This window comes from Mytilus galloprovincialis, chromosome 1 (genome assembly GCF_965363235.1).
Source record: "Mytilus galloprovincialis chromosome 1, xbMytGall1.hap1.1, whole genome shotgun sequence".
Classification (NCBI taxonomy): domain Eukaryota; kingdom Metazoa; phylum Mollusca; class Bivalvia; order Mytilida; family Mytilidae; genus Mytilus; species Mytilus galloprovincialis.
This window is the reverse complement of record NC_134838.1, coordinates 34439751-34578182: the sequence shown is the minus strand read 5'-3', so window position 1 is coordinate 34578182 and position 138432 is coordinate 34439751. Positions and strand designations below refer to the sequence as shown.

The window sequence follows — 138432 nt, the reverse complement described above, 5'->3', positions numbered from 1 at the left end:
TATGACTTTCTAACAGCGGTATACTTCTGTTGCCTTTATTTAAATATAAAGTACACAATTCAGTCAAATAGTACATATGAATATAAGGCTAAAAAAATGTTCCTGCTCTTTGACAGGAATTATCTTAATACACTAAAAGAAGAAATATCTTGACTTACATCTAAAAATTGACAATGAAGGTCGGTGGAAAAGAAAACTTTATAACAAGAGAGATTATTTCAGCTTCCCGATTGTGAACTTTCCATTTCTATGAAGCAACATTCCAGGCGCGACTGTATATGAACTATATATCTCCCAGATGATACAGCGCTTTTAATACCTATCATGAATTCCTTGATAGAGGTGAAGGGGAATTGAAATCACCCCTTTAAGTTTTACGGACGCCATCACAAAATGGCAGGGTTCATGTTGCTCATTCTTGTGTTTTCTATTTTGTGTTCTGTGTATTATTGTTCGTTTGTCTTTTTGTTTTTTAGCCATCACGAAGTTATCAGTTTATTCTTTACAAATAAGTTTGAATGTCCCTCTGATATATTTTGCCCTCGATTTGAGTTATTCTGTTAGAGGACAACATCCATATAGCGGAATATGAAGTTAAAGGATACTTGTACTTAAAATAAAAATTCATCTGAACGTTACAAATATGTTGTCAATAATGAAATTAAACATAATAATAATGTCAGTTTCAGAGATATTTTAGTTTGAATCAGGTTTCTTTTATAAAGTACGGTTTATCCCTCCCTACAAGAAGATGTTGGTATCTCTTTTTTATGAATTAAAGCTGGACCAATTTTTACAATTTTTCTTAGTTTGGAGGAATGCTCGTCAAAAGATGAGAAAAATCTAATTGCTTTCAAAGAGGAAAGAGACCCAGATAGTGTGTATTCTTAACAGATTTTGGGAATTTTAGGATCAACTTTTCGCCTCAAGAGAAGGTAGTTTCAGCATAACTCGAAGCCCGGCTTAACCCTTAATCGATATAGTATTTTATTCTAATTTTGAAATAATTCCAAATGACGTCAATCTGAGAATAATCCTCGCTAAAGTTCTTTATATTATCTTCAGTAAATGTCATCGGATGACTTGCAGGAATTATTCTGTAATATAATGTAAATAGATAAAAATGGCTAGACACCAATTAAACATTATAAAACTACTTGAAAAAAAAAATCGATAAAGTCTCATCAGAAACAATTCATAGATGGAATTGGTGGTTAGTATGAAAAAGGTATTATTAAGATAGAGAAAAAAATGTAAAGGAAAAAGTGATGCAACTGCTTATAAAATCAAATGGGGTTATGAATATATGTAAACATTGCAACACTTTTATAATTTATTGCACACTTACACACAATTTGTTTGCAAATGAAATGATAAACTATTAGACAAATTCCTTAGTCTATATTGGTTTTTGGCAGTATCCATTTCACGTGGCTCGGTACTTTTTCAGCCCGTCATTGTGCTGATGTACAAGGTCAATTTTTGTATTCTCGTCTTTCGGTTTTGCCAATGGGCTTGACTTTATGCATTTTTGTTTGTCTTTGTTGACATTTGTGCTTGTTTTGTTGTGATTAAGATTGCTGTATCACCATGTTTGATATTTTTTATCTATATGTCTGGGTTTTTTTCACACATCGTTGTCAATATAATGAAATTTATACGACTGTCATACACGTGAGAAGTTTAGCAAGCTATAAAACCAATTTGAATCCCCCATTTTCTACATAAGAACATGCCTGTAACAATTTAGTAATATGTCAGTTGTTATCCATTCATTCGATGTGTTTGAGCGTTTAATTTGGCAATTGTCTCAGGGACTTTCCGTCTAGAATATTTTTCGGTGTTCAGTATTTTTGTTAAAAAAATTTTGGTTAACATTATTTAGATTTATTCCTCAATGAATGGACAGAAGTGACGAATATGTCATGTGGTCGTTGTGGACAAGGTGTTACAGTTGGTGTTGAACCATTCCAATGCTGACAATGGCTAAATGGTTTGTACCAAACCATAGAAAGTTTAATCCGATTCTATTTACATTTATCGATATTATTCATACTTGTCATATCAGCAAGGTGCAAAGCCATGATTGCCAAGAAAAGCTTTTGATGTATGTGTATCCGTGTGGACTGGCTGAATATTGGTACATTACAAATTATATGCATTCTAGTGGTGAATTTACTGTGTTGAAATTTGACCTCTGTCAATGTGAGAAGCCTACGCGGCTAAAGATTTGACCAGTATATATTTTGTTGTATGTGTATTGAACAGCTATATACTACTGTTGCCATTATATATCATTGTTATATTTGTTATCAGGTGTAAGACCACTAATTCACAATTATGCATTCTAGTGATGGATTTACGGTGTTGAAATTGAACCTCTGTCAAAATAATAAGCCTACGAAGCTCAAGACTTGACCAATATGTATAATATATATATCTTTATATATATATATATATATATATATATATATATATATATATATATATATACGTTCAAACCTATGATTGCGTTGGATAAAAACCGCAATTTTTATACGTGTGCATGTAAAACAAATTTCGTTGTAGAAGGGTCTAAAAACAGCACAAACAACATTTTCCAAAAGACCAAAAAAGTGAAAAAGTATATTTAAACAAAACGCATTTGACTAACAGGTCGAACAACTGATGTTCTTTAACCCTGCTGACTGCCATTGGCGATTGTCAAATAAAAATGATCACAAGATGTAACAAAATGGATCTTAATATAAATTTAATACTAAACTGAAAACAATAAACTTGTGGCCAAGATGTTATGCCACAAACACAAGGTGTCAATATTTTTTTTTTTGTTCACCAGATCTAGATTTCGACAATATATGTCTCTTCAGTGATGTTAGGGATCGAAACGGTATTTGGAAGGCCATATAATTTACCCTCAATTTTCGATAGACTCTTGAATTTTAAGAGTCAATATATGATGAACGGATCATATAAACCGTAAAAAATATGATACAAGCCCAAACTTATATAATATATATTGTTGTATATGTATTGAACAGCAGTATACTACTCTTGCCTTTATTTAGATATCATTGTTATGTCAGACCATCCATTCGTAACACTACCTTTTCAACTAAGTTTTGGAATTTCCTTATATTTTACCTTATTAAGTGTAACTTTATGGAAACCAGACTTATCCCAAATTGGACATGTACTACCTTTCTATTTTTTTCTGTTCATGTATAACATCTTATGAAATGACAATCTATTGCATTACGGTATAAAGTTTCTATCTTCTAAAATATTTAATCAACAAAGTCATATATAAGCTATATTATTGTGTATGAAACTTACAGCCAATGTATGCTTACACATTTTTTAGGATTATGACTCATTATATTACATCTCTTCTTATTTTCATATGAGTCGGAGTATTTCAAGCATATTATGATCATATTATGCAAAACCTGTCCGAAAAGTAAAAGAAAATATTTAGTCGAAATCTGTACTGGTATAACTGGAATAGAAATTCAGGCAATTAACAAAATTCAATTTGGTGTTTATTTTTGTGTAGACAAACTTGACTTTTGTGACACAAAATTGACTTTTGTGACACAAAAATGACTTTTGTGACACAAAAATGACTTTTGTGACACAAAAATGACTTTTGTGACACAAAAATGACTTTTGTGACACAAAATTGACTTTTGTGGCACAAAATTGACTTTTGTGTTAAATTTTCACTTTTGTTTAACAAAACTCAATTTTGTCTACACAAAAACAAACACAAAATTGAATTTTGTGACAAAATCTCAGTTTTGTATGCAAATTAGTTCACAAAATCCAAACTAAACTAATTTGCATACAAAATTGACTTTTGTCGCCCAATTTTCAAATTAGGTAACAAAAGTTAAGTCTGTGTTACAAAAATGAATTTTGTCATGACAAAAGTAACTTTTGTCCACTGAAAGATAATTTTGTATGACAAAATTTAAATTTGTAGTATGCTACAAATTTTGTTAAACTGATCTTTGTTTTGTCACAAAAGTCAATTTTGTCTACACAAAAATAAACACAAAATTCATTTTTGTCATGACAAAGTTCAATTTTGTATTTATTTTTGTGTAGACGAAATTGACTTTTGTGACACAAAATTGACTTCTGTCGACAAAAACAATTTTGTGTTAAATTTTCACTTCTGTCTAACAAAACTCAATTTTGTCTACAAAAAAAAATAATTTTAATTACAAAATCCCAGGATGCTAATTTAATCAACATATTAATTGCGTACAAATTCAATTTTTCTCTCACAAAATTGACTTTTGTGTTTTAATTTCCATATCAGGTAACAAAAGTCAATTTTGTATGCAAATAAGTTTATATTTGCATACCTATTTGACAAAATTGAATTTTGTCTACAAAAATGTATTTTGTCATTACAAAATTGAAGTTCTCATAAAACATGTCTGTATCACATAGTTTTGTAAGACAAAAATGATTTTGTTATGACAGAATTGAATTTTGTGTTCACAAAATTGATTTGATTACAAAAAGTTCAAGTCCCATTCGGCGCCCCGTATTCGGCGCCCCATAGTAGCAGATATGGATTGATTTCCAATGAGATAACTATATACAACAGACTAAGGAATACCAGAGCGCAAATGCTGAACTGTCTCGTCTGCTTTATTCATGATAGTATATTTGTTGAACGTCTGTAATATTAAGGGTTTTACCAGAAGTGTCAAATACGTTTACGATGTCAATGGTTCATAAAAAGAGGTAAATGACCAGATGAACCATGCCATACAGATCGCTACAAACATCCCGTTCACCAAATATAGGTGTTTCGATCCGTACAGTAACTTAGAAACTGATAAATGTAAAAGTTATGTTTGACCAATTTATTCGGATCATAAGGTCGAAAGTATATAAACCCTGACCGACAGCCAGACAACTTACTATCATTCAATATATCAAATACAATTGACGTGAAATATAAAACATGCAGACATACATGTACACCATACACCAGTTACCATGGCGCTATAACATACAGGTATATAAGCACGGACATGTGATTATAGGATCCAATACTAGAATACAACATGTAGTTATCCTATAACTCGTGATAAGTGAGTACTTCACATGACAATAAAAACCTTTACGCTACAATCAGCCAACTATTATACAAATAACATGTTCATACATACACAAATAATAATTTGTTTGTATTATTTGTACAAGTAAATCTCCTGTTACCCCGCTTATATCTCCAGCAAGCGATAATATTGATGGTCTTTATGCGTAGCAGTTCATTTTTGGCTCCTCTTTAATTACAATTGGCAATACCTTCACAATCTCATTCATTTCCATATCATCTTCACAATATGCGTGTGTTGTTTCTGCAATGTTATCTGCATCTTCAACCTGTATCATTGGCCCACCCTTCACTGGATTTATTTTTTCGGCGTTTTGTTTACCAATGTCTTTTCTTATTGCCATAGCTGTTATTTCTTTTTCTTTTCATTTTCTGAAAATATTAATACTTTGAAATGCTTGAATTTATTGAGGAATTTGGCCAATCTAGTTTTTCTCAATACCAATAACAAATATTGATTATCATATTATTGAACAATAATTTCAACGTCTCCGTAGCATCAGATCTTTCATGATCCATTTCACGATCTTCAAAAAGCGTTACGTGATCTTTCACGATCCGAAAAATCAATTTTGTGTAAATATTTCCTTTTTTACCAAGTTTCAGATTATGTTTATACAAAATAACTATGAAAACCATTTGATTCATGCATATAGAATGCCCCTATTCGGATAAAAGTAGTTTATTTCATTCGAATTTGTGAAAAAGAAATTAAAAAAACGATGTTAGAAAATGTCACTCCGTGTTGATGTAATGTGGTAAATCAGACTGATATATAAAAAAAAAAGATAAGATTAATAGGTTTATACAGAATTGTTTTTTAATGAACCAGAAAGAATTTCCAGTAAAGGTCAAAATCTAGAACGTTAAATTGACCTTTGACCTTGACCTCAATTTCAAGGTCATTGGTCAGTGAACTCAAATCGGAAGACCCGAGGTCAATCACTTGTATGATTGTGGAGAAATACTGATTTCAAATACATAAGGGGAGAAAACTCCTATAAGGGTTAACCAAAACACTTTGACTGATATAGGCTGAAGTTGCGCCTGATTGTAAACAGTTATTTGGCAGACACATCATATCATTTACTGTAACAGTTTCTTTTGAATAACGATAACAAGCAAAATTCAAAATTTATAACATGACCTTGACCTTTGACCTTAACATCAATGTCCTTCACATGGACCAAGGACTTCATATGAAAAGACTGTAGGCCTATACGACTTATACCGTTTGAATTTATCCAACATATCGCCTATCTTAAATTTTCAAAGGGAAATAACTCCCATAAGATGTCTTCCGATCACTCCAGTCAAAATTAATCAAATCATTCTTAAGAGAAGACGAACAATTTGGTGACAACAGTTTGTTAAAATCTTTTACCGTTTTAGAGATATATATAGCGTTATCAAGAAAGGGGGACGGGGGATAACTCCTATAAGAATAAGTGTTCGGTCACACAGGGTGAGTTTTATGACCCCCATTACTATACAACATCATTGGCCAAACATCCATTCGATATGAATGTAAAAACAAAAAAGCATCTCAGACGGCAGAAGAAAATAAAAAGTCAGAAGAAAAACAAAAGGTCTTTCCACGAAAAGTGGAAAGACCTTAATATAATACAAAGCAAAAGTTTACATTCGTTATATTCCAGTTGCCAGTCTTCGGGATAGATGAAATGCAAGCGATCTTTTAAACATAAGTATGCTCTAAATTAGTGTGTTTCACATCTATTCAATTTTTATGATTTAAGGGGGAAACATACGTTTTTGCTACAAATGTATCTAATTTAAAAATAAATTCATAGGATTTTTTTCTCATGAAATTGAGAAAAAATCATCTTACATAATTAAGTCAAATACAATTCTAAAATAGCAGGGTTTCATGTATCAATATTCCTTTTCAAAATAATGTTTAATATCAGTAGGAAACTAAATCTATTCCCAATATGTCACCAGTGTCTGAGCAGAATGTTTATGAACCAGGGGTATGTCTCTTCCTTTTTCCAAAGAAGTTCATCGGAAGGTACCAAGACCTAGTTGATAAATATTACGTATCAACATCACAAATAATACACAATGCTGTTGAATTATAGATTCTGGGTACTCACGTTGTTTTTCGTCGTGTTATAGTATTTTTTTATTTTGTCTTTATAAATATTACTTTTACTGTTTAGTCTGTTCTTTTGGTGGTATCCATTTGACATGGCTCGGTACTTTTACTTCCCGTCATTGAGGTATTGTTCTATGATAATTTCTGTATTCCACCATTTTCCTACATAAGAAAATTTCTGTACCAAGTCAGGAATATGACAGTTGTTGTCAATTCGTTTGATGTGCTGGAGATTTTAATTTTGCCATTTGATTAGGGAACTTTCCGTTTGGATATTCACGGAGTTCAATATTTTTGTGATTTTTACTTTTCACATATGAAGTCACGAAAAGTACCATATTACGTTAACCACGTTATTACATTCCCTGTAACTCTATCGAAACCCTTATTGTTATTATTAACCAGAAGAGTACAAACAGGATGCAATAATATAGTGTTATTGACTGACTGTTTCTGCATTTGCCCTGTTATAGATTCGAGGTTAGCTGTAATGGACCTGAGACTCCAAGAGTCATGGGCCAATACGGCTTTTTTCCGTTATGGCCCTGTTTTTTCCTTATTGGCCCTGTTTTTTTCCTTATTGGCCCTGTTTTTTTTTTCCTTATTGGCCCTGTTTTTTTTTCCTTATTGGCCCTTTTTTTTTCCTTATTGGCCCTGTTTTTTTCCGTATTGACCCTATTCGAAAAGCAATAATATCTCTTGATTTGTATCGACAGTGGAACGTTTTCCGTATAGCACATGCTGATTCGTCCGTATTAGGGCTGATTTACGAATATATTAATGATATTATTTTTAGTGATCATAATTTGAAGAAAGGAGAAAGGAATTTCAGTTTCTAAGGACTTTACAACATTCTTTTCAACTGATTTTAAAATATTGACTCTATTTTTGTTCCCAGCTTCAAGCTCTCGGGTCTAACACAATGCTAATTTCTGCTGAAACATGGCGATAAACTTAACCTTGAATGTTATGCAGTTGGAGACATGCTCCGAACTTCAAGGAGGCTCCCGGGTACAAAAATTTCAGCAAAAAATTAAATCTTTATTTTTTCATTACAAATTTTATTTTTTACACTGTTAGTTATTACGTTATGATAAGGTTAAAAAATCAACCAAAAAAATCGATTAGGTTTGGCCCCAGATGACTTTTAAAATGTTTATAACATTGAAAAAGCTCCAAATTATCTCCCTTTGGTGCAAAAATGCCCTTTTTGGCATTTAATTTGAAATATCTTTTTTAACTCATCGGTGACCTATATTTTTTATTATTGTTTTCAAATAAGCTGTACATAAACTAAATAATTGTAAAATTTAAGCGATTTCTGTAATTAGGTTATTTTTTTATTTCGATATTACCTGTATTTCTCCTATTAGTTCAACTAAAAAAAAGGACATTAACAAAAATGTATGCTTCTTCCGGAGGCAGATTGTGAGCTTAAATGAACGGTGACCCCATTTTTTTTATTTCATTTTTCTATTAAGTATATGATACAGTTCATTTATAAAAAAATATAGCGAAATCCTATATTAGAAAAAAAAAGATTTATACCCGGGAGCCCCCTTAACAAAGGTTTAAAAGCCTACAGTGGTCTACTGAAGGGTTAAAATCAGTATCGAAATTGACAATCCGTTGTATCGATGTTTAAAAAGAAAGAAATATATGTGAAAAAAACAGCAAAATTACAAAAATACTGAACTCCGAGGAAAATTCAAAACGGAAAGTCTCTAATCAAATGGCAAAATCAAATGATCAAACGCATCTAACGAATGGACGACAACTGTCTTATTCCTGACTTGGTACAGGCATTTTCAAATGTAGAAAATGGATGATTGAACCTGGTTTATAGCGCTTCACCTCTAACTTGTATGACAGTCGCATCAAATTCTATTATATCTACAATGGTGCGTGAACTAAACAGACATAAAAGGTAAAATTGTCAAAATATCGGTACAAATACACATAAAATCTAGAAAGTCTAAAATACAGAGCACTCACTGTAAAACAGATCATGACCATGAAATGTCTTAAAATAATTTCGAAGACCACTCCCAATTTCTGTTTTTTTTTTTTTTATAGCACAGTCATTAGCTCCTACATCGTATTTTGTGGACTGATTTAATTGTGTGAGAGGTTTAAAAAGATGATTTCAACTTTCCAATGGTTAACTTTCCATTTCTACATCCCAGCAGCACCTGCATACGGGGTAAATATCTCCCAATGAATACGATATTCCCGTGCTTGCAGTTCATATCATGATTTTCTTGATAGAGGGTTGCTGCTCACAAGGAATCTATTAAACCAAGAGTTCCAAATGGGGAAGTTGAAATCATCCCTTCGAAAATTTTACGGACGCCATCACGAGTTGGTTGACCGTAATGGAATAACTGTTTCACAAATGATATCGGATACATACATTGATACGTTTGCTTTGAAAAAAGAACATCCATTAATTGAATACTTTTTAGAAGTAAAATTGATTTACTGCTACTCAGTTTTAGTTGAGTAGAAATGTAAACTGTTTTGCTTTTCGTATCTTGTTTGCAAACATATTGGATCCATTTTGTCTTCGTATCTTAATAACTAATCACCAAAAGTTATTTTTGAAAATAGTGACTACTGATATATTTGATAGATTGATCTTCTCGGCCTAATGCTAGCTTACATCTAATTTAGGCGTGGTTTATTCGTATAAAGAAGCTCGTGTCTGCATGTGCTACTCTAATTGGTTGTTCCTTATTAAGAAGAGATACACGTTGCAGAACTGGTCTTTGATAATTCTGTTTGGAGAGAAGGACACTGTTTTATATTGTGAAGCAAATATTTTCTTTATAATTGTGCTATACCATAACAGTACTATTATTTTATTCTACGATTAAGACTTTTTAATCAATTGCCATTTAGATTGTAACTTTAGGCTTTGATTTAGTCTCCTTCTTTGTATTTAAGTAAACTTTGATATTCGAATTCCTTTTTCACACGTGAGTGGTAACATTTTTTTTTGTAACATTATAATCAAGTACGTAGATAATGTTTGGTCAGCAAGCTCATCTGTTGTTTCGGTTCTTGTAAATCCTTGGCTTTCAAATATTTGGCTTTGAACATTCCTGATGAAGGTAAATCCACGAAAGCTCTTCGAACGCATGGAACTTATAGAAGGTATTGTTTCTTTTCTTTTTTAAATCTCATGCACTTATTTGAATTGTTATACGAATTTTCTAATTGTTGAAACAGACAGTATTCAACTACCTAATAATGGAAAGATAAATATAGAAAAATATGAGCATGTCATATGTATTTGTTTTAAATGGCACTCTACATAAACTTCAATAGCGTATCTAGACATGAAGACAGTTTCCGAACTCAATTACAACAAGCAACATGCATATTTTACGATTTAAAAATTAAATTTAAGTGTACAGGAAATTATTACATAATATTTTGTTTTGCTTTTCTTATTGGTATAAACGTATAAAATTGTTGAGAGATAATGTTTTTTTTTATTGATTCGAAGTGTATTTCCATTTATGGAGATAATGTTTTTGTGTTCGTCATTTTTCATGGTAAAGAAAATGCATTTTAACGCGTTTGCATGTTACTTCATTCTACGACATGTGACTGTTTGACAGAGTGCGCTGGTTTTATTTTAAAGTATAATCTGATAACAACAAGGCCATTTAATCAAAACAAAAATAAATTGAATGCAAGAATAATATACTTCCTTTAACATACCATGTACAGTACAATATTCTTCATTGTAACTGAATGGATTTTGCTAAACTGGAACTCATATTAAACAAGGATATATAATTCACATATTGACAAATATATAGACACACAAAAAACGACTGGGTAAGTATCATGATAATATGCACCCCCAGTATCCTGCGCAAAAAATATATATAAAAGTAACGATTGCTTTGTAAAATGGTTGTCTAAATTTAGTTACAGTGTATTTTTTTATTTAGGGAATTTGGTTTGGGCGACAGGTCTGTTTGTGCGTTATAAATTTTCCACACAAGGGGCGACAAGTGCTTGACGGCGTACCAAATAACAGCCTGTTATCCGATGAGTTTTCATCGACATATATCTACGCATTTTCTATTTTCTTATATTTCTATAAATCCTTCTCTGAGTGATACATTTTGTATACCTGACTATATGTCAATCGGGAGATATACCATCTGTGTGAGAAAAACAGGAGTATTGACCATAATTTGTTCACTTTTGATTTGAAAGAGATCCAATAGTCACTCATGTCGGCCCTTTTCTATTGTTTGATTTTTCCCTTTTTATTCTTTGTGATCAAATGGAACGTTTTTAAGAACTAATTGAAAAGTAAGATCACAAAAAAAAAACCGAACTCCGAGGAAAATTCAAAACCAAAAGTCCCTATTCAAATGGCAAAATGAAAAGCTCAAACACATCAAACGAATGGACAACAACTGTCATATTCCTGACTTGGTGCAGACATTTTCTTATAAACAGGTGGACTTAACTTGGTTTTATAGCTAACTTAACCACTCACTTATATTGACAGTCATGTAAAATTTCATTATATTGACAACGATGTGTGAACAAAACAAGCAGACTCAATAGGTAAAAATGTCAAAAATAGGGGTACATCAGTCAAAAATATGTTATAATCTTAATTACTATAAAAACAAGGAACACCAAAAGGCATATATATAAAACACATTAGCAAAAATGAAGCCAGAATACAAAAAATTACCAAAATCACTAAAACGGGATGTAACAGTACCGAACCACGACATCTGTAACAATGAAGCACAAAAAGGCTCATATACAAAGCATATAAGCAAAAATAAAAGGCATGATTACAATTTTTTTAACACAGCACAATAAAACTATGAGGGGCAGAGCCACGTCAAATGTAACAAAGCAACAAATAAAGGCATATAGACAAAGCACATTAGAAAAAATGAAAGACAAGAATACAAAAATTTACCATAGGACAATTAAACAATGATGGGATGTATAACTATAAGTACAAAGCCACGTCAAATTGAAAAATACCTAAATGAAATTTCTCCTACACCAAATTCATGTGCGAATTCAATATCGAGGAAAATATCAAAGCATGAAATATACTTTATTTTACGATAATATTCTTAATCTCAAATTCGCTAAGATAAACGAGGTGCAAGCACTCTAAGAAATCTTGGTTATTGAATAACATGAAATTATCATCAAAATACATGAAAATGAAACTAATGAGCTTTGCTGGATGTTTTTTTTTTTCTTCCATTTTGTATTTGATCAAGATTTTTGTATGCATTCTGCTTCAAATGAGGACAAAAACAAGCAGGATGTACAGTTAGTACACATTGAAATAGCTACGTTGGCGATCAAAATGTAAAACAACCTTCATCGGTGTTTTGGTACAAAATCCTTTCATAGGATATATAAGTTCAAACAATCCCGTGTAGAAAACTAAAGACTTAGCTATGAAAAACTCCACCAAACACTAGGGTAGATAGAACATGCATTCAATTGAAGTCACCTTTGCCTGAATTTTTTTTTTAATTAGATTGCAATCTCATAGTATTTGATTGTGTTTATGATACATATAATGAGAATGTCTGTTGTTGAAAATCATGTTAAGAAAACAGTATAAAATTAGAGTGTATTACCAAATGAAACGAAAACTACTGTCATATACTTGAATTGTCACAAGCAGTTACGAAGAAAATGGTCGGCTTAACCTGGTTATAAAACCAGCTTGCTTAACCTTATAATTGAATCATAGTTATATATAGTATGCACTAAATTAGGTGAGCGATCCTAGCAGACAAAATACGTTAATGTGAGAATAAATGGGATAAAACATTCAATAAGAATTCATTGCAGACATACCATACAACTCAAAAAAAAAAATTATTCTAACACAGAAGCCAACAAAAAATGTTTTTAATTGTTATTAAATTGAAAAAATAAACGAAGAGTTTCATTATCTGTTTATTTCAGAAAACCGCCATGCAGTCTCAACGACGCATTGGTGTAGGGCGTATGGAGATGGATGATCTAGAAATAAATGCTGTAAAGAAATTTGGTGCAAAGTTTGTAGACCACATTTATCCTATCCCAATGGCAGAGGTTCTTAGAAAAAACTACATAATAGACGAACCCTTTTACCAAGAAATGCTTCAGTTGCAAAGAAATCATGCTCCCCGTAGAGTTATGTGTGAAACACTAATTAACGAGACAACAAAGAACTGCAACATTGAACAGCTTGTAAAAGTGTTATATTTTAACGGATTAAGGGATCTTGCCAAAGAATTATTCCTTTGTCACGAAGAAAGTCGTAACAAAGTTGCTCTACTCCGTGTAAATCGAGCGGACACTTGTAATAGGCGTAAGATTGGAGAATTATTTAAGAACATCAAACAAAAAGTTCATGCAATGATGTTTAAAAACTCGTTATCTGCTGTTCATGATTTAGGAGAGAGAATTAAGAAATCAATCATTGATATCGACGATCCCGTGCAAAAGATGTATGCATGTGATAAGTTTGTTGCATTGAAAGCTGCAGAAATGGACTCACTCACAAACATTGCGGGAATTGTCAGCAAAGATCACCCAGGGTATTTGGAAATGAAACGATATGTTTCAAGTACATCAAACCCCGCACTATCAGAGGTAATTCTGTATGGAAGACAAGCTGATGTTCTTTCTACAATTGGTGACTTTGAAGAAGCGGAAGATTTTATGAGACAAGCATTAGTAAGTGCCTACACCAGTTGTAGAAGTGACAGATATGTTATATAAAAATGTGGTTGTAAAACTATCGAAATTTGAGAAAAATCCCAATGACGAAGAACTACGGAAATCAATTTTGTTTGAAGCCGATAGAGGACTTTGGACGCTACACGACGAATCAGAAGACTTGCGATTATTTTGGACGAAACTTTTTCTTTTACGAATGGCATTTGCTCATCTTGGTATCGGAAAGTTTTGTGATATTGTACGCAATTATGTACCAACCATGCAATCAATTGTAGAAGCTGAAATGATACTAAAACTTGATCCCCTAAAAAATCTAGAACATCGGAGACAAATGTTTATTGCAGTTGCTAGAGCAAGACTAGAAGAATGGAAAGGTAACATGGAAGCTGCGATGAAATATTTACAAATAGCCAGGGGACTAGCAAAAGAGGGAAAGTATGCTGAAGACAGAGCACTTGCAGATTATGAAATCCTCCTGGAAAAGAATCCATGGCAAACACATATTTATGAGCGTCACCGACACGAACATGGAAAAGATGAACAAAATAGTCTTGCTTTGCCTTTGAGTTCTTCAATTTTGCCATCGTCACTTGAGGATTCAACAGATCAGAAGACTTATTTTTCATCAAACAACGACAGCCAGTGTCAATCAAGCAGAAGTGTGCATTTTGAAATATTAAGGACGGTAAGTGATACCCAATCAAACAAAAGCTTAGAACATCTCGATCCACAGTCTCCTTTAATTGCGACGTTAGCTCACTTTTCACGAATACATCTACAAGCGACAGTATGGAACATCTAAATCTATCCTCTTTACAAGAAAATGCAACTGAACCAGGATTGGGTAATACGGATGCTCGACATGATAGATTGGATATTTCTGTTCAATCTTCCATTTTGGTATCCAGCCAAACCGAAGCATCTCCAGACTCTTGCGATTATTCATACCCTTCGTTGGAACATTTGCGCTTTTCATCATTTGAAAGATAGTTCGTCACAATTTCATATTTGGAAACTTTGAAAACTCAAATTGAAATCGCATGTTGTATAATCACCGGCTCACATAGAACGTTTGTAACTACAACAAATTCACATATTGTAATTAAAGTTTTTATTTTTTTATTGCATTATTCGCATATTTACTGATTTCAGCCTTGAAGTCGACATGGCGGCTCCTTAGTTACGAAAAGTCTACTTTGGACTTGACTGTAGCTTACGAGAAAAACATATAAATTCAAAATGACAAATGTTAGGTTTTAGAATTAAATCAATTAAACAGATGTTTTTCTAGCGTTTATTCACGCAATAATCCATGAAAGCTACATATTTATTAAAATGTTTGAGCTTTATCTATCAGGGAGCAAAAACATCCCACACACACAGCATACCCACCCTCGCTTCAGAATTTGTCCTATTAGAACCGAAATAATTCATGGAAGCCATAGATTTGTTGTAAACTTACACATGGTCTGGGCCGTGATTTTCGTTAATTTTATCCCTCTCTAACGCTCAGGATAAAATTCGAATTTCACGGCCCAGGCCATGTGTAAATTTCCAACAAATATATGGCTTCCATGAATTATTTCATTCATTAGTCCACACTATAACAAATGCATATATCTACGTCAAAGTCTTTTGAAACAATGTACAGAACAATATAATTCAAAAAATGATTATTTTTAAAGGAATGATGCAATGTTTAACGCTTTCATCAGTCTTGAGACTTGTCAAGACTCACCAATGACGCTCGAATAAAAACAGTTTAAAGGTCAAATCGAATAACCAAACCGAAAAATCCAAAAGGCTGTCACACAGATTATTTGCTACATTTTGCGATCAAACTGGACATTTAAAATACAGGAAGAGTTTGATTTTTCCTCAGCGTAAGTTTCGAGTGTATCACCAGCCCAGTAGTCAGCCTTTCTGAGTTGAAACGGTTTAAAGAAATGTCATTCGTAAATATTACAAGTAACTGTTTACAAAACTCGAAAAACTAAGCATTTTCTAGTCCAAGGAATAGTTTATCTTTTTGGATATGGGATCCTAAACGCTCTTTAAACTTCATTTTTTATTTTGCTTTTTAAACAGTTTTTGTTCGAGTGTAACTCATGAGTCATGATGTAGGAATATAGAGTGAGTACAAACCTATCGGAATATAACTGTGAAGTAGTCTGCAGTACTTATATACACATCATCGAGTTTGTTGGAATGATATTTCACCAGGCTATCGATATCCTTATGGTTACTTACTGTGCACCACTACTAGCTGACTTCTTTTTGTACTCATAGAAACTAATATTCAAACAGAATATTCTTAAAGCGAAAGAGTAGTAGAATCTTTTAATAGACATTAATTTCACTTTCAAATACACTGATGATTATCGTATCGGTCACCATCATGAACTGGTTGAGCGATATGATGTTTTGGTGTCTCAACTCACTAGCAACGTTTTTCGCGGCGGTCTTAAATCTTTAGATAAAATCTTCAAAGATACCAAGATAGAGTTGTGTACGCCAGAAGCGGGATTCGTCTACAAAAGACTCACCATTGACATTCGAATCGAAACTGTCTGATCTTTAAATTTACCGATTATATTATATTTACGAATTTGCCTTTGTTTAATAAACTGTCCTGTGCCAAGTCAGGAATATGGCAGTTGTCGTCAAATAGATTGTTTCTATCTATGTTGGCGTTTCTTTTTGTTGCACATCAGTGTTTCTGTTATTCCTTTGTTTTTCTTTTAAAGTTGATGTGATGCCCTCGATTTTAGTATGTAACCCGGATTTGTTTCTCTCTCAATCGATTTATGATTGTTGAATAGCTGTATATACTACTGTTCCCTTTATTTAGCTAGGTACTACAGCAGGTTCAACCCACCATTTTCTTCCTAAGGAAATGCCTGTGCCAAGTCGGGAATATGGCAGTTGTTTTCGATTCATTTGATGTGTTTGATTTTGATTTTGCCATATAATAAAGGACTTTAAATTCTGTTTTGATTTTTTATTTTTTTATCAACGTAGCATATTTAACTACTTCAATAATTGCGTATTGTCTATATGCCTTTTTGTGCTTTTTCGTTACAGATTTGTATGTTCTTATAATGATTAAGATTATAACACAATGTCGACTGCTGTAGCCCTATTTTTGAAATTTTGACATATTAAGTCTGTTTGTTTTGTTCATAAATCGTTGTTAATATAAGGAAATTTGATGCGACTGTCATACAAGTGAGAGGTTTGGCTAGCTATAAAAACAGGGTCAATCCATGATTTTCTACATAAGGAAATGCCTGTACAAAGTCAGGAATATGACAGTTGTTATCCATTTGTTTGATGTTTTTGAGCTTTTGATTTTGCCATTCGATTACGGACATTCCGTTTTGAATTTTCCTCGGAGTTTAGAATTTCTGTGATTTTACTTTTTATTAATCCGTGTTGGTTGGCTGTATTTTTTTACGTATAAAAATGAGTAAGCTGTCTAATTTTTATCATTCCATATTTTTAGATCATGTCCTTATCACATTTCTTTAACATGTATGCAGTCGCATTTTTAATGTCATGTTTACTTATTTTATAAAATGTCAACAATTTAAAACTCTTAAAGATTTACAAAACTCATGGACTATATAATGTTTAAAAAAGAGGGACGAAAGATACCAAAGGGACAGTCAAACTCATAAATCTAAAACAAACTGACAACGCCATGGCTAAAAATGAAAAAGACAAACAAAAAACAGCACACATGACACAACATAGAAAACTAAAGAATAAACAACACGAACCCCCCAGAAAACTAGGGGTGATCTCAGGTGTTTAAGTTTCGTTAATCACTAATAAATTCTAAAGAATTAAAACTTATTGTTACTGATGGCACATCGTCAACAATTTGTAATGTTTCAGAAACAGAATCAAAAGAACTGCATTCAGGTGTATACGATCTTTCTTGTAAACATCCTATTGTCTCTTGATATTTTTCTAGGGCTTTGTCTTCTGCGTAATTTCCTTCTTTTGCAAGTATTCGTGCCATTTGGAGACATGTTTTAGACTCATTTACATCGCTTTTCAATTGATGAAGTCGAGATTTGGCTATATGATAAAACATCATTCGTCTGTGTTCCATATCTTTTAAATCGTCACATTCTAAAAGCCGTTCTGCCTCTGTAATGGATTTTGTAGATGGCACATAGATATCAATCATATCACAAAGTTTACCTATCCCTAACAGACAGAAAGCCATTCTTAGAATAAACAAACGTTTCCAAAATATTCTCATGTCTTCTGATTCATCATTTAAAGACCAAATTCCCCGACTGGCTTCTAGAAATAAAGATTTTCGCAGTTCTTCAGTTGGAAATTGTTCAAACTGAGATAGCTTAAAAACAACATTTTTATATATCATGTCCGTTATTTCGACACATGGAAGGCTATTGTCGGCAGCTACGTAAGCTGCTCTAAGTAAATCCTCGCCTTCTGTAAAACGACCATCTGTTGAGAGAACGTCTGCTTTACGACCATAAAGTATAACTTGGGAAATAGATGGAGCAGATGTACTATTTATAAAAGATTCCATTTCAACATAGCCTTCATGATCAGGGGATACACGTCCAGTGATATTGATTAAAGCGTCCATTTCAGCTGCTTTTAGAGCAGTATATTTGTCACAGAGGTACATCTTTCGAACAGGATTTGTTTCTCTTTCAATATTCAGTTTCATTATATTACTGAGTCTGTTAACATCTGCATGTGGATTTTTAAATGCTATATCATGTACAAGTTTCTTGATATCTCTGAAATATAAACTTATTTTTCTTCGGTTTTCTGTTTGTGTCTTGTTCATACGGATTATAGATGCTTTCTGCTGACATTGTTGATAACAACAGAACAATATCTCTGCCAAATAGCTATAGTTGCTATTGTACAGTGTAGTAACAATCTCCGAAAGGGTTAGTTTAGACAAAATAGTATCAACAAGCATTGTTTCAGCATCCATTGCATTTTTTATCTTTTGTAATTTTACATAAAGATGTAGAGGATTAGAAGATAAAGCTTCTGAAAACTTCATTAGATCATTATTTGTAGTGAGCCTTGAAATAAACAAAAGAAACCCATCCAGCTCTAAAGATGTCATAACAATTGCTCCATCTTGAAACTTTTGTCTGTTTGCCATATTCACTGATAATTTCTGAAATAATAAGATACTACGTCCTTTAGTTTAAATACAAAATATTGTTCCTTAATATAATTTATTGTTCTACTAGTATATTTGTATTTGATATCACTTTGTTTTGATAAAACAAAAAATGCTTAGTAGTAACATATAGTTTATTTTGTAATCGGGCAAAATTCCTTAAAACGAAGGAGAACTGGTGAGTGTAATGAGGCGAAATTTTATTTTCAAGATTTTTAATAATAAGATATATTTCCCAGTCAAAGTGGGGAGTACTCCCTGAATCATCCGCAGTTGTATATTTCAATGTTATAACCGTATTGTCTTAATGTATTCGTTCAAAACTAATGTCTATTATAAATATTAGAACTATAACATGTCATCTAAATAATGACGTCAACACGATATTCGACCTAAAGGAACAACAAACAATCGACTGACTTTATTTAACTGATGAACATATAATACAGCAGTTTGATTATTTGTGTGTGAAGTCATATTGGAATTAATGATAATCTATGTTTACTTACATTTTTTGTATGTACTGAAGAAACTGCATGAATCGTCTCTGAAAATTAGGAAGTTGTAATTGTAGGTGATAAGTTTTTTCCCTGATTACGTATATAACCGTAGGAGTGTTATATCCAATGACGATCATCGAATGCTGTAAACATTGAACATAAAAAAATGTGTCGTCCTAAAATTTAAACTTTTATACTTGTCCTAAATTTAGAACAGATATTTAAAATGTTTGCTTTGCTTACATATAAAGGTATAGAGATGAAACACCTATCAAATTATTCATAACTGAGAGTTAACCTACTTGAATATTTTATCATCCCTGTATAATTTTTTTACTGTTCGAAAAGGGGGATGTGGTAGTGAGAATTTGATATAAAGTTATATAGTAGGCATGGAATACTCGGAAGTTTTTGTAAGTATTTTGCTTTAAAAAGCATGCAATTATATATAAAGGGATTCATAGTGAAGACAAAATTACACGCCTGGTAAACCATCTAATCTCAACCAAATGGTTGAGACGGGAAAAAGTATTCTGGCACTTCCTGTTGAGCTTTTCTGGTTCAAAATATTGAAAATAAACACAGGGTAGGTCGAATTTTCGTCGATTTACTGAAAATCAAAGACTTTTTTGTAAAATCGGAGAATGTCATGCCATAGATAAATCATAATTGCAACTAATATGTCTCTTCTTGGTTTAAATTATTTTAGATTGAAGTCACAATCACTTTTCTCCTACGGATAATAATGTTTACATTCTTTAAATCCGATATTAATGACTAGCAAGAAAATATGTCAATTATTTGTGTTTATTTTAGGCTTTACGATAACCACGCTGTAAATTGCCCAAATATTTTTTTGTCAAGCCTACTCTGAGCAGAAAAATAAAAGAAATTAAAGTTCAATTCTTCTTGAATAATTGATAGGTCTTTCCTTCCATTTTCTTTTAATTATACTGTCATAAATAAAAATATCATATATATTGATTGATTAATTTATTGATTAGTTGGTTGATTGGTTTATTAATTAAACACTTGATATAGGGTCTCTTGAAACAAGCAGAAAAAAAAGAGACCTTGGATTCCGTATTAAACACATGAAACGGAAACTTGCATTAATTAATGGAATTGATTGATTGATTGATTGGTTGGTTGGTTGGTTAAACACATTGTGTGGTTAAACACATTGGTTAAACACGTGGTATAGGGTTAATTTAAACAAGCGAAAAAAAAGAGACATTAGATTCCGTATTAAACACATGTAACAGAAACATGCATTAGTTGTTTGATTGGTTGGTTGGTTGGTTAAACAAGTTGGTCTGGTTAAACATGTTGGTTAAACACGTTGGTTAGTTAAACACATTGGATAGGCTCAATTACAACAAGGGAAGAAAAAAAAGAGACCTTGGATCCCGTATGAAACAGATGAAACGGAAACATGCATTGATTGATTGATTGATTGGTTGGTTAAACACGTTGGTTGGTTAAACACGTTGGTTAAACATGTTGGTTGGTTAAACACGTTGATTGGTTAAACACCTTGATAGGCTCAATTAAAACAAGCGAAAAAAAAACTTGGATCCCGTATGAAACACATGAAACATAAACATGCATTGATTGATTGATTGATTGGTTGGTTGGTTGGTTAAACACGTTGTTTGGTTAGTTAATCACGTTGGTTAAACATGTTGGTTCAACACGTTGGTTAAACACGTCGGTTAAACACGTTGGTTGGATTGGCTTAATTAAAACAAGCGAAAAAAAAACACCTTGGATCCCGTATGAAACACATGAAACGGAAACATGCATTGATTGATTGGTTAGTTGGTTGGTTAGTTAAACACGTTGGTTAAACATGTTGGTTTAAAACGTTGGTTAAACACGTTGATTGGATAGGCTCAATTAAAACAAGCAAAAAAACCCACCTTGGATCCCGTATGAAACACATGAAACGGAAACATGCATTGATTAATTGGTTGGTTGGTTGGTTGAACACGTTGGTTGCTTAGTTAAACACGTTGGTTAAACACGTTGGTTAAACACGTTGGTTAAACACGTTGGTTGGATAGGCTCAATTAAAACAAGCGAAAAAAAAACCTTGGATCCCGTATGAAACACATGAAACGGAAACATGCATTGATTGATTGGTTGGTTAAACACGTTGGTTGGTTAGTTAAACACGTTGGTTTAACACGTTGGTTAAACACGTTGGTTAAACACATTGGTTGGATAGGCTGAATTAAAACAAGCGGGGAAAAAAACCTTGGATCCCGTATGAAACACATCAACCGGAAACATGCATTGATTGATTGGTTTGTTGGTTGGTTAAACACGTTGGTTGGTTAGTTAAACACGTTGGTTAAACACGTTGGTTAAACACGTTGGTTGGATAGGCTGAATTTAAACAAGCGGGAAAAAAACCTTGGATCCCGTATGAAACACATGAAACGGAAACATGCATTGATTGATTGGTATGTTGGTTGGTTAAACACGTTGGTTGGTTAGTTAAACACGTTGGTTAAACACGTTGGTTTAACACGTTGGTTAAACACGTTGGTTAAACACGTTGGTTGGATAGGCTCAATTAAAACAAGCGAGAAAAAAGACCTTGGATCCCGTATGAAACACATGAAACGGAAACATGCATTGATTGATTGGTTGGTTAGTTAAACACGTTAGTTAAACACGTTGGTTAAACACGTTGGTTAAACACGTTGGTTAGACACGTTGGTTGGATAGGCTGAATTAAAACAAGCGGAAAAAAAACCTTGGATCCCGTATGAAACACATGAAACGGAAACATGCATTGATTGATTGGTTGGTTAAACACGTTGGTTGGTTAGTTAAACACGTTGGTTAAACACGTTGGTTTAACACGTTGGTTAAACACGTTGGTTAAACACGTTGGTTGGATAGGCTCAATTAAAACAAGCGAAAAAAAAACCTTGGATCCCGTATGAAACACATGAAACGGAAACATGCATTGATTGATTGGTTGGTTAAACAAGTTGGTTGGTTAGTTAAACACGTTGGTTAAACACGTTGGTTTAACACGTTGGTTAAACACGTTTGTTGGGTAGGCTGAATTAAAACAAGCGGAAAAAAAACCTTGGATCCCGTATGAAACACATGAAACGGAAACATGCATTGATTGATTGGTTTGTTGGTTGGTTAAACACGTTGGTTGGTTAGTTAAACACAATGGTTAAACACGTTGGTTTAACACGTTGGTTAAACACGTTGGTTAAACACGTTGGTTGGATAGGCTCAATTAAAACAAGCGGAAAAAAAACCTTGGATCCCGTATGAAACACATGAAACGGAAACATGCATTGATTGATTGATTGGTTGGTTGGTTGGTTGGTTGGTTGGTTGGTTGTTTAAACACGTTGGTTAAACATGTTGGTTAAACACGTTGGTTAAACACGTTGGTTAAACACGTTGGAAAGTGTCAATTAAAACAAGCGAAAAAAAGAGACCTTGGATCCCGTATTAAACACATGAAACGGAAACTTGCTTTGATTGATTGATTGATTGATTGATTGATTGATTGATTGATTGGAATTCAAACACACATAAAACTGTTTAAATAGTGCCAAAAAAACACATAATTTGATGACCTTGACCTTTGACCTTGTGACCTTTGCCAAGGTCATTGCTCCACAAGGTCATTGCAAAAGACCATATGGGTCAAGGACCTTTTGTTAAAGAGTTTGGCCTAAAAATGGCTTTTTAAAAACCATCAATGGGAGTTATGTCCCTTACATGATGGTAAAATCAGTATAGTCATAATGTAAAAAAGTTGCCCCTTGAAGTACCAATCATTTTTCACTGCTTAATTTTTCTGTATCTATAACCGTTCAATAGTTATAGGGAAATGAAAAACTTTTGAAAATCTAAAATATGACCTTGACCTTTGACCTTGACCTATATTTTCTAGTTTTGGTCCAATGAACTCAAATCTGAAGACCCGCAGTCTTTATGACTTACGGTTCATGAGATTTATATGCATATCGAAAATTTAAATATTCAAGGGGAAATAACTCCTATAAAAGGTCACTGGATTGCTTCGGTTAAAGTTATTTGAAGTTGTAACTTTTGGCAAGGAACATTTTAAAAAAAACCATTTGCCGCTAAGTCTTATAGTTTATGAGGAGTAGTGATAACAGTGTTTTTTGTAATTGGGGAGATAACTCCTATAAGGTAAACAGTAAACCTTGGTTATTCTAATACCAGATAGATATTATACCCCTGATACATGATACCAAAGATCATTTGGATATGTTGCGTACTTTTCTTGTTTTTGGACTTTGAAAACGGCGGAAGAAAAAGAATAATAATAATAATAATAATAATAATAATAAACAAACGAAATACAGTAAGGTCTTTCCATTTAAGAAAGGAAAGACCTTAAATATAAATGGTTGAGATATAAAGGTATTGGTTGAGTCTTTCTGTCACGATGTTGAGACTTTCTGGTTGCGATGTACTATTCGAGTTTACCTTTTTTTACGGTTAACCTGATTCATGTTTTCTGTCTGTGGTAACATAAAATCTAAATACACTCAGATACAATTTTAAGCATTGCCGATAGAAAAATACATGCCTTACAAATATAAATAAGATTATTTTACAATGGTTATTTATTAAATAAATATGATTTGGATGAATTCGATTCCTAACAGACATCAAAATTTATGTAATGCCGAAAATGCGTTAAAAATTAGTTAAAAACTAAACAATCGAACAGGACCCCTTTTTTTAGGTTTATTTTATCGTACACATTATTTCAGGTAAAAGGTGGTGATAACTTAAATATGAGTAAAAGATGTCATTTTTGTCATTATAATACTTATCACAAAAAAAAATATGATTCGATTTTAAAATTGCTTTGTAAGTATTATAAGTGACGTCCAACTTAGTGTAATCACAGGTGTTGTATTGAAATAATTAAAACTTAGATGTTTGTTCACACCTGCATTCAGGGCAAATCCTTAATATTTGGTAATATTCAGCAACATTTATATTATAACCCGGGCCCCGTCACACTAGGCCGTGATTGCACTACGATCTCTAAAAATATAATGCTATTGGCGATCGTAGTGCAGTATGGTCGTGTTACGGTCTTGATGAGGTCTTGGTATTCGTGTTGAGAGTAGCAAACTTTTATTAATTTAAACATGTTCAAAACAATCGTGATGGGTTCGTGGCGAAATCAGGTCACAGTTCTGTTCTAGTCGTAGATTTTTTTAGTCTCGATTACTCAGACGCATATTTAAATATATCTACTTTGAAAAATAAAGCGGCTGAATGATCGAGACTACGATTTTTTTTAGCCGTGGAACTGTCAGGATCAGTTCCACGTTGAACTGTGTAAATCGATTCTAGGTATAGAACTTACCAATGACCAAATCAGTTCTTGGTTAGAACTGTTCTAGCTAGAACTGTCTTAAAAGTGTCAGGAGATAGTTCCACATTTGTCCGCTAGAACAGTTCTCCTTCAGATTATGACAGTTAGAGGTAATCTCCATTGTATGAACATCTCCTTTGCAATTTTTTGAATGAGAATTACTTTTGATGAAATGAATGAATTTAATGATTATCCATTTCTGAATATTAATTCAGTTTTCTTTTGAAATATTTTAAAACTGGATTCGACGTAGGTAAATTGTGGGAGATAGTTAGTTTGAACTCTGGCCTGGTCAAATTAAATTCTAAAAAAAAATTGTGTGTGTCTATGCTAAGCATGCGATATCTGCTAAAAGTTGTGATCACACCTTACCAGATAGCTCGAACTAACGCCGAAAGGATAAACAAAAGTTTTACATTTACAAAATTTTTGCATCCGTTAGGAGTCCGCGATGTAATGACCAAATAAAACGGACGTGTAATATGTCGAAAAATGGGGTGGAAGAGGAATAAGAAAAAAAAATAATGTCAGAATAAAAAGCCAATAATTTTGCCTGATCATGATTAAGAAGTTGAGCCAAAAATATTAATGATACCAAAGAAAACTTGCATACCAATAATTGATTTTTCTTACGCGATTTGTTTCAATTTGTATGTATCCGTTTTATTATCAATGATCTTTCTGTGTTACGATTTCCAATGATACAACTCTCCACAAGAGACCAAAATGACACATAAAGTAACAACTAGAGGTCGCCGTACGGCCTTCGATAATAAGCAAAGCCCATACTGCATAGATAGCTATAAAAGGCCCCGAAATGACAATGTAAAACAATTGTAACGAGAAAACTAACGGCCTTTTTAATATATAAAAAAAATGAACGAAAAACAAATATGTTACACATAAAAAAATAGATAAATTCTAGCCCTGGAGATGTCAATTACAACATTATTGACGTTAAAGATTCTGTGCAAAACTGCATCTCAAACGCTAGACTTAATCTCCAGCGTTAGAACTTTAATACTAGTACTTAAAAACACAGCTATTTACTATTTAGACTCTATTACAACCAAATGCCTCTTTAGAAGCTGCTGTGATAACTACAGACAAGATTAAAATGACTGTTGAAATGTCAAACAATATACGGCAAGTTTATGAATTTTGACAGTTGTATATGTAATTGATACTAAGCTACACAAGGTCATGTTTTTCTCTGACTGTTTATGACGTCTTTACACTAAATTCATTGGATGTTGGATGTGTACGGATTGATAGTTTAGTCTTACCTGCATGATTTTTTTATTAGTTGTTAGTGGCTTTGAACTAGCTGTCAGATAATTGCGAGTACTCTCAGATCTGTTCCTATTGTCTTTTTGTTGTCGGGATGTTCAAGAACCCGGCCACGTCCAATTGTATTTTTGTCCATCTGATGAGTTAAACCGTTTTCAACTGATTTTTATACTAGTAGTTCGTTCTTATGTTCTTATGTTGTACTGTTATATATACCACTGTCCCAGGTAAGGTAAGGGGAGATCCCGGTAACATGTTTAACCCCTCCACATTATTTATGTATGTGCCTGTCCCAAGTCAGGAGCCTGTAATTCAGTGGTTGTCGTTTGTTTATGTGTTAAATATTGAATCATATTTGTTTTTCGTGATTTATTTTTTTATAAATAAGACCTTTAGTTTTCTCGTTTAAATTGTTTTCCATTGTCATATCGGGACCTTTTATAGCTGACTATGCGGTATGGGCTTTGCTCATTGTTGAAGGCTGTACGGTGACCTATGGTTGTTAATGTCTGTGTCATGTTGGTCTCTTGTGGACAGTTGTCCCATTGGCAGTCATACCACATCTTCCTTTTTATAGTTGAAAATTGCATTCACCAGAAGATCTCAACATTGTTCCAGAATATCTCAACCGATACCAGAAAATCTCAACATGACATACTTTATAACATATTAAGCATAATGAAATTATATTAGTAAAGAAAAATAACAAACTATAATTTTATGTTTATAATGTTTTAGAAAAATACTAATTTACTAATATATATGCTAGTTTATCAATGATATCACTGTCATTTTGTCAATAGCTGACTGCGCTGGCCACATTTACCTGCTGGAGAAAAGTCATTACGATGTCATTTTAAATCCCATTCATTTGTGTTATACACGAGACAAACTGTAATTCAAATATCTCTGGCATGACATTCTCTGATTTTACAAAAAACGCATTGATTTTCAGTAAATTGACGAAAAGTCGACCTACCCTGTGTTTATTTTGAATATTTTGAACCAGAATAGCTCAACAGGAAGTGCCAGAATACTTTTTTCCGTCTCAACATTTGGTTGAGATTAGATGGTTTACCAGGCGTGAATTATAAAATATATAAAGGTGCGAAATAAAGACCCTAATAACGATTACCACGGAAAAGATAGCATATTCATTAATACGCATATAAAAAGGTATTTGGCAAACGTACAATTTCAATGTGCTTAAATTTTTATGTTTATACTTATTGTTTCTTTGAATAAACTCATTCTTACATGTAATAATTTTGTATAATTGAATTGCTATAATAAGATTTAAAAACAAAGTGTCTTATTGGTTCTCATAAGGACTTTATTTTAAGTAACTGAAAACGACTCTAATATATAAAAAAGAAGATGTGGTATGATTGCCAATGAGACAACTATCTACAAAAGACCAAAATGACACAGACATTAACAACTATAGGTCACCATACGGCTTTCAACAATGAGCAAAGCCCATACCGCATAGTCAGCTATAAAAGGCCCCGATTAGACAATGTAAAACAATTCAAACGAGAAAACTAATGTGTATTGTCATCTAGGTTTTAACATCTAGTCAGTACTTTTGTTGGCACTGCACATAATAATGCTTTGAACTAGCTTACAGTAACTGGGAATTATTATTAGTTTTAACTTCTGTACTATTCTGCATTTTGTCATATCGGTACCTTTTATAGATTACTAAACGGAATAATTGCAGCTGATTGTTGAAGGCGTATATTGATTGGAACTTGTTCACATCTATGTCCTTTGATATATCGAGGATTGTCTTGTGGCAATCCTACCACACCTGCTTAGTTTTGGAATACTATATAATACATTCTTCTGGTTGTTTGCCGAATCACCGTTCTTCGTTTTCGTAATTAACTACTAGTATCTTATATATACATTTTTAAATATCTTTTGAACGAATAGCCACTTGCTATTTATTTCCTGAACTGACTAGGGCACTCGGAAGACATGACGGTATAAGGGTGCACAAGGTAAGTACATAATGACTAGGCCACTCGGAAGACATGACGGTATAAGGGTGCACAGGTTAAGTACATAGTGACTAGGGCTCTCGGGAGACATGACAGTATAAGGGTGCACAAGTTAAGTACATAGTGACTAGGACACTCGGAAGACATGACGGTATAAGGCTGCACAAGTTAAGTACATAGTGACTAGGACACTCGGAAGACATGACGGTATAAGGCTGCACAAGTTAAGTACATAGTGACTAGGGCACTGGGAAGACATAACGGTATATGGGTGCACAAGTTAAGTACATAGTGACTAGGGCACTCGGAAGACATGACGGTATAAGGTGCACAAGTTAAGTACATAGTGACTAGGGCACTCGGAAGACATGACGGTATAAGGCTGCACAAGTTCAGTACATAGTGACTAGGGCACTCGGAAGGCATGACGGTATAAGGGTGCACAAGTTAAGTACATAGTGACTAGGACACTCGGAAGACATGACGGTACAAGGGTGCACAAGGTAAGTACATAGTGACTAGGGCACTTGGAAGACATGACGGTATAAGGGTGCACAAGGTAAGTACATAGTGACTAGGACACTCGAAAGACATGACGGTATAAGGGTGCACAAGGTAAGTACATAGTGACTAGGGCACTCGGAAGACATGACGGTATAAGGGTGCACACGTTAAGTACATAGTGACTAGGGCACTCGGCAGACATGACGGTATAAGGGTGCACAAGGTAAGTACATAGTGACTAGGGCACTTGGAAGACATGACGGTATAAGGGTGCACAAGTTAAGTACATAGTGACTAGGGCACTCGGAAGACATGACGGTATAAGGGTGCACAAGTTAAGTACATAGTACTTTCGTGTATACAATTTTGCATTTCAGTTTTATAACTCAACTGGATAGAGATGAACTAGGCGTAGATATAAGACGTAGGTTAAGAGAGTATTGTCTATGTTGTAGTGTATTGTAAAATGGTATTCATTTTCCAATAGAAATACATGTGTTATTGTTCTCACCACAGCATACTTAAATAAATATTTCCATCATCTAAAAAGTCTGGAGGTGTTCCCTTTCGCGGTTGCCTTAATTAGATCATTCGACAAACTAAAAAAAAACGATTCCATTTGATGTGATTGAGTTTATGATTTTGCCACTTGATTATAGACTTTCAGTTTTGAATTTTCCTCGAAGTTGGCACATCTCTTTGGAATTCTGAGTCATCGTTGCTCTTTAACTTTGCACTTGGCTTTATAATTATTTTGATCTGAGCGTCACTGATTAGTCTTATGTAAACGAAACTAAGCGCGTTTGGCATATTAAAATTTTAGCCTGGTACCTTTGATAACTATTTACACCACTGGGTCGATGCCACTGCTGGTGGACGTTTCTTCGCCGAAGGTATCACCACTCCAGTAGTCATGACTTCGGTGTTGACAAGAATTTCAATTATATGGTAATATTTATAAATTTCATGTTTACAAAAGTATGATTTTTTCAAAAATACCAAGGATTCTCGTATCCAAGGCATATATTGCCTTATCTGTTTTTGGCACACCTTTTTTGAATTTTTGTTGGTTTACACTTTTTTGTAATTCGCAAAGGGTACAACCTGTTTTGTTGAGACAGCTTTCCAATACTGACATGATTTCAATTGTGTATTATAATTGAAAAATCATGAAGCACAAATATGACGAATGGAATTCAACTTGTTTACTGGTGTTTTAGTTTATAATAGAATCACTCAGAAAAAGTCATTTTTTCTTATGAAAACAAATCTGTATCGAGTTATGTCATTATTCAAAGCAACATTGGTATATATGATTTAAAGAAATATTCGTGCCTTTGATCTTCTGATATAAAATATACAATAAACTATATCGCATTTTTGTAATGTCTCGTAAAATTGAAATTAAATGACTTAACAGTTTTTGGTGTAGTACTTCATTTATGTAATTTATTACAATTTATCATGTACAATAAATGTAAATATTTATGACACTTGTAAATGAAATTTTTGTAACACATCAAACCCGTAAGTTTTTTCTTTCTTAAAAGAGGTTCCATAGCGTTAACTTGAAGGATACCATAAACACAAACATAAGTGTATAATTATGATACAATGTACATAAACATAAAACAATAGAAAACAATGAACTTATGATATACGTGATTTAGTCTTACATAATATATGTCTGAGATTTGCAATGTCATAAGTTTTAAAATTTGATTTTCAATTTAGATATAGGAAGATGTGGTATGAGTGCCAATGAGACAACTCTCCATCCAAATAACAATTTATAAAAGTAAACCATTATAGGTCAATGTACAGTCTTCAACACGGAGCCTTGGCTCATACCGAACAACAAGCTATAAAGGGCCCCAAAATTACTAGTGTTAAACCATTCAAACGGGAGAACCAACGGTCGAATCTATATAAAAAAAAAACGAGAAACGAGAAACATGTATGAATTACATAAACAAACGACAACTACTGTACATCATTGTCTGTTTAATAGCCTTCCTTTTACCAAAAAAGTTGAAGTTTTTTTTTCACTCTGAAATATTAAAAATAAATCGAATCATGAAATGTTATTTTAAGGTTCACTTTGCTTATAAGTTGCCCAAACTTTCCTTTAAAATTAGTGCAAAAAATAAACTATAATTCATGAAGGAAAAATATTTTGACAAGAAAAAGTTATCAAAATGTAAATTAACAATGATATCGAACTCCGAGGAAAATTTAAAACAGAAAGTCCGTAATCAAAATTAATGACAAAATCAAAAGCTCAAACATATCAAACGAATAGATAACAATTGTCATTACTGACTGTGTACAGGCATTTTCTTATGAAGAAAATATTGAATTAAGCCTGGTTTTATAGCTAGCTAAACCACTCACTTGTATGACAGTCCCATACAATTCTACTAATTTAACAACGATGTTTTGAAAAAAAAACACTTGTTTTTTTCAAAATCATAGTACGCCTTCATATTAAAAGTTCTATGTCTTAAAGTAAAATATTCTAGATGTTAAAGTTATGAAGATCAACTATCCGCGGTGAGATTGTCTCCAATAGTTTGATAACTACGCGATGATTGATACATCTCATCTGGAGGGGGTGGATGTTCAACTTGATCCACTTCTTTAGATTTTCGATCTGTTCTGGAAAAAAGAATATATGAATCAATGAAGACAAACCAGTATGGTATCTTACAAGTAGGTTTCATCATTTAACAATGTTGACTTCGATTTAGAAATTAAGATAGCAAATTGGTAGAAAATAATTTAACAAGACTTAACGATATACTAGTATGAAAATTGCGTCCCAATGCGTTTTCCTTCCATTATATTCGTAAGTTGTCATTGGCATGCTTCAATTGAAGTAACTGTGAACGTTATGAATTCATAATGTGTTGCCTTGGCATAGTTATGTTTGAATAACATGCAATCTCTTGTCTTTAATACATTTCATCTAAATGTCTTTTAATTTTTTCAGCCATAGATTTGCTGATTGATATTAACTCTATGCTTCATGAAGTCATGAAGAACATCTTGTTTATATGCAAGAGTAGTGACACAATTTTGCAAGTAGTGCGCTTTCCATTTCTGGTAGTGAATTTATTTGCTGAAATCAGAAAAACTATTTTCCACGAAAGAATTCAAGATTAAATACTATTGAAGTGTAAGATTCAAAAGTAAAATCACAAAAATATTGAACTTTGAGGAAAATTTTAAAAGAAAAGTCCTTAGTCAAATAGCAATATCAAAAGGTCAAACACATCAAACGAATGGATAACAACTGTCATATCCTGACTTGCAGACTTGAAAATATTACAAAAACATATTTTTCCACATTGTTCTTTTGCAATACTATCTCTCTTTCTCGGCGAATTACTGTAAATTCAGAAATAATTGAGTGTTCTTATCTTTGTGATAGTAACTTAACAAATGACAAACATGCGGGACTAATTATTGTGATTTCATGAAATATTGCATACAAATCACGCCTCTAACACTAAATTGCGAGTTTACGTTTTTACATTCTCATATTTTGTTTTCTGTATGTACAAACAAATGCAATAAGTAAATGATGATAATCATGGGTGCGAGAAAATAAAACAAAAAGTGTTTTTCTCTCTCTTACTTTAATTGTTCAAGCTCTTTTTTAATTTGTTTTCTTCTGTTTTCATCAATAGGGTATCGCCATAAAATCAGCAGAGCTATAAGAGTGAATACAACAGGACCTGGTACTACCAAGTAACGTAAAGCCAGTCCGACCGATGCTGGTTGATCACACTCTCCTGTTTTGTAACCTCCAACACTAAAGCAGAAAATGGTCGTAAAACATGATTTCAAAATGCAAAGATTGAATAATCATAATACGGTTATATTGACTGGTAAAAATGGTCTCTGTTCGGGAGCGAATAAAAGCATTGATGTTTTTTTTTAAACAGAAAAGCTTTTCATTAAAAAAAAATACATTGAGTTTTACTAATTTAATGCTTGAAACGGAGTTTAAGTATTGTTTGAACACATTTTTTTTTATTTTACAGTTATTTCAAGGTTGTAAATCATAAAGGATTCAAAGAAATTCAAAGATATTAACGAATCATAGACACCTGAATATTATACGTTACTTACCCTAATGCGAGCTGAGATAATCCGAGGCCTACACCTACGGCTAGTTTACTAAAGAATACATAAAATGAATAAAAAATGGCATCCTGCCTTGTTCCTGTCTGAAGCATGAATTCGTCTAATACATCTGGCAGCATAGACCTAGGAAAGATGAAATTGCAGATCAACCATTGCAGAATTCGAAAATAAACTTGAAAAGTAAAACTGAACAGTCGTGATATCGATTTTCAAGAAAATCGATATCACACACTCTTAAATCATGTAATTTTTAAACGAGATAATTGACACCGGACAATCAATTTCGGATAAGGGTATTATATGGGCGTCATTTAATTTGATTACATGTATTGAAGAAAAGTATATCATTAATTTCAGATCAGAGTATTCAATTGTATTATATTATTATTGAACATTGTATCTAATTGTAATATTGTAATATTCTAATATAAAATATAAGAAACTAATACTTATCTATATGATACCCTGTACTTATAGATTCTTACCATTTCAGGGTACCTTACAGTTAAAGCTGTACCAGTAAGGTCATTGTTAACAGCTTTAGTGCAATAAATTTATATTCAAGTGTTAAAAAAAAAAAAAAAAAAACTGAACAGTCGTAAATATCAACATATATCTTTCCATGGAAGTTAAGCGAGACATTCAATACATTTATTTGGATGTTTTAATCGGTTATCATGCAGCTTGTTTAGACGTATGACACAAAATAGCGCATATCGATGAATATCATACAGTCATAAACATATTGACAAAGATGTCTTCCGGCTTTGATATTGTTTGGTAAGTGTACCTTTGACATTTATCCTGAAAATTCGTTTTTCCTTACCGTGACAAAGAAGTCTGTGTTAATTCTGTTAAATTGTGTGTGTTCGTAATTAAATATTTTCAAACAACTTGCAAGTTAAAAAAGAACAAATACAGAACTGTCGATCCTGCTAAAACTACGATATATACGTTCTAATTTAGTATTTCTTGAGATTGTTGTTTCGTATATATATATCAAACCCTAATCATGTCGTTCTCTTCCTAAATTATTGCACCACGACTTTAAATTTAAATTTCGACCAAACATTTTATAGATAAGCTACAAATGGCACAGTTCAACAAGTCAGGAATATGACAGTTATAAAGGCGTATATACTAAATTTAGTCTTGGTATCTATGATGAGTTTATATTCATTTGATGTGTTTGAGCTTAAGATTTTGCCACTTTCCGTTATTAACTTTCCTCAGAGTTCAATATTTTAGTGATTTAACTTTTTGATATCAGTGAAACACAATCAATCTTACCATGGAAGTAATAAAGCAACAGCGACACTTATACCAGCCAATATTAGTACAGGATAGTACGCATAAACATTCCCTGGTATATACAGTTGTGATATCAGAACTGGAATGAATATCTGTCAAAATAAATCACAGCTAAAAGTGACAAATGACTTACATTTTCAAACTTTATATACATTTAACTAGTGAGAGAAAAAAGTTCTACAAACCAGAGTAGCAAATATTGAAACACAATAATGTATGTTAGATTTGGAAACTTTATGAACTTTTATTTATAAAAGATTACATTTGCTGTATTTGGCAAAACTTATTGGAATTTGTGTTCCCCGATGATCTTCAACTTCGTAATTTATTTTGGCGTTTTAACTTTTTTTGTTATTCAAGCGTCAGTGATGAGTCTTTAACAGACGACACGCGCGTCTGGCGTATATAAAAACTTTCAATCCTGGTATCTTTGAAGAGTTTGTTTATATCAATCCAAAGATTGATAATTGTTATATAAGCAAGTAACCTTCGTTCATCAGGCAACATTTACTGTGACTTGACTGTTAGTGTTGCTGTCCACCTATTACAACTTATTCAAAATTCTGACCAAATTGCTATTTTTTTATTAAACCAAACTGTTCAACTGGTCAGAAACTTGAAGAAACTGCTGTAGAAAATCACAGTCAAGTCGTGAAAATGCAAAAAATAAAAATATACTTACAATCCTAGAAAACTTTAGCTCCACTTTACTGTTGATGTGAAAATTTAGTCTATCAGTTTGTATAGATATTTTGTAGTCATTTTCGTACTTAAGGTGAAATGTAATTGTGAATTGCTATAAAAATGTCCAAACATAGTTTTCATATAGTTTTTCTGTCGAAAAGTCTTCTATATTTACAAATCATACATTATGTAAATTAAAACATTTCCTATTTAGTAAAATATGTGTAAAATTACAATATGTTTGTAGGAAGTTTCCATGGGGAGATAATCATTTTTACTTTCAAAAAGTCTTTACTCAAAAGAATAATGTTTTAGGTTATCTCCCCATAGAAAAGAGGGACGAAAGATACCAAAAGGGACAGTCAAACTCATAAATCTAAAACAAACTGACAACGCCATGGCTAAAAATGAAAAAGACAAACAGAAAAACAATAGTACACATGACACAACATAGAAAACTAAAGAATAAACAACACGAACCCCACCAAAAACTAGTGAACTTATCAATAAAATATTGTTATTTCACAGATATTTAAATGAATATATGATGCTTTAATTCAAAAAATGTCTGATTTTTATACGCCCGTCAAAATTTTGACGGGACGTATTATGGTATACAAATGTCCGGTGTCCGTCCGTCCGTCTGTCTGTCCGGCGTAAACATGTCGCACCGTAACTTGAGAACGACTGATCCAAATTTCATGAAACCTAATACAGTTGTTTCTTATGATGGTCAAATGATCTGTATACTTTTTGGTGAAAATAAGATTTAAACTTTTTGAGTTACGGCACTTTATAACTAAAACAGGGGTGTGTTTTTTTCACATGTCGCACTATATCTCAAAAACGATTCTTGATTATGACTTAAAACTTTAAACACTTCTTAGTTATATTAATCTCAATATCTGTATACTTTTTGGTGATGATTCAAAATTTTATTTTTGAGTTATTGAGTATTTTGTAAAAAAGGGGAAGGGTTTTTTTACATGTCGCGCCATATTTCAAAAACGATTTATGATTATTGCTTAAAACTTTATACACTTCTTTGTTCTATTAATCTAAAGATCTGTATACTTTTTGGTGATTATTCAAAATTTTCTTTTTGAGTTATTGAGTATTTTGTAAAACAGGGGAGGGTTTTTTACATGTCGCGCTGTATCTCAAAAATAATTTATGATTATTGCTTAAAACTTTACACACTTCTTTGATATATTAATCGAAAGATCTGTATACTTTTTGGTTTTAATTCAAAATTTTATTTTGGTAATATTTAGTTTTTGTAAAAAAAAAACAGGGTGGGGGGTTTCACATGTCCCGCCGTGTCTTTAAAACAATATATGGTTATTGCTTCAAACTTTCTCATAAACTATTTATGATTATTGCATAAGACTTCCACATAAGACGTCGGGCGAATCATGCGCTCATGGCGCAGCTGTTTATTATAACTATAGCAGACCTTTCAAAAGAAAAATTATGTGAAAGCATAGTGTGGCCATTTTTAAAGCAATTTAAAATTACATTTCACGTTTTGCATGGTAATGACTATAATATATCTATACAAACTGTTAGACTGATTTTGTCACACAACAACATTAAAGTGGAGTTAAAGTCTCATAGGATAGTAAGTATATTTTATTTTATCATTTTTTCACGTTGCACTTTCACATTTTGACTGAACAGTTAGTTCAAAATTTTGACCAGTTGAACAGTTTGATTTGATAAAACAAATTGCAATTTGGTCAGAATTTTGAATGAGTTGCAATAGTCGGATAGCAACACTAACAGTCAAGTCACTGTAAGTTCTTACGTAAATGAAAACATGTTACTGTACAGAATTATATATAAACATATCACAATATTGAATGTGTTGCGCACAACGTGTGTTTCTGGTATAAATTAGGCATAAAAAAAACAAACAAACTTGTATATAGATCTTCTATAATCATTTGGAGACAATAACATGAATTAAATGAATCTTCATTATATTCAATAGTTACCGCATATGTAATCACAACTTCGTAAATTATAACGTATCTAACAGAAATAACACGACAGTGGTATGTCTGAATAAACATTCAACTGCTTTGGTTCTTATGTATCCTTGTCTTTGAACGTTGAACTTACTGATACTTGTCTGAGCATTATTGAACGTAAATCCAAAAAAGCGCTTAATTAGGACGCATTGAATTTATAATAAATTGTTTTCATTTTTTTACCGAACTGGGTTGATTCTTCTGTTGATGGATACCCCTCTACAACGGTATTATCAGCTCAATGAACTTATATGATTTATTAAAAACTTTTCTAAAATTGTCCGTGTATCAATTTGGCAATTATAAAGAAACTTAGGTTTCAACTCTCCAGGCAAAGTTGCCTTAAGATGGATTTGGCCTTTGTTTTGGTTCATATTTGATTGTATAGATATGCAGCAGTTTCGGTTCGTATACATCCTTTGACTTCAAATATTCCGCTTTATTAGTGTTCCCAATGCAGGTGAATACAAAAAAAAACCATCAAGAATGCATAGAATTTTTAACAATAGAAAAGAAAGGATATATGGTATCAACCTAATACACAAAATTAGTAAATAAATAGCAAAAAAAGCGAGCAAATAAAAACCAGCACTTTTCTTGCTGTTTTTTTTAATCTCAAAGTCAGAGTGACCTTTAAAACAAAAAGGGGGGGGGGGGAAACTGCCACCCTACTGCAATTATAAGAAGGCGCGTTGCACCGGTTTGAGCGGAAGTTCATTTTATTATAAATAAATTGAAATACACTTACAATCATTCCTATTGCAAACGATCTTTTTTTGCCAATTCTTACTAATGCAACTTGCCAAATGGGAATAAATAATATTGCAGATACCTAAAATGTACAAATCACAACTCATAGAATCTAAAATAAAAAATATAAATTCCAGTCTTTTAGATAAAGATAAAGTAAATGAATTATGTTACAGATGCATCAATGTTGGCTTCTTGAACTATAATTCAACAACCCAAAATCTGAAAATCGAAAACATAATGAATTTATCTGTTTTATTTTTAAAGTATAGCTTAATCAAATTTTTCAAAATGGATGCTTATTAGTATTAAAAGCACATTAAATCGGTTATAAATTTCCTGTTTACAAAACTTTGAATTTATCGAAAAACTTAGGATTTTCTTATCCCAGGCATAGATTTTATTAGACGTATTTGGCACAATTTTTTAGAAATTTGGATGCTCAATGCTCTTCATCTTTGTACTTGTTTGGCTTTATAAATATTTTGATATGAGCGTCACTGATGAGTCTTATGTAGATGAAACGCGCGTCTGGCGTACTAAATTATAATCCTGGTATCTTTGATAACCAATTAAAATGTTCTGATTTTTTTCTAAAAAGAACTGTCTCCAATTACTAATGCATATATTTTTCTTGAAAATTCATATATTGAGGATACATTGACAAATCGTACTATAGACTTCAGTCAAAAAAAATAAAAATATGAATGATTGAGTCATATTTAACCGAAAAGTAACAACCTGTACTCTTTACTTGCATGATCAGTAGCCAACTGTACTATAGAGTTGTTGAACCGATCAGTTACAAACAGTACTTCTGACTTGTTATTTTGACCAATGACACGTCGTATAATTGATTTGTTTAATTGACCAGTTACAAACCGTACAATTGACTTTTTTTCAACAATGAGAAATATCTCTACTAAGCACTTTTTCAACTGATTAGTAGTAACAAACCGTACCGCTGACTTATTACTATTTTGAGTCTAATGTAGACGAAACGCGTGCCGGGCGTATGAAATTATACCCCTGGTACTTTTGAGTACTATTATTTAAGGATGTACTTAGGTGAGGTTAGGTGAAAATTAATAAATTAAGAATTTGAAATTGATACTATCAGCTGGTAGAGCATTCATTAAGGATAAAAAATAAACTAAAAATATTGATAGGTCATGGACCTCCTTTTCGAGATATTTGAGATTTAAAATATGGCGGGAAAAGACTGACTCGGACTTTTACCTTATATTTGCATTGGTATTATTTGGGTCTCAAAACAAATAAAGAAAATTAAGAATCTTCTAAATTTTTGGTAAATGACCTTTCATGAGCTATTAAGACTTATATGAAAAAATAAATGGGTGTTATGGGGCAAAATATTTTACTTGCATTATATGGAAAAACCCCAAGGAGTCTGAACATTTGACACGAATTCCAAAACCTCACCTAAGTACATCCTTAACATAGCATTGACAAATCAAATGCTCAGTAGAAATTGCACTAAATACTGACGGTTTAATATACGGGTTGATAGCGAATCTGGTACGAGATGGTTAAGACTCTTTTCGTGGAAACATTCATACAAAGAAATCTTATGAGCATCATGATTAAGAATTTTACCTACCAACAATATGGTGATGAATGTTGAGAAGTGTTCTCCTAAATCTAAACTATGTGTGCAGAACAGAGCGAGATTACCTTGCACAATCTGTAAAAATAGTGAATAGAATAAAATTGAGAAAGGAAATGGGGTATAAGTCAAAGCGACAACAACCCGACCATAGAGTAGACAACAGCCGAAGGTCACCAATGGTCTTCAATGTAGCGAGAAACTCCCGCACCCGGAGGCGCCCTTCAGCTGGCCCCTTAAAAAATATACTAGTTCAGTGATAATGGATGTCATACTAAACTTCGTATTATACACAAGAAACTAAAATTAACCATATTTGAAGTACAGAATATCAAGTACCAGTGTACTGTGCTCAAACCGTTTTTCAGGATGAACCACAACAATAGCACTAAAAAGGAACAAAAAAAAAGCCATAGAAGATATGTGTACATAAAGGAAGCTATCTATTCAACAATTTATTAAAAAGTTCATTTCAAAACACAACATTGAAACAATACTTCTTTGCTTGCTCTACTTGTTAAATATATATATATATTCAAAATCTTTTCAAAAGATTGCATAGTGAAAACATGTATATTGTAATGATATTTCAAAAAACAATTTCAATTAGTTTTGATATTTTAGTGGATTGGGTGTGAAAAGCCGATTTTGGTGTGTGTTTTTTTTTTTTTTTTTTTTTGTATATTCTAGACGATTTCACTCTGACAGATGGTAAACCACTTGTGTATTGTTGACGCTGCTACTTCAGAGTATATACATATTTTTATTTTTGTGGTTTATTTGCTGTATCATTGATCTTTAACCTATGTTAACTTTTATTCATCTATGTACTAGTATCAGTATTTTACTTATTGTATTCAACTTACTGATATTCCTAATGATAAGAACAAGAAAGAAAACGATAAAAGTTTATATGGTCTAAAAGAAAGTGTCAGTTTTAAACCTTTCCAAAATCCTCCATGGCCTTCACTAATTACACCTGAAAACAAAACCAAATATCAACTATAACCAAACCTCTACTGAACTGGTTAATCAAGGGGAGAATTAAATGTATACATCCCTGTTGGATTCGATAAAGATTTCCCAAATTAAGCTTGCATCCAACATTCAATCCGTGTTACTTAAGGTGGTATCCAACACTTTCACTAAAATAAATTTGGCTCGTTTAATTTTCATAAAATTTTGACAAAGTATTTACTTTGACCCTTTAACAAAAATATAAAAATTTTGAAAATTTTGAACCAACCGTTTTGTCAGAAAAATTACACTGGTTAGTTGTTTGACAAACACCAATTTTGATCATTGAGAAGCTTATTAATCCCTTCATAACACAACGTAATTAAAACGTTAAGCTGATTTTACAGAGTTCTCTCCCTGTAGTGTTAGGTACCACCTTAAACAATAGTTCAAACTAAAAACTGACCTCCACAAAATAGCTTAAAAGCGTTGCTTAAAAGTTGCGTTAAAACACACACACACAAAAAATCTAATCAAACTACACTGTATTTTGAAATATATTTTCCTGCTTGAGAGAAATAATATGTTTACTGGATGCCTTTTATTGAATATAGTATTATTTTGCATACTGATTATTTGTCAAAATATTTTAATGTTTACCTATTCTCTCCTTGGTACCCAAGAACACTATGATAGACGATAACATATAAACACTAATCATAACAACTGCACCCATGTTGTAAGACCATTTCTATAATAGAATGGACTAATTATATAAACACTAATAATAACAACTGCGCCCATGTTGTAAGACCATTTCTATAATAGAATGGACTAATTATATAAACACTAATCATTATGACGTAACATCTGCACCCATGTTGTAAGACCATTTCTATAATAGAATGGACTAATTATATAAACACTAATCATTATGACGTAACATCTGCACCCATGTTGTAAGACCATTTCTATAATAGAATGGACTAATTATATAAACACTAATCATTATGACATAACATCTGCACCCATGTTGTAAGACCATTTCTATAATAGAATGGACTAATTAAACTATACACTGAGTCGAATTTGTAAGAACATTTCTATAATACGATTGATTACTTATACAATACACTGCACTAGGGGTGTAAGACCATTTCTATAATAGAATGGAATAATTATACACTGAGTAACCTAACCCGAATAATTCAGTCGTTATATTCCGCTGATCTACGGAAGCTACATTTAGGCCTCGTGTGGGAGAAAATCGGTCAAGGAAAGGGCTTGAATTATTCGAGTTATACACTGAGTCGAATTTGTAAGAACATTTCTATAATATGATTGATTAGTTATACAATACACTGCACTAGGGATGTAAAACCATTTTTCTACAATATGATTGTTATAATATACACTGCAATGTTGTGAGACAATTTCTAAAAAAGGATTGATTTGATATAATTACACTGCGGCATTGTTATCAGACCATTTCTAAATTAGGATTGGTTAGTTATACACTGGGTCAATGTGGTAAGACTATTTTTGCAATAAGATTGGCAAGTTGTTCTATCATGGCCTGATCGATGAATTACTTTATTTAATGAGCCAATAAGGTAAAACCTGATTAGCTATTATATACACTGAGCCAATAGTGCAAGATCATTTCTACATGTACAATAGAATTTATAAATTATTCTGTACACAGTGCCTTGTTGGACGACCATTTCTACAAAAGTGATGATTACTTATACGATACACCGCGCCAGTAGTGTAAGTCCTGATTAGTTATTATATGCACTGCGCCAATGTTGTAAGATCATTTCTACAATATGATTGATAAGTTATGACATACAAGAATGCCATAATCATAGCTGTACTCTTGGCAATAATGCGTATGTTTAACAATTTAAAACTGAACGACCTAGTCGATATAATTTTTTTTCATTAATATTATTTGTAATGATAAGGTGTAACTCCGCAATACATTGCTACTAGTGTGTTATTATATAAGTTGTGAAATGATACAAAATCAGGTGATGTATTTATGTCTTACTTGATTTTTAAGTTCTTCGGCAGTTATTTTGCTGTCCTCGCCACATTCACCAGCTATGCGATACTTGTTCACAAACGTACCTTGTATGACAGAGGCAGCCAATACACCTATGGCTTCAGCTCCCATTCCTTCACAATTTCAAATATTAGTGTAAAAATATGCATTATATGATTATGAAAAAATTATGGCTTTCTTAACCCAATTACGAAAGCTTTTATACTTCTAAATGAACGGAAGAAAAATTAATTAAAATCAACTTAGATTTTTTTAAGCTATAACACGCTATAATGCAAAAAAATGTATAATTGAATGTCTCGATTTGAAATTAAAAAAAAAGAACTCTTCTTTTAACTTAATAACTTTTCTCAACATACCACACAAAATGAAAACTAAATTATGTTCAAATCCGGGAATTTTTTTACATGAATAATAATTAATTGCTTTTATACGAGGAACTACACGAAGATTTCCATTTTGACCCAAATGTAGTAACTTCGACCTTTTTTTTATTATTAGTATGCATTTGTTTTACTATAACGATTGATTTTTTTTCTTTGTTTTCTCTGGTTCATGTAATATACGTTTGCAAAGTTTCCGTTCAAAGGAAATATTTATTCTTTGGGGAACAGTATCCCGGCTCTGCGTCCGAATGTCAAAAATAATACCAGAGATTTTCAACCGGTGTAAATCAAACTTTTAGTTCGTATACATTAACAAGTTGGCCGCGAAGTTTTGATGATGAAGGAATAACAGTACTGTAGTTAAAGAGTTCTGGCCGTCTAATGGCGATTTGAGGGTCCCAAATTTTTACTGGCGGCCACTGTTTAACTGCAGTACTGTTAACACAGTTTCTCTGATTCTTATGAATTTACAAAAGAAAATAATATGCTGCAGCCCCAAATGAAATGTACTTGCTGTAAGCTGTAGCCGAGTCTCTGTCCTTTTGATTATTACTGATCACCATGGTCAGTGATGTGTATGGTACGTGAAGACCCTGTAAGGAGACAATTATTACTAGTACTTGATTTGTATATATAGGTAACATTAGATATATTTTCACATTCATGTTTTTTCTGTGCATTTGCACAGCGTTAAACAGTCGACCAATTTGTTAAAGGTATGTGTTCGATAATAAAGAATAAAAAAAAATAATGGCAAAAATGCTACATCAGAACAATTTTGATCATCAAAGACAAATTTTCACTATCTAAATATACTAAATTTTCATCCAGTAGCTTATTACTTGATAATTGTTTTAATCCGGATATATCAGTTACATTTTATATAAAAAAAGAATTAATGATTAATTGTGGTAAAAGTACTTACAGACATTAGACACTGGAATAAACAATAGAAAACAAAGTACCATCCAAGTTTTCCCTCCTCTGAAAAGTCTGGTACGTACCACAGTAAGAAATAGGTTATACAAGCAAAAGGTGCAGAAAATAATATCCTGTAAACAATAAAGTAAACAGTTTAGTAAAAAAAAAACGTATAAGTTCTTTCAGACTATACCTGGATTCCAGTACATAACCAAACTCGGATTGACATGTCTCTTAGTGAAAGGGGTTTTTGATTGGTGATTTTTTATTCTTTTCTTATAACAGCGGCGGTCAAATTAATAATTTTAAACATTTTCCTATCTTATCAATATTTTTCATTTTACCTATGGTTGTAATAAGTGCATCACAATTATATTATCCTCGGTTTTTGGTGAGGTTTGTGTTGCTTATTCTTTATTTTTCAATCTTGTGTTTTGATCCTTTTAGATTTTATTCATGACATTGTCAGTTAGTTTTCGGTTTATGAGTTTGATTGTCCTTTGGGGTATCTTTCGCCTCTCTTGTCTGTACGCTTAAATTTTTACTCTAGCCTTTTGACCTTTTTAAGCTCTTGAAACTTAAATATTCTAAAAGCTGTATTATTTTGCATTTTCTTGTTCTACGTTTTTGTGAAATGAAACAATATCTTTGTGTCGTTTTGGAGCAAAATGGATAAAAACTGCAAATGTCGCATTTTACACAATAAGTTTTGAAGACATATCAACGTAATTGACTTCTTAATTTCAAGCTATATATTCAGTTCAAAGAAAACTACTTTATGGTAAGAGGTGTCCCTTCTTTTAGGTTTCTTTGTGATGCCGTTACATTTTGGAACTGGATAATATTTTTTTCATTCATGATTGTCGGACAGCTTCTTTTACTCTCTCTTTTGTTTCAATTTGTTATTGTGGTGGGGGATGCAGTTCAATTTGGAGACCAAAATTTAACTACTAGAAATGTAAAAAAAGTTTTTCATAATGCTCTGGAGAACTTCAGACTAACCAGGGTCTAAATTTTCCAAATCGAGTGTTCGTCCTGCTAACAAGAAAGCCACACATAGGATCAGTAAAGGCATCCCATACTCTTCCTCCAAAGACGATGATAGAAGCATAGGTTGGCCTTATCTTCAAAAAGAAATAACATGTCTATCAATTTGATTCTTGGTATTATATATATTATTATTATCATATATTAGTAACATTAAATCCATTTAAAAAAGTATGCCAAAACTGTTCATTATTACATTATACTTAAGATATATCTCTGAATTCGCTATGCCTACAAGAGCCAATAATATTGTCAATAAGTGTTTCCATTTTGTTGTAAATTTGACTAATTGATGAAATTTTTACTTTGATAATTGTTTATGTATTCTATCAATCGATTTATGACTTTCGAACAGCGGTACTCTACATTTGCGTTTATCAAAATCATGTCTTATTGGGCAGAACCACTTTGCGGATAAAACTTTAAATTTTTCGAAAAACTAAGGATTTTCTTACCCCAGAAGTAGATTACCTTAGCCGTATTTGGCACAACTTTTTGGAATTTTGGGTCCTCAATGATCTTCAACTTTTTATTTGTTTGGCTTTTTAACTATTTTGATCTGAGCGTCACTGATGAGTCTTATGTAGACGAAACGCGCGTCCTGGCGTATAAAATTATAATCCTGGTACTTTTGATAACCAGTACTGCATTTCCTTTACATAGCAGACATATGACTGTTTAGTGTGTAGTCGGTGCACTGCTTCACTTCAAACCTTTCCACATAGGTAACACAGATTGAAAATTGTGGACACAATTTCAAATTCTATTTTGTTGTAATTGCGATCAAGCAGCAGACAAACAAAGTTTCTTTGTGGCAATTGATATGTGGGTGTGTTTTTTATGAATCTCACTATATGACATACCTCTGCTACTTCCAGGAGAAATATACTGAAAAAGAAGCTGACAACGGCGTTTGTCATTTGGTATGGTACTCCACCTATGGCGAAGCATATTTTCCTCCACACAGGAAGTTTGTATTCGATAACATTATCATCTTGTATCAGGACAACCAATCCATCGTCCCCATCTTTGCTCTGTATGTAAATATACATTGTCTTGTACTGTTTTTCTTGTATGTATCTTTTTTCAGGTTTAAATGTTTCATTTTGTGTATATTGATAATTTTGAAGAAGAAAACAAATGAATATCATCGAAATAAACACTGTCCCGTGCTCGGTTTGATGTTCTGTATTTTCTTTTGATAAAGCAAATTGCAGTTTTAAATAATGTGGCTAACAGTTTCAAATACTCATATCACAAAAGTATTGATATGCTTTCTTTTGCCATTGTAATTTTGTTTTTCTTTGAAAGTCTCCTTTCATATGTATTGCGACAGATAAGCTTAGGTCTGTTTCTCAATTACGATTATGTAATTGCATCCATTTCAAAGATAAGTTTTAAGCATTACTTTTAGTTGAAAAATTAAGTCATTTAATCAAAACTTGAATCGCGTGAAGAGAAATTCATAAAAAAAAAATCTTTTTCTCAAATATTTTGTTGGAAACTTGTCATTTCACTATTGCTGATAGTGTTGCTCGTGAATGATAACAAATATTTGATATGCACAACGTCAAGAAACAGGATTATGCAATGTCACTTAGAAAAGAGGGTCCAAATCAAGTTCACAAAAATAAATTTATAATCGAAAAATGTTGAAGAATGAGAAAATGACAAAACTTACATAAAAAATATGACTATCTCACCGGTTTTTTTTTCATCAATTAAAGTTACAACTAAATAAAGATTAGGTAATCGCGATAAAATACATCAAGAAATAAAAAGGTACAGTCATAACTCGAGGAAGTAAAGATTAAACCATGACTGATAGTTAAGATGAAAAGACTAAATATTCAACAAAACAGGACATGGAAAATCAGAATCATAGTATAAACATGTATTCGTTCAGTATATATTTTCTTAAATGTCAAGTTGTAAATTGCAATTGACTGATATACATATGTAAATAGCTTCATACATGTACTTATTCAAAGTTGTAAATTTCAACCAAATAAACTATATATTATGTAAATACCTTTCTGTATTTGGACATTCTGTTTCATAGCCATCATACAAACATTCTGAATTTTGACCTAATATTTTATATGTGTAATATAATATTGTTATATATCAATATCAAATCTATGATAACAAGTGTAAACAAATAAATGTAAATAAATGTTGTCAGTGCATTACCCAGTACAAACTGCTATCAGGTATTGCTAAATAAAGATCACTTCCTGATGATGAATGATTCAATTCACTAGTAGTTCCTTTTAAAATCAATCGGGTCCAGGACCAATCCAGTATATCTTATCAAAATCCTTCGTTTTTAATTCAATTTTCTATGTGCATACATTTAGAATAATTAAGAGCTGATAAACTCAGTGTATGATAAATATATATTTCCGGTTATGGAATATATTCTTCAGCATTTATTTCCGTATTTTCCCGTATATTCCGTATTCACAATTGCATGTTTGTAGCATAATAATTTTTGTGTCTGTATTAAAAAAAAATTAAAATCAATCGGGTCCAGGACCAATCCAGTATATCTTATCAAAATCCTTCGTTTTTAATTCAATTTTCTATGTGCATACATTTAGAATAATTAAGAGCTGATAAACTCAGTGTATGATAAATATATATTTCCGGTTATGGAATATATTCTTCAGCATTTATTTCCGTATTTTTCCGTATATTCCGTATTCACAATTGCATGTTTGTAGCATAATAATTTTTGTGTCTGTATTAAAAAAAGGTGTTTCGGTTATGGTCATGTTGACCTAGGCTTATCCTCATCAGGTATCCCTAGCCTATTTGTTTCCTCCTTTGTAATATGTAGAATAGTTTAAATTTGATTTCTCTTATGGGGATACTGAAACAAACTGAACAATCCGACCAATAGAAGAAAAACTAATAAAATCGTCGCTTCATAGACGACCAGATTTTGGAACAAGAAAGAGCCCTCAGAGAAATCCATTTGCCAAATACGTTTCTTATGTTTCTCTGATTATTCCTTTGTCAAAGAAGTTTGTAATTCAAAACACCATCTATTATACGGCTCTTCTATTTTACTCAACTATTTTAAATCCCTCTGTTCATAAAGCTATTTAAGTGTTCATTAAGCTCAAGTGTTCATATATACATTTTTCGTTTTAACTTTCATGGTGAACGTAAATCAAGAAAAGCATTTGGATAATCACAATTTCATGAGGTGTTATTTTTTCTTTCCTAACCTTTGGAAGATAACATTACTGGTGAACTGAAACTCACGAGGTATCAACAGATTCGCTTCGGGCTACATTTTTTTAACAAATATATTTTAAAATTTCCGTCGATTCATTTTGAAATGATAACGAGCTGACGTTCCAAACAACTTAGTCAAAGTAAACCTACGATGGTTTTGCCTATTCTATTAATGTCCCTTTCAGTTGCGTCTATAGGCTAGAGTTTATTAATTTTGCAAAAGTACATATAATTTTTTTATGAATTAGGAGTGTTTCTTTTTATCAAAATGTGTCTCATTTCTCATTAATTGAATATAAGATTCATTTTTGAAAACTATTATCTATGTTAATGTACATGTTTTTATTCAATTCAAGTTAATCTAAATTATTGTATTGAAATTATATGCATTATTACTTGTTATATATGTTTGCTGCAATGCAAAGCAAAATAAGCAGATTTGTGAGCTATTTGCTCACTCAACTCATTCCCCCAAAAACATGAATTGGTAAACAGGATTTAGAATAACAATGAAGATTAATATTCATCACACAGTTTATCATAACGCTTTTCTCGAAAAGCTGCAATTGTCGATTCCTAGAAAATTGTATCGAAACTTTGATTTAATGCGATTCTGTGTAAAAAAATAGAAGTTCTTGAAATGCATTATTTACTTATAATGTTTGAGATTAGATAATTATTTTACTCTATGGCTGATACAAATGTCTATGTCTAGATTAATTGAATTTCCAAAAAGAGTGAAAGTTCTTTGCACAGTTGACATGTTTACTAACAAGGGCTACTTGAAAGGTAAGAATTTTCTCGTGTTTAATAAATGCATCAATAGTATATCGCTGTTCAATAGTCATAAACCGATAAAGCGAGGACAAATCTGGTTTAGAAACAAAAACCGAGGGAAATAGTGATCAAAGGTATCAGGATTATAATATAATACGCCAGACGCGTGTTTCGTCTACATAAGACTCACCAGTGACGTTCAGATCAAAATAGTAAGAACCAAAACATTACAAAGTTGAAGAGCATTGAGAACCCAAAATTCCAAAAAGTTGAGCCAAATACTGCTAAGGTAATCTATTTCTGGGATAAGAAAATCCTTAGTTTTTCGAATAATTTATACTTTGCAACAGTAAATTTAATCAAAGTGATGGAAATCACTCATGGAAAGATTGGAAGGGTAGTTTGAATAATTTCATATTAAGGTATGGTATTAAGCACTATTGCTGAAATTTCTTCTAGTAAATGTTACCAACTACCCTTGTAAGACATAAGATCTAGACCAACAGCTATATATAAAAATAATTTAAAATGTTGTTTTGGGGCATTTTATATAGTTTAAAACATAGGTTATATGACATTGAAAATAAAAGTTGTAGAGTGCCTTTTGGTCAATTTAAAAAGTATTTTTCAGCACAGGGCATTGAAAATGTGCTTTTTCAATGTAAACAAATTAAAAAAAAAACTTATTTTATTGAAATGTGGATTGTTTCTTGATTGCAAAAATATATATTTACTTCTTATAAAAATTCAAATGACTAAAATAGACATAATGATTGATGGGGAATAAACTAATAAAAAATGGTTTATAATCAATTGAAAGTTTTATAATTTTAAAACTGTTTCAAGCCAATTACTGATTAAAAAAAAAGTGAACTAACCTTAATTGTTGATCAATTGCAGTTGATGATTGGAAATTTATCAAGTAAATTAGAGACCTTACTTGAATACCTTTTATATATTCATATTTATATTTCATTTTTGTAAATATCTTGTTAATCCTTAATTAATCATTTATCTTTCAGATATAATATACAGAATCACTTCATGTAATTTAGATCAAAACTAATAAATCTATCATTTTATATACCAAACATGTATATACATTTCATGCATTTGTGTATTTCTCTAATGAGGTCAAATACTCATTGATATTTGTATATTGGGATGTATATTGAAACTCTGGTCTGTATAATTATGTAAGACTGAGGTTGATAAGTAATGTGGTCAATTTGATTGACAGTTTAGGAGGTGGGGCATTGTAATTGTTCCTGAATGGTTGATGATAATGACAGTTGTCAATCATCTAGTAATGTATCAATACTCAACTACCTGATCAAAATGTTTTTAAAAAAGCCTTTCCATCAACACACCTTAACAACATACATTCTTGAATGAACTGTCCCAAAAATATATACCCATTTTTTTGCAATTTATATGTATATTATGTGCACATATATGAAAACTATAGGGAACTATATTTCAGTGTGAATACATTTAGTAATAGTAGCTAACCTGTCGTGTTGGTAGGGAGGCCAGTATCTAAGGAAAGATTTAAAACAAGTTCCAATCTTTCCAAAAAAATGACCATATACTTGATATTCATGTCAACACCGAAGTACTGATTACTTTGTTTGTGATACTCTCGGGGAATAAACGTCCACCAGCAGTGGCATCGACCCAGTGGTGTAAATAGTTATCAAAGGTACCAGGCTTGTAATTGAATACGCCAGACGCGCGTTTCGTCTACATAACTCATCAGTGAAGCTCAGATAAAAATAGTTAGAAAGCCAAACAAGTACAAAGTTGAATAGCATCAATTCCAAAAGTTGTGCCAAATACTGCTTAGGTTATCTATGCCTGGGATAAGAAAATACTTAGTTTTTCAAATAATTTATACTTCTGCAACAGTAAATTTATAATAAACTGTTATCACAGAGATATGTCTCGCTTTTTTGTAATTTCGTTAATGCAAATGTTAAAATTAAAAAAGCAACACTTTGACATGTAAATTTTGCAAATATTCAAAGTCAATAAACCCTAACTGAAGTCCATGACTGATAGGTTGGACCAAATAATCTCCATGGAAATGAGCTTTGCAAATGCTTATACAACTGCATATCAATTATCATTAACATACCACTAGAGGTTTCCCAAAACCTGACCCAATCACAAACTAATACATGAAAACTAAGCAAAAGTTTCAGTCAATACACCGTGACTGAGGGGGCGGGTCCAAATAATCTCCATGGAAATGAGATGTGCCAATGCTTATACAACTGCATACCAATTATTATTAATAAAATTAACGGTACCAATTTTCTTGCACCAGATGCGCATTTCTACAATACATATCTCTTCAGTGATGCTCGTGGCCAAATAATTTGAAATCGAAAGCTTTTATAAAAGATGAAGAGCTATAATCGAATAGGTCCAAAACGTATAGCCAAATCCGTGAAAAGAATCAGAGCTTTGCATTAACTTACCACTAGTGGTTCCCCATAAACTGGTCTAATCACAAACTAATACATGAAAAGAAAAAAAAATCATTCAATAGACCATTACTGAGGGGGCGGGGTGAAAAATATTTCATAGTAATGAGATATGACAATACTTGTACAACTGCTTATCAAATATCTTTGACTTACCACTAGTGGTTCACCATAAACTAGACCTAATCACAAAGTAATACATTGTTGATTCTGCCACCGTCGCCAGAAACACCATACCTATGTCTCGCTTTTAAACTCCATCAAGCGAGATAAAAATGGCCGCACCAACTATGAGGACTATGAGGGCAAAACAGAACAACAGAAAAACTGAACCTCTACGAAAACAAATACCAACATAAAATACTGTCCATAAGAATGCCCTTTACCTTTGAAATTAAAAAATCTGTATATATTTCTTCAGATAAAATTTGTTTATACTTTGCCAAGATAAAGTTTTTCCATGCTTTTTTCAAATATAACATCAACTATGAGAGAAAAGGGACGAAACAACAGAAACATTAGACAGGTACAAAAACAAACGCCAACAAGAAATATTTTCATTAAGAATGCCCAATAGCATTGAAATTTTTAATAAATAATTACAAAATTCTGACAAATATTTTCTAGTCTGGTTTGAAAAAAAAATCACTTTTACAGAACAAGAAATAATCCATCAAATTGACAGCATAGCAGATTTTCTGTATATTTTGAAATGGACCAATGTTAAACTAAAATGACTAATGTTAAACTTAAGAGGTAGTACGAATAAAATTGATATATTCTTATTGTATGGTATTTTCATGATTGTTGACCTGCTATTTTCTGTTCCTCTTTTGCAATCTATCAAGGACTCTTAGTCATTGAACGATAAGAGAGAAAATTGTCAATATCAGACTTAACTTCCATTTTGTCATCATTAAGAATATTAACATATCAAAATTTGAAAAGCATTGGCTGATCAGTTCATAACTTATGATCAAATATGACACAACATGTAGCATATTTACCTGACGATATCGGGATATAGGTATTTAGTCAGATCTTAACATGTACTTGTGATTTGTTTCAAACTGGTATTGATAAAAATAAACAAAACAATGTCGAAATTTTAAGGACTTTATCAAAACTGTATTTGGGTAAGTTGATGCAAGCATACGATTTGTATTGCGTCTTACACTTTGAGAAGCAAATAATCTTTAACTACTTTATTAAAATATTGTGAAAAAACGTTAATTATGAGCTATGAAAGTCAAGTGGCTCAAGCATTTTTCTGAGAAAGTTTTAAAAAATTTCAAAGAAATATTTTTTTACAGTGGTTAAGCTTTCATTAGTCTTCACTGTCCAATAGATTAACAACTTTTGGTTATATTTATAATTTAGAATCTTCATTGAAGGTGGAGCACGAATGCAGAGTTAATTAATTTTATTGATGAGCCATTGTATGCAAGAGTGACATTCCTGTGTATTATGTGCCGATTCGAAAAAAAGTTTTGCGAGTATTATCTCCCTTTAACAGATTCATTATTTTATAATTAAGTTTAGGTTTCTGATTTAATTTTGAATAATGTATCAATTCAATATATTTCAGTTTTTTTTATTGGTGTATCAAAGACATTGATATACGAATATTAATTTCATAAATTTGAAACGTTTAAAATGTTTACATACCAATATAAAGAACTGTTCATCAATTTTGAAAAAGACTATATGTGAAAGACTAATAATTTTTATACCCTTCATGATAGATTGATACTGAAATTAACCAGTTATCTAATATTTATCACAGATAATATTAATCACAGAGAGGGGCTAGCAAGGAATTTTAATTGTAGCTTAATTTACGTCAAAACAATTTTCCACTATAAACCAATGTTACCTTATACAAATATAAGGACTTTGTTAGGTAAATCTTCTAATTTTATTAGATATTATGAATTTTTATTACAATAGATTAACATGCTACAACATGCTATTTTCAGAGGCGGATTCAGGGGGGGCCAGGGGGCCTGGACCCCCTTTTTGGGAAAAAAATTGGTTGCTTATATAGGGAATCACTGAAGCGTGACTGGAGCGGGCCCCGCTTAGGTCAGTCAGTGGGTCCCCACTCATGAAAATTTCTGGATCCGCCACTGATTTTCCAATTTCTAGATAACGTGTACTCCTGAACAGCAAATGAGAAAATCATACATATTAAAGTTGACCTCAATTGTTTTATTAGAAGACAAAATATTTAAAAATTTGAAGTTTTAGTTCACGGGTAATGAATTATTGCATGGAAACCACAGAAAGTGCCTTTTTCCAATCTTTCAAGGACCATAACTCCTGATTGGCAAAGTGAAAATTCTCAATATCACACTTTACAATGACAAAAGACAACACCAAGTGATGACAAAAGCTCACTTATCTCTCTTGGCCAGGAGAACTAAAACTTATATCTATGGGGCAATAACTCCAAATGGGTAGTCTTGATTTTTCTGGAAATTAATAAGGAGAAAGAAATTGACCTGTAAATTTTTCAGATTTACTTTTGTTTACTAAAAATTAACATTTCAAGGGAAAAAATGTGGTTGTCTGATTTTTCTGAAATTTCACAAGAAATACATCTATATCTGCTGATAATGTTTATCAATGTCACCCTTGCGCCAACTGCTTAAGATTAAGAGATGCAAGCCAAATGCTTCATTTTACCTCTATATTCTATTTTTAAGCTTTAATTGCCATGTTTATTGACTGACAAGTATTAAGAACACATGGTGTGAACAAGATACCCTAAGACTCATTCAGGAAGAGTTCATTGGTTTCAGGAGAGAAGATCTTTGATCACATGACAACAGATGAACAGAAGAATTAATGCTGGTGGTAAAGGAAGGCAAAAGCTCTCATAGCAATAAAGGCGAAGTGAGCTAAGCTCAAAGTATCAGAAAGTATGAAATAAATGTTTGACAGATCTTGGATAATGCTCACAACACACTTTACAACTCATCACTGTCAATCAGCTTTATTAGCAGCTGTAAAAAGTGTAAAGGAAATTTTTTTGAATGAATGGAGAGATGCCGTGAATGAAATATAGACACCTAGAATGAATATTAACAAGATACAATTGACAAAGGTTCCACACTTTCTTTCCTTTCCTAAACATATGGATTTGTATGTGTCCAAAATGTGACAATACAAATGTATATTGTCCTTAAAATGTAACATGTACAGTATTGTATATTTCGTAATGACAGTTATTTTCAAAATTTAAATTGACTGTAATCTTTGTAACATAAAATCAATTCTAAAACAACTTTACATAGTTTATTTATTTTACAAACTTTAACAATATCCATTTTCCATCCTTTTTGTCCTTTCCTTTTTTCAATATGAAATAACTTTTTCCTTGCAAATTCATCAGCTAGGTAATACTGACAAAAAGCATTCATATAAACTTGGATCTTGACTTATTATCAATCTCTTCAAGACTAATTTCCTATTCATTTCCTTCAAAGCGTAATGATGATTAAGTATGATAGTTTGTTACAAATGAAATTTCCTTCTGCTTGAATCCATCTCATGGCGCTGTAAAAAGAAAATGTATTCATAAAAACTTGTTTTTGTTAATTTTTATTGTTAATGTATAAAATAATTTATAAAAAAAAACAATAAAAAATCTTAAATTTTTTTTGGTTCAAATTATGTAAGGCAAATATTGAGTAATGGTGTTATGCAATTAAATTTTACTGCATGTAAATAAAGCAATCTAAATGTTCACTCCCTAAAATATAATATTGAAGAGTACATGTTTTTGCATGAAACAACATAAACTGTTCTGATAAAAAATACAATTGTTGATGCACAAAAACATAAATCAACAACAGTATGTGCTAGTTTTGTTGAAATTCATATTTAGTTTTAAAAAATGGTCTGTACAGACAAACAGATGGAGGAACAACACCAAGGGTCACTATTTACCTCGGCTTTATTACGTGTGTGTAAAGGGCTATAGATGCTTTACAATATTTTAAGAGAAAACATCAAAACACATTAGTTCTTACTACTTACATATCTTGAAATGAATGATTTTAAGCAATATAAACATGGAGTGTAAAAGATTACCTTGTGTATCAATATAAACATGGAGTGTAAAAGATTACCTTGTGTATCCACTCATATTCTCCATATTTTGAATCAAATGTTCCTTTCTGTAAAGATCTCAGCTTCAATGTAAATTTTGGTCCTAACTGCTGTAAACCCACTTTTTTGTTATTTCTAAACACATACCTGTAAAAAAAATCACAACAGTATGCAATTTATTCCACATTATATGATATGAGGACAAAGTCCTGGATAACATCAAGAAAATTAAAAATTATAAAAATAACTTTATTTTCTAACAGTTGTGTGTGTGCATTATCCTGTTCCTGATGGTGGATGCTGCTATGTTGTCAGGCCAAAATTTCCAGTGCAAATTAGCATATCTGATTAGCAAAAAGAATAATGACAACAACATATTAAATGATCATAGTGAAAAATCTTTCAATATATTTTACAGTAACAATCATATAGGTGCCATATAATTCTGAAAGAGAAAGATCTCTAGAAGTTAGAAGTTATTTGATCTTTTTCCCAAATATTTAAGGGCATGCCTATGCAAAAGGTTATATCTGCCTGCAGAAAATATTATCAGAGGTCTGAATTTTATTTGATACCCATTTCAATTTTTTTCTCACTTGAGAGCAAGAGAGCAGACCATGAATGAATTTATGTTGAAAGTGATTAAGGTAAAGGTTTACCTTAAACTTAAATTATCGATGAATATCTACTTAAATGAGGCCAATGTAAGATGAACCCTGCCTTCCAGACTTGTACATCTTACAATCATTCCAAACTAAATATAATTTATAATATGCTTATACTGTGGAGTTATTTTTATTTTTTGGATACCAATTTTCATGGGTTTCTTGGAGTATTGGTTACAACGAAATTAATTGTTCAAATAATAACAAATTTTCTATAGGTTTGTATGTAGATCTCAGCAAAACCACGAAATTATATATCCACAAACATGTAAGTTTTCTTAATTCAAGAAAATTGGTACCCACGAAAATAAATGAATCCACAGTAGTATGAAAGTAAGAGACTTGACAAATTAACTATGAAAATGAGGGCAAGATTAGATGAATAAAATTGAGAATGAAAATGGGGAATGTGTCAAAGAGATAACAACCCGACCATAGAGCAGAAACCAGCTAGATGGATATGTGCACCTTACAAACATTCCATACAACAAATACAGTTGATCTATTGTACATAGAATCTGAGATAACAACCTGATCACTGGTCCATATATCAAGGTCAAAGTTATGCGACTCCTATCTACCAGACATGTACATCTTCTAAAAATCAAACAATTTTACCATGAGTGAGTATCATCATTGAAAATTTATGTACAGATCACTGATATATATACAACAAATCGTGTTTACCTATGATGCCGTACAAACACAAAATCTCTTTGATTATGAAATGTAACAACTCTCCTCCCATCAAACTGTGGATCATGGGGGAACAATGAAGCTAATAATCGTCCAACACTGTGTCCCAATCTTGTGTTAAAATTGTTTAATATCACTTCTGGTCTGTGTGCACTCATTCCTCCAGGCCTCTGCAAAGAAAGAACGGTTTGATATTGGTAACAAAATATCCTTTTATTTCACAAACATAAACTTCAGTTTATAAAAATTCATCATATAAGTAAGTTAAAGCTGCTATATAATTTGTTTACCTCCATTCTTTTAATTTTAACACAAATGTATCTGTAAGAGTATCTTTTTTCTACCGGGCCAAAATAAAAAGATTGTATGTTTGCCCAAACGCGACCGACCCAAAATAAACCCGCCGACTCAAATTCTTTTTTTGACGTTTTTTTTTAAGAATTTTTTTTTTCGGATTTTTTTTGGGTCCGCTCCGTCATCGTACAAAACTTAATGTTTGTCGTCTTTGCGTTTGAAAGTAACTGTGAATAAGATTTAAAGAAAGCGTATAAAAGACGCAGTTAATCGATATTCGATGTTCTCTGTTTTTATCTTCTGATTTAACAAACATAAAGAAGTAAAACATGTGAAGTGGCACATTTTTTTTTACGCTGTAGTTGTCTGTACTACCAAACCCTTACCTATATGCTCAATGTTAATTTCATCGTGTTATCGAATATCTGATAAGAATATTCAGGTAGATTTGTTCAAAACCATGTGCAATCGAATATTTTCAATGTTATTCTGACAGGAAATGGATCCGGAAGTTGCGAATTTACAATCTTGCAAGAAGATTTTGTTTTTACTGAATAAAAAGGAATTATTTCTTGATAAATTGTTGTCTTTAATTATAATCTTTCTTTATCATGTAAATTAGATGCCCTTTTATTCAAATAGTTGAAATTTACAAGTCTCATTTGACAAGATCAGTACGTTGCTGTTTGGGAGAATTTGATAAAACTATAATTGTTCACAGAATCAGAAATATAATCTTAACTGAATGTAACTCCCTCTGAATAATTTATTGCAATATAAATCCCTTTTGACAAGAGAAATCTGACTTTTGACAGAAATATTTTTTTCACATGTGCAAAAGTAAAAACATGTTATGGACGCCATATTGGATTTTTATACAAATTTGTGAGGAAGCCTCTAGAACCATGACCTAAAAATAAATAGTCTTCAGAAAACGTTAACTTTGTGCAATTATATTTTATCAATAATGATTATTTTCAAAAATTTAAACTTGCTTATTTAAAGAAATAAAATTATAACAAATACGTTTTTAGTTTGGAGATTCTACAGAACATGCTTTGATCTATTTATAGCCAAATTAGTTTACCTGTGTGATAATGTAAATACAAATTTGTTTTCAAAACATAAAAAAGACACAAACTAAGGATGGTAGATAATAATTCATATAAATATTTTAGGACATTTAATCTATTTTAATAGAAATAGGATTTAAAAACTGCAAACAAATTTAATCATTACATAATCAGCTGATATTTTTTTTACACAAACATCGTGTTGATGGAACTATTGAAAATCACTTCATAAATCCACCAGCCCTTTCACAAAGCTAGCAATTGTCAGGATACAAATCATATAGTAGACCTGGGAACAGTATATCTTAATATATATGTTCCTGAGTAGACTAATTTATTTATAGAGGTTTTAAATTCATGGCTTTTGGTTTTCTCTACAAAAGTTTGACGGAAAAAAAAGATATACTGTTTTAAGATCTTTTAATATTTTCATGCAAATTCTAAAAAAAAAAAAAGAATTTGCCTACCTACCTACCCACACCCAGTCATCATGGGTCGGGTTTGGGCAAACTGAAATATTTTTAATTGTGGCCCCATACTTTTATAGAACAACAATAATTTAATTGCTTGATACTAACCTTTAATTCTGTTGACAATCTGAGATTGCTAAGTTTAAAGTGAGCTGTTGGTCCCTCTGGTAAATGTGTTATGACTAGACCATCTTATTATCATTAAGGAATCTATTTCATCATTCAAAAAAAAATTATTACAGTACATAGATACTTCATGAGGATTTCATCATTTTGACTGAGCAACATCAATCATAAGGTGTTTTAAAAAGATGGTTGATGTCCTAGTACAAAACCAGTTCAGTTAGAACACCCACAGTGTGTGTCATGCATTTATATAGCATACCCTTGCTCAAAATCAAAAGTATTTAAAAACAAGAATTAGATGTCTGGCCGATACGCAAAAGCACATTTGAGTTAATACTCATGACTTTAAAGCTGCTCATGAAATATGGAGTTATTCTTTTTAGTAGTACAGTATTGGAGAAATGTGCGATGAAAATATTCATTCAACAAATTGAAAAATTCAATGTATTGGAAAACAGAAAGAAGGAATATGCGCTTATTCTGCTCAGAATTTTCTGAGAAAAGTATGATGAAATATTTGTTGGACAAATGGACAGACAAAGACTTATAGGTGCTCTCGCTCTCAACAAAAAAGTTATACATTTTGTAACTTTTTAGTTAGGAACAGTTTTTTGAACAATCCTAACCAAGGAAATGATTTATTCAACTTTTAATTTCTGGGTTTAATCATCAATTTGTGATTATAAGATTGAATGTTTCTGTTTGTAGTTATATGGTTGTTCAAGTGTCGACTGTACACACATTTTTTTTGAGAGGTGCTTCTGTTGTAAAATTGTAAAATGGTTATATAAAGAGAGAAATGTCAGTAACTTAACGTATATCTGTTGTTTTTTTTTAATTCTAAACCCATCCCTGTGACACTGTATGAATGGATAGAAAGCAATGTTGAAATTGTACAAAAAGCATAAAAAAGGATACTGGGTTCTTTTCTGTCCTCATTTATCACTAAAATATCTGTAAAATCTCTTTCCATAGCCTGTGGTATAATTTTCTTTAAATCCAAACCTCTTCTATATTTTATTTCTGCATTAGGCAACATTTTCTTCAACTCTTTACAAAATTTATTTGTTCTCTGAAAAAAATATCATATCAAATTTATTAACAGGTGCATTTTTATAAATTAATAAATGCTTCATCCAAACATTTTTTAGTTTTTTTTCTTAAAGGGAAAATTCACGATTTTTTACTTATGGTTTAAATATGTTCATTATGACATAATATATATATTCACAAAGTTTTATCGCTATATGTGCAGTAATAAAGGAGAAATTCAATAATTAATGAAAAAATATCAACAACTTCCTGTAGGTCGTGACGTTTTCTCCTGATTTTTGCATGCCGGGATTTAAAATACAATCATTAAAAGTCTTGGTTTTTAATCATATTTTAACGTAATCGTAAGCGCGCCAATGACTTGTGCTTTATCTAAAAATTTGTAAGGGTTCCGCGGAACCCAGTGTCTCGCCTACTTTTGCTGTTAATCGCAGACTCAACAAAAATGAGGAAAAACATCAATAAAAATTTCCCTCTCTGTACTGTCTTTTGATTGAAAGAAGCTTCCAAGCTTGGTAAAAAATCCAGGATAGTTTATGAATCTAATAAATGTTTTATAAACTTTAACTGCAGACTGTATGTAATGTTAACTCAGAGACATATAATGTATTATATGTCTCTGGTTAACTGGAAGAAAAACTAAGTCCATTTATAAGTAAAATACGGAAAAAGTGAATTTTTTTTTTACAAAATTTACTTCTGAATAATATCTTATGATCAGAAACAAGCTTCTGTTCAAGTTTGGTACAAATCAAGGATAGTTTATGAAAGTTATTAAAATTTTTAAAACTTTAACCACAGAGTGAATGTAATGTTTCCTCGCAGAAAAACTAAGTCCATTTATAAGTAAAATACGGAAAAGTGGAAATTTATTTTTGCAAAATTTTCTTCTTGATACTATCTTATGATCATAAACAAGCTTCTGTCCAAGTTTGGTACAAATCAAGGATAGTTTGTGAAAGTTATTAAAATTTTAAAAACTTTAACCACAGAGTGAATGTATGTTTCCTCGCAGAAAAACTAAGTCCATTTATAAGTAAAATACGGAAAAAATGGAATTTTATTTTTACAAAATTTACTTCTGGATACTTTCTTATGATCATAAACAAGCTTCTGCCAAAGTTTGGTAGAAATTCAGTATAGTTTAAGAAAGTTATTAAAATTTCAAAAACTTTAACCACAGAGTGAATATTTGTGGACGCCGCCGACGACGACGACGCCGACGACGACGGAATGTAGGATCGCTTAGTCTCGCTTTTTCGACTAAAGTCGAAGGCTCGACAATAACCATCCGATAATAAGAAGATAAAACGCACAGACGTTCAATTGTACACATTCATGAGATAAACTTTCTATGTTAAACGTATATATTCGAATTATTTTTGTAGAAAACACTAAAAGTTATAAATTTATTTTTAATAAATGCATTTTCGGACTGATAAGGTGAACAAATTAAAGTACAATAATCTGTTAAGACAATATATTGGTGTACTCTTATTGACCTTTTACTATCTCTGCTATGACTAGATTTATACGATGTGTGTATTCACGGTTCTGTGTCAATACTCGTAGATGGCTTGTTAAAAGGTAAATTGTTATTTGTACTTCGGTATTTAACCACGCCTCTAGGGCACACCTTGCCAGGTGTGACTGTCTATTCGGATCAATGGATTATAAAACAAGGGAGCATTCAATACACACATTTAAAATACATATTCAAGTTGGTGACAAATAAAAATTGATCGACGTGGAATTATCTAATTATATTTGGTGCTATTATTTATTTAAATTCAAATAAGTTAATTTACTAAGAAATACACAATTTTCGGTTAAAGACCGGAAACTTAATTCATATGTCAGAATGAAGTTATATACACCTCTTGTCTTTGATTTATGTCTCATAAAAAAGGGGAACTTAGAAATTAGAAATAGCTTTACCAAAGCATTTTTATTTGTCTTTATCAGGCGAAAAAATGTACGAGAACACTTACATTTAGGTTTTTGAAAGCCATGTATTAATTAATATCTGAAACTATCTGAAGATAACTCTACCGAAGCGGAATATAATATGTACGAATCAAGAAAAAAATACTTTTGTACTTAAGAGGTTTAAAAAATTGACAGGAAATTTAAGGATCTTCTTGGAATGGAATCGAAAAATTAGGAATAGATATTCTTTTCAAGTGTGAAAAACGTCAACCAAATTTATTCACAATCGGGAACGTCCTTATTTAAATAATCTTCGTCACCCAACATATAATACTTAAATAATTATTTGACCAACGATGTTTAAAATTAAAAGACAACGAATTTAATGTTATCTTTCTCTATTTTTGAATGTAATTATAAGTCCGTTCAACTTGCAAGAATACCCCTAAAGCGGACAAATATCCGACAAGCAGTTTATTCTTTAAATTGCTGTCATTGAATATCAAGAAAGAAAATAAATCCCAAAATTGATTTGAAACTTTAATACTTAATAGTTCTCCTAGAAAATATTCACATCCCTTGTGGATTACAGTGTACGTCCAGTTGCATATATATTACATGAAAGTCGGAACAATTGTGATGATGACGAATTTCGTCCTTTATTCGAGAACAATCTAATTGATATATAAATCTGTGATTTTACTAGGTTCATAACTTCGATGAACCAAAGCAAGTTATATATCGACCTGTATTTAAATCAAATTGTTTCTTTTTTTTCTTCTTCTTCTTTTGGTACAAATAGTCTATCGAATTCGTTGATTATATACTGTTGACATACTAGTACTATACATGGACTAGTCTATTTACAAAACTTTGACCCCAATTTACACAAAATGTATGTTTCTTTCTTATGTTCAATCAGAGACTTGTATTATATGTCTCTGGTTCAATGTATACATGTATATATTTTGAATTGGGCTATAGTTCCGTAACTTTCTATCCAGGCGTATAAACGAATCGTCGACAAGTGCGCACATTTTTTTAAATCAATATGTCTGGTATGTTCCAATCTGTCCTAAACTATTGACAACGAGTATATATTACATTTTCCCAAATTAACCCTTGAAATATGTAAATAGATTTGTATTTCTTCAAATCTTTTTTTTTTACATTATTTATTATTATAAATAATATTCTTTACACCAGAAATGTTATTTAAAAACAAGCGTATTAGTTAAGTAATGACCAGTTTATTATATCACTTTCGGACACGCAAGACAGAGATGTATATTATACATGCACCTGATAGTTCAAGATGGAAAGTTTTAAGTGATCGGTCAGGTACACTGATCAATACATACAGAGGTGAAACGATGCATGAACTTGCAAGCCCGCCGGACAGGAAATCGATTGAATACCTGGACGTGTCACCTTACACCCCTCACAATACATTTGGGAGTAATACCTTTAGCCATGCTGGTGATCAGATGAGGGAAGATCCGAATTTATTTGAATAAAGTTTATTACTTTAAAGAATTATGAACGAATTAGATATTCGAAAACAATTTCCACGGAACACTTATTTATGATTTGAACTTTGACTTTTTAACTAATTCCAATATTAACTGTTCAAAAATAACAGACTACTAGATATGGTTATTAAAAAAATAATAAGAACATTTTCCGTATCAAGTTAGTTATTCAGATAAAACAACCGTACGATTGATGATATCGACACATAATTACGACTACATCGGTTACTGTAGTTTTGTTCCTTTGTGGTTTATAGACATATCGTGACTTTTCATCGTAGAAGATGACAAAATGGCGGAACGCAGAGAATTGATACTCAAAATTTAAAATCGATGGGGATCTCTTATTTAGCGGAATAAAACTTTAATATCTATAAATTTGAGCATTTTTATTCAGAATGGACATAATATCAATTTTTGATTTTTTTGCGAAGTTTCCCTTTAAAGAGCTTGTTGAGAATCCTTCAAAGCAATTAAAGTTAATGAACACTTTGCATAAATTTCTGAAAACTAGAAAGAAATCATAGCGCAAATAATTACATACAGAATCTAAATAGTCCCTTAATTATATTACTGTGGTACAAAATTCTTGTTTTAAAAAAAAAATCAAAACAATCAGTATTTTGTTCAAGGCACTTCACTCAAGAAATTAAAAAAACCCAATGCAAACAATGACTATCTTGTTCAAAGCATATTACTCCAGAAATTAAAAAAAATCTTGCTATGTACTTTATTTGTTTAATTAAATGCTTAATAAATACTTCAATTCTGGTGTAAAAAACAATTCCTATAACAAATTTCTTTACAACTTACCGCACCAGGTCTATCACAGGTAGTAATAAGAAGTTTAGGTAGAGTTTCTCTGTTAAAATATGAAGCTAATTCATCTGTAGCCTCATCTAACATAACCTGTAATAAAAAAAAAACCTCACACATTTACCAATCTGTATCACCATATCTTTGGACTCAGTAAAGAAGCTTTATTCAATTTTGAAGTAGAACAAGTTTGATCATAATATGGATTGAACAATGAACACACTCAAACAGTTGTGGTTCTTTTTTCCATCTTACATTTGTTCACACTGTTTCTGCTAAAATTATATTACAGTTAACTCATCAAAATAAAAGTTACAGCAATTAAGGTGGTACCCAAACACTTTGACTAAAATTAATTTTCATAAAATTTGGACAGGATATCTACTTTGACCCATCGAAAAAAATATAAAAATTTCAAAAAAAACTTGAACCAATCACTTTCACAGAAAAATTTCATTGGACGTATTGCAGTTTAATAAACACTTATTTTGATCATCCAGAAGCTTACTATTTCATTAACAATAGAAAATGATTAAAACGTGTAGCTGATTTTAAAGTTATCTCCCTGAAGTGTTTGGTACCACCTTACGGATAAAATAATCAAATTAACCCAGAAACTCTGATTCTCATCAATAAAATTTTTAGTCAGCTACAAATCAATATAAATTTGAACCCTAGAAATATCTACGACTATACATATCAATAATTAAGTTCAAGAGTGCAACCGTTAATAAACTGAATTGCCTGAATCAGATTCAAAACAATAAAATTAATCCCTATTTTGATTTTAAACAATAAATACAGACAGAAAGTTTGAATTTTTAAATTATTAGGGCACATAACTGTACAGAAAATGAAAAATATGCAAAAACAGAAATTATTCTCATTCCTCTTGTTTTAATTGATTCATGATATAATGTTTCACAGACTGGTCATGAAGACCTTACCATTAATCCTGAAATCTTTTCAATAAATATTATACTTTACTCAAATAAGTGTTCAAGCCAGAAATACAATATTTTTTTTATTTAGATATTTACCTCTTCATCGTCTGGATTCACCATGGTCTCATCATACACTCTCATACTTTCTATAGTTTTGGGGACTTTCTTTGGCTCCTACAAAACAAAATCTAACTGAATCTATTGGTTATCAGCATTAAAAACCTATTTGTACATTGTATACACAAACCCTTAAAACATTTTTATTACCGTATGAAAAATTTCATTCATTTCAAGAAAATTTGTAAATATATAAACCTGACATACATTTTACAACTCCTGAAAGGTAAAAGTGGAATTCGTCAATATCTCACATGACCTCCATTTTGTCATAAATAAAATACAAATCAAATGATATTGCAAGAAAAGGGCATTATGTGCTGTTTTACAATATCAAGGACTTTAACTCCTGACAGTCAAAGTGAAAAATATGGAGCTGCACCTCCATTTTGTCATCAGCAGCATAATAATAGAATTTCATAATACATACATGTATGTAAGTGATTGAATGGGTAATAGGTTGTTGAACAGAAACAGTTGGAAGCTACCCGAAGCCCTATAAGACAATTATACAAAGGAAAAATTTCCCAAAAACAATGAATACATGTAAAGTTTCAATTTCCATTCTGTTTCACACTTACATACCTTTTCACCTGAAGCTTCTTCTTCTCTTTTTCTTTTCTTCTTTTCTTCTATTTTGGTCTAAAATATAAATATTTACAAGGTAATATGTTGTGTTTTACAACCTTTTTCTATAACCAGTGAGAGGAAAAACTAAAATTTGGAAATTTCACAGTTGGCAGCTAACATGGCTAACAAGAAAACTTGATATCAGTATTATAAAACTATGATGTAGCATTTTGCAATGCCAAAATGAGACAACTACTATACATCAAAGACAAATGAACAAATTTGAAGACTGACAGGTAACTTAATGGCCTTCAATAATGAACAATTTACACGTGCACTGTATTGTAAGCTATATAATTAAAAGGATGAAAAATTGTGAATCATTTAAAAGAGAAACAAAAGGCCTGATTTAGACTACAACAATAAACTTTTGAAATGCGGCTTTTGTCTTGATACTGAACAAGCACACCTTGTCAGTTGGTTGACCATTATGGAATATCTGTTTCACAGATGATATCGGATATGTTCCTAATGTCGTAACTACAATCACGTTCCCTTTTCAAAAATATGACCTACAAAATTAGACTATTTATCAGGTTTATAATAACATGAGCAACACAACGGGTGCCACATGTGGAGCAGGATCAGTGTTCTAGGATTCCCATTACCCGTTACCCGGGGTAAGTGGATTAGGACAACGGGTAAGTCATTTTTTAGCCTTTGTCACCCGGTGGTAAGTCAATTTTCAAGTTCGGGGAAGCCGAAAAACTCTTGAAATTTCCCGGTCCTCTTCAATTTTCCCATATCTGCTTTTTATTTTTATTAAATCACGAGAAAAAACTTTGATAAAAGATCAAAGATTTTGTCGATGTCTATCGGCGCTTTTATTCAAGCACTCGTTTACTAGGTGTAATCAAGCGCAAAAGAGACCACATTCTTCTATCATTCTAATGGTCGGTCACGGTGTCGGTAAAATCGGAAAATCCGGATTGATAACTGGTGCTTAAATCGGGACATAAACGATTTTTTTTCTTGTCATCGGAGGAAAATAAACTTACAGTTGCATTTATTATAGCTCTTAATAAATGACATAGTAATAACTATAACATATTTGTCAAATTTAGTAAGAAATCGTTTTTTTTAAATTTTGTACAAAATTCAATCGTATCCGAATCCAGCTTTGTTCAGACAAACTTCACAACATATAATTTAAAGCATGTCATAAAAGTTTTTAAATTTAAAATCTATGTGCAACAAATGACTTATCCTTAATCATTAATGTTCAGTGAATCAGCCTGAAAAATATTCAGTATTTTATAAAGAGCATGTCTGATTTTTAAAAAGAGTTGCATGTAAGTCCCTTATTTTTTTTACAGTGGATTATTGGTATGAAAGTCAGTGAAGTACTGTTATAGTTCAATGTACTTTTCTGGTGGTATAGGTATATAGTTACAATTAAGCCATATATTTCAAATACTTTTCAATACACTTTAGTCATCATTGCTTCATACAAAACATCATTTGACATCACAAAAAAAGGGTACTTTCTGAAGCATGAAAAAGGTGCCAGGAAATGGCTAGAATGCAGGTATTTTGCATCATTTACCCCAGAGCTTCTGGGGGCCTTGAGCGGCCCCCAGACCCCCGGCCATAAGGGCGGCGAGCTAAAGCTCGCCGCAGCGGACGGCGCAAAGCGCCGTCCGCATTGGTTGGCGGATTTAACTTTTAGATGTGGGTAAGTAATTTTTTTATTGATCTTACCCGTGGTAAGTCAAGGTGCTAAAAAAATCCTAGAACACTGCAGGATCTGCTTATCCTTCAGGAACACCTGAGATCACACCCATTTTTTGTTGGGGTTGGTGTTGCTTAGTCTTTAGTTTTCTTTGTTGTGTCTTGTGAACTATTGTTTTTCTGTTTGCCTTTTTCTTTTATAGCCATGGTATTGTCTGTTTATTTTCAATCTATGACGAGTTTGAATGTTCCTCTGGAATCTCTTGTCCTTCTTTGTCAGATCTATCATACATGGTAACAAAAATCTGACAAGTTTTGTAATTGCTTTCAAGCCTTTGAAACCAATAGTAATTCAAAGAATCTTAAGCTTTGAAGATATGAAGATAAAAAGAAAGGTCATAAATTACCAAATCTACCAATTGTGTCTACTTTAAAGCTTTATCTGGGGGTCCTTACATACGCCATGGCTTCTACTGACCCGTCATCTTGGAATGTCCTTATGAAATTTCTCATCGCATGATAATATTTACATATTATACTTATCATGCTTAACTGATATAGATGTGGAGCTTAACAATTAACAAGAACTTATAAATTTTGTACAGGTTTCAATTTTCACCATTTAACACCTTAATCATGTTTATATCTAATTAAACTCCTTACCACACTGTCATGACTGTTAAGTCTGAAAAGTTAATAGTGATCCACTACTCTTATTGAAAATGTATGAAGTATATGTGTCGTAAAATGTAAGTAATCTATTCTAATAACTTACATGATTCATATCCTTTACAAGTTAGGTACATGTAGCACTGCTTTGGACAGATTTAAATTTGAGAATATCTTTTTACGGTGCAGAGAGATATGCAAATAATGACCAAATTTTCATAAGGGGGCCCACAGACTGCCTAAAAGGGCCTGCTCCAGTCATGTCTCAGTGATTCCTTATAGTCAACAAAATTTTTCCCATAAAATGGGGGCCAGGGCACTACCTAAATCCACCTATATTCCAACAGTAATCAGTATGTCAGTAGAGAAAACTGTTTTGACCCGAGTTATCCTGTTTCGTACCTTTGCCTTTTCTTTTTTGAGTTTTTTATATGCTTCATTTCTGAGTATTTTGTTTCTAATGCCTGATATATTTCGTTGGGGAATAGTTTGGACAGTTTCTTCTTCTTCATCGCTCCCCACGTTTTCTTGTTTTCCTTTAGCAGCCATTTTGAAGGGAGAATGCGTTTACTTCCCTTTTTGTTTTTATCACAACTTTATAAAAGACTCGTCCTTTTTAATATTAGATCAGGCAATTATTATAATCAATCGCTTAATTTTGTTTTCAAACTTGTATTTAATTATCGTATTTCCCTTAAATACATCTTAGCAAGGACGTATATTAGATTAGTTATACGTCCTTGATCTTAGTGATATAAATACGGCTCCCGGCTCCAACAGTAATCTACAGTCAACGATTCGCAAAACTATCGAAGAGCGCCGTAGTTGGTGCAAAGGGTGCTCTCGTAGACGTTCGCGTCAAAAATTAAATTGTGATCGAAGGCTGGGACTAATCACGGGGACTCGGTTAGCAGATTAAATTTTGTTAATCAATGTTTTTTATATTTTTTTTAGTATTTCCTGTCTATTTGTATTACTTTATTAACGTATTTTGACGATGGCATCGATATTTCTTTGTGTTCTGGCAATGTGCACTTTACTATCCCGGCATATCCGTATACTGAAAAAAAAACTAGGTTAAAAAAAATATAAAAAACATTGATTAACAAAATTTTAATCTGCTAACCGAGTCCCTGTGGGACTATTATACTAGTCAAAGGCTACGTTATTTTCCATTCTTTCCTGAAGTGGGCACAGCAGGAAAAGATATCATGCAAAATAGTCTTCGCCATTGGTGTGACCGTATATCCGTATCAAGTTGGGAGATTTCCTTTACATTTTGATATCACCAAATCTATGATCAGATACTGGCACCGGCTTGAAAATTTGGCCTCATCCTTTCTCTTACTAAAAGATGCATATTTAGAGTCAAAGCTATCATTTGACTCAAAAATTCCCTCTTGGTATAAATCTTTAAACTATTTGCAAAAAAAAATAATGGGGTTGACAATCTAGCCTTTGCAAGCAACTTTAGATATCTTGAAAGATATCTTACTTTATTACGTGAATCACCTGAGCAGAGGAGAAATTTCACTCGATTGCGTATTTCTTCTCACAGACTAAGAATTGAACAAGGTCGCTATCAGGGTACTCTCCGACAAGACATGATATGTCTCAGGTGCACCTCAAATGAAGTTTATGATGAAAAACATTTCAAGTTTATTCTCGTGTACATCATCTCAAGATAAGAGAAATTGTTTAAATTCCACTATTAACTCACTATGCCCAAACTGTACGCATTTGATTCCTAGCCCAAGACTGATATGGCTTCTTAGTGTAGAGAATCTTGATATCTTGATATCTGTCTGTGAGTTAGTTGATGCAGGAACATATATATGTTAGATATACTGTTCCCAGGTTGATGAAGACAAAATATAAAATGAAAGATAAATATTTAAATCAGGCTTTCTTTTGCAGTGTGTTTGTTTATTTTACATTGGTTAAAGTACATGTATATAGGGGAGGGTTGAGATCTCACAAAACATTTTTAACCCCAGTGGAAATAAGTTTCAAAGGACCTCGCTGGAAATAAGTTTAAATTAACTTTTCACGTTGTCTAAAGTTATTCATGTCTAGTGCCCTGTATGCCAGTTTATTCAATGTGTCCGTCAAATTCATGTCTTTTACCTCGAATAAACATATATGACTCCGCCGCATTTTTGAGCCTATCCCAATCAGAAACTTCTGGTCTTTTCTTGTCTTAAATATTTTTTAAAATTTTGGTTCATTTATAAATGTGTTTCGGGTTTTAGTGTGACGTCCATTTACTCTGAACTATTATACATTTTTGTTTAGGGTTAAGCTGAAGTCCGTCTCAGGATGCCATATATTCTTGCTGTGTGACTGTCAGTGAAGACCAATTGGTGGCCTTGATCTGTTGCTGCTCATTGGTCGTTTCCATCTTCAATTTTAAAAAAAATTGTTTAACCGACATTGACACACATAATACATAAGACACTGAGACAACCTGACTTATAGCTGACTATGCGATATGGGCCGTTTGCTCACTGTTGAAGGCCGTACAGTTGTCTATAGTTTTATGCCTGTGTCAGCTGACTATGCGATATGGGCCGTTTGCTCACTGTTGAAGGCCGTACAGTTGTCTATAGTTTTATGCCTGTGTCATTTGGCACTGAGACAAACCTGACTTATAGCTGACTATGCGATATGGGCCGTTTGCTCACTGTCGAAGGCCGTACAATGGTCTATAGTTTTTATGTCTGTTTCATTTGGTCTCTTGTTGAGATTCGTCTCGTTGCCAATCATACCTGACATCTTCTTTTTTATAATTTTAAATACTAGAGTAGACATATATAATGAGACATTGAATATACATGTACAGAGCACAAACAGCGTGCTAAATGATTGATATTCAACATATGTATATAAAACGACGCAGGCCTACATATGCTAAAAAAGTATACATGTATAGTCACTCAGTTGCAGCATAATTCCTAACAAAGCCACACATATATACAAATAAAAATTGAGTAGTATAGCTGTTATGTTCATCCATTGCATATCATTGTAGTGACACATTTTGTCGTTCCACGAGTTTATATATAAGATTTTTGAAAATGGTGAGGTAAATAATACCATATATATCTGCATAGTATTCAAAAGAATGCAAAATGACTTTTGCATCCGCCTTACCTATGGAACAAAACTATGTTTTAATTCTGTTGTTTTGTAATTGTAAATAACAGTCTCTCATAGTTCTTTTAAGAATGGCACATGCATTCTAAATTTTTATATTGTGTACTTGATATTATATTGTGTTTATACTTGTATGTATGTGGTGAGACTTTAATAAACTATTGAATCTGGAAGTTGTGCTCCGATATTGATATCTAAAGGAAAATTCGAAGAGCCTGTAATTCTGTGGTAATTTGTTGCTGTGTTGCTGTATTATACATCGTATTTGTTTTTGTTCATTGTTTTGTAAAAACAAAACAAGCTAGTGATTTCTCGTTTAATTATTTTACATAAGTCCTATAGGGACCTTTCATGCTCGCTGACTACTAAGTATGCGACATGTTTTTTTCCCTCCGTATTGTTAAAGGCAAGCGTACGGTGATCAGTATATAGTCGTTAACTTCTATACCAATTGATCTCTTGTGGAGAGGTGTCTCGTTGGCAAACATACTGACATCTTCATAATATAGATATAGAAAGATGTGGTGTGAGTGCCAATGAGACAACTCTCCATCCCGAAATAACAATTTAAAAAAAGTAAACCATTATAGGTCAATGTACGGCCTTCAACACGGAGCCTTGGCTCACACCGAACAACAAGCTACAAAGGGCCCCAAAATTACTAGTGGAAAACCATTCAAACGGGAAAACCAACGGTCTAATCTATATAAAATTTAAAAAAAAAAACGAGAAACGAGAAACACGTATAAATTACATAAACAAACGACAACTACTGTACATCAGATTCCTGACTTAGGACTGCAGGTGCAAAAATTTGCAGCGGGATTAAACGTTTCGATGGATCCAAACCTTCTCCCTTTTTCTGAAACAATATCATAACATCACATTATAGAAAAATATAAGTTCTTATCGAAAGTTGTCTGGAATCTTTTTGTGCAAATAATAGCGATATGTTTATTAGTTTTAACTCCGGCCGTTATCTGACCGTTTATACTCAGATGTTTGCATTCGCTCATTATATTGAATAATATTTTCTATTAAATTCGTTTTTGCCCCAGTTTTACTTTCATTGCAATTGTCTGACAGTTGTCGGGATTTGCTTTCATTTGATACAAGGTGAATTAATTAATGAATTTAAACTGTCATTTTCTAACATTGCCGAATTATATATTGAAATATCATTTACACAATTACAAGTCCTTACTTTTCTATCAACCGCATATTTAAAGAGTGCATGAGCTGTATCTATAATAAAAAAAAATGTCGTTTTAATAAAATACGTTTAATAACCATGGGTTACAAAACTTTTGGTTTAATTAGTAACTCGGGTATAGCGGGTTGAACTTGAACAGCTGTACCTCTGTGCTAATAAATCAAGAGACATGATACATATGATAAGAAATATTTTTTACTATGCGACAACTCATGATCTTGACCATCCGAGATTTCCTTTAAAATGATAGGTTTCAAATTATGATTTGAACATCTCAATATATAAAAATATACCCGCAATAAAAATTGAAATGGCCACTGAAATCAAATAAAGTAAAGGATCCGTTTTAAATATTAGACGAATACAAGAATAGATTGGGAAAAGAAGGGATACATTTATTGCATCAAAGGGAAAGATATTTCTTTCACTTTTTCTACAAAACTAGATTTTCTTTTATTATCCGAATTTAATTTCAACATACATAAAGTATGTAAACTTAATCTGAAACTAACTTATTCAGCATTCACCTTGGACGTTATTTTTAGTTAAACACTAAGTATTATTTTTACTTTTCTTAATCTAAAGAATATAATGTTCAGCAAACTCAACCTTTTGTATAATATATTACAAAGATTGATTGGGTATTCTTTGCTTTACGTACAGTGACAAATAGTTCATGCATGTCAAATTCAAGACGATTGTAAGCCAGTACATGTTGTTTAACATACAGGATTTTTAAAATGTTTATTTGTTGTAGATGGATACAAATTGAGACAAGGAACAGATAATTAGTGATTATTGGCGTGATAATCAAATAATGTTAATTATAATTAAGTGATGCTGATTGTACTTTATCTGTAAATAATTTTTGAAGCATTTTATTGAACTTAAAAAAGTCAACTTATAGAGTTTACATTAGTTAGTAAATTTGGTCTTTAAATCACTAATTAACAAAACGTCCTTCGGACTTTATAATAGATTGATTTTTGGTTGTTTAAACATCCCGGTAGTGGCAAATATTTCATGCATGTTTAGAACGATGTAGTTCATTTACTTTACGATAAAGTTTGTTAGTGGGTCAGTTGAGAATACACACCAATAAACATCTTTATAATAACCTTTATTACCACATTTCTAAGATAGATACTATATTCATTGATCTCAGTCATTGTGAGTCCCCGTTTCTATGAGGGTCTGGGTTTCCATGAGGGCATGGGGGACGTGCCTTAATTTCTATATTCTTTATTTTTATACAGACATAAGATGTGGAACGAGTAACAATGGAACAACGCTGCATCCAATCATAATGTGTAAAAAGTAAATCCTTATAGGTTGAAGTATTTTCTTTATCTTAATTACAAATTATTGTTGATTCATTATATATAAACACTCTATTTTTATCCATTAAAATTGAGAATGGAAATTGGGAATGTGTCAAAGAGACAACAACCCGACTATAGAAAAGACAACAGCAGAAGGTCACAAACAGGTCTCAATGCAGCGAGAAACTCCTGCACCCAGATTCGTCCTTCAGCTGGCCCATAAACAAATATATATATATGTTGTGTACAAGTTATCATTTTGTACAAATTATAATTTGTACAAAAATATAGTACAAATTATAATTTGTATTTTGACTTTGTACGAATTGTAATTTGTACAAAAAGTGCTTGTACAAATTACAATTTGTACAAAATAGGACAAAAATTCACTTATAACTTGTACAGTAGTTATTCATATGGATTTTGGCGAAAAAAGCATTGATACACATTATTGAATTGCTACGATCTAAATGACCAGACAGTACACCTAAGTTACAAAATTTAAAAGTAGTTCTTTATCATTCGTTTGAGCAGGTGATCTAGTGATTTATAAAATCGGTTATTGCAAACCATCTTTTGACTCTCAAATCGATAACGACCTTTTTACAGACATTTAACTGTTTCATATAGCGAGCGTTGAAGCTCAGGAACCGTTGCTGTGAATAAACGTGTGTATTTAACTGCTTCAGTCAGACTTTTAGACAAAATAAATATCTCAGAAGATTAAACACCCCATTCGGTTAGGAAAATGACTATGCTAAAGTCAGGAATATGTCAGTTGTTTTTTTTGTCGTTTTTTTTATCTAAGTTTTTTTTCATCAAGGATCTTTGTTTTATGACTGTGCATAACACTTAACGGAAATCAGTTCAGATAATCTAAACTTTAAAAACAAAATAAAATTTATGCAGACCAGACAGACGCACTTTTATTTTATAAGAAAACTAGTTGGAGCAGTATCATAAAATCATCAGACCCAATGGCATTGAACCATCAATCATTTCACAAACAAAAGTGAAGCGGAATAAGTCATGTAAATCCAATCTTTTGATGTACCAATTACAAATATAAATTATCACTTGCTTAAAGAAAGATTTGATTGTTTTCATGGACTTTTAGAAATAACGAATAAGTGGCAACAAATCTCCTTTTCACGATCATCAAAACGCTGTACACGATCTTTCACGATACAAAATATGAAATTTTACAAATATAATCGTTTGCACAGTTTTTGAATAAAACAAAATACCTCAAAATAACGATAAGAACTAATCAAGCAGTACTATTGAATGATATTTTTTTAAAGAAAAAAACGTTTATGTATTAAAAATTTGAAAAAAATCCTGTTTGTTTCATTTTTTTTTTTCTCTCAAAAATTTTGAAGATCAACCTGCCTTTTTGTAGTTGTGTATAAACGGTGTATTATGTTAATAAGGTTTAGTGTGTGGTCAGTTAATTACAATTCTATCATGTGAATCATTGCATTTTCCCCAAAAATTCGTATTTAAAACTGTTGTACAAGTTATGAGTGAATTTAAGTCAAATTTTGTATAAATTGTAATTTGTACAGGCACGTTTTGTACAAATAATAATTTGTACAAAGTCAAAATACAAATTATATAAATTTGTACAAAATGATAACTTGTACACAACATATATACTAGTTCAGTGATAGTGAACGACATACCTAACTCCAAATTGTACAAAAGAAACTAAAATTAAAAATAATACTAGACTAATACATTCCCTTTTTTCGTCCAATATTCTCTATTGATTAATCTCAACAGATCGACCCTTTTCTATGAGGGTATATAAATGGAGTATCTCAATTCTGTAGTCTTTTAACTTTTTCTATCATTATTTTTTATCTTTAAAATAAAGGCTCTTCTTTTATTACTTGAAAATTGTATTCTGAACATTTTTCTTCTCTCTAATCAGTATATTTTTACCCAGTTGTTTACTTTTTGCAGTTATTCTTTATATTTAAGCACCACATTATTATCTAATTTTGTCCATTATTCTCTATTCTGTAGACCACACTGCACATCTTCTTTGAGGAATAAGGCACATAACTATTATGGGGTTCTACGGTTCAATGCTAGAATGTTTCATAGCAACATTCCCTTGCATTCACGAAAGATTATCATCAAACCTTTGTTAGATTGAACAGACTAATTCAGACATATAGGATTTTTGGAAAAAAACAAATGTAATTAGACATTAAACCTTTTGTGATGATTATCCTCAATTGTGACATCACTAAATGAGACCAACCACCAAATTTGTACTTACAATGAGCACCAAGAAATTATCCATTATAGGATCAGCATCACCTTACCATTCCGCTGCACATGAGATCTCCCCCAGTTTCATGCTGCTCAAAACTCCAAGTTTTCTAGTGTGTGTGTTTGTGTGTATGTTGGTCTTTTTGAAATCTTTTGTTGTTTTTTTGCCATTGCATCATGAGTCAGTTTCCTTTCAACATATAAGTTTTGAATGTCCACTAAGTATCTTCTGCCACTTATGTTTTATCATGTTTGTGTACATCATTTTAAAACCATCTGTTTTCCATTTATCGTCTCACTCTAATCATGCTATTCATTTTGTTTTAATGTGTGAATTTAATATAAAAGAATTGTATGTGTATAAATAATAAGTCAATATTCTTATAATATGTAATCAAACTTTAAAGTCATTTCAAAACTAAGGCAACAAATATCAATTTGAAAATAAATGGGGATGATGCCCCCATTTGCATATCAAATTAAGTTTTAAGGGTACATAACTGAAAAACAGTAAAAGTGGTGCTACCTAAATTTGTACTTGAGCAGAGTTTTGTTGTAACACAAGGTAGGTACCGTACATGTTTAAACTTAAGTTAGAGGACGGAAACGAAAAATTCAGCAATTTTTCCATTTGTGAAGGAACATAACTCTACAACAGTTACAGTGACAACTCCAAAATTTTAACTTGATCTGTTTTTTTTGTGGTAATAGGTTAACTAAATTTATAGAACGGAAACAAAAAAAATCAGCAATTTTTCTATTGTAAAGGGGCATAACTCTAGAACGGTTGAAGAAATGCAACCGTTTATCAAACCTGATCTGTTTACGGGGTTGTAAGCATTTTTGTATAAGTTTCATAACACTTGGTTAATGCAAACTAAAGTTAGAGAATGGAAACCAACATTAAGATGTTCCGACCTACAGACATACAAGGGTAAAGTACGTTGAAAGTAGTTTCATTGCCAATAATACCAAAATATATTTTTATTTCACTTCAATACAAAATGAGAGTGTAGCCACTATTTTGATGCAATAAAACTTTAAACTTTAAGAGAAAATTTGTCAATCAGATGAACATATTTTCAACAAACTAAAATTTCATGTACTTGATGTGTGATCAAGTTTTTTTTTAAGGAATAAACTTAAACCTAAAACCTTAACTGCATAATGAAGTTTTCTACTTGTGTCTCTGACAATCATATCAATATATAAGTATGAGTGTTTACATGTTAATTCATATTAAAACAATATATGAATTTTTTTTTTTTTTTATTAAAATCAATCATAAGGAAGCATCTTAGTTTTAATTTTGGGTTGTCCATCAGGTAGCCATTCGTCTGGGTTTACATCATAGTCTTTCATAGCTTTATTCAGATATACCCATCTACCAAATATACCAATATCAACTATTGACTTGTGCCATTCTGTCCAGTGTGGTTTGGCATAGGTACAATTGGCTTCAAACAAACCAGAATGAATTGGATATTCTCTCATGGATACTACAGTAAAAAATTTCAAATTTCGAACTTTCATCGTATTATCTTTCATAGCTGTCATCAATGTGGTCACATGATTGTCTGATTGTGGGTTACGTATTAACTCACCAACAGTGGATAAGGAATTTGAACACTCTAAAATTTCTGATTGAAAATTTTGTTCTGACGGATTAGTTTTCATCATGACAATGCTTGTAGCTAACAAAGATCCATAAAATGAAGCCTTCACTGGACGATTCTTTATATCTTGTATTGTCTCATCAAATACTGCTCTGTAGTCTTTGAATATGTTGAACAAATAATTTCCTGTAAATAAATAAGTAAAGAATTGATACAATGTTAAAATATAATTTTTCAATCTTAACAAAAAATAAAGTTGGACAGATAGTCAGCATTTTATGGTATGGATATGGTTAAGTACATGCATATTGTTTTAATTGGATTTTTATGGTTTGTTTGCCAAGCCGTTATTTGAAATAAAGGAGCGTCAACAATAATCTTATCACAAACATTATAATGAATGATATCATGATCAGTAGTTTTTCTTCTTCAGGTTTTGCAATTCTGTGTTGGCAATTACTTTTTATGTTTTGACACTGGCTTATGATATTTGACAAGAATTTGTACAAGTGCCAACCTTAAGATGGTGTGTGGCATATCATCATGACCTTTATGTGACAATGACCGTTGACTTCAGTATAAATGCTTGGTTTGTTCTGGTAATTACATTTGTAAGTCCAGAAACATTTTTTTTCTCATATGACATAGGCTTATGATAACTTTTTCTCACATCTAAGGATTTTCCAATGAAAAGGTCATTTAATTGGTACTTTTAACTTTAACCTCGAGTCTAAATTTTTATATTCATCATGTTCATATTGACAAAACTTTTTTATCCAAATGATTTTTGTATTTCAAAATAAATAATTATTGTGGTTAAAAAAAATTTAATTCCTAGTTTAACATTGTCATGATACCCTTTATCGCTATTTGGTGTATTCCCGCCTGACTGGCCGCTTGAACTTTTGACGACATACAACAATCACTTTCCCTCCATCATTCCATTGTGGCATCAGATATATTTTGTTTTATGACGTCAAAATTTTACAGAACCATGTGTGATAATCAGTAATGGCGGACAAATAGTGATAAGGTGTATTGTTATTCAACCAAATTATGTTGAAACTGCTTTTAAAGGTATATTGGAGGGTCTCACTTATTACAGACAAGAATTATCAAGAAGCGTGAGATGTCAAAGCCGAAAAATATATATTTGTAATGAGGGGGGGGGTAGGAGGGGTCCTGATCCTAAAACCCCGGGCTTAAAATCATGAAATCCAGAAGTCCTGACCTGATATCCCGAAATTCGAAAAAAGAATTCCTGGATCACGAAAGGGTCAATCCCAAAATCCTGAGGTTAAAAACTCCTGATCCCAGAGTCCCGATATGGGTCCTATCCCCCTCTGAAATAGCATTTCAAGACATCACAATTATTTCGACTTATTTTAAAAAAAAAATTTCATACATATATCACTAAAATTCAAGCGACTGTGGTGATAGTAAGTAGTAAAGACTAAAAGCTAGGGTAAAATTCATGCTGTGGTATTTGACACATTCATACTCATGATAATATGTTATAGTCTGAGTGTCATGATCCCAATCAACCCCATCAGATACATCCTGGCCATTGGTAAGGCTAAGGGTCTGTAAACAATACATGTAAATTATGCATGTGCCACAAGAAAAGGGGTCTCACTAATTAGCGACAACAAGCGTCAAGAAGCGACAACAAGCGACAACAAGAATTATTTTAGCGACAACAAGCGACAAGAATACTATTTAGCGACAAGAAAACATTTTTTTTTTATTAAATATTAGATATTAGATATAAAGAAATTTGTATGTCATGTTTTTTTTAAATTTACGAGCAGATATGTCTAATTAAAATGTTTTATTATATAGATAGACGAAGAAATGAAACATTTGTGTCAGAGGAAGAAAGAGATTGTGAAGTTTATATTAGTATATTGGTAGATGAAGAAATTAAACATTTGTGAAGAAGAAAGAGATTTAGCTTTTTTTTTTTTATTTCTAAATATGAAGAATATGTATAAGATAATGGATGTATCTGTTTTCATCAAAGTCAAAGTAAAAATAAACGAAATGAGTTTTAAAAAATAAATTATAAGATAAATAATATGTTCTAAAACACAAGGAAAAGTAATCTCATAATAAAACGTAATACTGGCTGTTATACATAATAGATGATAAAATAAATATGTAAATAATGTTTCATTTTTTCTATCAATTTTATCTTTCTTGTCGCTAAAATTATTTTCTTTTGCATATTCTTTTAATATTTATTGCAATAATTAATTTTAATTAAAAAAAATATGTTTTGTTGTCGCTAAATAGTTTCTTGTCGCTTGTTGTCGCTAAAATTATTCTTGTTGTCGCTTCTTGTCGCTTGTTGACGCTTGTTGTCGCTAAAATTCTTGTTGTCGCTAATTAGTGAGACCGAAGAAAAGGGGGAGAGGTAAAAAAGAAAAACAGCTTCGGATGATTTTGCTGTAATGTACCTATTCTTTCTAGCTTTCCTCCTTTAAGTTTTGTTGGGACAGTTGGTTTAATTTTTCCAATAAGCCTAGATGATGATTTGAGTCTTGAAACTGAAGTCATCTTTGTCCTTCAAAGAGATAGATAAAGTCAAAAATGTTCCAAACAAGGACAACACATAAAAGTTGTCGCACCCCCGACCCCATCCGGAAATTATATTTAAAATCAGGAATTATATGTAAAGTTTTTTAAATTCTGTTGTCGAATCGTTTTATATTCTTTTTATAGAATAATTGCATATGTGTTTACATGACCATTTAGATATATACATATAACTGTAAGTTATGGAGGAACAATACTACAGAACAGGAGGTGCTATAATTATTTTATACATCTCCAATTCATTTTCGGGTTTCTCTAGAGTGATCTTTGAAAAATGGACACGAAAGTTGACGTGGAAGACGAAATTGTAAACAAAGTTATATATATTGTTACGATAATGTTTTGGTATTGCTTGAGATATTAGTTATGCAAGAAACCATCTGTCCAAATACTTTTAAATACATCTTTTTTGAAGAATTCCAAGAATTTTACAAAATCATTGATCTGCTCCTACAATGTTTGACCGTCATGTTTCTTTCATCCAGGAATATAGTCCAAATAATTCTCAGATCCGGACATCCTGGCATTTACATTTTTCAGGGGATGATGCCAACAGGAATCCTCTAGATTTTTCATCTATTTGAAGGTGATTACTGATTATTTATATAATTGCTGATTATTTTTTAACCAGAGAAAATAGTACGTTAAAAATCAAAATGGAGATAAAAATAGTGTCTTTAACAATATTAAAAGAGTAAAATTACTATATTCAACTGGTAATGATATGTATCAATTAAATTAATTTGCATTAAAGTCTATGGAAAATCTAGAGAATTCTTATCCGCATCACCTCTCAACATTGTTTACATAACACAAATGCTAATCATTGATTGGTCAGTTAGATGTTGTGATGTTACTGCAGATCTGAGAATTATGCCATCTAGAAAGGCTATTTTTGACTTTGCTGTTATGCTTACGACTTGAAGGTATATGTCCCAATTTTTTACCAAAAAGCTGTACCAAAACGGCATAATTATTTGGACTACCAGGAACATAGATATATGGTCAGATCATATGTTTTCGTATTATGCATGCTTTTTCAAAGGAAATCATGACGTCATAATGCATTCGTAATATAACGAAAACCCATGAGACGATGATATATGTCAATTATTTATTAGATATACTGTTTCTAGTTTCAACTAAGTAGTAAGTTCTAATTATGACGTCTTGAAAGTCTATTAAAACTTTTTGATCAACTAATTGTTCAAATTGTTAAACATTGAGAATTTTGAGAGAAAATTATAAGTAGGACAAATACTGATATAGGTAATATATTAATGGTGTATTGACATAAGAGGTCTCTTAACACATTAGCTCCAAATGGAGCTTTCTTTAGTAGTAGCCATATTTACTGATTTAGTTGCCAAAAAAAAACACCAATGTTAAATCATTTCATTTTTTTTTTACACAGAAATAAATCAACTACAAAGTCAACAATAGATATAAGAAGATGTGGTATGAGTGCCAATGAGACGACTCTCCTCCAAGTCACAATTAGTAAAATAAACCTTTAGTACATGAAGTTAAAAATCGGGTTCAACACATTGCTGTGGCTCACAACTAACAGCAAGTTACAAATATACATGTATGATGTATTTTTCTTTATAATACATGTACCTGAAAAGTTTTTAGATTATACTTCAAAATAATAAAAAAAAAAGATTCAAAAGTAGTCTAGGAAGATATTTTTTATATCCTGATAGCCCTTATACAGTGATAGCCCTTATACAGCCAGATTGAGCTGTACTTGCCCAAGTGTTACTCTTTTGTGCATGTGCAACCAATACATTATACTAAAACACATTAAAATGATCCTAACAACAATGCACAGCAACATTTCCTAATATAGTTATGGTAAACTTATATTAAAAACAAGTACAAAACATTGCAATTTAGATAGGACTAAAAGCAACATATTGATTGGCATATTATAGTGTTCCAGCTAGGTTTTCAAAAGGGCAGGGTGCCAATCCTGAAAAAGGGCATTTAACGCGCGATATGATAATATGAAAAGGGCATATTTTAATAAAAGATGTTAATCAAACATTTGTGTTTATTCGTTGAATCGCAGGTTATACAAGAACAACATCTTTAGCCCATATAGAACTCTATCTTTCTACTTTTAAGGCTGAAAAACTTGTCAAGCAGCTTGTCACACAAGTTTTTTTATCATTGCTTGGCACAGTTGAACTTTATATGCAGTATGTTTTGAAAGGAGATCTGTTTCATACTGTTTCTATGGTCTACCACATTTTACCAGTTTCACCTTTCTACCCCTGCTGTGCTTGATGGCAATACAGCACAAAACAGCTGTGCTCAGTAAATTCACTATTTTAGGATATAAAGCAACAGTGAAAAATAGTATCAAAAATAAAGAATACAGAAAAAGATGACCAAGGCACCCTACCAACACTGCTACTAAGACCCTCTTTAACTTTTCCCATAACTCAAAATAAATACCTAAACATATATATTCTTAAGCAAGAAGTATGGAGACACATTTTAGAAAATTGTGCCCAAGTTGTTGTATGCACATTTCTTCAAAGATAATTGCCGACTGACCGATTCTATTTGATTAATGTTGATGATCATTAATGACCCATCCGATAAACGGATTACCTATAACAACAGATTATGACACCAGTTGTAACCATTGATTAGCTTGGGGTGGTAAACAAAGTCATAATCTTTTCCCCAGGTAAAATTTAGTAATTAGCGTATCATATCAATACGCAAATTAATATGCAATCGATCTTCAAAAAAGGCAGGGCGCCCTGGAAATTGTAAAAAGGGCACAGGGCACCACTCGGAAAAGGGCGGGCGCCGCGCCCTCTGAAAACGGCCTAGCTGGAACACTGTTATATATATGCATTTGTTAATTTTATATAATGCCCACTTGTTAGGGTAATTTTGACTTCTGGTTAAAATGAATTGTGGCGTTTGACAGGATTATGTAGATGTATGTACCCAATTTTATTTTTTTTCTGTTTCAGGATACAAGTAAATTAGAGTTTCAAGGTAAACACACAAGCTAAGTTTAAGACAAAAAGCAAGATGCCATATAATATGTTCTGTTTGTTGGTCTAAAGATTTGACAGACATATATTTTGGCATCTAGAAGTTTCCAATGTCATGAATGTCTCATTCCCAAATTTTGAATTTAAAATGAAAACAAAGAAGAACTTAAATATTCTGCAAATATCACCAAACTATTCTTTAATTGATCTAATTTATGAATTTTTTTGAAATACTACCTGTTATAATTATTAGTATCATCATACATGAATAAAGAAGTTTCTGTTCCCTTCTTATCAATGTAAAAAATAACCAATAATATTTATGAATAACCGGAATAAACAGAAATGTATGTTATTCCCAAAGTTCACCAATCAAAGAAAATGGACAGACACTATGAAATGATTCCAAATTCATACAATGGTCTGACTGTTTAATACATACAGTACAGGATTTTTAAAAATCATATTGTTACCCAAAGACAAACGTGACATAAAATGTAAATGTAAATAAAATAATGACAGTCAAAAATAAGTGACAACATTGTAAAAATACAGATATATAATTTTATGCAATGTGTTTATTAAAGTGAAAATTGCATTGGGATAGGTTTTGCAAAAATGTAAAACTTGCTGATAGCGTAATTGTAAGCATCAATGTTTGAAATTGCTTTAATTAGTTCAACATTTTTATACATTGTTATCAATAGCAAAGATAATTGCATACTAAAATTTCAGATTTTATAATATAAATAAGTATAGCAGCTGTACATGTAAAATTAAAGAAAAAAATGTTAAATGATTGTGTATAATATAGGCCAAAGTATCAAATGACTTGTTAAAATAGCTTATTTTCAGACTGGACTAGATAAAATCTTAAATTTTGTATTATCATGATCATTATTATCAATTATCTAAGTGGAAATTTATATTTTCAGACAACAGCAGAGACTGATAGTTTTAACATACATGTCACATATAACCTAAGTTTAGGCGATTCCACTCTTAATCTGATTGTTGACCAAAGAATCCAGTTTATTTCATAATACTTATAAATAGTATATCCTCTTATAATCCCATATCATGTTTATATAATTTTCTGGCTATTTATTTTAGATTTTCCTCAAGATAAAGGAAAAGTACAGACTCATACATTTACAGACTTTCCTCACACAGCAGAATCTGATGAGGATGATGTGTATGATAAATCAGAGGTACATGTTAGTCTGAATTAGTGACAAATGTCAGTCTGAATAAGTGATCAAATGAATACATGTCTGAATTCATGATCAATACATGTCTGAATTAGTGGTCAATACATGTCTGAATTAGTGACAAATGTCAGTATGAATTAGTGACAAATGTCAGTATGAATTAGTGGTCAATACATGTGTGAATTAGTGACAAATGTCAGTCTGAATTCATGATCAATACATGTCTGAATTAGTGGTCAACACATGTCTGAATTAGTGACCAATGTTAGTCTGAATTAGTGGTCAATACATGTCTGAATTAGTGACAAATGTTAGTCTGAATTCATGATCAATACATGTCTGAATTAGTGACAAATGTTAGTCTGAATTAGTGGTCAATACATGTCTGAATTAGTGACAAATGTCAGTCTGAATTAGTGACAAATGTTAGTCTGAATTAGTGGTCAATACATGTCTGAATTAGTGACGAATGTCAGTCTGAATTAGTGGTCAATACATGTCTGAATTAGTGACAAATGTCAGTCTGAATTAGCATAGGCGGATCCAGGGGGGGGGGCCCAGGCCCCCCCTTTCATGGGAAAAATTTGGTTGATTATATAGGGAATCATTGAAGCATAACTGGAGAGGGGCCCCCCTTAGGTCAGTCAGCGGGCCCCCCTTAGGAAAAGTTCTGGATTTGCCACTGATTAGTGGTCAATACATGTCTGAATTAGTGACAAATGTCAGTCTGAATTCGTGATAAATACATGTCTGAATTAGTGACAAATGTCAGTCTGAATTAGTGGTCAATACATGTCTGAATTAGTGACAAATGTCAGTCTGAATTCGTGATCAATACATGTCTGAATTAGTGACAAATGTCTGTCTGAATAAGTGGTCAATACATGTCTGAATTAGTGGTCAATATGGTCAATACATGTCTGAATTAGTGACAAATGTCAGTCTGAATTCGTGATCAATACATGTCTGAATTAGTGACAAATGTCAGTCTGAATTAGTGGTCAATACATGTCTGAATTAGTGGTCAATACATGTCTGAATTAGTGACCAATGTCAGTCTGAATTCGTGACCAATATCAGTCTAAATTCTTATTGGAACTAATTACTATGTATGATAAATCTGAGGTACACGAAGAATGTCAGTCTGATTTCAAAATTGAAATTGTCATGATTGATTGATTGTTGCTTGCTAAGCATGTTATTGAGATTACTTTCCACTAGATACCATTCAACATAAAAAAATCTTCTACATTTCTAAGAAGATACATGTAGCAAATAAAAACATGTATTCTATAAATCTGATTTAAAAAGAAAAAACAGAAGTATTTGAACTTTTATTTTACTCAACTCTAAATGGTAAATGGTAAAAATAATAGAATATTTCAGCAAAGAAAGAACCAGTATTTTGCAACAAAATAACTTTTTTATGAAAGAACAACAAAATTTGGAACAAAGTATAATTTTCAAAGCAATAAGGTGTGAAGATGATCATGTGGTTAAAAATTTCGTTGAAATTACATTAATATACAAAAATTGCAAATGTGTTCAGAGTGAGGACTTTTCAAGTAAATTAGCAGTTTGAAAATTTGAACTTATATAAGATGTTATAAGAATAGATAATTCTGTTGATTAGTTCCATATTAGGTCCGAGACCACAATTGTCGTCCCTTGATTTTCGTTGTTCACGAATATAGTCCCTATTGTTAACAGTGGGTTACTTGCCAATAATTTTTAAACCCCTTCCAAATTTATTTCTCCATGTTTAATGCCTCAAATTGTAAGTAGTGGGGTGAAATTACACTGTAAAAAAATTTGGGTCCAGAATTTTACAGGAAAGTAGTGATTTGGTCCAGCTGAAAAAGGTTAAAAATTAGCACTTCGGAAGCTGTCAAAAGATTTCAAGACACCCTAAACACAAAATTGTCCATATTTTGAGTTAGAGGCGATGAAGTTTTCTATAATTTTGATATAACTTGTCCCAAAAGTAGTACAACACACTGTAAAAATTTCATTGAGAAAGCGCAGGTGGGATTTTTTTAATTTTCATTTATGTTCTAAAAGAAATGCACTACGAATTAATTGTGTTCTCGGACCTAAGAGGTGAAGTCTGTAAATATAGAATCTGTACTTTGGCAACTTCCCTAAATGATTTGGTGGTGTCAATTTGTCAAATAGCATGAAACTAAAGGATTTAAACTTTTATTTTATAGAATTTCTTCAAAAATGACAAATTTTAGCATTTTATGGTCAAAATAGGCATTTTAAGGCTTTTTCAATATTGATGCAAACATGGCATCCTGACTTTCTATCTGAAAGGTTTTCATGTGTCAATACTTGTGTTTCTATGCCTTTATCTAGTTCTTTTACTTGTTTATGAACTCAGAATCTACAGAAAAGAAGATTATCTCAGACAATATGTACAAAATGTGTTGTATAAATGACCCTTGTCTAACGCCCTGTTTGGATGAAGTCAAAAGTGGGGTTCTTGGTACATAAAATTTGAAGTCCACAATCAAGAGCTCACTAAATTTGTATCAAAAGCACTTTACAATGTCTATTGTACCTGTTCCATCTCACATAATATCTTTCTTTTCTTCTGTAGGATAGCAAGTGGTTTAAATATAAGCCTGTTGAGACTAAAATTGCATTCAAGTTTTTCATTAAAAAGGCAAAATTCTTTGTATCAGACCATACTGTCTGTAAGAAAAGTTAATTGCAAGAGTCTTTCTGTGCTCAGATTTGTTGTATCATGTCACATGAGTATAGAAATGATAAAAAAGACACAATTTTTTATTTCTTATAGCCTCAATATGCATTTTTTAATGTAAATATGTGGCACGGCCTAAATTGACCCTTATTTTTTTCCAGTCTTACTTGGCTTAAGACCCTTTTAAACTAATATGATGTGTTATTTGTGACTTTTCTTTCCATTTAAAGTACATTCAATACATATGTAAGGATTATTTATAACCAAAAAGCTTCACAAATTTAAAATTGCTGGAAAAAATTACATCTTCATGTAAGGCCCCCTTTCATTGAAAAACCTCAATTTTTAGGCCCAGGCTGATATAAATTTGACTTTTGAATAATTATGCTAAGTCTGATAAATCAAATGAGTACTCTATTGCTTTAAGTACATAATAAATGATATATTAGAGCATTTAAAAAGTATTTTTTGGCAATATTTTAATTTTCAAAGCCCAAAATGTTGATAGTTGAAATTATTCAATTTTAACGTCAAAATTTAACACGCAAAGATGAGTATAGAATTTAACATATTGTCTATAATATATATCCTATTGTTATGAAACTTTGCAAGCAGTGTTATAATTTATTAAGCTTTGGTCATACCAAGTTTTTTTAAGATTTGTCAACTCTTTCTATCCTATTAGGTCCGAGACCACAATTGTCGTCCCTTGATTTTCGTTGTTCACGAATATAGTCCCTATTGTTAACAGTGGGTTACTTGCCAATAATTTTTAAACCCCTTCCAAATTTATTTCTCCATGTTTAATGCCTCAAATTGTAAGTAGTGGGGTGAAATTACACTGTAAAAAAATTTGGGTCCAGAATTTTACAGGAAAGTAGTGATTTGGTCCAGCTGAAAAAGGTTAAAAATTAGCACTTCGGAAGCTGTCAAAAGATTTCAAGACACCCTAAACACAAAATTGTCCATATTTTGAGTTAGAGGCGATGAAGTTTTCTATAATTTTGATATAACTTGTCCCAAAAGTAGTACAACACACTGTAAAAATTTCATTGAGAAAGCGCAGGTGGGATTTTTTTAATTTTCATTTATGTTCTAAAAGAAATGCACTACGAATTAATTGTGTTCTCGGACCTAAATATATAATTAAATTATTATGTGACCCAAGATTATGTGACTTACTAAAAGCTGTGCAGCTTAAGTTTTTATAAGAACTTAGTAACTCTTCTTTCATCTTCAGCTTCTCAAAGAAGAAAAAACAGAATCAAAAGTGTCATTCTGGACATTTGAGTATTATCAACAGTTTTTTGATGTAGAAAGTAAAGATGTACTACAGAGAGTATTGGGATCTATGTTTCCACATCCAAACAGGAATTATCTAAAAACAAAAATCAGACCAAATCCTGATTTATATGGTAAAATAGAAGTTTCTACTTTGAAATCAACATCTTCATATTGGTGCTTTTTATATCTTTTGACAATTTCTGGCAATTTTTGTTTGTTTAAGTTTAACCTTTAGACTAATTTACACAATATGAAAACTTGTAACTATCAAATTTTTAGCTAGTGCTTCCACACTGGGTTTTATGAGCTACTGGGACCCGATATCCAGCATATTTCAGATCCTGCTTTAAAGTACAATCAATATGTGGTAAATCAAGGCAGACAACTTTAAATTTTGAAAGGGATGAAAACAAAAATGACAGTAAAAGAATTTTTTTCATGAGAAAACATTACTTTTGTTAGAAACTTGTGATTTCATAGCTTTAAGAATTTGTAAGTAAATGGAATTAATAAAAGGAAATTAGAAATACCAATATTGTTACCTCTGAAATTTTGCACTGAATAAACATGAAATCAACCTGATATTTTCATTTTAGGACCATTCTGGATCTGTACAACATTAGTGTTTACTACAGCTATAGCTGGTAACCTAGCCAATTATCTATCTATGGGTAGTTCTGCAGATTATAACTGGAAATATGATTTTCACAAAGGTAAACATCAGAGTTGTAGTGTTATGTATACTGCTTATTTCTTTTTTTTTGCATAGCATTGAAAGTTTGTTAACCTAACAGTTTGTCTCTTTCAATCTGACATTGGAAAAATCAATGTTGAATCAGTTTTCTGGTTGTATTTTTCATTTTGTTTAATGTACATGACATTTACTCTGAACTTTTAACATGTTCGTTTTGTCTATATGTAGTAGGAAAAAGTAGTTAATACATAATCGTAACAATGTAGATAAAAAGATGTGGTAGGAGTGGCAATGAGACAACTATCCATCTGAGTCACAATATGTAAAAAGAAAACCATTATTATAGGTCAAAGTACAGCCTTCAACATGGAGCCTTGGCTCACACTCAACAGCAAGCTATATAGGGCCCCAAAATGACTAGTGTAAACAATTCAAACAGGAAACCAATGGTCTAATCTATATAAAAACAAGAAACTAGAAATTTGATTTTTTTTAAATCGATCTTCACTTGTATTTATATATTTGTCTAGGAAGTGAGTAAATCCTTAAAATAAATCTCTGCTTAGTCAGCTAGAAAGAACTAAATGCAAAAAAGGATCTGCTAAAATTAGTTGTTTACAGAATTATTTTGTTTTTTCAGTATCATTTGCTGCTACAGCTATATTTAGCTATTGGTGGATTCTCCCTGGAGTTATTTTTGGATTTCTGTGGTGGTCAGGGAATCAGATTGGATATACATTCCTAGAAATCTTATGTGTTTATGGTTACTCACTTGCTATTTTTATTCCTATATCAGTAAGTCAACATTTTCTTGTTCTCTGATATACATGTTATAATTGCCACTTGACGTTAAAACACAAACCCATCATTTTTAACCGGATTTTTGTGACAAAAATGTCGGTTATTGATTTGGGGATGTACGGCGGGCGGGCGGCAATCAAATGTTGTCCGTGCATTAACTCATGAACCGTTCAACCAAAGCTTTTAAAATTTTAATATGTTATTACTGACAACTATACGAAGGTCAAGTTCAATAATGGCGATTTTGACTTTTACCGTTCAGGAGTTATGGTTCTTGAAAGATTGAAAAATGGAGTTTCCAGTCGTGTCCGTGCATTTACGCATGAACTGTTCTACCAAAGCTTCCCAAATTTTAATATGTTGTTACTAATGACAGAATGGAGGTCAAGTTCAATAATGACGATTGTGACTTTTACCGTTCAGGAGTTATGGTTCTTGAAAGATTCAAAAATGGAGTTTCCAGTCGTGTCTGTGCATTTATGCATGAACTGTTCTACCAAAGCTTCCGAAATTTTAATATGCTGTTACTGATGACAAAATGGAGGTCAAGTTCAATAATGACGATTTTGACTTTTACCGTTCAGGAGTTATGGTTCTTGAAAGATTGAAAAATGGTGTTTCCCGTCGTGTCCGTGCATTTTCTCATGAACCATTCAACCAAAGCTTTTGAAATTTTAATATGTTGTTACTGATGACAAAATAGAGGTCAAGTTCAATAATGACGATTTTGACTTTTACCGTTCAGGAGTTATGGTTCTTGAAAGATTGTAAAATGGCGTTTCCATTCACGTTGTTGCATTTACTCATGAACCATTCAATCTAAGCTTTTCAAATTTTAATATGTTGATACTGATGACAAAATGGAGGTCAAATTTGATATTGACGATTTTCACTTTCACCATTCATCAGTAATGGTTCTTGTGATATTGCTAGGACACAAATAAATGTTAATAAATCCGGTTTGCTGTCGTTGTGACAGCCTCTTGTTTGTGACATATATTTAGATGAAACAGAAATATGACTTTTTGAAAATTTATGAACTTGTAGCTGTTCGTTTTTTGTCCTTCATCAAATCATCACAGTTTTTTTAATACCATGAAATTGAGTATTTTAGTTCATTTGTCTCAATGAGTGATTGCCAATACTATGTGTCTTTCATCCAATTATCTGTTGACTTCAAAGATTTTATCATCTCCACAAATTTAACAAATTAAGTATGAATAATGTATGGAATGTACTTTCAAATCATTGTGTTATAGTATAACATATTTTGTCAGTTATAATATTTGTCCTGAACTACCGTACATCACCAATCTTTTCAAACTTGATAGGAATGATCATAAGGAGACCCTTTACAAAGATTCAATTTTTTTATGTATGCCATATCTAAAGGTAGTAATGAATCAAGATTACTTTTCCTTCAGATTGATGTACACTTGACTGAATAAGGACATACGAAACATTTAGTGATTGTGCCTAATTTAAGATAAAACAATTTACAAAAAAACAACAACAATAAAACAGATATAAACTAACTGCAACCACTAAACTTCATGCATGTCACTTTTCTTCCTTAATTTTATTATTACCTACAATTTGCAATATTATATCTATTCATTTTGTTGATGTCATGGAAACTTCTGTTTGATGAGTATATTCTTGTAGATATCATGGGTGGTATATTTTAATTAGATTCTGTTGTAGATTTTATTGTTAGTAGTCTTCTGTTTTATTTTGTAGATATTATGGGTGGTACAGTTTAACTGGTTCCAATGGTTGTTAGTTATACTAGGGACTGTTTTATCAGGAGGAGTATTAGTATTTATATTTTTACCTGCTGTTCGAGAATCTACAAAGAAGTATACCTGGGCTTTGATTGTGATCATATTTTTACTGCATGCTTCATTAGCAGTAGGGTTTAAGGTAAACTTGTTAGGCCACAATTAAAAATATTTTGGTTTGCCCAAACCCTACCCAAAGGTTGAGGGTAGGTAGGTAGGCATTTTCTTTTCAAAAAAAGAAATTGAAGTATTGGGTGTTAATTAGTCTTCATGCCTATTTGATTAAAAAAAAACTTTTTCAAATCAGGACAATAAAAGAATTTGAGTAGACAGCTTTTTTCTGGGTAGGTAGGGTTTGGGCAAACAAACCTATTCTTTTTTATGCCCTAAATGATACTGTATATATATATAGATTAATTTACTTTTTTTTTTGCAGTTACCCTTTAACATACAGATAGGGCTTAATGTTTAAAGCATCACAAACCTTTGTTTAAAACCTATGAAATTTAAGTTATCTTTTGTAGAATCTTCTGCATAATCAGGAGAATCCCTCCCCATTTTCTATATTATAGTAAAGATCAGTAAACATGGTAAACTAATTAATGAACACATTTTTTGTACAAACTCCACAAACTTATAAACATCAAGAGAGCACTCTTGGCCCAAAAAAATATAAATAGTTTTGGTATTCAACCGATAAATGCACTCTTATAGTCACCATTACACATTTACATTGACATTATTTTTGGATGAAATAATATCATTTGTCATACATGTATATAGCACTTTCATGCAGACCTAGGGTGATTTATTTTAATAATATACAACTTTTGGAAATAACCTTATACGAGAAGATCCATATGAAGGCAATACATTTTAGAAGTTTTTGTTATTTTTTTGCCCCATTTATGGGTATTGTTTATTTGGCCTGTGAGTCTATTTGTTCAATCATTCGTCAGTCACCCACTTCAGTTTAAAGTTTTTGGTTAAGGTAGTTTTTGATGAAGTCCAATCAACTTGAATCTTAGTACACATGTTCCCTATAAATATGATATGAGTTTTTACCCCAATTTCAGGGTCAACTGAACACAGAAAATGATAGTGTGAGTGGGGCATTCATGTACTATCGACACATTCTTGTTTCTTGTTCAAGTTTCTTAATTTTAAAATTCTTGAAAATAGTTATCAATTTGCAAATTTGTTATATTGCTATGTAAATAATTCAATTAAATGTGTATTTAAATATTTATTTCAGTTGTACTTTTTCCACATTCCTCAGTCATCAAATATGGACTCATTAACTAATACAACAACACCACTAAATTTCAAGATCCACACAACACCTTTACCACTGAAACAATTTGCAAAGGAAATTAATTCTCCTACAACTAAAAAGCCAAAAAATGAACAAGAAAAGAAGAAAAATGATGGAAATAATTTAAAAGATGCTGGCAATGGAAAAGAAGCACTGAAAAAAATAACTACTCCTCAAAAGAGTAGTATAAGCAACTCAAATGCAAAAAGTGCACCACCAGTAAAACGATCTTCATCAAATAATGGATAACTTAATTTATTTTATGTATATCTATGTTTAGGGGGTAATGTAAAATGATCAACAAACAATCATGTGACTGTACTTACAGCTTTATATGCCATAGGTATAAACCACTTAGAATTGATCGTAAGAAATCCATAGAATTTCTGTATGAAAGAAAGTAACTTCTGTATGTATATGTAATAGTGTCCTACTCTAGACATTCTAAGGAAAGAAATCTGATTGGTGTGATCATGTTTGAACTACAGAACTCTTTTCTGTTGTATTTTTGGGAACTACAAATAAGGACTTATTTATATCCTACTTGCAGTTTACCAGGTACTCAATATCTGAGTCTGTTAAACATTGTTTTTTTTAATACAAATGTATTATTCATATGTTACCTTCTGTTTGATGAATACAAGTGTAGTATATACATTCAAAACATATATGTCAAAGTGAAAGTGACCTGTTAAAAGTATTCAACTTATCCAAGGTCAAGTGTGTTATAAATTTGGAATGTGTGAAATATGGCATGAGATTATTGATGTGTAGCCTTGTGTTCAATGGAAACAAGTGTTTAATATTTATGTTTAACTTTCTGTTTGATGTATACAAGTGTATTATTTATATGTTACTTTCTGTTTAATGAATTTAAGTGTATTATTTATATGTAACCTTTGCTTTGATGAATAAAATTGTATTATTTATGTATAACCTTCTGTTTCATGAAATACAAGTGTATTAATGATATGTTACTTTCTGTTTGATGAATACATGTGTATTACTTATTCGAAATACATACATGAAATTTTTCTAGATTTTTGTTACCAGTATCAAGTTGAATTCAACTAATTTAACACAACTTTATGATGTATTTTTAGGTCCATTTAAATTTTATTTCTGTTTTTATTGAATATACACATATGTCGAAAATAAAGCTCTATGTGTTGTGTAAAACATATTATTTAAAGAAGAAAGAACGTTTTGAGATTAAATTGTCTACAAAGTTAAAAGAACATTTACCGTAGTTAAAAATTTCATTGATAAAAGTTAATTTTAATTTGTGTATATTTGATAAAATATTTATGGTAACACATGAGCTGCACCTATGTTCCTAAAATCTTCCTATTTGTGGTAAAAATCATACAAATGGCATCAAAGTAAATAACCCAGCACATCATTTTTGTTGATTGGCAAGGCCAGATATGCCTCAAAATATATGTTCTCCATTCATATTTTTTCAGCAACCAGTAGAGATTCTTGAGAATTGCACAATTAGTTAGCTATGTAGTTAAACAAAATTTTTGTCAACCTTATGTTTTTATTTAGTTGCAGAATTGTGTACCTGCATATTTAAGTCATGAAATTTACTTTCAGGTAAAAAGTAGTTAAACTATAAGTATATGTTACTAACAAGACTAGTATTGCTCAGTGCTTCACACAAATGTATTAAAAATTTTCATTGTTTATAAAAATGTGATGTTGGATGTTATTCTATTGTGTTTTTAATTCCATTGTTCACATTTTATCTGTGGGAAAACAATAAAATACTGTAAAATATATGTTTTTATTAATGACCAGAGATCACAAGACCTAACAACAACAACAACAACAATGCTTTATTTCAAAAACACTCCGTCACATTGACATGTGAAACAAGAGCTAAATTACAAAATACAATCACATACAATTAAAGAAATAAATAAAACAACTTAGAAATGAAATATATAGAAAATTACTTTACTTTATATTATAATATTTTAATATTATAATATTTTAGTTCACTTTGAAATGAATAAAGACACATTTTTAAGTACGTTAATATTTGTCAATGACAGTAGTCCTTTCATTTTTGCTTCACTCGGATATTTCACATAGTACTCTGGAATATGCTGATTTCTGATATTTTTTACTAATAAAGAATTGCATTCAAATAAATAATGGTATTCATTGCCAATTGCAGTTAAACACAAATTACATGTCCTCTCTTCTTTTGGAATGTTATACCATCTTCCAAGCTCTACTGGAATTTTTACATTGCAGCATCTTAATTTTGAAATATATTTACGTTTGAATGGTGTTAATTTTAAAAGATAGTTTTCTAAGCCAAAGATTGTTTTAAAAAGTCCATAAAATTCTCCTCTGGATGAGTTGTCAATTTGACTATGCAATTGTTGAATGAATGAATCTTAGTTTTTCTGTCAGTATGATTTTTAGTTGATTTATATCTAATGGTGATTGCTGAGTCCAAACATAGCTTAGTCCAGCATTGTCTAGGATCGATTTGATATAATCCATCCATTTGAAAGTGTGATCATCTTTTAAGTTGAACATAATTTGATAAAGTATACTGCTCAGTTTATTTTCATTGGTGAGAAGTTTAAATAAGTTAATTGTGAAGACCACTGTTGTAGTACTAGTAGCATCTGTGTCCATGTTCATATAACATACACTTATTGACATAGTCATTTAATTGGGTAAACAATTGCATTTCGGTATACTGTCCATATAGACTGACAACAAGAAGATTAAGGTGAGCAAAATTTCAGTGGAATTCAGTGCAAGGATTGAGAGCAATTATTAGGGAATTATAGATTGCCACTTTGACTGTTTGTCTATCTAATTTTAAATTGTTTTCAGGCAATTATTTGAAAGTTTATTTTTAATTAGGATTGTACAATACCCTCTAATACATAATTTTTATGGAATGCAGGAGAAGTCGAATCTTCACTGTTGCTACAATTAACCATTCTAGAGGTTTGCATGCACTGTTTATCTCAAAATGTAGAATTGTTTTTGTTTAACATGAGTTTGCTAAGAGCTAGGATTAAACTATAGTGTTGCATTACCATCAGCCATAAAAAGTTCAATTTCCAGTGGTATCAAATCAATTCACAGTTCTGGCAATTTAAACTTCTCCAACAACCAGGAGTAAACTTAATTGCTCCTTAAGGGTAAGCAAATCCTACTCTGATTTTAAATTTAGTGATTAAATATGTCCAAATTCAGTGATGTCAAAATCAATAAGTTGAATAGGTGGTTTTATGTGACACAGATATTTCATAATATTCAAACAAATCCTGCTAGCATCTGTAAAACTTTTAGAATGGATGAATTCAACTTAACCATAATAAAGAAAACTTTGGCTTAAAATATCTTCATTGTTAGCAAAGTTCTTCTATCAAATAAATTATGATACAAACAAAAGCCCTTGAACATCTTATGAACTTGGAGATATATATACCATATGCAGGCACTGCTGGAATGTTGCTTAAAGTCCTGTCATTTGAACTCTATTGCATAGTTACAAAATGTCTCTCAATTGCAATTATAAACCATCTCCATATTTTATTTAAAATGTATCTGTGGTATCCTGTATCTCAAGTTCAATAGGATAGATGCCAACAACATAGTCATACTTTGGATAATTCAGTCGAAGGACATTTATCAATATAAAATAAAGGGCTGCGCTTTAGCGCATGATACGCCCGTTGCTCTTTTAACTTGTCTTTTATGCTTTAAATGTATTGTCCCAAAATTGGAAAATCCCCCCTTTTTTAAGCATAAAAATTCATAACACGGAAATGTAAAATCTGAAATTTATAAAAGTTGAAAGGGAGCTTACATCAATAGATATAAACAATTCACCAAAGTTTCATGGACATTGGTGAAAGCCTTTTTGAGTTATTGTCCGAAGTGTTGAAAATCCCCCCTTTTTTATGAATAAAGCCCCATAAATCCAAAACTTAAAATCTGAAATTAAAAAAAAACGAAAGGGAGCTTACGTCAATAGATATAAACAATTCACCAAAGTTTCATGGACATTGGTGAAAGCCTTTTTGAGTTATTGTCCGAAGTGTTGAAAATCCCCCCTTTTTTATGAATAAAGCCCCATAAATCCAAAACTTAAAATCTGAAATTAAAAAAAAACGAAAGGGAGCTTACGTCAATAGATATAAACAATTCACCAAAGTTTCTTGGAAATTGGTGAAAGTGTTTTTGAGTTATTGTCCGAAGTGTGGACGACGGACGGACAGACGGACGGACGGACAACGGTATACCATAATACGTCCCGTCCCGGGCGTATAAAAATGTGCAGTATATGATAAAAATGTTTCCTTTGCATTTGTTAAGTGTCGAGTGATTTGTGTCATGAATTTACATATCATGTCCTGTCTTTTCCATTGAAAAATTAAGTTGAAGATATTAAAATATGTATTTATTTCATTTCAGTTAAAAAATTGTATACATTTTGTATTATTCTATTCATTTTAGTAATTCTCACATTCCCATCATCATCTATTTCACTAAAGAGTCTACAAAGACCATCTAAATCATCACAAGATATAGCTAAATGTAAGTGTCCTAATTTCAGTCCACTCTTTGCTGCTCTCTCGCATAAAGACTTTGACATTACTGGTTCATCAGACATATATACAGGTTAGAATGTTTTAAGTCGTGCTTCTTTACATCTAAATTCTGTAAGATAATTATGAACATACTCTACAGTAAAACTGTGATTAACGATATCTTGAAGACTGACTTTCAAGTTTTTCATTAATATGTTCAAGAGTTGTACATCATCCACTGCATTGTGAGCATTATAACTTCTTTTTAAAATGTCCTTTACAAGATTTTCTTGTTTATAAGACTTCCTACCAGGAATTTTTTTTTTAAATATGTGAAGTGTGTCTGAAAAACCAAAAACTTTGCAATGAAATTCATTCAAGAGATTAACTGAGCTCAGTTGTGCAACAATAATTTTAGAGTCAAAACTTTTACAGTTATGAGCAACTAGGACTGCTTTATGTGGAAGCCATTTTATGAATTTTTCTAGACCCACAGATTTTGACAAAGTTTTTACTTTTTGTCCTTTATAATATAGAGAGCAGCCATCACTACATAAGCCTGTAACTTCAGAAGCTTTAGGATTAATAGGTTTGGTTGGTAATATATATTCTTGGAACGTTTGGAACTCCATGTCTACGATTTGTGGTGTTATCTGAACAACTTCTGCACATATTTGAACTATATCTGCATCATAACCTACAATAGAAATATTTCAGTGATGGCTAAATTTAATTAAGTAATGACATATCTTTTAATGCAAAATTTAAATCAATTGTAACCCATCAAAATAAATATAAATATTTATTCAAACCCTTCAACTGTATTTTTATTTCTTGTTACTGGGGGTGTTTTGCTGCATGTATACCAATCCTTTCAAAATATTAATTAAAGAGATACACACCATTTTTAGTAAACTGTTAATTTCTTTATTCCTCACACAGTGAATGACTACAAATACATTGGTATTACTTTGCATTATCAATCACAACTATCAATGTTTTGGTGACATCAATCACAACTATCAATGTTTTGGTGGTATTTTGGTGACATCAATCACAACAACTATCAATGTTTTGGTGGTAATTTGATGACATCAATCACAACAATCAATGTTTAGGTGGTATTTTGGTGACATCAATCACAACTATCAATGTTTTGGTGGTATTTTGGTGACATCAATCACAACAATCAATGTTAAGGTGGTATTTTGGTGACACCAATCACAACTATCAATGTTTTGGTGGTATTTTGGTGACATCAATCACAACAATCAATGTTAAGGTGGTATTTTGGTGACATCAATCACAACTATCAATGTTTTGGTGGTATTTTGGTGACATCAATCACAACTATCAATGTTATGGTGGTATTTTGGTGACACCAATCACAACTATCAATGTTTTGGTGGTATTTTGGTGACATCAATCACAACAATCAATGTTAAGGTGGTATTTTGGTGACATCAATCACAACTATCAATGTTTTGGTGGTATTTTGGTGACATCAATCACAACTATCAATGTTATGGTGGTATTTTGGTGACATCAATAACAACTATCAATGTTTTGGTGGTATTTTGGTGACATAAATCACAACAACTATCAATGTTTTGGTGGTATTTAAATGGTACCTGTATTGTGAGCTTTAAGTCTTATTTTGTCTATAGCATCAGTTATGAATTTTATATATAAAATAACACAACCTAAGTAAGTCTAGCAAAATGTGAATCCACTAAAAATTCTCTATCTCTTTGTCTGTAACTAAGGAAGCAGACATTTTGTATTGCGGAATGTATTGACATGTAATTTCTACAAAGCAAAAAAACTCACATGTTGCACCTAAAAATCTTCTTTTTATCAAATTTTTATTACATTCTTGAGGGGCCAAGAAGCCAGAAAATGCTGGTTGTTTACTTTTGATGCTGGGAGCATACTTATGACTTCACCTAGTTAGGTACCAAAGAAGATAACATCTTTTCACAGAATTTTCTATAATGAAAATTTTAAACTGAAATAATGATTGAAATTTAATTATAAATTTGTTTTGCATTAGAAAAGAGATAACATCCGTCGGTAGTTTAACTGTCACAAATACTGTTTACCTGTCTCCAATACGCGTCGACAGGTAAACTAAATTTGCGACAGTAAAACTACCGATGAACGTCTGCAAAGCTTCAAATACAATACAGTAATCTCTTAATCGATCTGTATACTCTGGTACAAAGAGTCTGCAGAATCTAATATTAAATAAAGCTTACCAAAACCTGTAGTTTCTAAATCAAAAGTTACTACAGAAACATTACAGCCATCATCACTCAAATCTATTGGTCTTGAAACTAGTTGTTTTCTATATTCAGGAATAAATGTCTCAATGTTTTTGGTAGAAGACACATGATTTGCATGTTCTCTTTTAATCCCAGCATCACAATTGTCATCTCCTGAAAATCAAATTAAAAATATTTATAAATTATAGTATACCCATAACTATAACATGCAACAATGTGTACAAGGTTTTTGGAATACTAAATAGATATTTTTCTTTCAATATAGATAGGTGAGCTCTGAGTAAAACCAATATGTATCCAAACTGTGTTTGGAACCAAACTATGTTTGTTTTAAATTAAAAACCATAGGACAAGTATATGAATAATTTAATATAGGTCACCTATTTGGATGACACTTGCAATCTTTAACAATGAGCAAATCCCATACCATAGAGTAAGCCTTTTAAAATATCCCCAGCATGACATAATGTGAAACATTTCAAATGAGAAAAGAAAAGCAACAGCCTGACTTATGGTAAAAACATCGAAAAAAAACCCATAAATTAAAGGTTTTTTAACAGTTTTTCTAAAGTCTCTGTATCATATCTCATTTGTTGTTCCCGTGCACCAATATTGAATGAATGAATGAATATTTAATTGCAGCAGCAAACATAATATATAATGTTGAGTTGAAAAAAATTGCTGTTTCTTTAATTAAACATTTAAATTTATGCTTAGTCTAAATTAGTCAAATTCATAAAAAATGGTATCTAATGAATAATAATGAATCCCAGTACATACCTGACACATGTAATAAACCACTTTCAGGTTTTTCTAGTTTCTGTGTTGATTTTTGGACTTTTGTGAATGTTGATCTTTGTGTCTTAGAGCTGCCAAATGTCGTTGGTAATGATTTAATAGTTTGTAACTTTGCTGATGACTTGGATGTTTCTATTGGTACTGATTTTGAAGAAGATTCAAATGATGATGATTCCCAAGATCTTTCAAATACTGTTGTTGGTATCAAAGGTGTTCCAGATGCTGAAACTGAGTTGTGTATTGTTTCATATAGTGATGTCTGAGATGTAGCATATGCTTTTATTGAAGCCTCTGATGTTCCAGATTTTGACCTTGATTTCTGTGCTGTACAAGTGTTGATAGCTTGTAATGATCTTTCTTTCTCTGGTGGCATTATCGAAGATGAGTGAGATATTCCAAAAGCTGAAGTGGTTATAGGACATTCCCTAGAATTCAAATTTAATGCCTCAGTTGTTCGTAGTTTTAAGATTTCAGTAGTTGCCTTATTGCCATTATTAAATGCCCAAAAGTCTGATGATGATCTTTCTTTCTCTGGTGGCATTATCAGAGATGAGTGAGATATTCCAAAAGCTGAAGTGGTTATAGGACATTCCCTAGAATTCAAATTAATTGCCTCAGTTGTTCTTAGTTTTGAGATTTCAGCAGTTGCTATATCACCATTATTGGAGGCCCCAACGTTTGATGTTTGTTTTTGCATCATTGTAAACATTGGTGGTGTATTAGACATTTCAGGCTTCATTGTTGTAACCTGAGGCTGCCTAAATGGAGCTAATGATTTTTGGAATGTTCCAAATGTTTGTATTGGTGTTGAAGATGTTTTACATATTACTGATGATGATGTCTGAACATTTCCTAATGTCATTCTGTCTGTCTCTGATGTCTGATGTGTTCCATGAGTGTTGGATGATGTCCCAATGGATCCTGACGCGTCTATTGTTTCAAATGTTAAAGCCACAGAAGTGCTTGTTTTTGTTGCTGACATTCGATGTGTTCCAAATGCTGTAGTTGATAGCAGTGATGTGCTAGTAGTTGGTGCTGATGTCACTTGTAATCCAAATGCTGGTGTTGATGGCAGTGATGTGCTACTTCTTTGTGCTGATGTCAGATGTGTTCCAAATGCTGGTGTTGGTAGCAGTGATGTGCTAGTTGTTGGTGCTGATATTGGATATGGTCCAAATGCTGGTGGTGATAGCAGTGATGTGCTAGTTGTTGGTGCTGATATTGGATATGGTCCAAATACTGGTGTCGATATCAGTGATGTGCTACTTCTTTGTGCTGATGTCAGATGTGTTCCAAATGCTGGTATAGAAAGCATTGATGTGCTAGTTGGTGTTGCTGAGGTCTTATCTGTTTTAATTGCTGGTATTGATACCATTGAATTGGCAAATGTTGATGTCTGAGGATTTCCAAATGTAACTTTTGATACCAGAGATGTGGCAACTGTTGATGCTGATGTCAGAGGTGTTCCTAATGTTGGTATTGGTGGTTGAGGAGCTCTAAATGTTGGTGTTGAAACCCAAGATGTGGAATTTATTGGCAATGTTGACTGAGGTAGTCCAACTGATGGTGTTGATTTATTAGAATTTCCAATTAAAACTTCTGATGTCTCTGATTTTGTACAGAAAGACGTTGAAGCAAGTGATTTGCCAAATATGGTCTGAGATGCTGATGTTGATATCCAAGATGTGCTTAATGAAGGTGTTGATGTTCTAGGTATTGCTGCTGCCATTGTAGATATTTCCCTGTTTTGTGTTGATGTTTCTGATATTTGAGATGCAAGTGCTGCTGTCTCGGATGTTCCAAATATTGGTGTCCTTGACAATCTTGAAGAAGAACTAAGTGTATCACATGTTATGGTATCTCCAGATGAGCTTTCCCTAGATTTGTTGTCTGAACTTTTGACCATGACCTCTGATTTGTCCTTGACAACATATTCCTTGGAAATTGTACTTTCATTGATTTCAGATGTTATTTCTGTCTCTAAAGGTTGCAATTCATAGTATTTGCTAAATGATGAACCATTTTGTTTTGGCAAATCTTTGCTATAAGTATATTTACAAGACTGAGGTTGATCTATTCTTTCAGATAGTTCTGTTAATCTTTTTTCCACTATAAATCCATTATTGTAAAAGACTGACTTTCCTCCAAACTTGGCTGAACTATTGCTATCGCCTGTCAAATAGAATTCACTGCTTGATTTTGAATAACCATTTAGATGTGATGTCATATCAGATTTAGAACTTAAACCAGCCGATCCCATCTGGCAATCATCTAGAAATAAAGCAGAAGAATAATGACATATCATTGATGTATTACAAAACATAACAAAACACAAAAAAAAACATTAAAAAAACCCAACCAAAACATAACAAAATATAACAAACAGAATAAAACATAACATGTCAGGACTTAATGCAAAAGTTAAAATATCCATGGAACCCTGTCTCTCACCTGCGATTGCTGCTGACAAGACGATGAGTGACGAGAAAAGCTCACTGCGATCTTTTGGGTTTTTATCTGGTAATCATCTATTTTAGTTTGTGAAAGACTGCACAAAAGAAAAATTATCTTTCTGGACAAAATTGAGAGAAACACATCTTTCAAAGGCAATTGACAATTTTAGTTAAGTTAAAATTAGATATTATTTTGAGAGAAATAATGCTGTTTACAATTTCTCTCTATCTATATTTATAGTTTTTGCAAAACACAAAAAATTGTCAAAATTAGTCTTTGAGGTCATACATATGATAAAATATTAACTGTAATAACTAAAAACACACTTTTAGGGTCATGTGATCTAAAAGGCGGATCTTAAAAAGTTTGAGCATGGTGGAGAAGAAACAGTAGCAATTGGTAATGTTGTCAAGCTGCAATATTTTTAAATCTACCGTGGATTCATTTATTTTCATAATGTGAGGAAATTTGCATGTTTGTGGATATTTAATTTCATAGTTTTGGCAAAGTCTGCATACATTCCATTGGAAAATTTGTAATTCTATGAATATTTAAATTTGTGGTTCCCCTGTACCAACGAAAATTGGTTTCCAACAAATATTAATGAATCCACAGTATCTAGTTTGAATTGCTTATAGTTTATAATTCATAAGACTTAACAGTAGTAGAGTGAGGTGCTCATTTTCGCCAGGGACACAATTTCACCGTTTTATGATTTTGAGGTGTAAAAACTTCAAAGGATGGCTGAAAAGGAAGAAATATGCCGGTAAACTATATTTTAATAACAAATATGATTATTTTTTAAACTGAGACAAAATTTCGTGACTTGCCTCAAAGAACCCAAAAAACGGGCAACGATTTTTCTGCAAATTTCCTGAATGAAAACCACGATTTTTAAAGAAGTTTTTATACTAACTATTTGACTGATTGCCCAAAATTTCAGTTATTTACACCTTTGAAATTTCATCTATAATAAAATTGATTTGATAAACATTATTTAAAGCTGCAGTGATTTGGTTTTAAATAGATATGTAAAAAAGGCAAATATGTGTCCCCCTTTGATAAAACATCAGGAAATTTCAAACACCCTTTAATCTAACTTTTCAGATGATTTTTTTCCAACAAACATGTTTTTAAGCTAAGAAATATTTGCATTTGAAGTTATCTTCATATAAAAATATCAGTATATTTCAAAAACATAATAACCTGAACATAAGCTGTAGAAAACATGGAAAGATATGGCGAAAATGAGCACCCCACTCTACATGTATTTACTAAAGTATAATAATCTCCTTTAATTTTTAATCATAATGAATATATTTGTTACCTTGAGCTTCTGATTCCTTATCAGTACTTGATGACACAACTGATAACTTGTCAATATTACTGTAATGACTCTCTTTCCCTACACTGTGACATTTATCTTTTCTAGGCATATCATATAATGCTATATCATCTTCAGTAGATGTTAGGTGGAACTCCTTAAAAATAAAATAAATGTTTAAGTAAGTAGGAATAAATGTTTTTTGTTCTTTTTGTATTCATGGGTTGCTGTCTCATTGTGATGTACACCAAATCATCTTTCAATTATAAACAAAACTGGTGTTTTTGGGTCCTTTATAGGAAGGCTCTTTGAAATTATGTATGGTACAATGTAGATATAGATTCTTACATTGGTACCAGTAAATTATAAGATTTATCCAATCAAGATAGTTAAGTTATCGAAAATTCTAAGTCTTGGGAGGAATTTAAAATTGATTAAACTATTGAGATTGGATAAATCCAATAATCCACGAGTTACTGTGTAAGAATTGGTTCAAAATGGGTTCAATTGCCACAGAATTAAAGAAACAAAAATACACTTACTTCAATTTCTGTTTTCAGTTTTTCCAATGTTCCCTGCATATTTTTGGCTCCTGAGCTGACAAATACACTACTGTCTATTGGGCAGGTTACATGTCTGGCTTGCATTTTCTGTCTGACTGGAATCTATGAAGAATGCAAAATATTTTAATTGTAACCTATGCAAACCTGCAATCCCCTTTAATTTCTTGTTTATCTATAACTTTTCCTTTTATTTTTAATAATGGTATATTTGGCCAGCACAAAAATGCGGTTTTTTGTTGCTTATTATTACAGAATGATAATCATGAAAAAAATTTAATAACAAGTTTTTTGTTACTTGAATTGATTGTTGTTTGCTTTACGCCGTATTAGCACAAAATGGCTATATTGCTGCCAGAGCTAATTCAAATATTTTTTACAATTTAAAGTAAATTTTTAAAATCAGACAAAAGGTCCTTCAATCAACTAAAATTCAAGACTAAAGCAAATTGATTATTTACAAATAAAAATCAACACTAAAATTTTTGTTACTAAAAAATCCATAACCAGTACTCTACCTTATGTGGAGAAACCGGACTGCAATTTTCTTTCCATTTTCTTTTCTGTGGTGAACCTCTTCCAAATGTTGTACCAGGATGAAAATCTCTTTCAATTAATATATTAGACAGTATTGCTGCACTATCCTGAAAATTAATGCTCATTACTTTTAATAATAGAACTAGAGAGAATTCATGTATCAAAATTGATCTCATTCTATATTTATCAGAAAAATATCGAAAATTGAAAAAAATACTTTTAAAATTATGCTTACAAATTTTCCCTTTAACACGTTCTCATCTAAAATTAGAAATTCTCATATGCCACTTAACTTACTTTTGTGTGAAAAGGCTACAACATTTGTGATTATTGATATATTTCGCGTTAAAAACTCACTGTATAGCATTAATGATATTTGTTTGTCATCTTTTGGCAAGATTTGTGATCTTTCTTTGTAAATGCGAACCAAAATTTCATTATTTTATCATAAACCTTTTTCATAGGATGCTAGAATGAACTTTTTTAACACCAAGGAAATAGTTCAAGTAAATAAACCCTGAAAAGATACTCATTCTGCATTTTTGTTATACTTTTATGTCATTTTTGAAATATATACATAACATAGCATTTACCCATCTTTATTTCAGATGTTTCAATGAAAAGAATGCTAAATTAAGTCTTTTTTCTCTTACTTGTATTTGTCAGGTCTGTATGCCTGCATACCACCCTGGTGTATGCTAAAACCTTACTGTATGCATATACAAGTATTTTTCAGGTCTGTATGCTAGCATATCGGCCTGGTTAATGCTTATTTCTCACTCTATGCATATACTAGCATTTTTCAGGTCTGTATGCTAGCATACCGACCTGGTTAATGCTAAACTCTCACTCTATGCACATCCTAGTATTTGTCAGGTCTGTATGCTAGCATACCGACCTGGTGTATGTTAAACTCTCACTCTATGCATATATACTAGTATTTGTCAGGTCTGTATACTAGCATACCGACCTGGTTAATGCTAAACTCTCACTCTATGCATATACTAGCATTTTTCGGGTATGTATGCTAGCATACCGACCTGGTTAATACTAAACTCTCACTCTATGCACATCCTAGTATTTGTCAGGTCTGTATGCTAGCATACCGACCTGGTGTATGTTAAACTCTCACTCTATGCATATATACTAGTATTTGTCAGGTCTGTATGCTAGCATACCGACCTGGTGTATGTTTAACTCTCACTCTATGCATATACTAGTATTTTTCAGGTTTGTATGCTAGCATACCGACCTGGTTAATGCTTATTTTTCACTCTATGCATATACTAGCATTTTTCAGGTCTGTATGCTAGTATACCGACCTGGTTAATGCTAAACTCTCACTCTATGCACATCCTAGTATTTGTCAGGTCTGTATGCTAGCATACCGACCTGGTGTATGTTAAACTCTCATTCTATGCATATATATAAGTATTTGTCAGGTCTGTATGCTAGCATACCGACCTGGTGTATGTTAAACTCTCATTCTATGCATATATACTAGTATTTGTCAGGTCTGTATGCTAGCATACCGACCTGGTGTATGTTAAACTCTCACTTTCTGCGTATATAAGTATGTGTCAGGTCTGTATTCCTGCATACAAATCTGGTGTATTTAGAACCTTATATATATTTTTTTTGGTATAGTTAAGGTCTGTATGCCTGTATACGAACCTGGGATATGTAAACCGATTTTTTTATAATTTTGGCTTTTTTTTCTGCTAGGTACTTGTTTGCCTGCATGGATTCTAAAATTTTATTCTGGATTGTATTGGCAAGTCTGTATGCCTGAATGCTAAGTATTTTCTGAGTAGTAATATTTCTTATTACTTATGTTTGCATACCTCCCTTAGAAAATAAGGAGATGTGTATGATTGTGAAATGAAAAGGTCGAATTCCATGGATGTAAGGAATTACTTATGTATAGCCTTCAACTTCATTTGAATTTGAATTTGAAAGAAAGCTCTTAATTCTTAACTGCAACACTCAGGGGTTTATTCTCGTATACCAACCCGCTTTTCAATAAACCCTTGTAAAACAATGGAATTCATGAGTTTGATTGTCGGCATAACAACATATAATCCTATACCCATTGGAACATAAAAGTTTGCATATTTGTTTGACATTTTCAGTTCACGTTATTCTTGCATACAACACTGGTGTACGGTGAAAACTTATTTTATTTTTCTTGCATGGATACATACAAGCTTTAATTGCTTGTATACCAATCTATGTTTTATTGAATTGCAGTTTTACATACATTCTAGTATTGTCAAACCAAGCTGGTGTTCAGTAAGCTTGTGTTATTGTGTATGGTTTGCCCCCAGTCTTAAATGTCTGCATATTTGGTGGCACTTATTAGATATTAAGCAAGCTGAATGGTTTGCATTCTAACCAGCCTTATATTGTATTCATATTTTGAATTGCAAAACTATCATTTTTCATCATTCTCAAAGTTATAGACTGCAAGAGGGGCGAAAGATACCAGAGGAACAGTCAAACTCATAAATCGAAAATAAACTGACAACACCATGACATGAAATATACAAATTAAAGTACACAAAAAACAGCATAGAAAAACAAACAAAGTCTGAGCAAAACGAACCCTAACCAAAAACTAGGGATTATCTCAGGTGCTCTAGAAGGGTAAGCAGATACTGCTCCACATGTCCAACAGTGGCACCGTCGGGTTGCTCATGTTTTTACAAACCCGATAACTAGCTTTATACAGTAAGTCAAATTCATGAAAAGGAAAGGGGATTGTAGTTATGACGTGAGAAACATATCCGATATCATCTGTGAAACGGTTATTCCATAACGGTCAACCAACTATATACTATGGTAACAATTGTGTATACACTGGAGTTGTAAAAACAAATCCTTCAACCAGGAAAGCCAAAGAATTGATGCCTTTTCTAGTGAAGCCATGCATACATTATTAGCAGGAACAGCAAAAAGACTGGTGTTGTTCATTGGTGTCATAGTTTTCTAGGAAGGCATTGGTTTAACCTATCCAGTCACTAAGAAGTGTTACAATTAAATTCATAAGCAACACATAAATAGTTACATGAAAGGTATAGCCAATGTTTGAAAAATGCTGAAACGAGAAATGGAAACTACATATTATATACATATATATATGCGAGTAAATATTTTACACTTCACAAATTTAACATTGATGTGGTGTGGTCAACTACATCAAAGATTTGATGGTCAGTTATACTTAATTTGTTGAATGATCTTGCATCTTGATTATTAAATGTGACAGTTTGTACGGTACATGAGTTGCACAGTAGAAATGAAATAACATTTGGACGTTTATCAAAGCAAGGTTTAATCTAATTTAAGGACAGCGGTTCATAGCACGATTTTGTAAGAAACTTTTTGTATTGATCACTTATATTGGTGTAGTAGCTTGAACATATCAGGTTGGGTTTTTCAATATTATGTGTTGGCAACAAATACCTGCACTGGAAAATAACATTAAGTCAGGGGTAATCCGTAATATATGTGTAATTCAGGTCTCTGGGGATATAAACTCTAAGCCGGGAATGTCACAGTATATACCCTGTCTGAGACCTGAATAACATATAATATATGGTGAAATATTTAATAGCTATTTCCTTATGTAAACGGGCAAGAAGGATTAGATCCCAGATACATATATCCAAAGTAATGACTGTCAAAAATACACAGAACAAAGACCCATTTAGCGTTACATTTATATCACAATTACTGATTTTAAAGTTTATATGAACTAAGGGTTCTTTATAGTGGTTGAATTGAACTCGTTCCCTTGAAAAACAAATTGTCGCCATGCATGTGATTGATTGAAGATCAATGAAATATGTCATTTCCTTAGTAACATTCATATTTCCAATTTGAACACTCTTGAAATGTGCTGTTCTAATCCTTTTGCAATAAATTTATGTATAATTTGTTTGAATTACATCTTTTCTAAAAAAAACTAAAAAGCTAAACAAAAGACGGTCAAAGCTACGTTTTCTTTTTCATTGTATACATGCTAGTAGTCAGCTATTAAAATTGTAACTAACACGTAATAATATGTAGATTTATAAAAAGTTTGCCAATGAAATCTCCTTGTTTTATTGGTCATTAACAATACAGGGATGAATCTTAGTGCTATTGTTATAACATTAAGGGGCTTTATCACAACTATTAGTGAAATAAAGTATCTGAAGTATCTTAAAAAAAGATGTTCATAAATTACCCTGTTACAGTATTGATTTAAACAGTCTAGTGGCAGATTAAGATATTTTCATAAAGGAGGAGGGGGTTCCAGCCAAGGTTCAGTGATTCCTATATAATCAACCAAATGTTTCCCGCAAAAGCGGGGGGGGGGGGGGGGGGGGGGGCAGGTACCCTTTGTATCCGCCTATGGGACCCAACATGAAAAATAAGAAATGATAATGTATAGCAAAACAATTTACGAAAAAGAAAAACTGGAAAAATATGAACCAATGAAAACTTCAATAGTCAGGCTCCTGACTTGGGACAGGCATATAAAGACTATATAGTGTGGCCGGTTTTAACATGTGAGCGCTCAGCTTCCCCCTTTTTTTTACCTGGGACAGTTGTTTCCCTAAAAGTTGTAAGAATAAGACATGAATATCCAGAAGTTTCATAAGGGGGATGAGACAGGGAGGGCACTGCATGACTTCTTTAGAGATGGACGCTTCAGTACTGTTTCCCTCAATAAATCAACTAAAGTTTTTCCACAAAGCACTGGCATAGCACCCCCTCAGATTCTACCTCTTGTATGTGTACGTACTACATGTTCAAGCCGACCTCCAAAAAAGAGGGTGTTAAATGAAATCGTGAAAAATGTACAAAAACAGCTAGGTTTACGTACCATAAATACATCCGACATTCTGTTGTGCTTCTGGTTTATTCAAATCAAGATAATAGAGCGTATTTTTGTCCATTTTCTTCTCCGTGAGGGGAACTCCTTCATTGATCATTCAAATTGTTTACATTTATAAATGACGTCATCTAGATGGAGTGCGTGACTCCGCAGATAAATAGTCCTTTTTCTTTGACTTTTTAATAATTACCAATAGGTCCAATACCAAGTATAAACAAAACAGGTTGTTTTGTAATCAATTGCTATTATTTTAATTAAGTGTACTGGTAAAGTAACTTGTGTAAGTTAAGGCTATCCGTCTATATCCCTCCGCCTTACGTCATAAGGTCCCTGACGTCATATAAATTTTTGTCAACAACTTCGAACCTTGTACAAATTATGATCGCCTCATTTTTCCGTAATTTTAATTTGCAAACAAAACAGATAACTGTCAGGTCAATAAAGCGATCATAGTCATGGAACTTGAGAATTGGTTTTCATTTATAGATTTACAACAGTGAACGCTTTACCGGTTTGCCTTGCAAATTAACGCTTTTCTGTTTACCAACGGGAGAAAATAAAGAGGTCAGTGGTAGGCTTTTAGTTTTTAAAAAAACTCGAAATCGGCAATAAAGTAAAACCACAACTATACTGACGCAAAGGATTTTTTTGAACACCCAGGTTCGTATGCTATCATACAGACCTGTGAAATACAACATCTGATTCAATATTTGCTGTTCTGCATACACCAGGTGCGTATGCTAGCATACATACCTGAGAAATGCAATGTATTAATTAAATGTAGACATTAGCATACACCAGGTACGTATGCTAGCATACAGGCCTGAGAAATGCAAGTTAATTTATTACAATTCAGTTCAGCATACACCAGGTGTTAAATATGCCAGATTCACGATTTCCAAGTGCTTGATAAAATAAAAATGTGTTTTTTCCTTTATTTTTCTCGTTTTTGCATAAGTTTGTCTTATGAGCAATAATTCGACCTATTTGAGTACGAATTATGACAAATTACCGTTAGTGAGAATTTCTAATTTTAGATGAGAACGTGTTCTTTTAATCATAGAAAAATTCTGTCAGAGTTTCATAAAATTCCTTAATGATTTAAATAAGTTATTAATGTGTAAAAAAAATCTTTAACCATATACTGAAACTAAATGTTATAATCTCCATGTGAGCTTCCTTAACAAAATGTTGCAGGTTTGACAAAAATAAAATTGACTTACATCTGCTCTCCTTGGAAATAAATTCAGTCCTGAATTGGACTTTTCTGTCAATGATGACTTCTTCAGACTTTTAGTATTGTACTGTGCTGACCAATTCATAATTTTTCGAGAATCTAGAAGGAAACAAAGTTTTATTTACCAAATTAATGTATTGATTTAAAAGTTAAATACTAATATATGCATGAAATTACACATGTTTTGATATTATAGTAGCTTTCATAATTGGTCAGAAAGCTGTAAAATAACAAACTGAAGTGAATATATTGGTAGAAATTGACAAAAGTATATGTGAATATTATAACAATATAAAGGCCTTGATCTCATGTAGATTAATTGTTAAATGTGCTTTTACTAGATCTGAACGATATTGCAAAAAAAACCTAAAAAGGTCACAATTTTTATGGAAAGTTCAAGAAGCTTATTCTGAAGTCATTATTTTTATGGAAAGTCAAAGAATTTCATTCTGTAATAAAGTTTATCTGAAGCAACCAGAACAATGAGCAAACTTGAAATGGTCAGTTTTTATTTGATAAACACACCCCACTACTAACCATGCACAGGTAAATACTTTCTCAAACATATCATTAGAAAAATAGCACATGCATATCATGTACATGGTAGTATTTATAAAATATTTGTGTTACCTGAGTTATGGATATTACGACGATTGATATTCAATTCTTTTAGGTTTTTTTCTTCTTGGGTGCTGGTTGGCTGATGTGGGTTCATAGAGGAATATCCACTTGAACATCCAGAATAATCACTAATGTTAGAAAAGTTGTCATCTAAAATAATAAATTATCCTAAGTAATAGGCCTGACTGGGCTTTCTTTATATCATCTTATTTACTTGAATAAGGTATTTTACCAGCAAAAATTTGTGGGTTTAATAACTGATTATCAAACAAAATGAAAGGGTTTTGATTTAATTTGAAAGTCATCTTGATTAATATGCATGGATATCACCACAGAGGTTGACATTAGTCCTACATAATAGTTTTCAATGCATGTTCAACAACAAAAAATTGAATGTCTGGATGTATGAATGTGAATAGTCCACAGTCATCAATTTCAGTAAACATGACTTTCTTGTATTAGCACTTTCTTCATTACACAACTTGAAGTTTAGGTGCACTTCCATATATTAACCAATTAAATTTTATGTTATAAATTAATTTCATTTGGATAATTATTTAAGGTTTAAACATCAGGCAATTTTTCTTCATTAAGGACTTCAGACTGAGACATATTTTCAACAATGAAACTTTTCATTTCTTTTTTCTATTTCTACCTAACGAGTCTTGATTATAAAATTAATCATATGTTGGTCTTCTTTTTTTCTTTTTTTTTTTATAAAATTTTAGAAAAATGATCTCAACATAATTTATATAAGGTAAGGACCTTGTAGTAAAAAACTCATGTTACAAGGATAACACAAATACATGTGGTTCCTTTATTTACTGCTTTAGCATATTATGCCTCAGTGGTTTGTGGTACCATGGTAAAGGGCTTTAATCCTCCACTGTGTTAAACCTAAGACAGCACACAGCATTTAGGCATAATGGTCGGCTTGGAGTCAAAATAATGTGTCCAAGTATGGTGATATGCTATCCTGTGCACATTAAAAATAAGGGTACATATGTCGTTAAAGTACATAGGCATGTGGCTTATTCATGTCACATTAACATATAAAAAAGAAGATGTGGTATGATTGCCAATGAGACATCTATCCACTAAAGACCAAAATGACACAGACATTAACAACTATAGGTCACCGTACGGCCTTCAACAATGAGCAAAGCCCATACCGCATAGTCAGCTATAAAAGGCCCCGAGAAGACAATGTAAAACAATTCAAACGAGAAAACTAACGGCCTTATTTATGTAAAAAAAAAAAAAAAAAAAAAAAAAATAAATAAATGAACGAAAAACAAATATGTAACACATAAACAAACGACAACCACTGAATTACAGGCTCCTGACTTGGGACAGGCACATACATAAATAATGTGGCGGGTTTAACATGTTAGCGGGATCCCCCCCCCCCCCCCTAACCTGGGAAAGTGGTATAACAGTATATAATGTTCTTCTTCTTGTATGCCTGTAAAAATTTGCAATTAGACATTATTTGAAACCCCAATCTAGCATTATCATCATTCTCATAATGCTATTACCATTATCTGTGTGCTCATTAATGTTTCCTATTTGTAATGGAAGCTGAGATGATGAAAATATACCAGTATTCTGAACATGTATTTGATCTTGTTGATGATGAATATCTTCTCTTGGCCCGGTGTGAGGAATCGATGTTGGCTTTGGAAAACAGGTATCACTGTCTCTGGAGTTATTTTTCTGGTTGCATGTATTTACTGGTGATCTTTCAACATTCTGATGTTGTTTGTCTCTATAAATTGTTTGTTTCTATGAAATTAAAAACAACATTATTGGCATAACAGAGTTTATATCTTTTGATTGCTTAAAGAATTCTATTCCATCAAATTTTGGAGGAAAAAATAAGGGAAAAATATATGTATTGTAATACAGTTGAATTGAAAAAAATTATTACATATCTAATTTCATTGAAAATTGTTATCTTTGAAAACTACTAGGTTATAAGGGCAAATTCCGAAACAATGACAACTCTGTTATACATGAAACTAAATATTATGGTTGGTTGGTTGTAAAAACAATTGTTGTCTGAGACTGTCACCCTTCCCTCCATTTTTTCCTTGAATATTCCTCAGCAAATGAACATATAAAAACAATGTTTTGAATTTAGGTTTATCGATGCCTGTGACCATATTCATATTGAAACACCTGTAAAAAGATGCTATTTTTCAAGTTGTATTGGGGAAAAGAGCGAAAAATGAATATAGTTATGGGGTCAAGTAAGTGAAAATAACACAGATACCAAGGATTTTGGGGGTTGAATACTTGTTCATGATTATTTACACTCATCAGCCTCACGGCCCTCTTCCCATTTTGAGAAAATCTTTGGTACTTAAGAATTACTGCAAGGGAGATAACTGGTGGTATTATTCTATAAAAAAATTATGAGAACTTCTGTCCTAAAGACAGTAATTGGTTCTAAATGTTGTTTAAATGGTTATTAAACTATTGATGAGTGTTCTTAAAAGAAAACAGAAATTTAGCAGTAAGACAAAATTTTGTAATAAATTTAAAACATGTTAATAAAGGGAGATAAATTCAATAGTGTTAATCATTACAATTATTTCCCTTTGTATATATGGCCACAGACCACAATTAATTCCTCTATCACTTCTTTACAACGTTTTGTATCATTAAAAAAATTGCACAATGCACTTTTGTCAAATTTTTTGTGTGTGTTATGTATAGCACTAGTCCAAATATATATTCAAAATTCAGAAAGATTGAAGCAATCACTTTTACAAATTTAGCCAATACACATCCATACCCCTATTGACAAGTCAAGAGATGTTCCGAAAACTGTAAATATTGTTTTAATTTACGGATTAAAAGGTACCACGTAAAGATAAGGAAATGCTTATTTTTCCGGGGAATATCATTTTAATCCTGATTTCTGTACTATAGTATATCACTTCTGTCCTTTTTTAATGGTTGACATCACGATTTGGTTGAACATTATGAAATTTCATTTCACAAATGTTTATAGACATGCTCTGATTGTTGTACATTTGAAGTTATTTAAGACAAGTCAATGATTGTATACATATGTACTGCCTTGTTCTACGTTTGCACAAAATCTTCTATAGATTTGGAAACAACAAAAATCCCCCATAGATAAGGAAATTACAAAACTCGCCATAGATTAGGGTTTAAAAATATATGCCATAGATTTGGAATGGCATTATGTCCTATTTACTATAGATGACGAATCTGCCATAGATTTGGAACCAACCATAGATTTGAGTCCTACATATATACATGACATATATGTAAAAATAACATCTGCATGCCTTATATATCATGTACTGTAGTACGACACTATATTAAAACTGATGTGGAAAGGTAACAACATGCCACCGAAAGCATGGTTCGAATCCCGGCGAGGGAAGAACAAAAAATCTGGGAAAGCAAATTTACAGATCTGTGAGATCTAACACTGTTGGGTTGATGTTTAGACAAGTTATATATGTACCGATTATCAGGTTGTCTGCATGTTGATATCGTAAAATATCAGCTGTGAGACATAATATGATTTTTTTTGTCGAGTAAGCACAGCGAACGAGATCAAAAAGCCTTCGTATTATGTCGAGCAGCTGATATTTTACAATATTAATATGCCGATAACCTGATAATCAATTTATCGGGCTGTATTTGCGTCTTTTGGAAGTATTGTCTTAGTTTTACCAGGAACCGGAAGTTGACTTGATAAGTTCGGGTCAAACTTATCAACGTCGGTTCAAACATTATGACGTCGCTGATATAGGCCAGGTCAAGGTATTTGACGTCACAAAGCCATGATATGGAGTTTTATTAAGAGCTGAGCAGATTGATATAGACAGTTGGACGACCGATAAATATAATTATTGTATGGCAATATAATATTTCCCACAGAAAGTAACCAAAATTTAGCGTGCAATAAATTCTAATATTGCACTAGTGCAATAAACCTTTAAAATTCATGACGTCATCAACGATCAAATCTTAGTTTAAACCAGTTTTTACTTTTAAATATTATATTGCTATACAATAAAAGGGTTATTGCATGAATATTGGGGAATATTGTCCCTCGTAGAACATATATTGCACTCGCAAGCTCGTGCAATATAAAATTCTACTCGAGACAATATTCCCCAATATTCATGCAAAAACCCTATATTATTAATGTAGATTTGAGTCCTACATATATACATGACATATATGTAACAATAACATCTCCATGCCTAATATATCATGTACTGTAGTACGCCGTTAGATTAAAACTGACGAGGAAAGGTAACACACGGCCACCGAAAGCTTTATTATTGTGAAGCCAGGTGTTCGTGTGGTCTAGCAGGACGGCTACAGTGCAGGCGATTTGGTGCCACGATATCTTAGTAGCATGGGTTCGAATCCCAGCGAGGGAAGAATAAAAAATTTACGAAAGCAAATTTACAGATCTAACATTGTTGGGTTGATGTTTAGACGAGTTGTATATATATATATATATGCTATAAAATCTATCAGGAGTTGTCTCCCATAGAACTAGGACTATAACAATTATGTAATTTTTCCAGGTCACAGTGGCACCCTAAAAAACTTTATTTTTTTTGTTAATACATGTAACATGGTTTATCATCATTTTACTTAGTGTGAATGTATATTAATGTTTTTAGTTTCAATGTACTTTAAGCATTCTAATCATTCTAATCATTTACTGTGCTTTATTTTGTGATTTAATTTATTGTGTAGATCAAATTTTGGGCACCATGATTGGTTAATGAAGTTATCTTATCTTATCTTATGCAATGATTGTGTATAATGTTTCATTGTTTCTTATTGGGTGTTTGCTACTTTATAAGTTGAGAATTCTACTTTGCTTGCATTCTTAAAAGCTGAAGTTTGCTTAAAAGAGAAGAAGCAAATGTAAATATTCAAGTCTTTGGATAAATCTGACAGGCGATCAAATCCACAACCTCCTGCACTGACTCAATTAGACAATTTATTATTGTGTATAGTTGTTATAACATTATATATATATATATATATACAAGAATATAAAAGATCTTATATATGATTATACAAAGGGCATACTGAAGAACTAACCATAGTAAAAGGCCATGTAATATGTTAATTTTTGAGAGGGGAAGGTAGGTTGGCTGCTTGAGTATTTTATACCTTAAAGTCTTTACTAGAATCCTGAGTGTTTATTCTTCCTGGTTTTACAGTGATGTATCTGGTCAACCATGATGGTGTTAACAAATCTTTCAGTGATCCAAATATGGACTGAAAAAGAAACAAAATGAAGTCAGATATGCAAGTTACTAGAAAGAATTTGGGAATAAAAAATGTATAAATATTCCAAGGAATATTCTTAAAACTTGATTTGTATGTATAAACTGGAAAAGGATCATAATGTGTAAACAATTTTTGATTGACTGAACTAAATAGAAAACTTTCATACCCATCTCTACAGACCTTTTGTAATGGACCTGTTTAGATCAACTCTCCGTATACATCTAAGGATCAAGCATTAATTTGTATTGTATAATTTGTAAAAAAAATGTTTTTATCAATTTGAGAATGCTAAAAGATCAATTTCCTAATCAGCCTCTTTTATCTCTCTTAATGTCTAACAAAATTAATAAATACCGTTGTCCTTGTGTCTTCCTCCTGAGGTTCTTTAGGCTCATGCTGTTTATCAGAGGTGAATAGTCTGAATAACCATTTTGGAGTTATTAAATCTTTTACAGTTCTAAATATTGACTGAAAACAGAGTAAAACTGTATACAAGAAATGTGTATCTGTTGAATCACTTAATGTTTTTTTTTTGCTGTCAGAGACACTTATTTTTGTTTTTTTTTATTGTTTTTTTTTTTTTTTTATTATTAAGGATGTGTAGATCTTTGTAAGCTTACATTTTCCATGCAGTGTGAGAATTTCCAGAATAGCAAATGTTCTTGCAACAGTAAAGTGTACCTCTAAGCAAGGTTTTATATATAGTTAATTCACTTCATTGTTTCTCTTTTTGACTAAACCACGTGGACTAAACATGCACTGGAATGTCTTGAAACAACAAACATAAAGAAAAAGCTTGAATTTACATTTATCAATTCCTTAAATAATCCTGAATACAGAGTCATGAACATCCCTTTTTGATTTTTTTACTGTTTTTGTATGTTTCATAACTGCATCTATAGTCTTTACCACTCTAGCAACTTTTAAAAATAAAATTCGATGACCAAGATGCAAGGGGTAGCACTATATATAGTTATTGTGAAGATTGTATGATAACAGCCTCGGAAAAAGAGCAACAATTAACAAATATGCAATATGTTGAAGTAAAATATTAAAGAAAAGCTTAAAATCTGAAGAAAAGAACAGAAAAGGGGGGCAATAGCTAATTCCACAAGCCCATTGTTGAATGCCCTAAGACTTACTTTTCGTTCACATGATTTGTGAATGCCATGTCGGAATTTGCTATTCCTCTTCATGCCAACTTTATTCTTGATCAGTCTACTTTGTCCATCTTGTGTTCTTCTGCAATTACTCTTACATCCCTGGCGGTAGCATTACGAATGAAATAAATTGGCATTTGCTGGTCTTTTTATAGAACAACTTTCACTTTCACTTTCACTTTCATTTTGGTTAATGAGTGATATGTGATTGTGGTATATATCATTGGAAGAATCAATGTTATAAAAAAAAGTAACTGGGAAAAAAACTCATAGGAAAATAAAGTCACAATATTATAGAAGCAATGGCTAACTTTTACTGTTTCTTTTTTTTCTTTTTTTTTGAAGATTTTCGTTACAAATTCATTCAAATGTTTTTAATAAATTCATAATGTTTGATAAAATTTAATTTTGTCATAGACATATGATTATCATAGTCATAAGTGTGACCTTTATAACAGACTTGTTTTCCGTTTACCGTATGGAACATGTATGTACATCTTCTTTTTTATATGTCTTGCCTTATGGGAGACCATGCAGGCAGTTACTTTTCATTTAAGTATATGCTTTTGTAATCCTAATTTCAGGTGACAGAATTTTAAATGGTGAAAAGTAAATTAAGCTTTTCTACACAGTCCTTGTCTTTACTTTAGTTGAAAACTAATTATTAAAAAAGACAACAGAAGTAACCAAATATTGTGGGCAGTACGTCAGTCAACAGACAAAATCAAACACCAACACCCTACTACTCCGAATATATAGACGTTCGAACTACAGTGAAAGGCAAATAACAGACAAAGCCAAACCAACAGACAAAGGACAGAAAAAGACAAACAACAAACAAAGACAAAAAACATAGGAAGACAAACCAATAAAGACAAACGACAGACAAAGACAAACCAACAGACAAAGACGAGTCACAAAGACAAACCAACAAAGAAAAGCCACAAAGACAAACCAACAAACAAAGACAGCCACAGACAAACCAACAAACAAAGACAAGCCACAGACAAACCAACAAACAAATATAATCCATAAAGACAAACGATAGACAAAACAGGCAACAAAGACAAACGATAGACAAGGACAAGCCACACAGACAAACCAACAAAGACAAGCCACAAAGACAAACCAACAGACAAAGACAATCCACACAGACAAACCAACAAAGACAAGCCACAAAGACAAACCAACAGACAAAGACAAGCCACACAGACAAACCAACAGACAAAGACAATCCACACAGACAAACCAACAAAGACAAGCCACAAAGACAAACCAACTGACAAAGACAATCCACACACACAAACCAACAAAGACAAGCCACAAAGACAAACCAACAGACAAACCAACAAACAAAGACAAGCCACAGACAAACCAACAAACAAAGATAATCCACAGACAAACGATAGACAAAACAGGCAACAAAGACAAACGATAGACAAGGACAAGCCACACAGACAAACCAACATACAAAGACAATCCACACAGACAAACCAACAAAGACAAGCCTCAAAGACAAACCAACAGACAAAGACAAGCCACACAGACAAACCAACAAAGACAAGCCACAAAGACAAACCAACAAACAAAGACAAGCAACAGACAAACCAACAGACAAAGACAAGCAACAGACAAACCAACAAACAAAGATAATCCACAAAGACAAACGATAGACAAAACAGGCAACAAAGACAAACGATAGACAAGGACAAGCCACACAGACAAACCAACAAAGACAAGCCACCACAAAGACAAACCAACAGACAAAGACAAGCCACACAGACAAACCAACAAAGACAAGCCACAAAGACAAACAAACAGACAAAGACAAGCCACAGACAAACCAACAGACAAAGACAAGCCACAGACAAACCAACAAACAAAGATAATCCACAAAGACAAACGATAGACAGAAACAAGCCACAAGGACAAATCAACAGACATGGACAAGCAACAAAGGCAAACCTACAGACAAAGACAAACCACAAAGACAAAGGAAAAAAAACGAACCAACAGACAAAGACAAGCAACAGACGAAGACAAACCAACAAAGGTAAACGTACAAAGTCAAACAACAACGAACATCACTTGTTCCAAGTTGTCTGACTTGACAAAACGCGGTATGGTTACAGTATTTTTATAGTGTAATAAAACTAAAGTAGATCAAAGTAGTTACATAGGCATTTGAATTTGCAATATGCAACATTTATTTCTATTGCAATATTAGAATAGTTTTTGCAAATGTCCAAATTATAGTAATCAATATTATAACCGATTTGTTATTCGCTAAAATAGATGCGGAAGAAAGTAAAGGACTATTCAAACTGGAAAGTCGAAGAAACAATTGGGAAGCTGAAATCATCTCTTTCGTATCAAATGTTGTTTCAACCGACATGTATTTGTCAATTTCTAGTCGCAAGTCAAGATATGAAGCAACGGACTTAACTTTGTCTGTTGTGTCCTTTATTTTAAGTTCGATTGGATTTATAGATGTTCAACATAGTCACATAACTTAAAATAGTTAAGGATAATGCTAGCATTTTCTTATTCTTCTTTAGAAGCTCTTGAAATAATTCTACCACATATGAGTAAAGGAACAATCCGTCAAGAAGAGAAACTCCACTGGTTCCCATGAGAACAAGATTATTTGTTTATAACATATCCTCCAAACGAAACAAAGATGATGACCCATCAAGAAATCAGGCATCTTGAAGGTGTCAGTTTTGGAGAACATTTTATTTGAATTCGGGATCTAACGTATTGAATGGGTCAAAAGAACATACCGAAAAAGTATAAGCAACCATTCGGCTTTACACTTTGAACATAGTTTTTATGTATGGATGAATTTCGGAAACAAAAAAAAAATAGGACACTGTGATAATTCAACAAACAGTTAATTCTGTAAGATTTCAGCCAAAGACATGTTTCCGAACTCCTGGCAAACATATGAGTATTTCCAAATGCATTCGGGTTTTGCTCAGTAAAAAAAAATATTTTATTTTATTGAAAACAGTAAGAGTAATAAACGATTCAAATTGAACATAGCCATTCATATTGTGTAATTAAGGCAAATCTGACCATAAGGATGAAATACTTTTTCTCTTTTCTTATGTTTATGTAAACCGTAAACACCGTGGATTTTCGGAGGCGGTGGCATGATCCAGTTTTTATCAAACCCCAGTGTTTAGAATTGAATATGATTTTTGTAATCTGCATTGTAATCTGGTGCAAACCAACGTACAGTATATGAACCTCAGTCTTGTTTTGCAATTTAAATGTTATATATGTATCATCTATTTTCCAATTATCGCTCTCAACAGTTATACTAATTTTCATCTCCTGTCAATGTAACCACTCTTGTACAATTTTGATACCTGTCCATTCACACAAGTGTGCCGTTTCTATTGTGATATTTTGTTTTATCAGATTTCTTGCTGCCTTTTTGTCGAGCGAACATATTCCGGATTGAATATTTAGGTTCAGCCTGTGTTCAAATTTTTTTTAGACGTCAAACCTTCATGGAATTTTAGACAGAAGGTTAATACGACGAAAATGCAGTATTCTGGAGAGCAAAATTTTGAAAATATTTATTTCAATTTTTCGTATTTAACTGATAAATGAACACAGTTTTGTTCCTACAGATAACAAGTAGATACAGTATGGGGTTCATCATGAACTTTGTCAAACATCTATGGAATTTATATGTTTAGTACAGAAGCTTATATATGAACAAAATACAGAATTTTTAGCAGTTGAGACACAGGTTTCTACTAAACCTCTTACATTTTTTGTATAAGGACTATACATTTTTGTTATTTGTTTTAATAGTGGATTTTTTTATTCTTTCTTTATCCAGCTACCTTTGATTTCTGTCTGGCTCATTTTACAAAAAAAAAAAACAACTATCGTTGTAACCACAGCCATGTAAAAATAACTGTTTGAAAGCATCTAATAATTAATCTAGATCTGTCTGACTTTTGTGATAATAAATAGTAACCAGATGCTCCGCAGGGCGTAGCTTTATACGACCGCAGAGGTTGAACCCTGAACGGTTGGGGCAAGTATGGACACAACATTCAAGCTGGATTCAGCTCTAAATTTGGATTGTGATTAAATAATTGACACAGCATAGGTTTCTGACACAGAATGAATGTGGTCTAATGAACTTAAAATACTTTTTTTTCCTTTGAGCAATTCACTATGCTGTTGAATATCAATCCTCTCAAAAAAATGTTTTTAGAAATTTTCTTTTTATTTATGAAATCTGAAATGAGAAAAATTTAACCCCACCCCCCATTTTTTTTTCACATCCCCCTTTCCCTTTTACCAAAACTGATCTCAATTCAAATTTCTAATGGAGTTTGCAACAATAACTACTCATTTATGAGTAAAGGAACAAACTCATAAAATATTAAAATGTAACAAAAGGTGCTTGTTATCACTGAATGGTAAAGATTGTTTTAATTCATCAGTTGGTAGTAAAAGTGAATATACATTGTATATTGTAAAAAACAATGATTTAAGTTGATTCAACTACTATTCTGGACAAAGATAGATAACTCCAATCAATTGAAAATTTCTTGCTATTGCACAATATTGTGCAATTAGATATTTCTTTCTATTGCGCAATACTGTGCAATTGAAAATATTTGCTATTGCACAATACTGTGCAATTGAAGATTTCTTGCTATTGCGCAATACTGTGCAATTGAAAATTTCTTGCTATTGCACAATACTGTGCAATTGAAGATTTCTTGCTATTGCTGAATACTGTGCAATTGAAAATTTCTTGCTATTGCACAATACTTAATATAATAATTTTGGATCCTGATTTGAACCAACGTGAAAACTGGGCCCATAATCAAAAATCTAAGTACATGTTTAGATTCAGCATATCAAAAAAGCTCAAGAATTCAATTTTTGTTAAAATCAAACTTAGTTTAATTTTGGACCCTTTGGACTTTAATGTAGACCAATTTGAAAACGGGACTAAAAATTAAGAATCTACATACACAGTAAGATTTGGCATATCAAAGAACCCCAATTATTCAATTTTTGATGAAATCAAACAAAGTTTAATTTGGACCCGATTTGGACCAACTTGAAAACTGGGCCAATAATCAAAAATCTAAGTACATTTTTAGATTCAGCATATCAAAGAACCCCAAGGATTCAATTTTTGTCAAAATCAAACTAAGTTTAATTTTGGACCCTTTGGACCTTAATGTAGACCAATTTGAAAACGGGACCAAAAATTAAGAATCTACATACACAGTTAGATTCGGCATATCAAAGAACCCCAATTATTCAATTTTTGATGAAATCAAGCTAAGTTCAATTTTGGACCCTTTGGGCCCCTTATTCCGAAACTGTAGGGACCAAAACTCCCAAAATCAAACCCAACCTTCCTTTAGTGGTCATAAACCTTGTGTTTAAATTTCTTAGATTTCTATTTACTTCAACTAAAGTTATGGTGCGAAAACCAAGAATAATGCTTACTTGGGCCCCTTTTTGGCCCCTACTGTTCAGACCGCAACTCCCAAAATCAATACCAACCTTCCTTTTGTGGTCATAAACCTTGTTTAAATTTCATTGATTTCTATTTACTTAAACTAAAGTTATTGTGCGAAAACCAAAAATAATGCTTATTTGGGCCCCTAATTCCTAAACTGTTAGAACATAAACTCCCAAAATCAATCCCAACCTTCCTTTTGTGGTCATAAACCTTGTGTCAAAATTTCATAGATTTCTATTTACTAAAACTTAAGTTATTGTGCGAAAACCAAGAAAATGCCTATTTGGGCCCTTTTTGGCCCCTAATTCCTAAAATGTTGGGATCAAAACTCCCAAAATCAATCCCAACCTTCCTTTTGAGGTCATAAACCTTGTGTTAAAATTTCATAGATTTCTATTCACTTATACTAAAGTTAGAGTGCGAAAACTAAAAGTATTCGGACGACGACGACGACGCAAACGTGATAGCAATATACGACGAAAAATTAAAATTTTTGCGGCCATATAAAAAATGTATGTACAAGTCTCATAACATTTGGTTGAGGCTTCCTTAAGTTAAGAGAATGGAAACAAAATTCAGGCATTTTTTTTTTATGTTTCTAAAGGGGCATAACTCAAGAACAGTAAATGATGCCACCCAATCAAGGGCTTGATCTGTATTTTGTGGTAATAAGCATATTTAATAAGTTTCATAACATTTTGTTGAGGCAATCTAAAAGTAAGATCAGGAAAAAATCTGCAATTTTTCCATTTGTAAAGGGGCATAAATCTAGAACCAGGGTTGGCAAAGTATTACCCACGGGCTGGGCAATACTCCCTGAAATGGGTATTAGTGGGCAATACGATTTTTTAAGTTTTTTTTCAACACAAAAGAGTAAAGACTTATGTTAGTTTCATAGTATTACAGCTAAATATATACATTTTATACAGATAAACCATTGAGAGTCATTGCTAGAAGATTGAAAATTCAAATTCATTCATTTCTACACTAATTCTAATTGGGCAGAATACAAGATTTGCACATTTTAGAATAGCTTATTAATTTCCTAGCATTGTTTCAATAATCCAAACTTTGCAAAAAAAACATTTCATTCCAGTGTTTAAGTAAATTGAAATTCAAATAGAAATATAATCATATTGCTAAATAAACACCCTGCAGGGTCATGTCATTAACACCTATAGAAATGAAAAGGCTGATTATTGTTATATAAACATATGTGTTCTTATCTCAATAATTACTTATTAATTAGTGATGTGCATATAAATTATTTTTTGGGACAGTAATTTTTCTTACATGCAATTGTTTATTCTTAATATTAGTTACACACATTTGAAAAAAAAAAATGATTTGTTTGGCTTTACATGAATGTTAGCAGTTGACCAATCTAAACAGAAGGCTTTTTTTCTATTTACATTTGTCTAATGTGTCTTCATGTACCCTGGTCTCCAGAGCTGCTTAAATAATACTTTTTCAAATGTATACACTTATATTATAAAACTCTTCAAACAAGTATGAAACTTATTTATAAATAAATGTGTTTATAAAGATCTTAAATGTATTGAATTTGTGTTTTTTATCACAGAAAACTCTTTAAAATCCAGGCCAGTATTTCATATTACCCAGTATTACCCTGTAAAACCCAGGTTTTCCCACTGGGCTGGGCAATATTCATACAACCCGGGTTTTTGCTAACCCTGTCTAGAACGATTATAGAAACGCCACCAAAATTCATACTTGATCTGTGTTTTGTGGAAATGAGCATTATGTACAAGTTTCATAATATTTGGTTGAGACGAACTAAAGTTAACCAACTTTGGGACCCATGTTTTTGGACATACAAAGGTAAATCTTAATGCCCCATGCACTGCAGCGGGGGCATAAAGATTTATGAAGACATCATGATTTGGTTGACCATTATAGAAAACTTGTCCTAGATGACCAGATATGTATGGAAAACCTTTCAGAATTTTGGGTCCTTCGAATTCTACTTCAGTGTACTTTATTTGGCATTTACATTTTTGGATTCTAGCCTCAGTGATGAGTCTTTTTAAAAGGTAGTCTGATGTAAGATTATCAGTCTGGTATTTTCGAGTTTTATTCCAAATGTTGTAAGCATGAATCAGCATACCTATGTACTTTCATATGTCCATACATATAGTGTGGCATTGCACAATGTCATGTTTTCTCTCTGACGGTTAATGACATCTTTACACTAAATCAATTGAATTCATGATTTTTTTTTCATTAGTTGTAATTGGCTTTGAACTAGCTGTCAGTTACTGGAAGTAGTCCCACATATGTACTCAGTGTCTTTGTTATTGAGATGTAATGTATATTTTTCATGTTGAGGCCTTTTAAAGCCATTGATCCAGTATTGGTTTTTCTTATTGTTGAAGGCTGTATGTTTGCCTTTAGTTGCGTACATCCATTTCATTTGAAGTTCAGTGGATAGACTAGTTGTATCATTGGCAATAAAACCACATCTTCTTATTTTTATATTTAAAGTTTCATCAAATCAGTAGAGCATTTTAATCTTTACTCAAGTAAAAATGTTCTGTACAATTACCCTTATATGAAAAGATACACCTGTAAAATTTGTTTCTTTTATGTTTTAATAATGCAAAAAGTTGCCTGGTGTGAATTATATAATATGTAATATGTTGGGTAAAATTCAAACTAGATTAATCCCCTGAAAGTCACAATTTATGGAGAAAATTTAAATAAACAATGAGGGTTTTCTAAGATTTATTCAGACTTTACAGTCCTATCTGTAGAACCACTTCACCATTTCTTGTTCGTCTGTGGTTACCTAAAAGTAAAAAATACAGACATTAGGCACATGTAATTACATGATGCACCCCATAAATGGCTTTGTTTTGGGATATATATTAACCTTATCAAATCATACTTATACAAAATTATTTCATCAGATATTTAAGATTTTTGCTATATTTACTGGTAGCTATTTAACAAATACATATTATGGATGAGAAGTTGTGTTTTGGAATCATCATATCAACAGTGGTTTTTTCAAATTAATAATGGCATTACAAATTATTGCATTTTTTTTTTTTAACTCATTAGGAATTTTAAATGATACATTTTGAACAAATATACATGAGCCAAGGCTTCATGTTGAAGATCATACTTTGACCTATAATGGTTTACTTTTACAAATTGTGACTTGGATGGACCGTTGTCTCATTGGCACTCATACAACATCTTTTTATATCTATCTTTTTTTATTGAAAGGATAATATTCCATAATAAACAGCCTTTTAAAATATATCTGTGTACAAATAAATTTTGCCATGTTATGCTACATTACAAGTGTATATTCTTCACTATATGACTTTATAAATTGCAACAAAAGTATAAAGCTTCGATTTTTGGTTCCATTTTAAGACATTACTTTCATTTTGGAATAAAAAATAGAGGAAATACCGTTTCAGCATATCTTTTACTGATTTATGATTTCTATAGAATAATACTATCAAACAATTACAAACAAGAATGTGTCCAAAGTACACGGATGCCCCACTCGCACTATCTTTTTCCATGTTCCATGGACCGTGAAATTGGGTAATTATCTAATTTGGCATTAAAATTAGAAAGATCATATCATAAGCAACAATAGTACTAAGTTTCAAGTTGATTGGACTTCAGCTTCATCAAAAACTACCTTGACCAAAAGCTTTAACCTGAAACTCCCACTTTCATTTTCTATGTTCAGTGGACCGTGAAATTGGGGTCAAAAGTCTAATTTGGCTTAAAAATTAGAAAGATCATCTCATAAGCAACAAGTGTACTATGTTTCAAGTTGATTGGACTTCAGCTTCATCAAAAAGTACCTCGACCAAAAACTTTAACCTGGACGGACGAACAGAACCACAGACGGACGAACGGAGCCACAGACCAGAAAACATAATGCCCCTCTACTATCGTAGGTGGGGCATAAAAAGTTTGACTGCTGTCCCATACCTTAATCTTCTGGCTTCTCTCTCAGATTCTAACAGTGTCAGGATATCTCCTTCTCTTACTGGACCTTTAACATTTCTGATGATGGATCTGTTACTATCATCTAAAAATTCGACACGGACCTGTAATGAAAATTAAATGATGCATGGCTTGAAAAAACTTTAAAATAAAAGAGTATCTTATATCCCTATATTAAAAATAATTGTTCCTTGTCTTAAGAATTTGTTTCATTCATTGTCATTATGTTGTCAACTGCAGCTCAAAATCTAAATGTTTTAATACATGTACATGTGCATGAAAGTGTTGAAATATATCTTACCTTATGAAGAAAAAAGTTACATTTAAAATTTTCTGACAATATTAAACTTGTTAACTAAACATGCATCTTGACAGAAACAAAATAATTGACCCTGGGAAGATGATAGTCTCATTTTGAGTAAAACCGATTTACAATCTTAATGTTCCCAAAGAAAATAAATACCTGAGTACACTGTCCTTGTGATCCTGTTCTGCCCAAAATTTTGGTGACCTGGAAAATAGGAATAAAATATTTATTATGTACTACATTGCAGTGTTCTCCCCAGGCCGTTTTAGCTTCGCAGCACTGTGACGCTATATCTTATTCCTGTGATGCTATGATAATTTTCAACGCTAAAATTATTTTGAGGATGGTATTTTTCATTGTATCTATCGTAAAACCATGTGCGATATTTTGAACTTTCATCTAATTACCGCTTGTGATCATAAAAATTATATCACCTTAAATTGCAATCCCTTTAATTAAATGGGATAATATATAGAGGCAATTCAGAGTGATTAAATAGGTGTTAATTGCCCTTTGGGTAATAACTGTTTGGATACAAATACCCCATGCTGACACTTGTGACATGACTTATACCACATGTTCAAATCGTAAATTTCAACATGCAGAGAACGTAATTAGAAAATCATTAAACAATTTGAAATCTACGTTTGCATAATGAAAATTCAAAGATACAAATGAATTATCCTTAAGAAAAAAGGTTTGGTCGTATATTTTAACTACTTTCAAAAAATTACTTTCTTTTCCTTCCGGTATAATAATTTAGTTGTCAATCTAGAGCGTATAACATTTTAATTTTGAGCTAAATAATTTTGTTACTGCTTTAGAAACTGATCATAATTAGCTTTAGTTGATGTGACATCCTTTTAACGCATTACAAGCATCGTATGCATTCTCGATCTCTTGTCAAACATTGTTTATTTTCGTAAATTTTCCTACGGCCGACATTGAAATATGTGTGTAAACTACGGATTGGAACCGGGCCAGATATGTTAAAAATCCGCATTTTACGATAATAACTACAGATCAGGGACTAAACTTAACTGTTTTCCTCCAGGGGCCACCAGGGCCCCTAAAATATTTTTTTCAGGGGCCCAGTTGAAATTTTAGGAGCCCAAACAATTGTTATACTAATAAAATAAAACTTAAGTGTATATACTAATTAAGCCATATTGTGTAATCCTACTTTTAGGTTTTGAGTCTTGAAAAAGTTGTGTGTGGTACTTTTATAGTATTTGAATTATTGCCACCAGAAATATATCCTAAGATTTGACAATACTTATTTTAGGTTATTTCCTACCAAAATTGTCTCCCTTCATAAAGTTCAATTTCAATTCGTTGACCTTTAGACAATACGGCTGTTCCTTTGATCATTAAGTGCTCTTTCAAATCCATGCCATCCTCTAATAGTGTTAATAAAAATATATTATTCAATAAGTTTTTATTAAGGTGGATATCAAACTAGATATCTGGATATCTATTTACTAGATTTTGTGTTTCGTTGTTTCATTAAATATTTTGTAAATAGCGATTCAGGGACAAGTTGCCTTCTAATACAGGCTTGTCATGACTCCCAGGTTAACTGGAAGGCATCCCTATTGTTATACTTATTGTAACAGTTTGAAAGAAAACACTAAACAATAATGAAATAATCGTAGATGATTTAACAGGAGTTAAGATCATTTGCTGAGAGAAGGAGGTATATGCCATATCGTGACTTCGTATTGATAACATAGTTGTCCGACTTGGTTTGGATTATTATAATGAACCTACTGGTTTTCAGAAATCTTTTCTATTTTACTATCACGCTTTAATAAGACTAGCAGGTTTCCTTTAGGGAACAGTTTTTGTTGATATCGCGGGGAAAGGGTAGAAATGGGTTTCACTAAAAAATGTTTTAGTCGCCAGCTGGGCGATCAGGATGATTAAATATATTCGCCCAGCCGAAAATCTGGTCGCCTTGGGCGACTGGGCGAGTGTTAAGCTTAGTCCCTGCAGATGCACAAATTAAATGGCACAATAGAGTAAGACAAAAAAAAAAAAAAACAATCTCAAAAGAAAATTGCTCTATCTACTTACTAAATTTATTCTTTTTGAAATTGCATTGTTAATATATACTCATTACGAAACTTAATTTTTGTTAAAAATATAAATCATTTTGATATAAGGAATTAACTGGAACTAATTCATTGAGTACAATGAATTTCATAGACATAACAAAGAAAAAATGAATTTTTATTGCTATATGATACTTTCTCTTCTCATTTTATACACAATTCATTCATTCTCGAGTTGAGTATGTACTAGGGTAACTGGAACCACACATATATTTATATTTGACCCAATAAGAAAAAAATAATTCTGCAACTATAAATGAATATAGAAAACATAAATTGAAACAACTGTTATCATGGGTATAGTTTAATTGTATTCTCAGTTACATTTCTGGGGAGAACACTTTTCAACCACTAATAAAAGTAGCATAAAGAACAGAAGCTTTGGCTATTTCAGCAAACTGTTTATTTTCCCTCTACAATATTCTTACTTCAATTTAGTCTCCTACTGTCTCTTTTCTATTAATTTTCTGTATTTCTGATAAATAAAGCACTAATTTATTTAATAAATTTTGTCTGCAAATTGTCAAAAAGCCTTAAAAGGATCAAAAGTGCCAAGGTTCTGCAGCTAGTCTGTGTCATCATGAGTATTCAAAAACTTGGTTGTTACTAGTTTATCAAAGACCATCTTGTTCACATTAAATTGTGTACATGAAGTGTGCCTCCAGTGATTACAGACATATGTAAAGACTGACAAGGATAAAACTTAATGCCCCCTCCACCATGGGGGAGGGTGGGGGCATAATATAATATTTGCTTGTTGATATCACTTATATGGTAGTTTCCAAACAAAAGACCCTCATGGTCTAATAGACAAAAATGCTTGAATTTTAAGTCCAATAACAGTTCATAGTGCATAGCGGTGAATAAAGTAAGAAAGGATGGCTATTTAGGGGGGGGGGGGGGGAGATAGTTCCAATACACACCCCCCTTTTTCGACAGTTGCTGTCAATATAACAGTACAATTTGGAAGATTTAAGAAGGAATTAGGGCACTTTGACCTCGAGCTTAGGGACAAAGGGAAAGAAAATTTTGCTCAAATTGGGCCAATCAAAGCCCATTTGTAACTGATGATCTATAGTAGCTAGACTTAAAATTCGCGTGATTGACCAAAAAAGGTAAATAAATTTACGCAATGGAAATTTCAGTAAATTGTTCGAAATGAGTATTATTTTTTATCAGAAAATTTTAATGATGCTTCCTTTTAATGCCTGCTTATATACGAAATCCATGAGGCAGATCATTTAAAATGGGTTATATCATAATTTATATCATAATTTACAGGATAGTAAGGGACAACTCTGCCATTGACTCGTTGTCATGTTATATTTGGAAAAAAAAATAAGATGCATCTGTACATCATATCTTAAAACGTAAAAGGGGTTCCGTGTAAAGGTTTTAAGTTAAAATTAAACACTGTGAATAGCATTTATGAACTAACTTTAGCAAGTTTTACTGGCTGGAGTTTATCCATGCTGGTGAATTTTACAAGGCCGGAAGTGAAAAGAAAGAAGGCACGTGCTTCCGGTGTAGATAAATTTGGTATTTCTTTGGAACAAACCCCAATATCCGGAAAACAACAGCTTCTTTGCTCGACATAAAATATGGCTATGCATATCGGTTCTTCGCTGCATAATTTTACAAAACCATGTAAAGATTTACAACAAAGCAATAAATTGTAAATAACAGCAATATGCAGCGATGAATGACTAATTTATTTAATGATGGAATTAAAACAAAAGCATGAAAACAAATAGCAACTATATCTTAAATGTCAGTTTGTCTGCATTTTATGTTGTTTTTTTTTTTGGTTAAAGATGCTAACAAATTGCTATGATATGCTGCGCTTGTTACCAATATGTATGCTTTGCATGATGTTCTTTCTGTTTTATATCTTATTTATCATTTTCAAACTGCTGAAATTTTAGAAATATTATATATATATACTTGTTCTGTCACGGAATAGAAGTTCCTTCATAATATAAGTTTCAAAAGGAACACATATTCTGGAATATTATTTCCACAGGAATAAATACAGGGCCGTACATTGCCCGTCCTGTAAGGGGAGGCCGTTTATTACCGCCGAGCGGAGCGATGCAAAAAAATTTTGGACCCATTCCATGCAGAAAAGGATATTTTTTCGGGCCTTTTCCTTGTATGCAATGTACCTCCCAAGAATACACAACTTGTTAATCTTTTGTTACATTTCAATAAATATGCGCCTAGAATATATTAAAAATAGTTATAAACCAGAGTTGGATTACGTGTCCCGGTAGAGAAAGCAGGGCCGTAAATTGCCTGTCCTGTAAGGGGAGGCCGTTTATTACCGCCGAGCGGAGCGATGCAAAAAAAATTGGACCCATTCTATGCAGAAAAGGATATTTTTCGGGCCTTTTCCTCGTATGCAATGTACCTCCCAAGAATACACGACTTGTTAATCTTTTGTTACATTTCAATAAATATGCGCCTAGAATATATTAAAAATAGTTATAAACCAGAGTTGTATTACGTGTCCCGGTAGAGAAAGATTTGTTTTCGCTTTATCCTGCTTTATGACTCTTTACAAGCTATTTTTACTTAAGTTTAGGAACAATTTTGCAAAGACTTAAAATGAAAGCCCCCTCAAGTTGGTCATTTTTGTGGTTTATCCGGCTTATTTGGCTGTCCAGATCGAACCCTAATTTTGACTTCATTTCAAAGACACAATTTTCAAACCTTAAAATGAAAATGCATACTCAATAACTGATAATTTTATCTATCAAGTTCAAACTATTAAAACATAACAATATTTGTATACACCAAAAAGTTTTATTCTGGCTTTGTTAAATGCTAAAGTGATTTTTTTCTGACTGGACGAATCCCATCTTTTTAACACTTCTATGCATTCAATATTGCCAACATTGTCACTTCTATGTATGCAGATGCAATAGTATTTGGTGGGAAAATTTTATGTGTGCAAAGGAGTTGAGTTTGGTACCGACCGTTCAGATCCAAATATTGAATACACCTGCATGCTATTATGATTAACCACTTTGTTGTTTTAACTAACAGCCAGTGCTATAAAAATAATGCATGGTTTTTAACCAATCTTTTCTTTTCAGTGTTTTTTTTCTCCATTTATTTTTTTGTCAGCCCGCAATAGGAGGCAACTGCCTACATGCCTCTATAATTACATTAGATGTATGTTTCATTATAATACTTTATTCTGATTGGCTAACTGCACATCACGTGTTATTCCGTAAGCAGTTGCATAGCTCAATACAACTTTTCATTCATGATAACACGTGGTCCAAAAATAAAGTGCACAGGTGAATTAAATAAAAAAATATGTAAAATACGTGTTTTCATGATCATAGCTAAAAAATGTAATTATAAGTATTGAATGCTTCTGTTTGTAACTTTATAGGGTTGTAAAAGCGTTGACCGTGCGCACATTTTTAGAATGAAGCGCTTCCGCGCTTCATACAAAATGTACTTCGGTCAACGCTTTTACACCCCAATAAATTTACAAAAAGAAGCATTCAATTCTTAAATGTAATTTACGGCCCTGTAAATATTGCAGTTATATATGTTCCTAACGGAATAAATGGTATAGAATATTTGTTCCAACAGGAATAGATATTATGACAATGTTTATAACAAAGTTTGGAACCTGGGAACAGTATATCTAACAAATATACGTTGACAGTTCATATCGCACATTATTAGTTTTGCTAGTGGCTAATCTATGCATTCTCTGTTGTAAATATCTAACCTTAGTATGTCATTTATGAAATTTCAAAATTATACAAGCGTTGAGTGTTCGATTTTATGATTGTATAAATTTCGAGATTGTTTTAGTTAAATCAGATTCAAAATGGATCGATATGATTCATTTTACATCATAATCATACTGATGAAGGATATCTGTTTTTCTATTTTTTCCATGTTTGAAATACAGAACTTCTAAAAAAAAATTGAAAATTTTACACCCGCCCGGCCCTATTTGAAGTGCCGAAAAATCTCATATCCCCCTTATTCTTTCCCAAATATTTCCAATGCGCGATCCATTTCCACCCTTTAAGTTACAAATGACCAACCATCCATTATATGTAAAATAGCACAAGAGTATACAGTAAAATCAAACAGATTTAAAAAAAAAAAAAAAAAAAAAAAAAAGTCTGAGTTAGGCCGCTTTTTCCGTTTAACATCAATTTTAAACTTTCCTATTGCAATAGTATCAAAGCATTTGGTTTTTCTGCCGTTTACACGGGTGCTCCCAATTCCAAACAATAAGACCGAAATTGAAAGAATTTTGTCCTACGTTGTTTCATTCAAAAAATGGCCAACGTAGATACATATCGCCGAATCAAACCTTGGAGGAATAAATCTTTCTTTTTTAGTTTAAATCGCTCTGATTCTGCAATAGGGTTCTTTGAAACTGGTAATATCAAAATGTTTGATTTCTTGATTGACAACATATTTGTTACGTTTGAAGAACAAACGTAAAATCCCCCCCCCCCCCAAAAAAAAAACCCCGACCTCCAAGACAATTTCTTAACGGGAAAAAGTTCCTTTACAAATGCCAATATCAAAAGCTCAATCACACCAAACGGCTAGAAAACAACTGTTATAATCTTGACTTGGTACTTGCATGTCCTTATGTAGATAACCTGGTGTTATATAGCTTGCTAAACCTTTCACTTGTATGACAGTCGCCAACTGATCTGCTCTTCTGATCGACTAAGCCAGTAAACGTGTCCCTTTATTTCATAGAGGCTGACTCCATACAGGATCGAGCTTCTTAATTAAGACTATCGCTTATCTTGACTTACATCTTGAAATTGACAATGGGGGTTGTTTGAGAACAGAACTTTACGACACAAGAGATGTTTCACATCCATGCAATTGTGGATTTCCATTTTCATGTATCAACATTCTGATGCAGCGCCTGCATGCACATAGAGTTACTCGATCAGTATATTTATATAACACCTAGTTGATATGATATTTTAGATCTTGCATTTTCCATCACGATTTCCATGATAGAGGGTTGATGCATATGTGCTAATAGGAAGCTATAAAGCCAAGAGTTTCAAGTTTTGATGTCAAAATCAGCCCTTCGAACAATTTTCCGATGCCTCACGATTTGGTTGATTGTTCAATAATACCTTGTTCACAGATCATGACGCATGTTCCAATTGTCGTAACCCCACGAGTTGGTTGATTGTTCCATAATACCTTAATCACAGATCATGACGCATGTTCCAAGAGTCGTAAACACAACTTTGTCCTCTTTTCCTGTAATGCATTAGACCTGCCGATTAAACTTATCATCGTGTTTGTACATACACAAGCAACAAGATGGGTTAAATATCTTAAAATTATAATTGAAACGATGATATATTTCAATGGAATAAATGTACAGCAAATTAAACAAAACAGGGTTAAACAACAGGATTTTTAAACACCCGAAAAAGTGTTTGTTGGGTATGAGCGTTGTCCTTTTACAAAATGTATGGCATACGAGAGCTGGGGGCATAGCCGAACGGATGCCCGTTCAATAAACATGTTGGGCAAAGTAAGCTTTTTTCATCACGTCGTCTTTTAACTTTTACATAAATCTTCCCCTCTGAAACAATACTACGCCAAATCATTGTTTTCCTTTTCATTTAGATACCGATTAATTTAATGGTTTTGTTTGGTAGTCGTTCAGTTACAAGTATTTCATGCCTATTCTAGACGAGAAATATACTACTTAGGTTATTCTGTGGCGGATCCAGAAATATTCATAAGGAAGGGGCATTGGCTGCCATTAGAGGAAATCCGCTCCAGTGATTCCCTATATAATCAACAAAATTTTCCCATAAATGGGGGCCCGGGCCCCGCCTCCTAGATCCGGTTATGCTTTTTGATCACGGTAGGCTGGGAACTCTGGTCTTCTGCTGATGGTAGAGTGCCTATTGAGTAAGTACACAATCTTCCCTTTGTAACTTGTCAGCTAAACACTAAAGTTGTTCAACTTGAGTTGTTCCAGGAAATAAATACTAGTATATGAATTATTCTGTATAGATTCAAAGCAAGTTGTCACATGATGTAATTTAGATATGTCCGTTTGGGACAATTTCGCCGGTTATTTAGTATTAAGACATCGATTGGTATAAGATAAGATAAGATGAGATAAGATAAGATAAGATATTTTTATTCCAATTAAAGGGCCCATGAAGAGCAAAGAAAATTATTATTACAATGATTTTTATAATTGTTACAATAATGAAACAATAATGGCACAAATCATAAACATGAGTTTAATTATTTCTTAGATGTTAATCAACAACCAGATCAGAGCCATATACATAAAAAGGCATAACAATATATTTTATATATTTATCATTAACAGGCAAATATTCTCAAAATCTTTAATAAAACAATATCTATACTATATTGTTAGTTTTCTTAGTTCAAAACATTTATTAATATAAATAGCAATATTTTTCAATAACTCTAGGTTTTCTTGAATAAAAAGCCAATTAAATTTGGCACTTGTGCTTAACTTTTCAAAATTTTTACAACCTACTGAAATATTATCATAAAATTCTTTTCTTAAAGAGTTATAAGGGGACACTGACATATAAAATGTTCTTCGTCTTCAACTTTATCTAAGGTGCATTTTTTGCATAATATTTGTGATTTATCTATATGGGTTTGAGCATATCTATCTGTCTCAACTTTTAGGGGATGTGCACTTATTCTGATCTTGCACAGTGCTTGTATATCTTTTAATTCTTTTAATTGCAGATATTTTCTGTACCAAAAAAATGTTTAATTGAAAAATAGGTCAAGAGTTTACCTCTATCTGATTTAACAGTATTTTCTCTAAATTCTTTTCAATGATTATGAAAACTTGTACATAATTTATTCTTAACTATAGTACATAAACGGCCAACACTTACATTTAAGTTTTGTAAGTCTAGTTCTTTCATTAAATAGTCAATACTAGAAAACCATGTAGTAATATTGTTTGCATGTAACTTTTTATTACATATATATGCATCATATAATAAGCCATCCTGTGTGTTTTCTAACCTATGAGCATATTTTAAAATTGCCAATAAAATCGAAAAATATACAGGAAATCTTCCTAATTCAGACATAACAGCAAAATTACTTGCTTTTCAGTTAACCCCAAGAATATATTCAGTTCATGAATTTTGTGTGCGACTTTTCAGATATGTCTTTTGAATAAACCTTTTCTAAAATATAATCATTATTCTTCTTACATGCCACTGAAGTGGTTGTAAACATAGTGGTATATATGCTGTTAAAATACACGTGCTTCATAGAATTACATTGGTTTGAAATTTGTGACCCTATATTTTAGCCAGTGGAAAACTTCCCGCCGAAGTTTTTTTAAATAGAATATACTTTGTCTTTAGACGAACAAGTTGGACATAATTTACAGAAGCAAAATATTTGATGTGAAGTTTGAAGCTTGTAGTCGCACACAAACAGTGAGGTAAATATTTACCTTAGATATTTTCCAAGATTTAATTCGTTATACGAATTAAAATACGACTTTTTAACCCTTTTCTCATAAATTTTCATTTGGATATGATACAAAAAACCATCTGTCATGGAAT

At 32.0% G+C, this 138432-nt stretch overlaps 8 protein-coding genes across 12 annotated transcripts; 2 read left to right on the top strand and 6 right to left on the bottom strand.

The window, feature by feature from the left end:
- Window positions 1–10778: 10778 nt before the first annotated feature.
- Window positions 10779–14042, top strand: LOC143043061 (uncharacterized). Its single transcript, XM_076215553.1, has 2 exons — window positions 10779–11105; window positions 13242–14042. The coding sequence occupies exon 2, from the start codon at window positions 13251–13253 to the stop codon at window positions 14040–14042; it is 792 nt and encodes a 263-aa protein (XP_076071668.1). The 5' UTR covers window positions 10779–11105; window positions 13242–13250.
- Window positions 14043–17470: 3428 nt separating this feature from the next.
- LOC143072431 (uncharacterized) lies at window positions 17471–19814 on the bottom strand. The gene is made up of 2 exons (XM_076247355.1): window positions 19698–19814; window positions 17471–19182 (listed from the first exon to the last, which is right to left on the bottom strand). Exon 2 carries the CDS (start codon window positions 19165–19167, stop codon window positions 17824–17826), a length of 1344 nt encoding a protein of 447 aa, XP_076103470.1. The 5' UTR covers window positions 19168–19182; window positions 19698–19814; the 3' UTR covers window positions 17471–17823.
- A 10501-nt stretch (window positions 19815–30315) lies between these two features.
- LOC143072421 (sodium-dependent lysophosphatidylcholine symporter 1-like) lies at window positions 30316–46940 on the bottom strand. 2 transcript variants are annotated; one of them, XM_076247339.1, is made up of 14 exons: window positions 46864–46940; window positions 45695–45865; window positions 44787–44908; window positions 43789–43915; window positions 43378–43456; window positions 42463–42590; window positions 41070–41160; window positions 40319–40431; window positions 39447–39530; window positions 37824–37907; window positions 34338–34450; window positions 33033–33170; window positions 32536–32712; window positions 30316–31553 (listed from the first exon to the last, which is right to left on the bottom strand). In XM_076247339.1, exons 1-14 carry the CDS (start codon window positions 46879–46881, stop codon window positions 31436–31438), a joined length of 1563 nt encoding a protein of 520 aa, XP_076103454.1. In that variant the 5' UTR covers window positions 46882–46940; the 3' UTR covers window positions 30316–31435. The 2 variants fall into 2 exon arrangements, with proteins under 2 accessions (XP_076103454.1, XP_076103459.1); XM_076247344.1 differs by having other exon boundaries at window positions 30316–31548.
- A 7689-nt stretch (window positions 46941–54629) lies between these two features.
- LOC143072413 (ribosome production factor 1-like) lies at window positions 54630–68726 on the bottom strand. Its single transcript, XM_076247326.1, has 9 exons — window positions 68547–68726; window positions 65760–65816; window positions 65154–65231; window positions 64111–64206; window positions 59702–59855; window positions 58766–58848; window positions 56812–56990; window positions 55480–55606; window positions 54630–54904 (listed from the first exon to the last, which is right to left on the bottom strand). Exons 1-9 carry the CDS (start codon window positions 68691–68693, stop codon window positions 54863–54865), a joined length of 963 nt encoding a protein of 320 aa, XP_076103441.1. The 5' UTR covers window positions 68694–68726; the 3' UTR covers window positions 54630–54862.
- Window positions 68727–77372: 8646 nt separating this feature from the next.
- LOC143075868 (mitochondrial import inner membrane translocase subunit Tim29-like) lies at window positions 77373–80350 on the bottom strand. 2 transcript variants are annotated; one of them, XM_076251481.1, is made up of 2 exons: window positions 80194–80350; window positions 77373–77920 (listed from the first exon to the last, which is right to left on the bottom strand). In XM_076251481.1, the coding sequence occupies exons 1-2, from the start codon at window positions 80291–80293 to the stop codon at window positions 77397–77399; spliced, it is 624 nt and encodes a 207-aa protein (XP_076107596.1). In that variant the 5' UTR covers window positions 80294–80350; the 3' UTR covers window positions 77373–77396. The 2 variants fall into 2 exon arrangements, with proteins under 2 accessions (XP_076107596.1, XP_076107664.1); XM_076251549.1 differs by lacking the exon at window positions 80194–80350 and adding an exon at window positions 79236–79325.
- Window positions 80351–80541: 191 nt separating this feature from the next.
- On the top strand, window positions 80542–94927 carry LOC143072401 (protein YIPF1-like). The gene is made up of 8 exons (XM_076247316.1): window positions 80542–80639; window positions 83329–83353; window positions 84466–84563; window positions 88511–88685; window positions 89151–89267; window positions 89889–90043; window positions 91790–91972; window positions 93086–94927. Exons 1-8 carry the CDS (start codon window positions 80607–80609, stop codon window positions 93392–93394), a joined length of 1095 nt encoding a protein of 364 aa, XP_076103431.1. The 5' UTR covers window positions 80542–80606; the 3' UTR covers window positions 93395–94927.
- Window positions 94928–97571: 2644 nt separating this feature from the next.
- Window positions 97572–119017, bottom strand: LOC143072385 (uncharacterized). 3 transcript variants are annotated; one of them, XM_076247292.1, is made up of 12 exons: window positions 118867–119017; window positions 118079–118192; window positions 117605–117712; window positions 113956–114202; window positions 112427–112567; window positions 111783–111895; window positions 105656–105781; window positions 105120–105242; window positions 104581–104734; window positions 100782–103070; window positions 99975–100154; window positions 97572–98413 (listed from the first exon to the last, which is right to left on the bottom strand). In XM_076247292.1, the coding sequence occupies exons 1-12, from the start codon at window positions 118918–118920 to the stop codon at window positions 97809–97811; spliced, it is 4254 nt and encodes a 1417-aa protein (XP_076103407.1). In that variant the 5' UTR covers window positions 118921–119017; the 3' UTR covers window positions 97572–97808. The 3 variants fall into 3 exon arrangements, with proteins under 3 accessions (XP_076103407.1, XP_076103419.1, XP_076103417.1); XM_076247304.1 differs by having other exon boundaries at window positions 100782–102971; XM_076247302.1 differs by having other exon boundaries at window positions 114019–114202.
- An 8110-nt stretch (window positions 119018–127127) lies between these two features.
- LOC143072378 (small ribosomal subunit protein eS28) lies at window positions 127128–132365 on the bottom strand. The gene is made up of 4 exons (XM_076247280.1): window positions 132255–132365; window positions 128859–128906; window positions 128381–128499; window positions 127128–127208 (listed from the first exon to the last, which is right to left on the bottom strand). Exons 1-4 carry the CDS (start codon window positions 132285–132287, stop codon window positions 127205–127207), a joined length of 204 nt encoding a protein of 67 aa, XP_076103395.1. The 5' UTR covers window positions 132288–132365; the 3' UTR covers window positions 127128–127204.
- Window positions 132366–138432: the final 6067 nt, after the last annotated feature.

What these genes read in the sequence shown, in the direction of transcription:
- LOC143043061 (XM_076215553.1), top strand. Translation starts at nt 13,251, where the DNA reads ATGCAGTCTCAACGACGCATTGGTGTAGGGCGTATGGAGATGGATGAT.
- LOC143072431 (XM_076247355.1), bottom strand. Translation starts at nt 19,167, where the DNA reads ATGGCAAACAGACAAAAGTTTCAAGATGGAGCAATTGTTATGACATCT.
- LOC143072421 (XM_076247339.1), bottom strand. An exon ending in TATTCCAGTGTCTAATGTCT is followed by an intron (nt 43,457 to 43,788) that starts GTAAGTACTTTT and finishes GTCTCCTTACAG; the next exon opens with GGTCTTCACGTACCATACAC. An exon ending in CATTCATCACCATATTGTTG is followed by an intron (nt 37,908 to 39,446) that starts GTAGGTAAAATT and finishes TGTACATTTTAG; the next exon opens with GTATCTGCAATATTATTTAT.
- LOC143072413 (XM_076247326.1), bottom strand. Translation starts at nt 68,693, where the DNA reads ATGGCTGCTAAAGGAAAACAAGAAAACGTGGGGAGCGATGAAGAAGAA. An exon ending in AAGAAGCTTCAGGTGAAAAG is followed by an intron (nt 65,232 to 65,759) that starts GTATGTAAGTGT and finishes TTTGTTTTGTAG; the next exon opens with GAGCCAAAGAAAGTCCCCAA. An exon ending in GATTGTCAACAGAATTAAAG is followed by an intron (nt 56,991 to 58,765) that starts GTTAGTATCAAG and finishes CTTTCTTTGCAG; the next exon opens with AGGCCTGGAGGAATGAGTGC.
- LOC143075868 (XM_076251481.1), bottom strand. Translation starts at nt 80,293, where the DNA reads ATGACTTCAGTTTCAAGACTCAAATCATCATCTAGGCTTATTGGAAAA. An exon ending in AGGAAAGCTAGAAAGAATAG is followed by an intron (nt 77,921 to 80,193) that starts GTACATTACAGC and finishes ATTTATTTACAG; the next exon opens with GAAATTATTTGTTCAACATA.
- LOC143072401 (XM_076247316.1), top strand. Translation starts at nt 80,607, where the DNA reads ATGGACACGAAAGTTGACGTGGAAGACGAAATT. An exon ending in AAGTAAATTAGAGTTTCAAG is followed by an intron (nt 83,354 to 84,465) that starts GTAAACACACAA and finishes TATTTATTTTAG; the next exon opens with ATTTTCCTCAAGATAAAGGA. An exon ending in CATTAGCAGTAGGGTTTAAG is followed by an intron (nt 91,973 to 93,085) that starts GTAAACTTGTTA and finishes TATTTATTTCAG; the next exon opens with TTGTACTTTTTCCACATTCC.
- LOC143072385 (XM_076247292.1), bottom strand. Translation starts at nt 118,920, where the DNA reads ATGAAGAGGAATAGCAAATTCCGACATGGCATTCACAAATCATGTGAA. An exon ending in TATTTCCAAGGAGAGCAGAT is followed by an intron (nt 105,782 to 111,782) that starts GTAAGTCAATTT and finishes ATTAATTTTCAG; the next exon opens with GATAGTGCAGCAATACTGTC. An exon ending in TGGTTTATTACATGTGTCAG is followed by an intron (nt 100,155 to 100,781) that starts GTATGTACTGGG and finishes TTTGATTTTCAG; the next exon opens with GAGATGACAATTGTGATGCT.
- LOC143072378 (XM_076247280.1), bottom strand. Translation starts at nt 132,287, where the DNA reads ATGGATAAACTCCAGCCAGTAAAACTTGCTAAA. An exon ending in AGCCAGTAAAACTTGCTAAA is followed by an intron (nt 128,907 to 132,254) that starts GTTAGTTCATAA and finishes CCTATTTTCCAG; the next exon opens with GTCACCAAAATTTTGGGCAG. An exon ending in CACAAGGACAGTGTACTCAG is followed by an intron (nt 128,500 to 128,858) that starts GTATTTATTTTC and finishes TTTTCATTACAG; the next exon opens with GTCCGTGTCGAATTTTTAGA.